The 121,245-nt window shown below is 40.1% G+C and overlaps 3 protein-coding genes across 7 annotated transcripts; 1 reads left to right on the top strand and 2 right to left on the bottom strand.

The window, feature by feature from the left end:
- Positions 1-924: 924 nt before the first annotated feature.
- On the bottom strand, positions 925-22,560 carry CASP7 (caspase 7). Its single transcript, XM_069020053.1, is given in 8 exon segments — positions 925-2,511; positions 3,047-3,185; positions 4,528-4,703; positions 5,177-5,305; positions 6,173-6,321; positions 21,020-21,132; positions 22,392-22,448; positions 22,450-22,560. Coding segments are annotated over 8 exon segments (1,098 nt in total). The 3' UTR covers positions 925-2,287.
- A 6,668-nt stretch (positions 22,561-29,228) lies between these two features.
- On the top strand, positions 29,229-76,974 carry NRAP (nebulin related anchoring protein). The gene is made up of 42 exons (XM_069020047.1): positions 29,229-29,486; positions 29,754-29,848; positions 30,556-30,643; positions 32,859-32,963; positions 33,502-33,606; positions 34,287-34,394; positions 35,213-35,317; positions 35,866-35,973; positions 36,947-37,051; positions 39,812-39,916; positions 41,791-41,907; positions 43,282-43,386; positions 44,333-44,440; positions 45,136-45,240; positions 47,586-47,684; positions 48,196-48,300; positions 49,880-49,987; positions 50,819-50,920; positions 51,437-51,634; positions 51,854-51,958; positions 54,231-54,329; positions 55,370-55,474; positions 55,927-56,034; positions 56,660-56,971; positions 58,017-58,121; positions 60,181-60,279; positions 62,107-62,211; positions 62,602-62,709; positions 63,117-63,230; positions 64,552-64,749; positions 66,110-66,214; positions 67,249-67,347; positions 68,139-68,243; positions 68,604-68,711; positions 70,230-70,541; positions 71,322-71,426; positions 72,096-72,194; positions 72,313-72,417; positions 73,932-74,039; positions 74,704-75,015; positions 75,244-75,396; positions 76,559-76,974. Exons 1-42 carry the CDS (start codon positions 29,415-29,417, stop codon positions 76,658-76,660), a joined length of 5,214 nt encoding a protein of 1,737 aa, XP_068876148.1. The 5' UTR covers positions 29,229-29,414; the 3' UTR covers positions 76,661-76,974.
- Positions 76,036-99,731, bottom strand: HABP2 (hyaluronan binding protein 2). 5 transcript variants are annotated; one of them, XM_069020051.1, is made up of 15 exons: positions 99,582-99,617; positions 91,378-91,414; positions 87,296-87,442; positions 86,274-86,402; positions 85,077-85,184; positions 84,538-84,654; positions 84,103-84,222; positions 83,303-83,474; positions 82,783-82,871; positions 82,438-82,669; positions 81,427-81,569; positions 80,939-81,073; positions 79,300-79,445; positions 78,209-78,409; positions 76,036-76,618 (listed from the first exon to the last, which is right to left on the bottom strand). In XM_069020051.1, the coding sequence occupies exons 3-14, from the start codon at positions 87,378-87,380 to the stop codon at positions 78,233-78,235; spliced, it is 1,653 nt and encodes a 550-aa protein (XP_068876152.1). In that variant the 5' UTR covers positions 87,381-87,442; positions 91,378-91,414; positions 99,582-99,617; the 3' UTR covers positions 76,036-76,618; positions 78,209-78,232. The 5 variants fall into 5 exon arrangements, with proteins under 5 accessions (XP_068876152.1, XP_068876151.1, XP_068876149.1 ...); XM_069020050.1 differs by lacking the exon at positions 99,582-99,617 and adding an exon at positions 91,855-92,425; XM_069020048.1 differs by lacking the exon at positions 87,296-87,442 and having other exon boundaries at positions 99,582-99,731.
- Positions 99,732-121,245: the final 21,514 nt, after the last annotated feature.

Here is a 121,245-nt window from a genome sequence, read left to right as displayed (position 1 = left end):
ATAAATTTGATCAGGGAAAAAAGCTAAAACACCCTGCAGGTTTTAAATCACTATTCAACAACCTGGCTCTGCTCGAGTGAAAGGGTCAAGCTTCCTCATTCTGAGTGGGTCCCTCCAGGCTCATGGGCTGGCACAGCTCTCAGCCATGTCAGTATCACCACTCAGGGGTGATGTGTGTTGGTACAAAATTTTCTTCTGAAATAATATTAATGTTCTTTGGACATGATCTAAAGTAATGCTCATCTAGCAGAGACACCGGTCCTGACACAAGGGGATGTTTTTCTGTCTTTCACTACTACTCTATTATCTTCCCATGTTACTTTCCTCTCTAGCAGAGTATTCAGGTATTCTATGCTGATCCTTCTATATCTCACATAACTAGAACTGGCATGAAGGATAGCTCTGGAGACAGGGGAATATTGTTCACAGAAATTTAAAAACAGGGCAAACTTCAAGAAAATAAAGACTAATCATCTATAAAGACATGAAAGAGCTTCCAGAGAAGTAACAAATACTGAAATGTTGGCTGGACATGGTAAACCAGGAATATCCTTAATGCCAGAATACAGCTTAAGATGGAGCTATTTGGCAGAAGCAACAAGGAGAACACTTTCCTATGCACTGCTAGAGCACTGTACAATTTACTGAATAAAGGGCAAGATCAAGTACTGGTAGATCAGGATATTTCCAATAAAATATTTTCATTAACTTAGGTTTACTCCAAGAGAGGATGTGGCCTGTTCAACCCAAGTTACCCAATGCCAAATTACTTTTCTAATCTACCTTTCCACTGACATTGTAAACCTCCTCCTGAAAAAATGCCAGAGACCACCTGCATTCTTTAAAGAGAAGGGGACTGGGATAAATCTTGGTTGGTTTTTACTTCAAGAGATGGAGTGACAAACATGCAGATATACAAAGGGAATTTTTTAAAAAAAGGTCTTTATTGATATCATGCTCAATACATCCGTAAAACAACCATTTATTTAATTCAAACAACTGTGAATTTGACTTATGAAAAAAATATATGTCTCACTATGTCACAGTATTTGTAAGAAAATAAACTTAACAATTTGGTAACTTGGCTTTAATGCTATGCACTTATTTCCTCAGAAGATTGCAAAAGAGTATAGAGTACATTAACTGGGAAAAGGGTGAACAACTAATCCTTTGTCAGTTTAATCAAATCATTAAACTTACTTTTTTGAGCTAGCTACCAACTAAAGTGAATATAAAAAGTAGAAACATAAACATCACCAACATAACTCTAAAACACAAAATCAAGACCATACAGTATCTAAGAAGGCACTTCTGGTTTCTGATTCAAGTAACCATTTCCAATTTTGGCAAAACTCCTCACAAATAGAAGTTAAATCTAAACATACATTTGTTACTGGAACATAGAATTCTATCTTTTCAACATCAAGTTTTCATGTTTTATGATAAAGCCTTGTCATTAACTTTCTGATGGTTCAAAAGTTCTGAATCAACAAGCAGACATTTTTATTTCTGCAAGCAGAACTGCAATACCACTTTCAGGTTGTTCTGTCAGCCAACTGTCAGTTACAAGGCAAAAAATCTCTACAATGGTACTCTAATATGGTATCATCCAAGTAAAACTTGCCAATCTTTTACAAAGATTTTAATTTTGATTGTCCTATTTGTTAAATTTCCATACTGTTCAGGTAAATAATTTAAAAATATGGATTTTTTATACATTCATCTTACGCTAGAATGATGATTAAGTAAACTGACTTCCATATTAATCACAGAGCAACCATTAGCCTTCATTAATAATGTTCATTAAAAGGAAATGAATATATTAGACTAAGAAACACCCTTTTAAATAGCTACAAACTCTTTTTATCACTGGACATACCCATAATATGATGGTCTTTGGAAATTTCCAAGGAAGTTATGGTTCCATGAGCTAGCAGTAAACGAGAAGGGGTCTCAAGATTTTTTGTTTTTATTCTTAATTTACAATCTGCTTTCTGGGAGAAGCCTTTATGGGTCAGGTAGCTGACTCATCTTCAGCAGCCATAAATCATGACAGCCACACCAAGGGAAACTGAGATACAGTAATTAGTGATAGCTGCCAGGCTGGCCCACAGCTTCTTTAAAATATTGCATATTGTCCATCCATCAGATACCCCAGCTTATACAACATAAAGATCTAGTGTTATTACACTTCTGTTATTAAAAATGTGTTACTCCTGTTTATAATCACATCTCCACCCAAAACCATACCCTGATCTTTCACCACTGGCTGTGTTACAATGCACTTTCAGAAGTAAAGTTCCTTAGTGAGCATGGAGACCACGCAGGGAATCTGCTTCTTCTCACTGAAGCGGGGATCGTCTGACTGGGATTCGAAATTCGTAGCCACCACGTAGTTGACCCGTGTGAGGATCTGCATGATCTCAAGCTGCTTTCCATGCTCATTTAGCACAGAGCACAAAGACTGCACAAACCAGGATCCTCTTCCAGGATTTCTCCAGGAGTAATAACCTGACAGGAAAGACAACAAAGAAAATACGTGGGGTTATTTTTGCTCTTTTGCGTGAAAGATTCTGGGAAAAGATTAACAGTGCACACACAGAAAGCTGAACTCCTAACATTTTGTCACATATCCTGCTTCATTAAAGTTGAGGATAATGTGTATTAGCTCTCCAAACCTCACATTAGTAAGGTACCCTTCCACATTTGGGCATTTGGGAAACTGCAAGAAGTAAGATGTCACAGGTTTCCCCTCTGAGAATAAGTTTTGTGCTGTAACTGTTCCTCTTCCTGCCTTCATCACACATTCAACACACTGGGACATGGAAGGGCAGAATTCCCAGAAAACAGTACTGCCTTTGCCATCTGTAACCTCCCTTTTCTTCTACAGCCAGTGTAGATGGGGTGGGTACTCAGTGTACACTGGGCCTTTGTGTTTTGTCCATCAAAGTACAATGTATCACCACTGAGGGTCCATCTATAATCCAGTCAATATGGATGGTGAGTTTTCAGGCTTTTACCCTTACCCTGACCCTCTTTTACTTACCTGGCACTGTGGAATATGCAAACAGAAAATCTGCTTCCACTGGGATTTTGTATCTTGGGTTGGCATCTGTTTCCAGGGTGTCATTGGCAGGTCCAGAGTCAGTTTGTATACCTTCATCAAATTCAGAGCCTCTGCAGGCCTGAAAGCAGAGAAGATAAACAGAATTTGTCCAATAAGGAGGAACAAGGTACTACAACAATTAGTATTCATCAACATTTTTAATGGATTCAGTTCTAAGCAGTACTTCACACGTATTAGAAGCAGAGATGCAATTCTGAGGGATATCTAATTGTTCAGTGATAAAGTGACTAGCTTACCCATTTTAAATATACATCCTGTAAGTAAAGGGAGGTAAAGGTGTTGAGGTTGTGCATCTCAGTTGTTTGTCAACAAGTGCCATGTCAGTGTTAGTTTATTGTAACCGTGATAAATTTTACCAGTTTAGAGTCATCCTCTGCACTCAATTATTACATAATGCCTTCATAAGTGCAGTGTGACTTCTGGATAATTTCTTTACACTTGACTTCACAGGTGGAGACTCTACAGTGTGGGCAACCTGTTCTAGTGTTTGACCACCCATTACAAGTTTATTGCAATTTTAATATTTTTCTATTTATCTCTTTGATTCTTAATTTTCTCTTAATCATGGGTTTAGCTAAAGGGCACACTGGGACAATGGCATGGGTGGGTAATTTTCAGCTCTTGATCAGTAGCTTTGACTGACAGTTCTTGCAAAAGAACAAGCCTGACTGGCTTATGTAACAGGGCTGGTTGCCTTTATTAAGATAATTTTAAAGTCTATAAAGTAACCATTTCCAAAGTGTAATTAGAAGAAACATCACTTTAGTAGTATGAAGAGTCTAAAACAGACTCAGTTTTCACTTTGAGGATGAGGATTAATTGATGGAACAGCCTAGGGAAAACCACATCTGCTGCAACTCTTATATGTAAATAATACTATGTATTATGTAAAAAAGAGAATTCAGACCCATGGTATGTCAGTTAATACTGCTTGAAACAGCTCTCTTTAAAAGCTTAACTAACATAGAATTAATGACATGCTGATTTAAAAATGCAATATAAATTTTTAGGCTACTGACAAAGGGAAAAATGTTTCTTTTAGCAGAATACAGTAATTTGTAGAGGCAGCCTTAATAAAAAGAGACCTGGACAGTATTATTCCTATTGAAAATCATGTCGTGTCTGCACAAAAATGAGTTTATCTTTCTGCTTTGAAGTTCATATATTACCAAGAGAAACCATGTAGAAAATTACAATGATAATATTCTCATATATAAATTTTCTTTTAAAAACAAACAATACATTTTGCCCCCAGACAAGTTCTCTCAACACATCTTTCACAAAACCTCCAGCAATATTCTGTAAGTCAAGCTACAGGGTTTTTGCTAGAGCAGACAACCAACAGAGCAAGTTTTCCCCACTGCAGCGGTAGGATACTGTATTTACCTTAGGGCTATTACCTGAATGAAAAACAGTTTGGGTTTGCCTATAAGGCTTTTACACTTGTCTCCTCTGAACAGTGCAGTCAAACTCTTGATAGCCATGGGTCCATCTGTGCCATAGATGAGCCCTTCTTCCCCATGGCTTAGGAGGATACAGGCAAAACAAGCAGCATCACTGTGGTTCTCCTCAGCAGCTACAAGGCAAATACTTCTTAGTCAAAAGGAAGCAACCTTTTGAATTGAAATTATATTTAGCAAACACATTTTTCTGAGGCTAAATATATACTGGGGTTCTAATAAGAAGGAGTGGATCACTTTTTACAATGTGATGAGTACCTTGAGTACAGGGATGCATCCTTCATTTGACTCTGAGTTTAGCACACTGGAATCAACAGGCTGAGCTCCTTATCTAACATGTCAAGGCTCTTCACCTCATACACAGGACAAGTGCTTCACAAGAACACTGTACATTTCTGAATTGATGCTGGGGGATGAGGTGGGGAATTAAGCCCAGTCCATTCAGAAAACAAATCCTTCCATATAGAAAATTGCACGTGTGGGGCCTAAACAATCTGTTCTACTTTAACCTGCTTTGAGCAAGGAGTAGATTCAATGACTCCCAGAGGTCTGTTCCACTCTAAATTATTCTACGATTCTGAATTTTTACCTTGTTTCAGTAATTTTTCCATATCATCACGGCTTCGGTCATTGTATGTATAAACCTCAAACCCTAAGTTTTTAAAACTCTTAGCAAGATCTCCAGCATCTTTATCGGTGCCATTGCGTGTGCCCATTCCTGCCAGAAAACAAAGAACATGGTTCACTGCACATTACACCACTCAAAATGATTCACGTGTTCAAAGGCAAATTTTTAAGTTTCTAATTGATAAACTTAAACAGTGTCTTGGTGACATGTTTTTAAAACAATCCTCCAACAGCACTGAGAACAAATTGTGAGATTTTAAAAATAATGCAATGTTCAGTGTTAACACATATCTTGTCCTGAAAAATGCTGGCATGCCTCCAGCACCTTGCAACACAGGACCTCTAAGGCTGATTCATCTCCTTTTGGTTATGCAGGGAAACACAGGCACAAAGCACCCCATGGAAAACCTGTTGGAAAATTCCCCTGTTATACCCAGTAAAAGGAACTGATACACAATCTTTGGGGAAAACAACTTGCTGTGTTTGCCAAGTGTATAGGAAAAGTCCTACAAACCTGATTAGAACACAAGTATCTGCCTACCTTGAAACCTCATGTGGTCTGGAAAGTTAAATGCAGGAGTGTGAAAAGAGCACAGCTACAGCTATTAGCTTTTGTAGCTCATAGCTGTAGCTCAGGGACAGAGAATTTATAACGTGGGTTGCAGATGCCAAAGTTCAAATTTTAACAACATAGTTTAAAACTCTGGAACAAAGGTTTGGTTTGATGTTGATACAACAGGGAGACATGGTCTTTGAGACATATACTCAAAAGATGTTGAAAAGAGCCACTCTAATGTAAGTGTTAGAGAACAGCAAAAGTTTTAGGAACAACTATTTATCAAAAAAGGATAAATACATTCATTAAAATTCCATGTCCTAAAAATAAAATGCTTATTGATTAAAGAAAGTATAAAAATTCTATGGTCTGTAATCAGTATCAACAAAGGAAGAACGTTACCTGTTTTGTCTTCAAAATTTTTGTTGTTTATAATAATACATTTGCCAACTTTCTTGTAATCCATATTATACTGGAATGTGGGTGTAACAATTCGGTATTGATTACTGAGAGAGGGCTTTGGCTGTTCTTCTTCTCCATTCTTCTTTTTTCTAGGTGAACCACATGAAATTATTGTTAGTGACCAGTCACATGCATGGCCTATTTATCGTAATTCAAACCATTCGTGCAGCCCTGCCCAATGTTTTTCCTTCTCTAATGCTTGTTTTCTTCCTCCACACTTCGGATCGAGGCATAAAGATCTTGTGATTTCCATGAAGGGATTATTGTGTGTGGTTGGATTCTGACGAGGCAAAGTAACTCTGGAGTGAACCGCAGCCAACAGCAGGACACACAGATCCTGCCCCAGAGATAAAACTAATGGCCTACATGAAGTGAGGCTGGCAGTAACCTTCTGCAAACTGCTTCTGGACATATATTAGTTTTACTGTAAGTAATTATTGAAACAACAGACAGATTTCTCTTAATAGCTATTCCAGGAACATGAAGATATGCAGTTTACCCAACTGTGTGATGAGATTTGTTTACTGAATCACCATCATCCCTAAATTCTGTGAAGATTAAGACTAAGCAGTAGGCAGTTTCTGCTTATGAAGGTTATAGATGTGAACAAACAGGTCGTGTGTTAATTTGGTCTGCCAAAGAGCAGTCTGAACCCATGCAAAACCTGAAGCACATTTTAATGTAGTCATTGGTACCTGAACTACACATCAAATAAAACCCAAGAAAAACCAAACTATTATATTAATTAAGTTAATAGGTTATATTAATATATGTTCTCTGGTTATACGGCTGTGAACTGATCTTTTTGCCATGTACAGGAGTCTTAGATTGGATTAGAAAGAGATGCCAAGGGATGGCACAGACATTACTCACAGATTTAATCTAAATGAAGTATTAACACCACATCCATTGCAGCCAGCATGCACCTGACACATAAACATGAGGAACTCAGCAGTGCTTGCTTTTAGAGGTGGGCTTTTTGGTCCAAGCAGGTGGCTTCATGTGTAGTTAAGATTTCCTCATGCAGAAATGAAGCCAGTAAGAGCCTATAAAGAGTGTGATTCAACCTCAGAATTATAAGCAAGCTTTGGAGCCAGCCCAGTTAGAAACAATGCTCAGGAAAGGGCAGAATAAGCTACTGGCACCTCTCCTATTTGTTCCAGCATCCAGCTTCCAATAGTGTTTATTGCTGATGACTGAGAGGAAAACATAACCTACTTTCACAGCACAAAAAACTGTATAATACACTTTGGTTATAGCAAAATTAGAGTTTTCCTATAATCTCAATTAATTTAAGTACTTTCACTATTCTCATTCTGACATCTTCCTAAAGAATTATTAAGCTATTTGCTTCAATAATAACCTGTAGACATGAGATTGCTATGAATAGATTAAATATTGTTTAGGTAATCTACTTTCTTACCTGCCTGATTTAACAATGGTTGTCTTTTAGCTTTAAGTGTCCTCTTTTCTATTACTAAAGGACAAGATTAATTGGAATCTATAATAAACCTTTAAATGATTCATCATGTATAAATGCTACTGCAATTCAATTTCAAAACAGCTTCTTCTTATCTTGGAGTGTTGTCATGTTCTATTACAAAGGGCCAAATTAAATAGCTGCACCTGGCAGGCTTTCATTATGCCCTTTTTACATGTGACCATCTTAATATCATGTCCTCTTTTAGATTTCCCTTAGAGGCTAAAAAACAAGATATTGAGGATTATGTCTGATGTTCTGGAAATACAGGGGTTTTTTCTGACAAATTTTAAGTATGGGTATTCTCCTTGTATATCCTTCTCAAGGTCTCTGGAAGCAATAATTAAATATAGTTTGAGTCAAGAAAGTTGAGAAATGGTTCTTAACAATTTTAAAGAATTATTCAGAGATGTATGATGCTAATATTACATTTGATTTTCAAAGATATCTTGGATTCTTATTTTATACCTAAAATTCCTCCTGGTCTTCCATCACCTGACAGTTGTTTGTCAAGAGAGAAAAACAAATTTCAAAACAACAAATAATCATTCAGGTCCATGAAGGGGCATTTCCTCAGCCCACAGATTCAAGTTTCTACAGGTTTATCTGGCTTCAGTGATTTCCTGAAAAAGTTGTACAACCAACAGTGGCTGTTACAGACTATAGGATATTTTCAAGGGGATTGTGCATACATTTATGTCCAACCCATGAACAGCTGTGAACACTTGGGACAGACCCATTTGAACAGTATCAAGTTTGCACTGTCTGCTCTCCAAAAATGCTGGAAGTGATCTATCTCTAGCCCAGAAATCAGGCAGCCACGTTACCCCACAAAAAGCCTCACTGAAAATAGCAGCAGGGGTTAAGTGGCATAGCGATGTGGCCACGCAACTTCTCTGAAACCACTTCACTCCCAAGTTCAATAGTTTGCACTCATTCATGCAGAAATACTCATGAGTTTAAGGGATGTAATTCCTGATGCTGGAATTCTCAAAAGCAGCCAGAAGCTCTATGCCAGTCAGTGGCAAACGCCACACACAAGCCTTGGCAGCACATTTACCCATTCCTTTACAGAGGTTTTTAGTTTTGTTTCACCTGGTTTTGCTCTAACGATTCCTCCCAAGCCAAACAGGTTAATGAGATACTAAAAAAACCACAGCATGGTTATGCCTATCACTTCTTTACTGGCAGACAACAGAAAGTTCCAGAAATCTTTTGGCACCAGTCCAAACTGAATGAATAAGGAAGCAAAGGTTATAGATTATACTTAGCCTGGGCCTGCACTCCAGACAGAAATTCTTTTTTTGAAGATTCTGGTTCCTGTGCCAACACAGCACAATATGGGACCTGCCTGCCTGGACTAAACTGACAGTGTAATGTCCAACTTTCCAGATTCAACAAGCTAAATCAGACCTTGTAATGATAACTAATAGTTATAAATTTGTAATAATCAGTCCTTAAGGGAAATGTCCTTTCAGTGACAGGCTGGATTATGATTGAAAGCCTAAATCTTTATTTTCTGATCCTTGAACTGGACACCTGTTAATATAAATGTTTACCGCTGTTCTTACTAAGCTTTCTAATCACTCTATTTTCCAAAAGGGTTTCCACAGGTTAGTTATATGCTGTTATAAAATGTTTTAAACTATGTGCCCTCTATTTTATTTCTTTCTGCTTCTCTGACATCTAGTTTCCCTCTTTCAGGATTCAAACTTGCCTGGACTAAATAGAAAGTTGAATTTCCTGACTGTTTACTCATTCTTCAGGTCTTAATTACAACTGTGCCATTACTCCTAACTCCACTAGTGGTCACTGATCCTTCCCTTACACAGAAATATTCTTCCCATTGGTGCTGTCACATATTTCATGTTCTTTCCCTCTGGTCAAGAGTTCAGCAAAACTAAAACTCTACTCTGGCACTTGCACATTTTCACCCTCACTGTGTCCCTAAATCCAGGCCTTAGGCTTGACAACAGCATCTTTGGGAATGTGATTTCATCAGGTCTAGAGTCAGTCGGTATCAACCCTGTGAAAATCATTATTATCAATTTCTCACTTTTCAAATATAAAACTAAAGTTATCTGTACCATTTATCATTTTATTACTGAACTTTTAAATAGTAGTAGTCAAGTGTTTTATCAGCATGAGTGGCTAAAATTCTGTCAAAGTCAATGGAGATACCTCACTTGCATGAGTAATGGACTTGTTCATCTAAAGGACTCCTACTTACCAGAACAAACCTTCTTTTCTCTTATACTTGGAGGAAATTACTATTTCAATATGGTTCAAGATTTAAGGATAAAAACATCACTGCAAGATTTAACTATACCTTAACCTTATTTAGAAAAAATAAAGCAGTGTCTCTTAGCAGCTGAGATTTCCTCTCCTTTGGCTTCCTTTCTACTGGCACCCTCCCTATGCTTTTGCTACCATACATTAGTATGACCTACCAAGGTATTAAGAATCCATGTGCAGGACAAAGCCTTCCTTAAGCATTGTCTTTATTCATCTGATATTCATCTAATCCTCTGCCTGGCTATTTAAGTGACTGTTCTTTCCCAGGCAGAGCTGTTGAAAATAAACTCTAAAAATGGTATTACAGAAGGATATCTAGGTTTTAAAAAAACTATAGTCCCCTTCTCTCCCAGGAAAATTAGGGCCTTTTGTTGCTGTGCTGCAAAATGTAAGCAGAGAGACAAAAATTCTACAATTCTGATATTATTCAAGGGAGCTGACATTCCAGCTTGGGTGGAATTCTACACTGATTCCATTCATTTTTATTTGAAGTACACACACAAAAGGAGAGAACTCTTACTCTGCTCTATGCAGTTCAGTAAACTTGGGCTTTCCTGGGTAAGAACTATCTCAGAATATGATGACAGTTTTACTCTGGCATACTTCTTTCATACAATGTGCAATCATATATCATTTTTGAATGACTGACAACATGTTTCTGTTAAAAAGGAAATTTGCCTTTTAAAACATGGTGTCTTTGCAAAATACATCACTTGAGTCCTTCTGGAGTCCAAATGCTTTTTGGCATTGGAGAATAGTTTTATTCTAGTTTCTGTCACATTCTCAGCCTTTCTGTTGAGTCCAGGCAAGATTACAGCAGTGGTACAGTGACAAAGCCCACAGTACAAATATTCTCAGGTAATCCATCAACACCCACCAGAACCTTCATACACTTAATTGTTGTGGGATGCAAGGGGTCTTAAACTGCAATGCTCTTTAATCTTTTACAAACAACTGAGATGTTTCCCTTAGGACTTTGACATTTGGGGACCTCTTTACAGGTTTCATTTGAATAAGTTCCCCATTAATTTACAATACTGTGGAGTGCATGGGACAACACATTAGTTCTAAGGCCTGTGAAAAAACTTACATAGCCTATATTGCTGATTTATTTTTATGCAGTTTGTGGGGCCCTATGCTGCTCTTTCTGTCTAAGGAACTTCACTCCTTCCACTGTTGCATGCGCAGTATAAATTATGTTTGTGACTACTGCTCATTGCAAATGCTGTTTGCTCACCTAGGGAAAAATCCTGGACTGGACTTAATTTATTTTAAAAGACAGCAAAAGGATAGACAGAAAACCATGAAAATGCAAAGAAGATTGTGTTTGAATTCACAAGGCATCACTAAGCTTTGTGTAGTAAAACTGAGTGTGCTGGAGACCCATTTAGAGTTATTCTTCCAAAAAAAAATGAAAAGGAAACAGAATTTATAAATTAAACAAACCAACATTCAACATTTTGCTATATTTTTCTACCTTAGCCTCAACAACTAGTGGTCTGATACAGTCTCCATAATTTGTATGGCTGATGCTTTCTGATAATCAAGCATTAATGTCTCTTACTTCTACATAACCTTCTCTTCAAGCCACCAGCTTTAATACTTTTATCCAGGTTTAATACTTTTATCCAGTCTAAATTCACTGTACTTAGTACACCTCTAATTACTGTACACTCCCCCCACTCTGAATTTTTTTAAATCTTGAAACCTGTTGTCAATAACAAGCAAAAGACACTTGTTAAACCTGACTAAAGCTTTTTAGATCTTAAGTTCTTTAAGTCAGACTCTTTGCTCTTTGTCAGATCCATTTTGGTAGTGTCACACAGATTTAGAGTTGCATGCAAATAATAGATTATCCTGTTGCCTTTTGCCATTAATATTGCATCAGGTTGCCAGAGCAGCAACATTTCTGGACAAGAAGAATGTGTCACTATTTGAATTGTCTTTTGTAAAAATGAATATTCCTTTACTGTTAAAAATAAGAAAGCATAAATTATTATGGGATAAAAACTGAACCACAAGGTTTAGACCAAATACTAAAACTGTATTACAGTGCATTCGAAGGTGCATAATCAGGCTTGCAAATTATGTGCCAGCAGAGAAACTGGAAAATAAACCTTAACAGTTGAAACAAAATTCTCCTGAGGAAAAAGGGGCCATACTATTTGTATAAGAGGAAGTTCAAGTAAGCATTGCATATTTTCAATTTCCCTATTAGCAGTTGTTAGCAAATGACTGCTGACTTTGATAGATGAGCACTAACAAAACAACCAGTCCTTAGAAGGCTATTTTAAAATATAATCCAGATAGATGTCAAAAGAAAAATGAAAAAATTTCTAATATTAAAATCAAGATATTGTCCCACAATAGAAAGCCTTCATTCAGCAGAAAGAAAAGTGGCCTTACAAAACTGCACATAAAAGTTCCCCAAAAAGCATCTAAACATTATCTCATCTATATTGCTTACCATGGCAAGCAGATGTCTTACACAAAAGGCATGAAAACTGACAGCTGCAATTTAGAATAGCAAACATAAACAACACAATACCACACACACATACACATACACAAAAACCAGTGCTCCTGGATTTCTGTTCCCTGTCAGGATCTTGTTTCATCTGTTAAAGAAATTCAAAACTGCAGTGAAACATTCTAGACTGGTAATACTGAAGTCTGAAGCTCGTATTTATTGATGATATATAAAGTCCGTGCTGTCCTTGCATATTTATACATTGCTTTGCTGAAATGCCTAAACTTTGAAAGTCATTTTTGGGAAAGGGCAGAATAAAGGGAAATGGCCAGTGTGCTTCCTGCAACACCACTGCCCACGATGAACACACTCCACTTTCCTCCCGGGAGCAACAGGACTGCTCAGGCAATAAAATAATGACTAAATGTTCTCAAGAACAGGGCCATAAGAATTAATTACCCTTCAGTTTCTTTTTGAACTGCCAATTACTTCAGGACTTCTTAAGGGCATCTTTGGAATCAGATTGTCAGCTGACTAAACAGAGACAGTTCAAAAGTCAACAGAGGCAAAGCCTTTTACTTGAAGGAACCTGAAGTTAGGAACCTACTAGGAAAGTACCTCTTGTTCATTTGGAAATGCATGTCACAGGCCTTTCAAATAACTGTAAACACAGTAATTTTGAACAGAAAATATTGCTGTAGCAGTCTTGAAAGAAAGGAGTTAGGTAAACAACAAGATTATTTCCTTGAACTTATCAAGATAACACTAGAGCTGGAAAGGACCTAAGGTATCATTAAAAAATTCTTTCCAAGACTGGATTGAGTTCATTCATCCAAAAAACCAGTGTCATACTAAAAATATTCTTGATATGATGTATGTAGCAGTACTGATACAGATTTCACAGAAAATCTGCAAATTTATTTAAAGAAATCCTGGCATTTCCCTAAGTTTCCTAATATCATATCTGAGAGTACAACACAGAATAAAATATATTTCTTAAGACCATATGCTAGCTATGCTTTGCCCAATTAATTTGATGAAAGGTATTAAACAAACCTAAAGGAATTGTGCTTCTGCTGTCGAATAACTTCGGGAAAGCAACTCCATTCTCTGGGTTTTAGTTTTTCCATTAAAAAATGAAGCCTAAATAAACTTATTTCATAAAGCAATTGCAGATCATGTGGCTTCTTTCCAGGGGGATGGTCGTGCAGAAACTGAATGCCCCAAGCTCTAACCAATGGATCCAATCTCAGTGTCAATCCTGTGCCATGTGCTCTGGGATGACCCTGCTCGAGCAGGGACGTTGGACCAGATGACCCATTGTGGTCCCTTCCAACCTGAGCCACTCTGGGATCCTGTGATTCTGTACAGTAAAGTAGAGAATAATTTTAAAGTCCACTATTTTGTGCATCTGTGCAATGTTTATGCTCGGAGTGTGTGGGTTAGCTTACTGACAGGTGCCTCCTGGAAAGAAAATGCATGAAACAAAGGCATTCTTGCTGCCCGCTTTGGAGGTTTACAGTGGATCTCAGCCCAGAAACAAATTCCTATCTTTGATTACTGCACATTAGTTTCCCTGAAGAGAGGAAGCTGTTAATGCCTGTGTATGACTATTTAACATCAATTGAAACTAAATACATTTTAAGTACCTCATTATAAGACATTTTTCACGCCCTAAGCCACTCTTGTAGATTTTTTGTTCCATTTCAGTTTCAGATGCATCTCCAATTAGGAGAGAGAATCTTCTCTAAAAACCTGGAAAACTGAGAAACTCAGTCCAAGACAACTGAAAACTCACTGTGTAATGAAAGAGTTGAGCTGTTTGAAAGAACAAGCCTCAGACTGCAACTTCTGGCATACTTTGTAAATGTCTTTTGAAGTTCTGATAGTTGCATCTAAATATGTCCTCCTGTCTTTTTAACTATGTGTTAGTGATGGCCTTAACTAATTCAAATCAAAACCATGACTGCAATTTCATTTATTATATGCAAATGAAGCAGACCAAGTGCATTGGGACTTGAGCCAGCTGCACTTTGGACAAAAAGTTTCAACAGACTAATACCTAATATTGTCCACATTTCACAACAGTTAAAAAAAGACAAAAGTAAAAAGAAAAGAAACAGGTAGCAGTGTCCTAGTTTTGTGCACTTAATATTTTAAGGATCACTTACCACCCACACGACAGTTTTGTGGTGTGATGCCTGCAAAACAGAGTTCTAAAGTCTCAATGATCACTTTGTAATTGAGATTCAGCTTCCCAATTAGCAGTGTGGTATCTGCCATGCAGGCTTCACAATATTGAATGCAACATAATAGCCAAATAACATCCAAAAGGTAAATTTTTACAAATAAAGAATTTTGCTTGCTGAAAGGCTTTCTGCTCATTTCTAGAAAACCAGCACATCCATACCTTCCATGGGTGTTCTGGAAACTGGAATCTTGCATGATCACACCCTAGGTAGTATAATGTACATAGACAACTGACAATTATATGCAAAAAACCCCCATGAAGCTGCTTTTACCTTTCATAGGTACTAAGAGCAACTAACAGGTACATATGGATTGCTTGGAAAATGACTCAAAATAAAGCAAGCCCTCCAAACACTGATTCTCAGAGAACACTCTGGCAAGAATCAGCAATTGCAAAATGCCAGTGGAGTCACAATTAGCTTGCAATAACCATTGAAACTAAACTGTTTTAGGGTATTAACTCATGATTTTTCCAAACAGGTGGCAGAGAAGGAAGGAGGCGAATAACATTCTACAGTACCTTGGCTCATCATCAAATGGTACTCCACACTGCATCTGAAAGCAGCTTCAGCTTGTCCTCCAGAGCAAGTCTGATCTTCTCTGCTAATGCTAGGAGCCCACCATGCTCAGGGTTACATTGCAGAGAGAAACAGGATGCTCTGTGTGCTCAGGCCCCAACATTCGCCTGTGTCAGCAGTGGGTCACGCTGGACTGTTCTGTGGGGCTATTCAAAGCCCCGTAGCCATCACCCTGCGAGCTGAGGTCATGCAGGCCTGATCTACCTCTGCTGACAAGCGGAAAACAGCTCCCATCACTCATTCCATCTCTGCTCCTATGTAAGAGTACAGGAAAACAGATGCTGAGATGGAGGTGGGACAGCAGACTTCACTTCGTGATACGTCTCTCTGCCTTCTGTCAAAACCTGATCCACCAGTACTACAATATTTACACAATGAATGTTTCCAGCAAAATAATACAAGTTAACATGCATAGTTTACAAAGCCTCTCTGTATTTTAATTAGTACAAATATTTCCTACATATTTACCCTCAAACAGTTTTTGTTTATTATAAATTTGTCTTAATTTTGTTTGGATTGCTTTGAAAGCTTAAACATCACACTACATAATAACTGCCCTCCAAATTCTGTATGATACAGCCCAGAGTTTGTTGTAATGAACGAAATAAATTACTGCACTAAAAAGTAATTAGGATACTTGACTGTGATTACTGCAGATACAGTTCCTGGATAATCCAGTGTTTGCTGTGCTTCACAATATGAAGTCTCTAAGGAGACTGGAAACAAATATTGACCATGAATTAATTAGTTCTTATAATATAGACTAGGTACTAGTTCAAGATACTTGGGCTTTTCCTGTGTGGTACATTCAGCAAGCATCCAAGAGGAAAGTAAACTGACCACAGTTTCCACTCATTGTTAAATACTCCTGCAGTGTTCTCCAGAAGTTGAGTTCCAGATCTAGCAAAAATTGCTTTAACGAAACAACAATAAAACTCCCCCAAAAACCACACACAAGAAAAACCCACCAAAAAACCCCACAAACAAACAAAAATAAAACAAACAAAAAACCCAAACCCCATCTGACTTAAAAAAGAGTAATAAAAATGAAATATCCTTGCTGTTCCATGTTACAGTCTCTTTATTGTCTTTGTAGGAACTTTACCAAACTATAGATTATTTCTGAAATTTTATGTTTGGCACTTTGGGGTGAACATAAACAACAGATATTTACCTAGTGCTAAGCAGAACAAACAAACAAACCCCAAACAAAATTTAAATTATATTGTGGTAGGTTTTGGAGCTGTGACAGTAAAAGGAAAGATCATCACCCGTTTACAGGACAGACTAAGGCACACAGGGACTTCCTTAGAGACATTAAGGAAACATGAGGCTGAAACAGGAGGTCAGCTCAGACATCTGAGTTGCAGCCCAGAACATAACTTCAGATAATGATTCATCAGCTGTTATTTGCTTTAAAGTAGCTGGCTATTTTTAGTCTAAGGATAAAAGAGATACTTTTTTTAGCAGTATTTACTTTAAAAGGTCTGTAATATTCTGATACTGAAAAATGTGTAACAGAATGGACAGCTCTGGAAAACATATGCATCTGTATCACTGTGAAGCTGTTCTTCATAAAAGTTCTACCTGAAAAGCAACTTATTTTACAAATCAATATTAAAAAAAAAAGCTCTTGGTAATCCCCACACAGGACACTTATGAGCTGGACTTGATCCTTGTGGATCCCTTCCAACTCAGAATGAATGTGATACTGTGAAAAGTGGACGGAAAATAGCTCCCCAGAAGACAGAGGAACAACAGAAAAAAAGAGCTGAAACAAAGACAACTTTCCACACCTGTTACAACTCCAAACCTGAGGTTCAGCTGAGGATGAATCTCAAAAACGAATATTTATTCTTTGAAGGACAAGGCTATTTATTTTGAGAAATATGGCTATACTGAGACAAGGGTCATGAAGTTAAAAGAGAGAGCCTTTGGTAACATCTGTGCTTCCCCACTTTCATGTCCTGTAACCCAAATAAACACTGTACACATGAAAAGAAGCTCATATATCCATGAATCTTTTTCATCTAAATACTAATTTACAAACCTGGTAGATATCTTAACAATATAACTATCACAACCAGTGAACTGCAGAAGGCTTGATGCACACTGACATTTCCAGGAAACTTTCAAATTAATCAAAACTCTCGAATTTTATAGTGGTGTGACTTGACAGAAATAAGTCTCTTACAGATATTTTGGGTTTGCAGTGTTAAACAACTAAAATAGTCTTGGTGACTATATGCCCCACAAAACCTCTCAAATTCCTCAGTGGGATTTTCTTACAATCCACTTCATGTGTCTGCATTGAGGGCATTACAGAATCACACACTTTCAATTGTAACTAAGTATTTGTAAGAATTTTTAAATAGATATTTAAATTGTGGTTTTGTTTCCAGATGAGAACAGGAATATTGACTGTAAAACAAGACAGTAGGGCTGGAGCAGATAAAAGTAACCAGAAGAAATATGGTTCTATACCATTAAATTAGGATAAAACTGGTACCTAGATACTACTAACAACCACCCTCTTCTGCACTGTTTCTTCACTGAAGCCCACAAGCAGCCAGGATTTTTGACAGTGCAAGTGCAAGTCTACCAATCCTTGGGAATTTCTGGATGCAGCTTTTCAAAAAAACCAACTTTGAGTAAGAGAAATCTTAGCTCTACTTAACACAGTGGAGCTGCAGTTTTATTCCATTTCATATTACATTAACTTTGCTGGATGCTAAAATGTGCTTGCTGCTATAAATCTCCTAATGTAGGTCCCCAATAAAACACAAAAGATACTAAATGAAGATATTAAATCATCTTGTGGAGAAGCAAGACTATATTTAAAGCCTTGAAAGTGTAAAAGGAGCACACACAGCATACAAAGAAAAGACTTATATGGGAAAAATTCTATTAGCTAGATAAAAAAATAAAATACACATTTGAAATCCTTAGCTCAATCTTTCTTTAAACACATTTTAAACTTTTTCGGTGTGCAGCCTTTCCAGAACGTGTCCTGATATTTTTGCTTTCTGAAACAACTTTTTGCTCAACTGCAACACAGCCCAATTTTTGTCCTTCCTGCAGCACACAAAATTAATGCCCTCCTGCCATCTAGTGGCTAAAAAAACCCGGAGCCAAACACCGCTGGCGGATTTAATCCAAAACTTCTTCCAACTTTTTCCCCACCCAACAGTTTTTCCTCACCGACATGAACTAAACATTAGCACTTTTCCAAAGAGAAGGAAATACATAGAAGATAATTCCCCAAAACTGTTGAGCTGTCAGAAGAATCTGCCCATCCTGGCTTGTTCTGAGCCTCGTGGCCTCCTTGGTAAAGCAGCCTCACAGACTTCTCAGAGAGAAGTGAGTAAGATTTTAATTTACTTCTAGTTATTTCTCTTACAAGGTAATCTCCAGTCACAGCCAGAGAGTGGCAAATTGCAGCTGTGAAGCTACAGGAAACAGCTGGTCTGTCTACACAGCTTTGAATTTAGCTTCTCAGTGCTCTGTTCTCTCAAATTAAAATTAATGTGCTTATTTAACATCACAAGTTACTTGTTTTCCTATTGAACTTACATATGTTAAGCAATGGGACATGAAATGCAGTGAAGAATTTCATTGGAAGTATACACAGATGGTGAAGACTGGGGTGATGAAAGAAACAAAAAAAGGGACAATAAAACTGTAGTCACTCTAAAGCTTTCTAGTCACCTTATCTAACATGTACTCATGTTGCCAAAATGAAGCTTTGGCAATCAAGACAGAGAGCCACACTGGTTCAGGTAAAAGTAGATCTAGCCTGGTATTGGGTAATGACTAATAATGAGTCTGAAGAAAATAAATTGGATACCAAACATATTCTCACAGAGACCTGACTTAGGATCAACTTCACCAAAGATCTTAATATCAATATTCCCACTGGACCTTTCTTCCACACATACATCTGATCTCTTCTGAACTTATCTAAAATCTTGATATCTGCATATCCCCTGGCTTTAAGTTCTACAGTGAAAATCTACGTTAAAATTACATCTTAACACTTTAAGGTTTTAAACGTACTGCATGAACCTTCCATTGGATGTCCCCTAGATTCCCTGTGAGGCACAAAGAATGATCCTTCTCTCTTCACTTTCTCCTTTATTACAATCATAGTTTTAGCTCATATCCCATCTTCCTTTATCCTCTCACACTCCTGTCCTATCTCCCTTCAGGCCAAAGAGTTTTAGTTTCTGTTGGACAAAGATCTTGTCTCCATACTTCAATTTTTAAGACCTTAATTTTTGAGTACCTCATTCCTCTTTAAGCAATCACTACTATCTTCAAGAAGCTCTGTTAGGTTTCTCAAACATATTTTTTTCTACAAAATCTAAGTTGAATTCTCTCAATTACCTCATATTTAATCTGAGCAATTTTTTACTTCTGAAGAAAAATGTTGCAAATTGCATCTTCAAGGAGTTCCCAAAAGACGAATGCCTCAAACTGATGAACAGCCAAATTATTTGAAAAATTTCTTACAGAAAAAAGTCACAGAAATGCTGACTATTGCCTTTTCTTTGGAAATTATTAACTTTGAGTTGCATAATTTAATTACAGTATTAGCACATCACCTCTTATAAAGAAGACCGAATCAAATATCAAAACACACATTTTATAAAGTTGAAAAGAAACCTTTGAAAAATATTTGACAAGATTTAGAAACAAATGATACATTTGTATATTTGTTAAAATTAGTAATACACATGCACATCATGAAATATGTCTGAGGAATGATAAAATGAGACAGAGAAAGTACAATGGTTTGCTGAACAGCACATCAAAAGTCTTCTAAGACTAAAGCATCTTCACTTCTCTCACAATTTTTTTACCCCTATTAAACTCATAGAATAAACAGCAAAAATTGAAGTATACTAGCCATGTACTTTCTCTGAATTATACTGCTCACTTTAATGTAAATGTCCAATAGCAAAAAAAAATCAAAACCTCTCCGTAAATGCATTAGCTTTTGTATTAAATATGTCTTAAAAAATCTCACTAAATCCAATGTGAAGTAGCCATCTGCTGACATTCAACAGCATTTATAAACTCTGCATGTTCATTTTCCAGCTTTTGCATTTCCTATCAGATTTATCCAGTGTTTTCAGGAGTACAAACAGTAAATAGTGCTTGCTTCCTACTGATTTAACAAAAGTTAAGCTTCAGTGAGACTACTATGCTTTAAAATGAAAGGCTTTTAACGTGTTCTGTAAAGGGCTACATCTCTAGACTTGTGAGGCTCCTTTGTGCTGCACCCGAGATGGCACATCCAAGCTTTAAAGTAACTTAGACACTCAGCAGGGGATTCCAGTGATGCTGGAGATTAGCTGAGTTGAGTGCAGTAAAATAGGTAATTAATGGCATATTCAATTCCCAGCTCCACCAAAGGTCGATGTTTAAGATGTGGGGCTATAATTGATGCTAAATGAAGTTGGTGGTCTCTTAGCTGCCCAGTAAAACTTATGGGAGATATTACAGGTTTTCCTATAGGGAGATTCTATAAAGAAATGCTTTAAGGTACAGACCAGATACATTAAATTCATACAACATAAACCACCTTTCTATTAAGACCATCTATAGCATTGTGGACATGGCAAACTGAACACAAATTACGTTTCTATTATTAGAAGGGTACCACAGCAGCTGATACAACAACAAGAATGGGGGTACAAGTAATAACTTACTTTCCAAAAAGTGAGAACCTGCTGCTTCTGTCTGGCCTTGCATCAACTACATCATGGCCATCTTCATCACCTCCCTCTCCAGTAGGGAGGTCATCACGCTGATCCTCTGACATCTACAAGTAAAAGTACAAGAATGTAAGTGTCCTTCAGTGAGCACTGACATTTTAGAAATACTTCTGTAAACCAGACTGTTTATGGTCTGATTTATAGAAGATATGTGTGAGGGTTTTAGTCAGTTTTATTGTATAATATTTCCTCAAGAAAGAGTGGCCACAAATTTCTGGTCCTGTACTGCTGTGGCGTTGCACATGTTCAGCCACCTCTATCATCTTGTGACAGTTACCAAAAGGAACTTGTCTAATACCACTCTCAAATATGCAGATTAGAGTAAAATTAAAAATAATTTTATGGTGAGAGATCACAGAATCACAGAATACAATCATAAAACAGAAACAGAATATTCTGAGTTGTAAGGGACCCACCAGGATCAACAAAGTCCAACACCTGGCCAACACAGTGTAGTGCCAAGAATCACACAATGTGCCTGATTGCGCTGTCCACATCATAGAAATAATTCCCAGGAAGTTTATCATGGTCTGGAGAGAAGTATATTGGGATGAAACCATGGGCAACTAACATCAAAATATTTGTATCTGCAATTCTGTCCAGTACTAAAACACCCAGAGAGCTCCGGTTTCTTTATTTGCATATACACAGTCAAATGTACGTAAGTGAAAAAACCCTGTGTATTTTCTACGGGTGGTTTTAACGTAATCCAGATCATTAAGCAGTTAGGAAACTACAAGAAGAAAGGGCAGCACAATGATCTGCACCAGCTCAGCGCGGCGAGAGACGCGCAGGGCAGACGCTCCACTCAGGGTGGGATGCACTGAAACATCTCGTCTCTGGTTCCAGATTTTCATGAGGAAATTAGCAGTGATTCCTGCCCCTTCTCCATAGTTAGGCAGACTAAATTTGCTTTTATCGTCCATTCACACGTTTGCATAGAGCTTGAAACCCCGGACCCCTGGCAACAGCAGCAGCAGCAGCTCAGAGGCCACCAGTGGCTCCAGGGCTGCCCTAGCTGGCCGGGGAGCGGGGCTCTGGCGGAGGTTTGGGAGCTCCCCGAGAGCAGCAGCAGCTCCCAAAGCTGGGTCTAGCCTGGGCTTTGACAAACACACACACAAAGCAGGAAGAGCAGCGCGCAGGCCGCGGGCGGCAGCGCCCAGGAGCAGCGCGGGGGCTGCCCGGGGAAGCGGATCCGCAGCAAGGAACGCGCATCCCGAGGGGAGGAGGGCAGGGCAGGGGGCCGGGGACAGGGGCAGGGGGGAGGCAGGGGGCAGGGAAGGGCTGGGAAGGGCCCGAGGCTTGCCTTGCTGCTGGGTCCGGCCGGGCGGGAGCGAAAACGAAACTTAAAGCGAAACTTAAAAGCGAAAGCAGCGGGCGGTGCCCCCGGGGCGGTGCCGGGGCGGGGCGGGCTCCCCTGGCTTGTCCCCGTCCCCATCCCTGACCCTTGTCCCCGTCCCCATCCCTGAGCCCATCCCTGTCCCTGTCCCCGTCCGTCCCCCCGTCAGGGTCTCGGGCGCAGCCCCCCGGCCCTCCCCGCTCCCCAGGTAATGACGGCCACATCACAGCGAAACCGAAATTACCACTTTTTAATAGCTGTGCTCTGTCACACCCCCGCGAAAGAAGAGCCTAAAGTTTCATGGTGACACGAGATTGTCTAGATCTAAGGAAAATTTTCCCCTTATATAAACTTCAGTGGCATTTCCTTATCCTCCCAATTATTCTGCGTGTTGCATCTCTGCTAATTATGATATCCCACTGTGTAGCCGTAGCATCAGGCCCAGCAGTCCAGTACATGGACTGAAGATTGGCACAGTCTTGCTAATTACTCCTGGATGCAGGCTCCGATCCTGCAAAATCATACACCTACCCAGCAGTGCGTGGTGTTTAACATTCACTACCTGAAGAGATTTACATCAAAGAGACATTTTTCAGTGTAACTGCCTCCTAATTGGCACAAAACACAGGCATGGTAACAAACAGGCTTTGCTCCCCGACAGGTCAGTGCCTCCATGTGATGGAGGAGCACTTGCCGTGTGTCTGCACGCTGCTGCTGGGACCGCTCCCTGCTTCCTGGGATTATGCCTGTGGCTCCTGGTTGGATGCATAGCCAAAGTTTTCTCTTGAAAATCAAACTAACAGAATCTTATAGTTCCTCTCATGCCATCTGTTAGCTGCTTCTTTTCAAGAAGACAGCATCACTTCCAAATGCATAATGGATCACCATGGACAACAGAGACTGGAAATGTATAGATTGTGGTAGATACAAGAGGGGAGAGGAGAGGAGAGGAGAGGAGAGGAGAGGAGAGGAGAGGAGAGGAGAGGAGAGGAGAGGAGAGGAGAGGAGAGGAGAGGAGAGGAGAGGAGAGGAGAGGAGAGGAGAGGAGAGGAGAGGAGAGGAGAGGAGAGGAGAGGAGAGGAGAGGAGAGGAGAGGAGAGGAGAGGAGAGGAGAGGAGAGGAGAGGAGAGGAGAGGAGAGGAGACTGTAATCACCAGCAGTGACTGGCAGTGGCACCTGAAATTCAGAACATCAAAATATGCTTTTCTGATGATGTGTATGGGTGTTACCCAGGAAATCCAGACTCTGTTTGCTTCTATATTTTGATGGAAGTGTTTATCCATTGCCATCTGGCCACCACAGCCAAATTAGTAGACCTAGAAACAGCTTTGTTCTAAGGGTCATTGTATTGCTATCAAAGAAGTGGTCTGATAATGCTTGTCGATTTCCAAAAGTTTACTATTAGAATTGGTTATGGGGAATTTCTGACTCCAACAGTTGATGAAACTTCTGTTTCTATGTTCTTTTCACGTTAGTTGCTGGCATTCACAAAGAGAAAATTTGATTCCTCAATGTGCTGCAATGCCTTTTTTAAAGAAATGTTAATTTTCATGCAGTATATGGTGCTAGACTTTTTTTCCCAGAAAATCTTGCTTTTTTTCAGTATGGAGTAAGGGAAAAATTAGAAGGATGGTTGAAGTAGAAGGAAGTATCTTGCTTCAGGGCATGGAGTGATTTCCACCTAAGAAGGGTCGGGAAGGAAAAACTTTCTCATGTAGAATATGGCACAGCTGGTTGTATGCATTACTGGGCAGGGGGAAGAGCCAGCAATGTGACACCTATAGCATCACCATTCCTCTCCTTTGCCCTAGAGACTCCCTCTCCTCCTTAAAAACATTAAAAATGAAGCCTTTGACTGGATATTTGCATTGGGGAAAATAAGTGTTTAACCACTGTAAGCAGCTGCAGGATGACGATGGAGCATGCCTTTGGGAAATTGAAAGGTGGATGACAGGTACAAACTATTCAGAGGCAAGTGAATAGCACCTGCCTGGAATAATAACTGTGTCCTGTGTTCTGCACAACATCTATGAAAACAAGGATGAGGTTTTGCTGAGACCTGGGAGGCAAGTGTGGGAATACTTTTAGGATGGAGGATTTGAGTGACTCACAAGGTGTTCCCTCCTAAATTGCATTGTGAGATTTTTATATATTTTGCAAGAAAGGATGGATAGTTTTGATATGCTGGGGGAATATGGGAGCAGTGCAGTGTGATTTGGCACACCACAGCTTTAGGGAATTCTCTAGAATAATGCATCTGAGTCATCATGATGCATGTGTTTTGGTGGGATTTCTCCATAGTCAGGCAAAGATGATCTGTTGCAGATGCCTTATTTTATGATTTTTAAATTTGGGTCTTCTCTATGTTTTGATACATGACGGGCATATTTGGACACTGGTGGTCATGTGGACTATGCTGTGCATGCTGTTCACATTTTTCTTCAAGCTTTTAGCTTAAGTTGTAGCACATCCTCACCAGTCCTTTCTCTGCCCTGTAACAGTGGTATCTTCTTAGCCTCTTGGTTCTCTTTTTGATTTCTCTCTTACTTTATCTTGCTGTGTTAGAAACATTTGCAAAATCCCTACACTCTTAGGTTTTGCTAACACTGCCAACAAGGGGAAAGTGTAACCATGAACCCTTTAATCATGAACTATAAACAGTTGTTGGTTGGTTTCCAAAGAAGCAAAAATGTAAAAAGCAACTATACAAGTTTAGAAGGTGGTTCTTTACAGGTTTTTATTCACGTCTTGGGAAATTTTGATAAATCTTTTCCAGCTTTCTTTCAATATTTTTCTAAGCTGAATTTGCTACTATGCTAAGTTTGATTAGCATGGAGAGACTATGAGGAAAAAGGCCCTGAGCCCAGGTAACTAATTAACCACAGGGTTCACAGAAGGTGAACATAGACAAGGGTGGTATAGTGCTTGAAATTTTACAGGCAGCTTTTAACAGTGGATAACACTCCCACTTTGTGTAGCGAACCAGCACTTTTGGGGTTTTTTTGCAAACAGAGGGAAGATAGGGTTGCCATAATTTGTGGTGTCTGGCTTCCTGCTCTTCATGTGTTTGGAAGGGCACAGCTGCAATTCAGGAGTAACAGAGGAGGTGACCCTGTCTTGAATGTCTCTTTAGAGGTTACTTTGTGTAACTAATATGTGCTTTTTTTACAATCAGATTGAGGGTTCAGAGGTGCTCCACGTTTTCTGAGCAGCTAATGCAATGAATTTAAGGAGGCTGGAGAGGTAACAATGTTTCTTCCTACTAATTTGCACTTTCAAGGCACTGCCTCCTTGTACTTTACATGTAACCGCAGTACTTCTAAACCACATTGATTAAGGTTCTACTGTTAAGTAAAGCCTTTTAGGATTTTCATTGATATCAAAAGGGCTTTATGAGGCCTTACTAAAGGAGGAAAAAAGCCACAATGAGCTTTTAACTGAAGAGAAAATGTCTTGCTCAGATTTGTCAAGATAACAAACTTGCACTGGTTTTGTGATTTAATTCCCTGCATGATCAAAATGAAGTGCATGCTTTGTAATGAGACCATTCAATGTTTATTTTTCAATAAACTCCCTTTTTTGTTAGCAACTCATCTTTAATCCAGGGTGGTGAAGAACAGAACAGTTTTGGGGTCCTCAGAAACAGGGAAATTTTTAAGAGACTCCAGCAGAACTGGTGCACAGTGGATGTGAGGGAAGTAGTGTGGATGGGAATGGCGGTAGCTGTAGAGGACATTCTGTCTTACCACACTTCTCCTCTTGTACATGCCGTAACTTGGGAGAAGCAGGAGAACTTGGAAAATGCATTTGCTGACTTCCAGCCAAGCTGGTAGTATCTGTCACTGTGAAAAGAGAAAAACAGGCTTTGCATATCTTGAAATGAAGTAGGATTTATCTGTAAAATGTCATACATGAAATCCCTATTTGTGCTTGGTCTTTGCATATTAAGTGCTTTAATTAATTTTGAGTTAAATATTTTTAAACTGAATGTTAAAATTAACCCATCAGCCCAGGTACATAAATCAAGTTTTATTATTATGGTTTTCACTTGTTCAAAGCAGTTCATTTGCACCCTTCCCAGTAAAAAATCCCCAATTAAAAGTTCCCCAGTTAAAATCCCTTTTCAAACATTAAAAACTTGTACACCATAAGAGTTATCATTCCTGTGTTTACTGTATACTTTTACAAGCGTTTTAAGATGTGTTGGACGTATTTTTTAATGCTTTTACTTGTACTTTGGTTCCAAGGCAAATTTCAAAACCCCAGTTCCAACAAACAGCCCAGCCCCCACAGCCATTACCCTGTAAGCTCCATGGCAACCTGAATTTTAATGACCCTTATCTCAACTAATACCACCCCTCTGACAAGGATGAGCCATTGGTGGACAGAGATAATCTGTCAAAGGGAAAACACCAATCACCTTAAACTAAAGGGGCGGGCTGTGGGCGGGCTGTGGGCGGAGCAAAGGCTATAAAACAATGAGCAAGAGAAAGACACACCACTTTTCTCTCCAGCCTGCTGAGAAGTTCAGTGTTGGAAAAACCTACTCCTTTTAAGGAGCCTTTAGAAATATATTTTTTTGACCAGCCTAGCACTGCAAGCCCTTTTTTTCTCTACCTGAGGTCCAGTGCTGTTTCAGCCAGAAGATCAAAAATCCTTGCTCTCCTGGGGCATGCCATCTACGGAGCCATAGGATCCCAAATTTTTATATTTTGCTAATTTTTCAATTTTTCTGTTTTAATAAATTGTTTTAATTTTTAACTAAGAGTTGTCTCTCACATAAAATAAAGGGCTTTATCTGTCAGAGAGGCCTTTTGGAAGGAGCACATGGCCTCATTCCCTCAAGGGCCCCCTGTAAGCTCTCTGGGTGCACAGTGCATGTGGGCTGCATGAAGATCCATGCTGGAGTCCTGTCCAGATGGTCAGTGTTCAGGTGACTCCTGGATGAATTATTCATTCTGTAACTGCCAAGTCTTATGTTTTTGTGTGGTTTGGGGTGTCCTGTTTCAGCACCTCTCCAAACTCATTTCAGAAGGGTCTTCAGCTATGCAGGGACAGGAGCAGGGAGAGGAGCAGGTCATGCACCTTTATTCTTGCTGAAGTGTGAGACAAGGGCTCCAGCATGGATTCAGACAGCATGAAGACAACTAGGACTGTCTAGGAAATATACAACATGGTGACTCTTGGAGGAGACGAACACAAAGAGGTGGCAACTGGTAGTGTGCCAAGTGCTAAATAAGGAGGGGACAGCCTGGCCACTGTGACCCTAACACAGGTCACTTGCATAAACAGAATGGCAATCTGGGACAAGATGCAAGGCTGTGTGAGAGGGGAACTGGAAGCTTTCCAAACTAATTTGGTTCACAGGTGTGAGCGGGATAAATATTATTGTGATGTAACTTGGTCAACATAAATCAGTCTTGATCCCAAAAAAGAATAATATGAGGTAGCTCAGCAGTTATTTTAATACAAGAAATTATGTTCTGGGGACATTTTTAAAAAAATGAAAATGCATCTGTTTATATACTGATATTAGTTACTTTGAAAGGCCTCGAGTGTTTTCAGGACTTCGTGCCTCTGCTCTTCAGATTAGAGACTCTATTTTCAGCACACCAGTTGCTGACAGTACATTGTGCCAGTACATTGTCAGCATTCAGTAAAAGTAGCAATAATAAGTTAAGCAGAACTGTATATCTCAATAAAGAGATGAATAAGAGAGTCTCTTAGCATACCCAGAAGGCTTAGACAGAAATTATTTTGATGGAATTTATTGCAATTTATAGAAAGGGAAGGTGCTTAGCAATATCCCAGGACTGCTGCAGGCACAGGAAGTGGGGCAGATGCATGGATGACTACAAAAACTTTTACTCAAATTGGGATAACTCTTAGCTGTGTCCCAGGGTTATGGAGCCCTGCAGCTGGAGATATTATGATTAGGTGAGATGTAAATTTTAAATCCTGACCATTTGTAGCTGGTAGAATTTAATAGCTTCTTTTGTTCAGAGCAGACTTCACAACCCTAATATCTTGCTTGAATCCTAATATCAGACATAATAATTCCTTATCGTTTTTTGGTGAGGGAATTTTTATATTCTGATCTATTCCAGTCTACTCTCGGTTACCACTGTTAAAAAGCTGCTTTGTTCATTGTATTCAAAAGTAAATGGTTCCTTTCTGAAGTTTTTCCTGTAGGAGATAGAAGTTTGGATTTGTACCCGTCATGTTTAGGACTCTGAGATAAGAGGCTCTGCCTGTTTCACAGTCCATCCTCCTACACCTGGAGATGGAGTGACAGGTGGATGAAACAGGAAGATATGAGAGATGAGTGTGCTCTGCTCTGCTGACCATAATATGCATGGTGAATCTGAGCTGGCACCAAGGGAAAAAATTAATGACTTGTCTGGGACAATGGCAGTGAACTTCTTCTACATCCACCCAAGGGCCAGGAAGCTTCAAACCCATCTCTGGCGTGTACCTTTGGTGGTACCTCCTTCTGCTATGAGGCTGCTCCTAAATACAATAGGAGCAATAGTCCTCCATGAGGTCACTTGTTTATCAGGGTGAGAAGAAACTGTGGTAAATTGCTGCTGCTGTATGTACTTTTCTCTTCATCCTGGGCTTATGACAGCAAAACTGAAATACGAAATGATCGGGCTCTAACATTCACATGGACGTGATTAGTTTCTGTGAGTTCATTCTTCTATTTAGAGAAAGATATTGCTACCCTCCCTTCTGCACTGACACAGTTGCCAAAATAACCGCTCTTACTAACTGGCAGCTTTAAAAGCCAGCCTGCAGCTGACTTTGAAACAGAAGGTCAGCAAAGGGAGCAACAGACTTCAATTCAGAGCTTTAATGGGAGCCATTGACCACAGCAAAAGGCCTTGACTGGAGTGTCTAGAGTGTGCTTTGCACAGGCCAAAAAGTCACTTTCATACTCTTTGAACCTTTTGTATAAACCTATATATTTTTCACTCTCTGGATTTCAAGATGAATGTGCAGCCGTGTGCTAGATGTGGCTATGGGGTTTACCCTGCTGAGAAGATTAACTGTATAGATCAGGTCAGTTCTCTTTCTTTATCATTTTGGACTATAATAAATGTACAGATTGGCACTTCTAACACTGTGCAAATCTCTCGGTTCCAAAAGTTTTTTACTCATAACTGGGTTCACAACTGAAAAGAATTAATAACACGTATATATCTGAAGAAAAAAATTGCCAAATTCATTAAATTAATGGTAAGGATCAATACTGAGATTTTAAATTTAGCAGATTAATAATGAAATACAAATCATATCTGTTTGGTTTCTCTTTTGTGGCATTTCCAGACGTGGCATAAAGCCTGTTTTCACTGTGAAGTATGCAAGATGATGTTAACAGTAAACAACTTTGTTAGCCATGAGAAAAAGCCTTACTGTCAAGCGTAAGTGTATTTCCTTTTCTTCCTTCCTTTCTTTTCTAAAGCAAAGGTTTGATTGACCTACTCATTTTAATATAACAGAAGATCACCATTCGGACTCAGCCTGTCCCACGTGTGATGTGAAGTTAGGTATTGTCAGTGCCTTCATGCATATCTTTGGATTTACATGAACCACAAATGATGGGAATCTCGTTTTAGCGTGCATAAAGCTTCCTCATTTGGCCAGTGTGTTAAAAGATACCAAATTAAGGTCCATTTCAGTATTGTAGGAAGAAATTAAACCAACCACAAAATTCAGTGCTTTCCAAATCAGTGGTAAAGAGTTAAAAAGGTTGAGCTAATCATAAGGAAAATGTATAAAATGCAGATTTTGGAGTTGGTTTGTTCTAGGAAGTTTTTATTTTCTAATGATCAATTCCTGTCAAATTTGTCAGCAGAAAAAGGAGAGATGACAGTTGTTTTTTATTCTATTATTCTCTTTTGTTATTAGAAACACAGCATTGATATGACGATCATTAAAATTAATTTTGCTCTAGGCACCTACTCCATACAATAATAACTTGAATGTAATCTAAGATCTTTGTCTGAGTGGGGGAAAAGTTGTGGATAGAGGGGTGGAGGCTGGTATGTGTATTTGAGTGCTCAAAGAGAACCTTTCTGGTGGGCTGTCTGGTATATTCCTAATATCCTTTATGCTTTCCTTTTTTTAGGCACAATCCAAAAAACAATGCGTTCACAAGTGTATTTGACACACCAATAAATATGAATGCAAAAAAACTGTCGGAAGTGGTAAGTGAGGTAAGAAGCTTGAGGGTCAAATGTGTTTGTTCTGGATTTTAATAACATGTTAATGTCTCTTCTTTTGTAAGTATAAATATGGGCTTTTTACTTACCCTCCTGTGTTCTTTTAGATCAGTAAGATCTCAGCTGGGTTTGAATCATAATTTTTTTTCAATGTGATTACTCATGTGAAAGAAAGCTTAGATCTGAATTTGCCTCTGCTCTCAGAAGGAAAAGTTGATTGGAGCTCCTCACCTGTATATCTGATAATCTGTATGGAAGCACAGGTCACCTCAACTGCCCAGAGCTGTATAAACTTAGTGACTAAGGGGGTTTGCACAACCTTTGGAAGCAAGAACTGACTTGCTTTGCGATCTCATCGGAAACTGATATGAAACAACAGATAAATTTTATTAGGTGGGACACAGGCAAAAGTTCCCGTAAATACTTTGTCGAGCATTTCCGCCAACCCCGAGATGGGAAAGCACCAGGTCTGGGGAGCTTAGCAGGGTTTTGCTGGGGGTGTTTTTTGGGGATGGAGGCGCATCCACCCTGCAGGCGCTGCTGTGCCCCGGCCGGCCGCCAGGGGCGCTCGGGGCCCGCCGTCATTCCCAGCGCCATCCCTGGATATCCCGCATTGTTTCCCTCCCGGCACCTCATTTGCAAACCTGCAGTTCTAAGAATCTGGCGGAATAAAAAATACAGGAACGCCCAGTAATCGACGGCTATCGCATTTCCCTGCCTAATGCTGTTTTCTTGAATGTCACGTCTTTCTATATTCTAAAATAGCTTTACCCATGTGAATATATTTCATAGGAAAAGCAATGTTTTGATGCGATTAGCCATCACTAAAATAAACAAAGCAAGTTGTATTTCTTAGAGTATAGCTTGCTAAATTCATTCTGATGTCCTATATTAGCTGTACAAACTTGATGCACATGAATAGCCTTCATCAGACACTGTATCAATTATAATTTTGTACAGCATTATTATGCCTCAGATTTTGCAGTATCATGGGCTGTAACTATTTGAGCAGTGACTATCACACTTACTTTAAACTGTGTGTGACGGATCTGCTCAGGAATGAGTTTGGGATTACTGCAGGTTCTATTTCTGGTTTTAGGCAGTGATATGAGACTGATACTTCCAGTGCATGTGAGTACACAAGCCAGACAAATTATAGCTCAAAGATCACTTTCCCTTGTTTTATACACCTAAAACACCTTCTGTCCTTTTCAATCACATAATAAGGTTCTGTTCCAGAGAGAAAATTGTTAAGGGTAGTAAGGAAGCTGATTCTGCAGTGCCTGCTTAAAGGGAGATAACTTCTGTAAAAATTTTGAGAGCAGGAAAGTTTTTGCTAGTAAATGTATGAAATGATGATAACTTGGGAAAAGATGTCACTTGCTACTATGGAAGTTTGTTGGCGTTTTCACATAAGGTTATTTCTGATGCAGAAAATAGAATGTTTCTTCAATCCCAACATGATGTTCTCACATAAGTCTTATGTTGAGACATCAACTGGAATGCAGAGATAAAATTTAGGTCTCTCTCTACAGAATTTCTGTGTTAGCAGACAAATCATTCAGCTCTCAGCACCTTTGTGCTTAATTTATAAATGGGAATAATGGTACACGTGCTCAGTAACATTTCTGTCCAGTCAGTTTAAACTTTCTGCTCTGGGTTTTTACCCAGAAGTGTGAGTTGTATAACAGAGCTATGATTTCAGTTGGATTTCTACATGCTATCATGATAAAAGTAGCAGTAGGAAAATAATGACCCAGGGCTAAATATAGTAGTCATTTACATATGCACAGTGAGGATATGGTACATTGTGGACAGTGTGCAGGGAAATAGGAGAGTAGAATATTGTTCACTTGGTAATAGTTTTTTTTGTCAAATGCTGCATTGACATGTTCTGCTTAAAATTTCTCAGGGATTTCAATTCTCATCGATTATTTCCCCCAAAAGTATTATCTAAAGATCAAATTATTCTTTCAGAATGTCATGCCAGGTTTCAGGTGTCGTATGCTGCTCCTTTACAGATGTGCAGCTCTATACTGGCAGAAATCTTAGGTAGAAGCTGGGTGTGGACTAGAAAGCAGAGTTTTGGCCTTAGGGCTAAATGCAATCGTCACCTTGTTTGTCTCTCTCCTTATTCTTCTCCAAATGTGGGGTGTTAGTATGTATTAACAAACTACTAGAACGAGTCATTACCTTTTTTTCTTTTTAGATAAAATATCGAGAAGCAAGTGAACAATTCAAATCAGTCTTTCAGTGGGATGAAAGGTCCAGAGAAATCGAAAGTGTCTATAAAGCCCAACAGCTGGCTACCCAGGTAAGAAATATCCCTTGAGTCTCCAAGCCAGCAGCCTTCAGGAGACTGAGGATTGGTCCTGGCAGTCCTGAATGTTAGGGGTTTAATCACAGCACTTCAATGCTAAAAAAAAGCCTTTGCTTCTCCTTTGACTAAGTTTTTCAAGGCAAAATAGCTCAATTATGGCTTAGGCTAGAAGAATCAGAATGTGAGGGAGGAAGAGTGTGTCTACAGTCAGCTGTTGGGGCTGCTGCATGTACAGCCATACTCTGTGTCTTCTCTCTACTGGCACTGGAGCTTCACAGCAGGCGATCTGATTCCCAGGGGGTGTTATTTGAGTCGCACTCCAGGATCCTAGATCCTGTCATCTTGATGTCAGTTCTTGTTATACAAGTTCTGCCTTGGCATTCTGAAGGGATGTGGAATGTAGGCCTTGTGCTGCAGAGAGTGAATTTCACTTCCACAACACTGTGCTGTTTCCTTTTTTTTCTGTCAGATCAGCTGTTTGAGTGTTAAAACAAGGGTGAAGGTAGCTAGTTATTTAGTTTTTGTTTTGTAGAATGCTTACTATGCTGCCTATGAGGAAGGAAAATCATGGTACCCAGGAACAATCCCAGATCCTGAAATGGTCAAGATAACACAGGCACAGAAGGCTCTGAGCGATGTAAGTGGACTGATGTTTGACTTTATTTTCATGGTCTATCATATTCTGAAGATGGACAAATGCATCAAAGTTGACCTTTGGTAAGATGTCACCTCCAGGCTTTGCAGGAAGAATATCTGGAGGGCTTGTCTACACTCTGATCTTTGTTAAGATGTTGCCAAAGGTGAGACTGACACGTTTATTTCTGTCAAAACAACACTTAGTCATGTAAGTGATTAAAGTCACATAATGGTTCTATTGCCATCATACATTTATATATTTATGTAACTGAGAAGCACTTCAACTGCTGACCAAACTGAAGTGATCTGATCTAGCAGGCCGTGCTGTCTCTCTCAGGAGAGCAGAACCCCTGATGGTAAATGTGTCATATTTTCCACAGACCAGACTTTTCATTGACTGTATTTCCATGACTGGTCAAAATCTGAAATATGACCGACTGTCTGTGTCCATACAATGGGTTAGTGATCCAATCAACACAGGCAATTAACAGTGGGTAATTGATACGAATGAGAAATGTTTTCTGTTATATAGAGGAAATTGTTTTACCTAATCAACTTATAAGTTCTTTATTCTGTTATCTTTTAAATAAAGCGATACATACCTTTAGGAAGCAGGCCTGAAAAGAGGAATCACATTAAACTACCGTGGGTTCTTCTGTAACACACATATTCATTTTCTAGTTTCAATATACAGAAGAATATGAGCCACGAAGAGGCAAAGGCAGCTTCCCCGCTATGATCACTCCAGGTTATCAGGTTGCCAAGAGAGCCACCCAACTAAGCAGCAATGTAAGTCACAGGGGTTTTTAATTATATTTTAGACTTCGGAATTTGGATAATCCTGGGTTCAAGCCACTCACTTGATAATTACTATGGTGACTATTTCTTGTACTGTTATAAAGTGAGAAAATTTTAACAGGATTCAGAAAACAGGATTAGTAAACTATTGGCCTGGGAAGACAATCATATGGGATAAATGACAATGTAGCTATTTCCTGTGAAATATAGCAACTTTTGCTGTAATTTGTCACAACCTGAAAAAGATTGTGACTCACACTGAAATGTTAATTTAATTCATTACCTTTGCTTTAACATTATGGCTTTATTTATCTAATTATTTACATTTGATATTTTTCACTTTCTTATTTGAAATAAAATTAATTGAAATAAATTAATATACAAGCTGCTTTAAATTTATGCACAAAAAATTGCTTATGTATAAAAAGAACAATTCACATGAAAAAGATAGGTAAAAATAAATCCCATAAAAATTATTTTAAAGTATTGCATTGTTTTCTGCAAATACTATCTGCGTTGTCATTGCAGTATGATATTGGGACAGTAATGACTATTCTCATGGTATTTTAATCAAATGTATGGCTCACATAAATCAAGTATCCTTTGAAAATTTGATTATCTGGGTCCATTTCTGTCTGCTTCTGGTATTTACTTTAAGGAAGTTGGGCCTTCAATGTATGGGTAGCTTGACTGTACAGCGGAAAATGTCACAAATGCTGTTGCTCATTTTCTGTTGAAGCCTTCTGACAGGAAATATATTTCTGCTGCTTATTGTTTGTAATATGGATATGTATATTTTTCCTCTTCAGGTAGAATATAAGCGTGGACACGAAGAGAGAGTTTCAAAGTTCACCTCTGTTGTAGACACTCCGGATATACTTCATGCAAAGGCTGGAGCACAGCTTGCCAGTGATGTAAGTGAAACAAAATAGATTGACCTGTTTTTGGCTCTGCAAGTGGTTCTTAGGGTATTTATAAATCACTTTAAAATATGAACACAAAGAAAAGTGAAAAATTAAAGTTTTAAAGGCAGATTAATTTCGTCATTAAGTATTTAATACTTCAGTTACTAAGCCCACGTTCAGTTCGAGGCCATTTTAGTCTGTCAGAACTGAAGGTAGAGAACCATTCTGTTCCATACCCAGCAAGTGGGCGCCATGCAAAATCAGGAAAGAAGCTGCCTGACCCTCATAAGTAGAGCAGGCATCTTGCAGACACCTTCAGTATTTTCTTTAAACAACTGTTTTCATCCTACACCCTGAAGGAGACAAAGGGGCCATGCAGAAGATGTGTGATTGTGTAGCTAAAGACCAAACTGCAAAGATTCAGACTTCATGGTTCATCTTCCTTTTGGCACATGACAGCCATTGAACGCCTGACTTTGCTACTTTAGGGATTGATTATGTGTGCAATCAAGATACATTTGATCTCATTGCTCCCAAACTGTCTTGAAATTTTACAGTTGAAATACACAGAAGACTTTGAAGAACGGAAGGGAAAAGGAAGCTTTCCTGCTATGATCACTCCAGCTTATCAAATAGCCAAGAGAGCCAATGAATTAGCCAGTGATGTAAGTGTTCAAAGCAAGGTCTCTTTTGGTAATGAAAATATTAAATTGTCACACAAATTTTGAATGAAAACATTTACTGGCAGAAATTCCGTGAGCATGGCATACTGACCTTTATTGCCTTTCTTTTCCTTTCCAAACATAACAAAATAACAACACCTCTGTACTCTTTAATAAGCACCATAAAAGGACATCAGTATTTCTTCAAAATATACAATTAATTGTCCTTTGTTATTGGAAACTGAAAGAAAAGCTCTTTTTGTTGGAGAAGAGAACATATGGAAGAACATAAACTCAATGGAAGTAAATTTAAAACACTATTAAGAGTCATTGAGGAAAATAAGAGATCTGTAATTTTGAAGGCAAAAGCAGTTGACTCTAAAACAATTACATGTTTTTGTTTGCCTTTGATCTGTGGAAAACCCTTCACTTTTGTCAGCAAACACACATGGTGATTAAAGGGCAGCATCAGGTTACAGGCATTGTTTTGACTTTAGCAAATGTAGTGCAAATCTTGGTCTAAACTTGAAGGCTGATTGCCTAAAATTCCCTTTATCTCTGGGGAGATCAGCATCTTTCAGAAACAAACCCATTTATTGATGGGGTTCAGGTGACCCTAAGGTACAAAAGTGCTCTGTGGTAACCACGGATTTGAATTACAATCAGTTTTATTTTTTTAAACTGCTGGAGCATCAGGGATTAGCCACTGTCAAGCAGGGGGTGCTGAACACACTGAAGTAATGGTCTGGGTTAAAATGGCAAGTGCTGTGCTCCTGGTGCATTATTAAAAAGTACACCACTGGTTCTGTTTTTACATCTTCAAGTGGCATATTTGACTTGTGCAGGTTGGTGGCAATGGGAATTTTGACAACCCTTTATTGACAACATGTGCATGTCATTGGTTGTTATTTATTGTGCAGCATCTGTGTACCAGACTAAACTCACCCGGATTATTTGTTTCCTTTTTTCCTGTTAGGTAAAGTATCATCAAAGATATGAAAAAGAGATCAAGGGAAAAGCCAGCCATACAGCTGGAACAGATGTTGCTTTTGCAAGAGAGAATGTAGATCAATATGGACAGGTATGCAACATCCAAGTGATAGCCCTGCTGATGTTGATCATTACTACAGCTGATTGCTCAAGGCTTTAGAAACTGGTGACACCTATTTTCACTTTGTTTTCCTGTGTGAGAAAACAAGGTCTCCAGGGAAAGGATGGTGTGCAAACAGCACAGTGCTCCTAATGTGTAATGTGTCTGGCATTGGCACTTAAAGGTGTGACAGCAAGGTGTCTGCACTGTCACTGCATGACCCTTATGGTAGGGCCATTCCTAAAGGTAAACACTGACCTTGGCAAATTCTGTCTGGGTGCATGTATGCATTCTACATTTCTGTTATGGTGTTGTAAGGCGTCACACTGGAATGTGTTTTCTTGAGAAAATATTCCTATTCCATGAATAAGGAAAAAACCGAAAGGGTTGTGAAATGGTAGAAAGTTGGCAGATAGTTAGGTGTCCTTTCTCTGCTGGTATTTTTACAAATCTTAAGAGCTTTGCAGCTCTAAATATGTGAGAACAGCACTGAATCTCTTAGGTACACAATCTCTTAGATTTCAGCTCTCCTGCAAAAGGGGTATTATAAGCCTGACAAGCTGTAGGTCTGTATTTGTGGAACCAAATAGGCTTTAGTTCTGGTTTGGTCGGTGGCATTCGTTTTGCTTATGTTTCGTTTTCAAGGGAATACAATTGGTTTTGTGGTCTCCCAAAATGCACCCAAAGTTCTGCTCCAATTAACTTAGGGAAATAGCACAGCTAAATAGAACTGAATGCAGCTAAAGGGAATTTGAAAGGAATTGAATAGTGTACTTGTATAAAGAAAATGATATGGTTAATCTTGGGGGCTTTTGTCCTGCTCCTCAGTAGGTCCATATACTTTGGAGAAATGGAGGAACAGGGACTGTAGTTTCCTAAAACCTTTGGTATTTTGCGTTTCTTCACTTCTTCTGTCCAAATCTACATCTAGTATTCTGTGGAAGAACAAACCATCCTTGAAGAATATGAGTTTAGAATTGTAGCAATGAAGCCTTTAATTAGTTTCTGTCTTTTTAACTGCTACAAGTTTTAATAGGAATAAACAAATAAAATGAACTTGAAAAAGCACTAATTACATTCCCAAGCATTAGAATGCTTCTGTTTTAGAATTAATTTAAGATTTTTTTCTTTGAAAGTATGTTTGAAACTTCAGTCACAGACTTCAAATTCGAGTTTTAATCTTTATAGATTGGATACTGATATTATTAGTCAAATAACACAAGAGTCGCTGAAATTAATGGATCTTTCTGAGTAAATTGTGACTCAACATGGGTAAAGGGATTAAATTTCTGACTATTGAGATCATCAACAGTGAGTTGAGCGTGTATCATACATATATATATAGGTATACATATTTACATATATAGATATACACATATATATATACATGCATATTTATATATATAACATGAAACAATTTAAGAAATCTTACTGCAAAATTCCTGTGCTGAACACCTGTTTTGTTCATGGTTAAAAACCTCAAGAGTGGCTAAAATAGTTTTCTGAAACTTTGAATATACGCACAATATTAGAAATTATATGAAAATGCATTTAAGAAAGAAGCAAAAGACAGGTTGGTCTGGAGAATTCAGACTCATTAATGGTATTTTAAGAAACTAACTCAGCTGATTAATCAAACATATTTTTTCTTTTCTATGCCTGTTGAATGCCATTGTAACTATGGCATCATATTGTTCACAAACTTACAGTGTGACCTATTTACCATGTGACAACTGTGGTACACAAGAAGACCTGCAATGGATGGTTTTGCCTTGAGAACACACAAAAGAGATATCCCAGATATTTGTAGTCCTTCCTATCTGTGCTGTCCATGGCATTCTTGACATGCATTCTATTCATGGCACCTTCTATTTTCACTCAAACTGCCTCTTTACTATGGAGGATTTACAAAATACTGCAGAGAAGACACATTACACTATGTCTCACTTGTTTTTAGCCTTGTTTGTACACCATATTCTCTCCAGATATCACCATAGATGTCTCTGGATGATTATTGTGCATTACCATTTAAAGAAAAAGCTCCAGTGTTTTGCTGTTAAACTATCAAAATGGCTTTCAAATTGTCAAATATTTACACGTAAACTTATCTATAGATAAAGGGTGTTACTTCCACAACAATTGGGCTTTTTTTAATCAGGAAAATGGAATTTTGTGATTTTGTTCACTAGGGACTTTGCCATTTTGATATCTAGGTATTTCTGCTTCATTAATCCCTCTTCAAAATACATCACTGCACAAGAGGAGTATTATTTCTGGTCAATTATGGTGTGAAAAATGACCATGGGAAGATCAAACAGCTTCTGTAACACCACAGTGTAAGGCTGATCCTATGTTAAACTTGTTAGCCTTAAGCAAGTCTCCTGGCTACCCAAACCATAAGCTACTTTTATAATATTCCAGGAAAACTTGTATTGATAGCAAGAGAGGCAAGCAGATATCATCTCTGTAAGAAATGGGGTGAGATCTGAAGGCTGTATATCATTGTACACTTGATTGCTATCTCGACCACAGCTAATAGCTATCTAAATTTCTCTTGGAGCACAGGCAGTTTCTCGGGCATAGGTAATTTGACAGGTCAATTTATACTTATATTTTGGTCATTTTTTTCATTAAAAAAAAATTCATAGAAGTCATGAACCTTCCTACTAACAAGGACTGTGGGGCTTTGTAAAATAACCCATGGCCCCATCTGCTCATGTGTGATGAGTAAACACTCTGAATTTTCTTCAGGGATATATGGACGAATTTGAGGAACGCAGAGGGAAAGGAAGCTTTCCTGCTATGATCACTCCAGCTTATCAAAATGCCAAAAAAGCAAATGAATTGGCAAGTGATGTAAGTATGAAGCCTGAATCAATACAATTCATAAACAATTGAAAACAGCAGTTTGTCAGAGCAGTGCCTGGGAGGAGAATGCTAAAATTGAACTTGAGAAGTAAACAAAAGTGACATTTTGCTGCGTTGCTGGGAACTGGATGGCTCAGGGGATTAATAATATCCATTAATAGAAGGGGGCACAGCTCCAACTTGCATGAGGGAGGAGATGGATGTAGCAACTAATGGGGATCCCTACTGTTAGGTTAACCCTCCTGGCAAATCTGCACCTGTATTATTAATGAAACCTTCAACTGCCTTAATCATCCTGTGGACTACTGTGGTATTCCCAGTAGTGCATAAATGGAGGATGAATGAACTGTACTGGTTTTGATATTTTGATGTATCATGCCTCTAGCACAAAGCCAGTCATATGGAGGAAAAGAAACATAGAGTATGACACTGTCACTTCACAAAAGTGAGCTTATTTCTGGATTGGGATTTTTGGGTTTGGGTGGTAAACTAAAGAATTGGCAAAGAGGTGGTGGTGTGTGATTCCTGCATCCAGCCCATCCATTAAAGAGCCCCACTCCTGTTTGAGGAGGCCACTTCTGGCAGTGACAAGAAATGGGTCAGTCTGTAGGTCAGTACCCTGTGGCTGCTCTGAAGTTTTCCTGTGAGTGACAACCTTTGTAGTGTGGACACTTGTCCCCGACAGGGCTATCTGAGCTGATGAGCTCAGTCTGTCTTCTGGGGAGCTAACAGATGGTTGAGTCTTTCAGCTTGTATTAACCTGAACTAGACATGAGCTGTAAACTGGAGTGAAAAGATCAGTCATGTTCTGTTTACCTGAATTTATCACTGAGAGAATATAAAAAACCTCAAATCCTCTCTGACCAATCCCGCTTTGATGACAAACTCAGTGATCCCCTGTTTAAACATGAAATATTTAACCTTTCCAGATAAAGATCACAGTTTCATAGGTTTTGAAAGCTAATGGTCAGTAGTTTCCTTATTAATTTATAATACATAAAGAAGAGGATTAGTTCATGGCAATATCATTTGCACACTTCAGTACTTACCAACCTGCCTTATAGTTTTAAATTCTGAGGAACTGTGTGTAGATTTGGAAAATAAAAAAACCCAAACATTTTGCATTTCACTTCATGTAAAATAATTTATTTTGCACATTATGTTACTGGTTTTTGAACACGTATAATACAAGCAGTTCTTGGATGCAAAGATATATTGAAACATATTCCTAACAGGGGTTTTGCTGGACAAAGTTTGGCAAAAGGCCAGTATGAGTATTATCTCTCTTTACCCATCCAAGCCCAATTTATGTCAATAACCTGATGTCTAAATTAAATTTAGAAACCCCTTATTTCAATCTTGCTTTGGTAGAGAAATACAGTTCCTTCAAACACCCTGAAAGTACAAAAAGATACAACTTTTAAAAAAAGCTGGTTTCTACAAAAGGAAAAGTTTGCAGTGATGACTAGATATATAGATGACTACCTGTAATTCTCTGACTAAAATTAAAGTACTGAGGATTAACTTCACTAATAGAAGAGCACACAAGCTCCAAGCAGTCACCAGCCAAGAATCTGCTAGTAATCTGCTCAAGCGATGAACAACAACCAGTGCTGTTCCGTGTATGTCAAAAATGGATAAAAAAATGCTGTCTGATAAAATGTCTTGAGAGGGACTGTGAAGGGCTATGGGGCTATATTTGGGTTATTCAAGGAAGTAAATACAGTGTTTCAACTTGGCAAGTTCCATTTACCTATCAAAACAAGCCCAGGGAAGATATTATCCTGACTCATGAAGCCAGTCTAAATAGTAGTGATGAAAAGGTGCACATCTATTTTATAATTCTCCCTACTTTTTTTCAGATAAAATACAAGAAAGATCTTTCCAAGATGAAAGGTGCAGCTCACTTTCACTCCCTAACAGCTGAAGACAACTTGGTCCTTAAACAAGCCCAAAGTGTTAACAAGCTTGTCAGCGAGGTAAGGGCTTGAATCGATCTCTTAACAAGTTTGGGAGCAGCTCATACAAACATTTTTGTTTGATGAGTAAAGACTGCAAGTGGAAAGAAGATGTTGTTCTTACTGCATTGTACATAACAAAAATCATCTGTGTGTAGCACAGCAACTGGGGAGGAAAGATCAAGAACACATCTTCAGGTGCTGTGTTCTGGCCCTTCCAATCATCTCTATGAAAGTGTGGGAAATTAACCCCAGGAGAATGATTCTAGTTCTGGCCACATGAAGAACAGAAATCTGGAAAAAATCCACCCCAAACCTGAACTGTGCTTTTAATATGATATTAAGGTATAATCACAAATCACAAAAAAATGAAATGGGTGTGTACCTTAGAATGTCTCAAAGGTTATTCTAATAATGAAAAAATAACATGAACAGAGCCAAAATTTATGCCATTCTGGTTATGCAGATTTCTGTTTTCTTCCATCATGTGAAAGACTATGAGTCACTAATAATTGATTCTTTTTCTGCTTGGCAAGGGAAGATTTTTAGAGAATTCTCAGTAGATTCTGAATTATTAATTTATTTATAGTGTCATATCAGCTATAAAACTATTAATAAATGTGAGTTTCTAGAACTTCCCCATGGCAGTTTAAAAACTTATACTCTTGAGATGTCAAAGTATAAAACCTTCAATAATGAAAAACCCCTGGAAGTAGGGCTGGAAGGGGCCTCCTGGGCCAACGATTCCTGGCTCCTGCTGGTTCAACACAGCATCATATAATCCTCCTATTCCAATTTCTAGTCTATATTTATTCCTGTCCACTTTATTACCACTGTGTTTTGTGCTAGTGTTGCCCTTTAGTTTAAAAAGTTCTTCTCCCTGCATGGTTACTTTTTTGAGAGGTTTACAAATCTATCATTTTCTTGTCTCTGCCTTTGATTTCCTCGACTAAGCAAGCTGAGTTCTTCTCCTCTCTCAGTCTTTTACTGCAGCTGTTACAGGCTGAGTACATGTTCCTTAAACAGGAATGACTGTAAGAGTACAAAAGCTCTTGCTGAGGCCTTGCTGGAACCTGGTACATGGCACATTTGTGCGTGTTCATTTGTTCCACACTGACCTTAAAATTCCTTTGTATATCATTGTTTTTGTTAATAATTTTCCTCCTGTCACTGTCTCCTGTACTTTGCAGAAGATGAAATTGTTTCTTTTGCCTGTAAAATGAGAAATGAGCATCTGAAAATTCTCTTCATATTAATTTTCATCATATGCCATCTGATGAAAACCACATATCAAAATCTCTGAACAGTGGGTCTGCCTAATAAAAACTGTGTGAAGGAACTTGATACAGCAGATTAAAGTTTTACCATAGCTTCCCATTGTGCATTTTTTGTCAGGTGGAGTACAAGAAGGATCTTGGAAACAACAAAGGCTACAGCATGAACTACTGTGATACTCCACAATTCAAGAATGTGAGCAAGATCTCAAAATTCACCAGTGATGTAAGTTTTCAGTACCTCGAGTCTGGCTTGCTTGCCCTGGTAGCTGCTGGGATCACAGGTCAACTGTGTATGTGTGTTTCAGATAAATGTGTGCTGGAAATGTGATTATAATTGATTTTAGCCTGTGTCTGTACAACACCTATCCTAGTGTGTCCTGATGTATAGCTGGGGCTCATTTTATATAGGATTATGAAAAGAACTATTATGGTATTTGGAGGAGAGGTTACTTACCATGGACTGCTTATCTAGAGAAGTAGCAGTTAGTTGTTACTGTTGTCTGCCATAATTATTACTTATTTCATTGTGCATGTTCATTTCCTGACTGGACAGTTAGGCAGAAGATACCTCACCAGAATTCATGCCAGAGAGGAACATAATTCTTGTGTGAAAATCATCAGTGTTAATAATTATACCACTTGCATCTCATGAAATATAATTTTTTTCATACTGCCTCTTACCATTCTCTGAAATCCCAGAGGAGTAAATACAGTTGAGACGGTAGAATGATCAATTTTTCTTGTCAAATCCCTCACTCTGGGATTGGTGAAAGATGCACCAAAACAATCCAATTTTGTTCATTTCTTAATGTACAAATATTGTCTCCCTGGAACCTTGTTCTAGGGTTTGTTTCTGATGAAACGCAGTTGTATCTTCATTGTAGGGCATTCAGGTGACATAAAGAGCAAGTAAATGATATCTTGTAGAACAAGAAACTCATGGAGGGTTTTAGCTTTTAATTTTTAAAGTACCAAGGTTGTTTTGGACTAATGAATTCCTGTATTGGAGTAACACTAGTAGACCACAGCTGTAACAATTTATCTCCCTGCTGTAAAAATATGGAAACTCTGAAAAGCTGAAACTCTTCAACTCTTCAGTAGAAAAGTTGAATATATTTTCTCAGAGTATTTATATCTTTTTTTTTTTTTTTTTTTTTTTTTTTTTACAGCTTAAATACAAAGAAACCTACCAGAATGAAATGAAAGGTCACTATGTGGGTATGGGCATGGACAAAAGGATGCTCCATGCCATGAAAGTTGGCAGTTTGGCAAGCAATGTGAGTCCCTTTTAATCACTCTTGTATGGTTGTTGCCTCCTTGTCTTTCAGTTTTTCTAGAATTAAGTTGATAGAAAACTTTAGATCATACTGTACTGGGGATCTGACAGATAGGTATGTTGAGAAGAAGGGAAATTCTGGAAACCCTTTTGTACTCTTTTATAGCTTACTGTGTGGAAGAAGTTAAAATAAGAAATTTCAGTGATCTGGCAACATACTGAGATCCTTCAGTTTTCTTTGACATCAGTAGGATGCTGAAGGTTGTTTGCCACCACCCCCAGGGTCAGACCTTTGCTGGAAAAACAGTCTTTAATGAAGATTTCTGCATTCCAATTTAATTTACTGGGTTAGTCAAGAAGCTATTTCATTACATACCATTCCTTCAAGTACATTATTTACAAATCTGTAAGAAGCTTGAGAACTAAGCAGAAAGATAAAAGAGATGTGTCATAGGTGGAAGTTAATGCTCCCACTGTTGGCATTGGATTAATTGAGAAGCTGAAAAAGAATCAATTAGTGGCTAAACTATGCAAATAATTTCATTTTCTTTGTCACTCATGACATTGAACTTACTTTGTTTCTTGCATTTAATATTAATATTATTGTTTCTCTTTTCCTCTTGACTGATAATTATTCAAACAAATGACAGGTGAAAAAAAAAGGAATGATTTTTTTTTGTTCTCCTTGTGTTTCAGATAGCCTATAAGTCTGATTACAAACACGATGGTGTTGACTACAATTACCCAGCTACTCTCACTCCTTCATACCAGACAACAAGAAAGCTGGTCCCTTTGAAAGATGTAAATAATTTTATGTTGGTTTTTTTTTTCCCTATGACTTGCATAGCCCATCATCTCACTGTAGGAGAGATTGTGATAGATTGCATGTGTCAAATGATGATTTAATTATAGGAGCAAACAGCCAGTGCCAAAAAAGTTAAAGCAAAAAAGTGCAGTGTCAAGAGGTCAGAGCAGTAGAAAGAGGTGCCATGTCCTGTTGTTGTCTTCAGTTCAGCACAGATTGTAGAGTGATGTGAAATCAGTGACTTCTGCCCTATCCCACCTCTGTGCTGCAAAAGTCTCACCATCCTGGGGCAGCTTCAGCAGCAGCATCAAGCACTGAAGGCACTGAAAGGACAGGGAGACTAAAACAGCCCTCTCATCCTTCATGAAATCCCTGAGGATTGGTGCTGCCCTTTGAAGGGGAACTGATTGGTCACATAACCTTCCTCCAGCCTGTGGTCCATGCCAAAGAGCTGCCCTCTGTGCCTGGGCTTGAGTTACTGATGGAGCAATGTCAGGAGGTTTGTGTGCTGCTCTGGGTATGTGTCCTTCAGATAAATGAAGGATGACAGACTATACTTTCACCTCCCACAAGCATTAAAAACTGATCTCATCTACCACTGGCAGCTTAACCTGTGCCTTAGTTAGGAGCACAGTCACCAGGCATGGCTTATAAAATTGACAGGGAGAGAGCAGCAGCTCTGCAGGGCATTTCTGACTACCTAAGGTGTATATACCCTGTCTTTACATTGGAGTTGCAGTAAACCAGGAGCAACATGCCTTAGAGAGGTCATTAACATTGTGTGAGATTTATCTGGGGCTAAACACCTTTTCCAAAAAAAGATGGTAGCATGAAGAGCTAGAATTGAGAACCTTGATGTTTTTGAGGAAGTATTGGATATACTTCAACTCTAAGATGAACTATTGCCTCTACAGCAGTAATGTCAGCTTTGCCTTTGTAAAAGCTGAAACCAGTAAAATTCAATGTTTGATTGCTTACAGTGTGAGAGAGCTGTGTTTTTAAAGAGTAATGTAAAAAACATTTCAGCAATTCCAGTGACTCTACAATTCATAGGGTTTGAAACACAATTCCACTGGCCACAGAGACTCAGATGCACCAGTCCTGATCTGGGATTTTGAATTAGTCCCAGGACTTGTCTGCTCCCAAATAACACACTCTGAACTCTTTTAGGAGTACAACTCTCTCATACACTAAGCAATCACAAGTAGCAATAAATACACAGTTTCAGTTAAAAAGAAAGGATCTCTTTCCATGGAATTAAAATTCTCTCTGTCTCTGAGGAAGCAAATACACTGTTTTAAATACCTTGCTCACTTTGGACCTGTGAGATAATTCGGGCCTTTTTTCCTAGCTTTTGTCATTCTGGCAGAATGAGCAAGTTTATGTGAGGATACCTGAGATAAGAAGGTTTGCACTGAAATTGTTTCAGTAACTCAAAGTCTCTAGAAATATGCTCCACTTTACTGGAAAGAAGGTTCTTAAGAAAATAGTTTTAAGCAATGTGATTTGCAATGTTTGCAAAATGATGATTACTGCAGTGAATATTAATGAGGGCCTACAGGGAATCATAATTTTGTTCTGTAGCATAGCAATGAGTTCTTTTGCAGCAACAGGTTTGAAAGGAAGCTTCACTATGATTTTTTTATCATGCATAGTCTGTGGCTTTAACACATTTATTTTATAACTTTTTGTTGTTGCTACCATATTAATGTGTTAGTAATTTAGTGGGCTCCAGTCCTCTTGATGGCTAACATTAAAATTACTTTTTTTTGTACTGTAAGTACATATTTTTCTTTTTTCATCATCCGCACAAAACTGTGACCACACAGGGAAATTCTGTGGTTAATTATTACATTAAAACTCAGTAAAGACAAAGCATAAGAGAGTTCATTTGCTTTATGCAGTGTTACACTGGACAGACCTCTTCATAGACAGTTACCAAGTTCCTTGTCTGATAAAGATAAGAAAGGACGAGGTGATGGTTAAGAATATCAATTTTATACCAATGATTTGGGGGATTTTATAGCAATGTTTTGCAGCTGGTACTGCCTCTTTTTAAGAATTTGTGTAGTTAACAGGAAGGGGTTAAAAATTAAGCCATTTTCAGAGTGGGATGAAAACTGTGACCTCAGACAAAGAAGTTTTGAGAGCATTAACTCAGATTTCATCCAAGAGATCCTGGCATTTTTCCTCAGCTCAATTTATTATGGTTTAAGTAATGCTTTATCCAGAGTATTAGCTAACAAACTTTGTGTATTCAGTCTCTCCTTTTCTGGTCTGACCATTTCTTCCTTTACTAAATTTTTTTTGGTTGTTGTTTTTTAATTTTATCTTAAAATAGGTAAACTACAGGCAAAGCATAGACAAGCTGAAGTACAGCTCTGTTGCCAGCACTCCACAAATTGCTCAAGCCAAAATAAATGCGCAGCAGCTCAGCGATGTAAGTTCTGCCAACATTAGGCACTGTTGTTTATTGGAATTATGAGATTATTTCATTTCATGGCATTGGTAGCCTTAAGTGTTTTTATTCTTGGTGGTTCTTTAGCAGATTTATAGTCAAAACAAGAATATATATTAAATGAAATCACTTTCAAAAATGTGGCAAGCATGCCAGTAGAGCTAATATTTATCTCCACTTTTAAGATTTTTATCAGTGTGCTTTGTTAGGAATTTATCTTCTGTGTATTTATTAAGGAAAGTTTTTTAATTATATCTTTTGTACTCAATCAGTAGCTTTTCTATGAGTAGAATAAATTTCTCTTTCCTAGTACCTGAGTAAAAGTTATAATTGCCTTATTGCCTTCATATTTACATCAGCCATATCTATGAGTGGATCTATAATGTATGGCACCAATAACCTGAAATTTAACAGCAAGCAATCAGTCTAGTGGTTATACTTTAATTAAGTTAAAAATAACTGAGTGACTTGCTGACTTTTTCAATATATGCAGTTGAACTACCGAGCCCAGTATGAGAAGACAAAAACAAATTACACTCTACCTCAGGATGTACCTCAGTTAGTGAAAGCAAAAGCCAATGCTGAGCTGTACAGCGAGGTAAGTCAAGCCTTGTGGAAATGCTGGCATTCATGGTGCTGTTAATAGACAGAAATTAATATAAAGATGATGACACTCTTTCTGGAAGCACTTACCATTTATCATTTGGTTTTGTACTAAACAACATGAAATATGGTGCCCAGAATAGACAGAGATCCCATTTCAAGGACAGTGAAACCTCTAGACTTCTTTTTTCCAAGACATTTTCAGATGATCTGAATTTCTTTAAATCAGTAAATCAGTATTCACTTCACAAAACTAGCTGCTTCTGAGGTGATATTTTTATGAAGAACCAACATTTGCACAGTTCTAGTAATCAGAGTCTGCTGAAGTCAATGGAAAGAAACAGTGAATTCAGCAAACTTGGATCAAGCACACGGTTGCTCCATTCATACTTCCTGACAATATATAGTGATTCACTTAGAGTCTTGTGTTTTAAAATCAAATGTTTGCAGGAAAAGTTGAATTTCTATTTAATTTTTAAAGTATTTTTCAGGCCTCCATTGTCATAGATAGTTTTGAAGAGAAAAAAAACCAAGACAAATAAGTGAAAAATGAGAAAAAACTTTCAGCTATTACTGGTGTGACTTTTATTTTTTAACCAGTTTCATGATTTTTCATGGTTGTGAGTTGGCATTACTGCAAGTTTTTTGCATCTTGTGTTCTTCCCCTAAGTTTTTTTGGAGTTGTTTTGGTGCAGTGTTGTGGAGGAACATTCTTTGCAACTGTACTGCATTGGGATGCATGCTCATTGTTAGATACTGGTAAAATACAGACATGCAAAAAGCCAAATCCAGAAACTGGGGCTTCCTGAAAACCTTCTGCCTTCATTAGGTGCACTCATAACATGAATGAAGCCATACTTGACCTTGCTTTAATCGAATTTCAAGTGGAATCTTGAAAAAGGAACTTGAAAAACTGTTACTTTAAGTTCCACTAACTTTCAAAAGTTAAGGATGTGATTCTCCTGCATTTCATCTGTGTTTGTGGGATAGTGTGGCTCACGAGTGTGCTTTTGAAGACAATCTGACCATAAGGGCTGCTTCACTGACCTGTGCTTCACGTTGTGGGGTGGTCTCAGAGCACACGAGCTGGATTCCTTTTGAATGCCCTCCAACAGCTCATGTAAAGAACTGCAGCTTCAAATTCAGTGCATGGGACTTGACTGGTTGTAGTTTGGGGGTGGGAAAGAAAAATTCTGAGATGAGTGGTGTGATGTCTGGTTCTTAGCTAGCTGTTCTGCCTATAGATCAGCTCCTATAGATCTCTACTATTTGCATAAGTGAACACAACCAGAGGCACTTTTGAAAACCCCTCCCTCCTCCATATCTGTCTGAAAATGAGAGTTATTAGTGGTTGTTCTGGGACACTAAGTGCCTGCGAACTCCAAGAAGAAAATTTTGACTCAATCCTAGACAATTAATTAGCTCAAAATGACAATGAACTGTGACTTAAGAAGGTCCCAGTTAGTGGACTGAGTATATTTATACTTCTGTTTTTCTCTGAGCCGTTTCCATGTTTGTTTGAAAATCCTGTGTGTTTATGTGTCTGTGACATGTTGCTGTCTTTCCTTTCTCAGATTAAGTACAAAGAAGGCTGGGAGAAGAGTAAGGGCCAGGGCTTTGAAATGAAACTTGATTCTCTGCCTTTACTTGCTGCCAAAGCATCAAGAGATCTTGCCAGTGATGTATGTTACATTTAGTTACCTGGGAATTATTCTTTATATAAGCAGCTGTAGCACAGGGAAATAAAGTTTAGCTCGCTTCATCTGGATTTTTAATCCAGATGCATTTGGCTGTCCATCTTTCTCGATGGCTAATGAACAGCTGGAAAATTTCTCAGATTCTGCTGTGAAATTTCACTCTTCAAAAAATATATTTTTTAAAATCATGTGTACAGAGTGAAGCAAAATTTGCACAATAAACCCATAGTGAAATTCAGTGTTTTGAATTGTTTATAGCCTCAAAAATAGTGTTGTCATCTACTACAAAGGGAATTCATATTTCTTTAGTCTGCTTCCTTAACATAAACACATGTATATAAAAAAATTGCAAACAAAATCTTTCTAAACAACTTATATCAAGATTTTTAACCTGTGGAGAGGCAGAAAAGGGAGACACTTTTTCTGCAGCTGGAAAGTGTTCAGCAGTGGTGGGGATTCTGAAATCCCACCTCATTAAGAAAATCAAACCTTGAATTCCTTGCTTGGATTGATTTCTTATCTTTGCCTCTAAGAACGAGATAATTTAGCTAATCAGAAGAATTAAAGTTTATAAGCATATTCACCTCAGAGGGCTGAGCCTTGAGGAATGAGGTTAGAGACCTCATAAATGAGACTGACCTTGCATCTTTGGAATTTCTGAGAAAATCTGGGAAATTTGAAGTGACAATGAGAGAATCAGACTGAGCTCTTCTAAATTTTGACTATCCAAATCACCAGTGAAAAACATATTGCTTATCTCATGGGTAATTGGAAATATTCTTAGATTTACACTGTTTTTTGGGTTTTTTTGGACAGATTAAATATAAAGAAGAATATGAAAAAACAAAAGGAAAAGCAACTGCAACCAAGGATTCAAGACTTTTGCACTCTCTGAAGGTGGCCAAGATGAGTAGTGAGGTAGATTATTTCTCTTACTCAAAAGACATTTTTCATAATTAGAAAACTTTCAGCAACACTATGCAATCTACCACTGTTACTGCTCTCACTGTAAGAGATTCTTGGAAGCATTTAACAAAATTGGTTTTCCTTCCTCCATCTGTTAATCTGCAATGATTGCACAGCAGGGGATTTTGGGCAATGGTGTCCTTATTTTGGGGCAGGGAAATAACATCCTATTAAAACCTCAATATGAATAAAATATCATCATATTAAAACCTCAATATAAAAACTTCTACACAGAACTTTCAAGTCTATAAAGGTATGTTTAAAAGTAAGGTGCACTGTAATAGAGAAAATGTCTCTAGAATCTGGAAAATTTAGCCTGGCATCTGTTTTGCCCTTTATAGGGCCTGATTTCTACATGTTTGGAGTTTTTTTGCCTAATCTACATAAGGACCCACACAAGAGGGGTGATTTAAAATAGCTTTGCAATATCTGATACAGACAGTCTGTTTTCATTGCTTCTCTTTCTAGATTGCATACAAAAAAGGGTTTGAGGAGAGCAAGGCCCATTTCCATCTGCCCATGGATATGATAAACCTGAGGCATGCTAAGAAGGCTCAGGCTCTTGCTAGTGACTTGGATTATAGAACGAGACTCCATGAGTACACTGTGCTTCCAGAAGATATGAAGACCAAGTGGGCAAAGAAGGCCTATGATCTCCAGAGTGATGTAAGATGATGTACACCCAGCTTAACTGTTAAAAACAGTGCAAGTCATTATAGACTTTTTCCATTTGATCTTAATTCTCATTTCATATCAGCACTGTCTGATTGTACTATGGCTTTTTAAAATGTCTTTGCAATGGCTTTGAAACGGAAAGTGTGCACAAGTTACTTGCAAACATTATACTGTGTACTCTGTGCCAATAAATATAATTTTCCTCTGCAGCTCCAATATAGGGCAGATCTGACATGGATGAAAGGAGCTGGATGTATCACAGAAGGAAGTCTTAATATACAACAAGCCAAAAAGGCAGGAGATTTAGTCAGTGAGGTAAGCAAAGTGCTAAGGCATCTGCATGTTGTTTGTTCAAAGGTTTATGCACACTTATTCCATTACATTATGTGGAATAGGTAAGGAATTCCTAACAAGAAATATCTGAGAAATGGAAAAACCGATGGAAAGAATTTAGTTATTCTATAGTTTAGAAGATCCTGGGTTAGAGATTAAAATTCTGTTTACCCTTTATATAATTATCAAAATAATCTATGAGGTTAAATAATCATAGTTGTGCTTCCACCTCTGCCCATTTTGCAGAGCAGCATTGAATTTCCATTGAGTTTCATGTGCTATGTGAAGTACAGAGAGGCTTTAAGGAGCAGTATCGAAAAATTAGATATTTGTTAGCCATGTTTGAAAATTTCCTTGCTCCTTGGCAAGTAGGGGCTGTGACTTCACTGTCAGCTTCAGCTTTTCTTGCTTTTCTTTGCTTTTGCTTTATTAATTCGTGGCTTTGCACTGCCATTAACCTTATGGAAGTAAACTTCCTCAGATTCTCAGCTATGGTTGAACAGGCTCACTAGTGCTAGGAAAACTAGAGAACAGCAAGAAGAATAAATTAGGGGAAGTTTGACAAGAAGGATAAAATCCCACTTAGTTCTGGAAGGAGGAACAGAAGCCAGTTAGTTACTGGTGATCACACTCTGGCACCTTGGGTATCTGACATCCTCTCACTACTCCTACAAGGGGAAAAAATACATCTTAGAAACAAAAGAAGAGCAGCTACCTCAGATCTGGTGTCTTGCTAGGGACAGACTGACATCTACTTCTGGGGTGTGCTGTAGTAATAATCACTTCCACAAATATTTAATCCATAATGATCTGCCTTTGCATTCCAGTGCTGTGCAAGGCCATGAGATGTCTGACAGTCACCTAAACTGGAGACTGGTGGATATTATTTGAGAGATCTCTGTTGCCATACAAAGCCTGGTGTTTTGTCATTTCTTTGCAGGATGTCACTACATTGTGTTCCATGCAATGTGACAAAACATGCTGTTTTTAATCTGCCTCCCTCCCTTCCAGGTTTCTAAAATAAAGCGATGAGCACCTCTTTGAAGTGCTGCATGCTTTTTTAACTTCTGTTTTGTGTTCCTCTAGCAGAGACACAGTGTAAACTGATCTGTTCACCCATCAGTTCAAACAGAAGAATTTCTCTCCTGAAATGCCAGATTATGAAAAAAATGCATTTACACCCTTTCTAGGTGGAATGCCCCACTTCATGACTGAACTGGTAGAATAAGAATTCAATTAAAGTATACTAGAAGTGTTTGCTTGGTCTCCCCTGTCACACTGTGGTCTTGAAACAGAGTCCCACATTTCCTTGCACTATCTCAAAGAAAGAAATTATGCTTAGCTCACTCTCAAATGAGTGGTGCAAAAGGCTGAGGCAACGACATTAATTTGAAACAGGCCTGTTCTGAAGCCTGATGAAGTCAGTTAAAGTTTTCCATTCACTTCAGTGTGTTCCAGATGTAAAACAAAAAGTAAAATGGAATGAAACTATGGACAGTCTTATTTATCAAACTAAAAATATTAGTCTCTATGCACATTTGTCTGTTCAAATGGATTTTATATAAGTACTGGCACCAGAGGATGAAAAAATATTGTTCATTTTTTTCCATATCTGAGACTTTAGCCTTTTGGAGGCCTGTCATAGGTGTTCATTCTAGAAAGACTTGACTGCCGTGTCTGTGCTGAGCTCTGCTTTGAAAAGAGGAAGATTTTGAGAGGAAGGGGAAGATTTTGGATCCAAGTTACTTTCAGGACTCTGAAATTGCTCGCTCTAATTTAATTATAATCTTAATAATTTAAAAATATCTCAGTAACATGCATTCAGTGATTTGAACCACCCATGCATATGCTTGAATAGTCTCTTATAAGGAAATGAGATAGTAACACTGACTGTGTGGCTTATCAGCTCTCTTGGGTCCTGACTTAAGTCACACCCAGGTTGTGAACACCACTCACTGGTTGGTGTGCAACCTTGGTCCTGTAAGACCTGTAAGATCTGGCACCAAAGATATCCATGCCTGCAGTGTCAGCAACAGTGCCCTTGGCACACACTCGCACTGCCCTCCTCTCCTCAAAATACCAGCAGTGGGTAGTACTTGGAAGGTTATTTTGTTGACACCTGTGCTAAAACTGTCTTGGGAATTTACAGGGCACTTTTGGCTCTATCAGTCATGTTTTTTTACAAACTGATACATTTTTGGGGGAGGGCAAGTACTGTAGAAAATTTTGTATAACTTGGTTTAATTTGCTGTAGACAAAGTACAGGCAGAAGGCTGATGCTCTGAAGTTCACCAGTGTGGCTGACAGTTCTCAGATCAAGCATGCCAAGAAAAGCCAGGAACTTCAAAGTGATGTGAGTCCTTGACTGAATTTGTCTCTTTGCAAGTAGCTTAGGCATAGTGTGGTCATTCCTGACATATGTACACGAGTGTGATGGTGAGAGAGCCCTCAGTCATGAAACCTTTCAATACACAAAGTTTCTTCAGATTCATTCTAAGGGGGTTTATTTGTTTATTTGATTAGTTCTGTCCTTGAATTCTTTGAACTAGAACAACAGCAACAAAAATCAAGCACCACTGAGAATGGGCTCCTGACTCCTGTTACTTCCCTCTTGTGTGCTGGACAAGCTGCCTTTCTGTGTGTGCTGAAATCAGAATAGTAACCATAGACTTAGAGGTTTATAGGAGGGACTTCCTTTTCTATGGGATGTAAGAAATGTAAAAATCTGTGAAATGGGGCATATTTTCATAGTTTTTCAACAGCTCCTCCAAGAACTTCATGGGCTAAAACAGAGCAGTTAATTTCTCTGCTGTTGTAGCCCTGGGATATAAAATGGGGGTGATTGCTACTTGGATCATAAAAGGTCCTTGATGTTTTCAGTCAAAGCTGGAATGTTAGTCCTCACTGGAGTATTGTGTCAGCAATTACATTTAGGTCACAAATGTTGCCTGCAGATTCAATTGCTTAGTGTTCTTCATTTCATGCTGAGAATTCTCTGTTTCTATGTCCTATTAAAAACTTCCATTCCATCCAAGAAGTAGCAACAGCTTAACATTGGGTGAAATATGTTCTTGCATGCATTCTGTATAGAGTATGAATTGCTGTCAGCTTTATAGGTAGCTAAGTAGCTAACTTTGGGAAAGAGAATTAAAGTATATGTGAGTTGCTTTACAGCTTCCTTGAAATTTAACTGTAACTATTTTGGTCAACCTGACTCTGTAGGTCAGTTTTTAAATCCATATTTAACAAAAAAATTCAAGATGCTAAAGAAAACCTCTCCAAATAAGTTAACCCTAACAAATCCTTGAATATTTGAGTGTTTTAACCAGTACTCCTTCAACATTAAATGTGGACTACTGCTTCAATTGACCATGCTTTGCTTCCTGTGGACAGGTTGCCTACAGGTCGGGGAAAGAGCAGTTTCTTCATCAGTACACCATCAGCAAAGATGACCCTGTCTTCATGCTGGCCAAAGCAAATGCTGCCAATATCAGTGAGGTACTGTGTGATTCCATCACTCCTGTGGATAGTTACAGCTGCTGTGAAATACTTGTTCTGTAGGTAACAGTTATGTTCTTTCTCTGAGAAGGTTCTCATGCTTTAGGTGTAAAAACTTGAAATTTAATTACATGCTCTTAATAAACAGTAGTCACATCTGCTGTTCTGAAGACTTGACACTTTTAGAGTTTGAAGCTGTGTGTTTTTCACATGCTTCCAGGTGAGTGACACTCTGGCAGTTTCACTGGAACCAGTGAGATATTGGGGTTTAAGTAACCACAGTATCCACAGTTACAGGATGTAAGGGAAGACACCAGGATCTGATCCGTAGCCATGTGTTTTCTGGGCACAGAGTGTAGGAGGGACTCATTACTTGAGTTTTCACTGTGACTATAGAACAAATAGAGTGGATTGATAGTAATAAAGAAACCGTGTTGTTGTCATCTCTTTAGAAACTCTACAGGAGTAGCTGGGAGAAGCAGAAGGAAAAGGGATTTGTGCTTCGTCTGGATGCTTTGTCATTCTTGACAGCTAAGGCAAAGAGGGATCTGGCAAGTGATGTGAGTATGGACTCCATCAGCCTTCTTTATTCTTAGGACAGCTGACAGTCCAGGCTGCTGCTAGTGTTGGGGATGTGTCACATATGTCTCAGTGCCCTGAGCCACCCTCACTCGATTCATGCAAGGGAGAGATGGAGGAGTTGTCTGGGTGATTGGCATTCTGTAATTAGTCAGAAGGTTTGCTCTGAGCAATTCAGAGCTTTTCTCCACATGCTGGCTGTGTTTTCCTATTCTCATTTTGACCCGAGGGTGAATTTTAGAACTCAAAATGAAGTGGAAATCTCCTGTGAAACATCATAACTCAATACATCTATGTCTGGCCAGAAAATTCCTGAAAGAACCTTCTGACCTCAGTGCCTGAAAAATGTTGTTTTTCCTAGAGAGAACCAAAAAGAAAATATTTCTTGCAGGTTTTTGTGAACATATTATTGTCAAGAAAGGGCTTATTCTTTATAAACACTAATTTCTAAGACATTCCATTTCTCTTTTGCAAATGATCTTCTTACTTGCTTGTACCGAGGACCCAGCATGTCACAACACTGACAGACCATTGCTTTACTACTAGTAGAGCTGTCAGTTTGGCAGCTTAGATCATTTACTCTTGGTCTATTTGTTTTCTTCACAGGTTAAATATAAGGAAGGTTATGAGAAGATGAAGGGTAAGCTCATTGGAGTAAAAGCTGTGGAGGAAGATTCGCAGATGGCTCATTCCCTGCAAATGTCAAAGTTGCAGAGTGATCTGGAGTACAAGAAGGCCTTTGAGGGCACAAAGAGTCAGTTCCAGATCCCCATGGATATGGTTAACCTTGTCCATGCCAAAAAGGCTCAGAATTTGGCCACAGATATAGGATACAAGACATCTCTCCATCAGTACACAGCCCTGCCTACTGACAGGAAAGTGGCATGGGCCAAGTGGGCCTACGGATTGCAAAGTGATGTAAGTCCAGACCTTCATGTACGTCCATACCCTTCCATCCAGCCCATTCTCAGCCCCACTTAGGGCTGACTTTCTTCAGACATTTATGCTTTTAATGCCATGACACCTTTATGCACCTAAATTTTCAGCTATTAAACAGTGAATATTAACACAGTAAATATTAACCACTTATTTCCTCAAGAGATATATTTAAATTGTGCAGTGTTTTTGAGGAGAGTTATAACTCCGTTTATGAGCATGGCCTCTTCAAAGCCTACTTCAAATGTTAATAAAACTCTAGGATTCCTATATGATGTACATTTATTTTTGTTTCCTAATGTGCAGGGAGGTTAAATAATGTATGGTGATAAAATTGGTGATAAAATTCCATATGGAGACCACATGTTCAGCTGTAACCATCAGATGAACTGTCTGATACTGTAAACAGTTACTTTAAGTTAGACTTTCCATTCTGAGGTTTTAAGTCAGAACTTTTCAAGGAGACTGAGATAGAAATGTGTACAGGCCTTGTTGAGATATGGCTGCTGAAGCATTTCTGGCATCTTTGAGAAACCTGACTTACAGTCAACATTTGAAATTCAGGTAGAAGAGATTTTGTGAGGAAAGTGAGAAGTACTCCTGTACTTTCCTCCTTAAAAGACACATGGAAAAACAAACAAAGCAAAATGCTTTCTCTCCAGTAAAACAAAAGGGTATGGTTTGGGAAACGCTAAATATAATTTTCTTATAATTGCAAGTCATGGATGATCTTTTAAAGAGTGCTCTATACAAATAAAAATGAAGTTAGAGAAAAACTGCAAACAGCAGTAAGGTGTAGACCACTTTTAAAAATTACCTTGCAAAGTATATTGCACAAGTACTGGTGAGTCCTCATTCTTCTATTTCATTCTGTATTTTTTTTGCTTTCCTTGCAAATATGCAATAGTGAATAAAACAAAAGCAGGCACTAATTTGACTTCATTGTTGTTCCTGAGATGTCTGAATCCTTTAATGGCATTTTAAGTGTATGAACACCAACAATAGGACTTTTTTTTTCCTTTGTCAGAACCGATACAGAGCGGATTTGAACTGGATGAAAGGAGCTGGATGGATAGCCACTGGGTCATTAAATGTGGAACAGGCTAAGAAGGCAGGAGAACTCATTAGTGAGGTGAGATTTCATGACAGCATGTAACAGAATTTGCTGCATAATGCGTGCAAAATGTCTGTATAAAATTAAAATAATTTCCACTCAAAGGGGAAAGAAAAAGGCATACCACATGAAAGCCCTCAAAACCAGGGATAGGACTGGTAATTAGAGGGAAACCAGATACCAAACACATACCAGTAGGAGTCCATATAGCCTTTGCAAAAACAAAGTAGGTGACAAATGATATTATGAATAATAATGGCAATCAAACAGTGCTCAATTGCTAACCACTAGCCTACCTTTTTAATGAAGAAAAACAGGAGAGATGATGAAAACATGGAGTCATTTGACCCAGAACCTTCTTTTAATAGATACACGTTTCCTTCTTGCTCATTTTTCATATATATTCATGTTAGCTATTGAAATTCATATAGATATCTCTGTCTGTAGCTATCTGTCAGCCCAAGTAGTTTTCATCCTTATTTCTCCCTATAACCAATATCACTTACAGGGGAAAGCATACTCTAGAATACTTTGTGCCTGTCCCACGAGGCCTTCAAATGAAGTTCTGGTGGAAATAGTTAAAAGGTTAATGGTATTCTGCTTCTCTTATTTCTGAGAGAGTCCTACTGGCCAAATCTGTTGCTGTAAGAGATTGAATCCTGTGATTTTTCAATAACTATGATGCAGGAATCATGTGTCCATTCGCGCTGCAGGGTCTCAGAAAAATACAGTCATCCTTTCACAACTGATTGCTAACACTATTTTTTTCCCATGTAATTATCTATTGTGAAGAAGGATGATATTTTAGACACAATAAATGAGATCCTCAGCTAGCATCAAGCAAGGTAGTTTCATAAAATCTGGTGCAGTAATGCCATCTGGAATAGTAACTGTGGATGTGTATAGGTATTCCATTTGGTTGTTACAGTTGGGAAAACTGATGAGTAGAAGTTTGACCTCCTAGGTTGTCCATCTCAACCTTTTTGTGAGTACTAAGCAATGTTAGGTTGATATGAGCCTTGTCCTTTCTTACACGTACACGTGACTAGCCCTTCTAACACTGCTAAAAAACAATTGCCAGAATATAATTTCTAGCAATTTTATGCAGAGATGCTCTAGTCAACTCCACTTTGACTCCAAATCTGATCAAGACAAGGTATAAACCACTTTTGTCCCTAGTTAAAATTAGTATGATTACTCATTTTTAAGATATTACTTTCGGAACCCAAAACATTACTTATAAGCTTATAATACTTTTAAGTGCTTATGTGTTTTACTTTGGTATTTTTAGTCTTCAAAGGGTCAAAATGTTGCTTCAACTAAACTTCTTTGGGTCAGAGCTCATTTTAAAAGAAAATGACAAGCCACGAGTTCATCTTGCACATTTGGAAAATTTAGTATGTGCTATTTGGAGAAGTGATAAGGGTACTGATGGATTTGAGACAACTTCTGCAGGAAGGGAAGCTTTTAGTGATGGGGCCAGATGGAAAAAGTGTCATTTTTCCACTGAACTGCCTACACCTTATATATGTATATATATGACCTCTCAGAAGTTACTATGGGTCCTTAACAACAAGTAAAATTAATGTCATTATCTAGAAGATATGCCATAGCGATTAGGTACAGTGTCAATGGCTGCACAGATTTGCTGCAGGTCTAAGGAGGTGACCTAAACCCCTAAACAATAAGTTAATTAGTTGCCATTATTAACACACTACAATTGTATATCATTTCTTGCTTAAAGAAACTATAAGTTAAAAATACAGTTGGTCATGCTCTATTTGAAGTAATATAAAAAAGATTTTAAAATCCTGAGTTCTGGAGTATTTAGGTAAGCAGAACCTGATTTTGAAATATTTTTCTTAAATTAAAAGATTAATATTAATTGGCAAAAGGTTATTGTTAAATTGAAACAAATATTAATCTGAAAGTACCTAGGACATAAAGATGAGGAAAGAGGAATAATAATTATGTTCACAAATTCACTCTAATCTCCAGCAACCTATGATTTTTCTCTTTCAAATAGCATGAAAGAGCAGCACAAAATTCACAGCTTTGATCTTTTTCTGCTCAACAGAAGAAGTACCGTCAGCATCCATATGCTTTGAAGTTTACCAGTATTAAAGACACTCCTGAGATGATCCAGGCTAGAATTAGTTATAACCAGGCTGTGGATGTAAGTTATAATGTATATACATTATGATTATAAGAGTGGTATCCTCTTTGAACGACCTGATTGAAGCACTGGCTTTCTCTCTCTTTCTTTCTCTGAGATTATCCTTGGGAACCATGAAACTTCTGTATTCTTGTGTGGTGCATCCCACAAAGAGCATGTTTCTAACTTGGATTGGGAAGCCATAGAGATCCCACCGAAGTGAATGGGATTTTCATACAGAAAGTGCTTTCTGTCCCATTTATTTTCAGAAGTAAAATTTAGGACTAAGACTGACTTTGACCTTTAAAAAATTTTGGCCTTTTGATATTCTCTGAGGAAGAACACATTTGGAGTTCTTTCCCCTTTTCAAACATCTTTCAAATTTCAGTTTCTGCATGTTCTTTGGAAATAAAATGTAAGGCAGCGTGACAAGGAAGAAAAAATAAATTATTTCAAGCTGTCATCCTGCTGAGAGAGAAATCCAGGAGGGGGAACCTTAAAGGGAAGAATTGAGGCTGTTTGGTGTTTAAACATGTTTATTTTTAATAGAAGAGCGATTTAAAAATATTGTAGACTTAACTGGGATAATACAGAAGTGAATAATAAGCAAAAGTCACTCAAAAAAGACAAGTTTCAAACATGAGAGGATGTTTTATGGTGAAAATAGAAATTTTTAAAGTGAAGGAGAAGATGAAAGACTTTGTGTAAAACACATGCTATTGTAATACTTTTGGTGTCTGTGCCTTTGGTTTAATTAATAAGATCCAAAAGGCTTACATCTCAGGCAGGATAAATATAAGTCATTTTGTTCCACTGAGCCACAGTCAAAATCAGTCTGGTGCTCTACTTCTTCACACATGGAGTGCTCATTAATTTTCCTCTTATGGAGCTGAAATACAAGTGGGCCCAGCTGCTAAAAAAAGTGTCAGATAGGTGGAATGGAGGGGTCTATTCTAATCTAGAGGGTCTTGAATGGTCCTGCAGAATAATAGCCTGGGAAAGGCAAGTCAGGTGCTCCAGGCATGGGTCTTACCTAAGGCAAAAAGGTGTCTGTCTGCACCCATCTGAAAGTTATGGTGTCAATGTAAGAAGAAAACTAGGCTAGGAAAGAAAAATATTTTAAAAGGAGAACTCTGCAGAGCCATTGCAGGGGAAGTTCCAGTTGCAGTTAACTGCACAGAACTCCTCTTACCTGTCTGCAGACATCTGAAAGTTATCTGGTCCTGGGCCAGCCCTGTGTTCTTCCTCCAAGGGCTGATTTTAGAGGCCCACACAGACACCCCTTTTATGATGGAATAAGTCACCCTCTGAGGTTTTTAAATCTTATCCCGTTGACTGTTGAGCACCCTCTTGCAACTAAGTTGGGAAATAAATTTGGAGTAATCGCACAGATAATTACCATCCCATTTATCTGCCAAAATTGAACACCTTTGGAGAGAGGTGTTTGGGGAACTTCAACTCCCTGGATTTCTGTGGAATTTCAAAGTGTTGGTGGGACACTCATTGCTGCACATCCTTAATGACTACTGTTTATTCTTCTTCCCCCCACTCACATATGTTAGAAGTTTTATCAAATTAATATTCAAATATCTGAATTTTCATATACATTGATTTACACACTCAAAATTTCAAGGAGCTCCTCTCTAGCATACTCTAGCTGATAAGTGTATCAGACTCCCAAAGCCTTTTGAATCCATTTTGACTGATACAATTACCTGTATTTATTAATGCCTCTGTTGCTTTTCTGTAGTGTTTGCTTTCCATAAACCTAATTGTTAATGTTTCTGTTTGAACTAATGATTGAACATGTAGTGAGTACTTGCTACTGAACTTCATCTCTGTTTGCAGAGGCTGTACAAGGAGCATGGAGAGAGTATAAAGCATCAGTATACACCAACGACAGATCTTCCTGAAATCCTTCAGGCCAAATTAAATGCTATGAATATCAGTGAGGTATAAACCTGGCCTTTAATATTTTAAAGGAAAGTGGAAATGTTGATAGTGCTTTGATGTTTGTCCTAAACAGGAAATCATACTAAATTTCTTTCCTTTCCCCAGTATATGATCATTCTATGGTCTAAATATTTCGGAAGTAATATGGGAAATCAAACTTCTTGTCCAAATTCACCTACATCAGAAAGATTAAGAATGAACAAACAAACAGTCTTTTATAATGTACATTTGTCTTGCGATAATTCCTGTTGTGCATTGATAGTTTCATTTGTGATTGACCTCTGCATTAGAATAGAATGAAACTCATGTGGTAACGTAGGATCTCAAAAATGCTGCAATGTCAACCCTCTGAACAGCAACTCTGCTTTATTTCTGTTCCACATTTCCTAGACTCATTACAAAGAGTCCTGGAGAAGGATGAAGGATGGTGGCTATCAACTGAAACTGGACGCCATCCCCTTCCAGGCAGCAAAGGCTTCGGGTGAAATCATAAGTGATGTATGTGAACTTTTGGCTGATATTGTCCAGTAGGACATACAGGCTGTATCTGCCCTGCTGAGGGACTCTTGATGGAAACAGCATGTCCAGCCAGCTATACACCTGGGAGCCATTTGGTCTCGGACTAGTTAGTGGTGCTTTTGGAGGTGCAGCCACAATGAGGTGTTACTGGTAAATAAGCAAAGGCAGGTTTGTGAAAGCAGAGCTGAGAAGTGACTGGACAATCACAGGGATTGCAGTTGGGTGAGGTCTTCCTAGAACCCACTAAGGCTTCATTCAGATTTATTATCCTACTGAGTATTGTCAGAATTTACTGTATTATGAAACCCCTTTTATTCAGGTTTTAACAGCTGGACTCACACTTCTCTTCACTCCTATCCACATTTCTATTCTTACTTCCTTTTTAGCACAAATATAAGGAGGCATTTCAGAAAATGAAGGGGCAGATGGCTGGTTCATGTGGCCTGGATGGTGACATTCGTATTGCTCATTCAGTCCATGCAACATCTCTGCAGAGTGATGTAAGTACAAGAAAGAAGATGGGCATTCTTGGTTTCCTAACTGCGAGTCGTTCCTCAAGGAAGAGGCACTTAGCTGTGGACTAGCTGTGGAATAGCCTACTTATTTATAACTTAGGGCTTTCTGTCCCACTTTCCAGATATGTAAATATAATCGTGATATTCTTGCCATTCTGCTATGTTATTTACAGTAACATTAATTTGACAGTAAAAGGAGCCTGTGTTCTAGCACACTCCCCTGCTTCAAACCGCTGCTGCCTATCACAGAATATTTTACTCTGTGAAAGCATCACTCAGAGGCAGGTCTAATTGAGAATTAGCACTGGTCTTTGTACAGAAGTAAATTAAATTAGTTATTTGGCGTTTATTTTCAATTTATTGTTTTTCTGAAAGACTAAAGGATGAATGAGTTTATGGAATTTCAAGCTGGACTTTTTTGGCTGGGGAATGGTTCCCACCTCATCTTGAGATGTGCCAAGAGTCACACCATCTGTTGTTTGCTTGTAAGGATTGTAACATTTCAGTACATTTTGAAGTCTGTGGCTTGATCCAGAAAGCAGTGAAATATATGGGAGGGTGTTCATGGTTCTCAGAAATGCTGGTCTTGTACTGATGGCAGGCTTAGACATACAGGTAATAACAAGTGCCTGAAGAATTCATCCATCTGTCAGGTTACTCTAAGTCATTTGATGACCATCAATAGCTCTGGATGTTCATTATCCCAATGAACAGCCTGAACATCTCAAATTTGTATAATCTGATAGGGAAATGTCATGTGATAAAAGTTCTTTGAAGCTTTCTACACCTTTCTTCTCCTGGACAGAGACAAAAAGTTAAAAAGCCAACCCAGCACTAAAAATTGCTTTAAAACTATGAAGCGAATCTGGCCAAATCAACAAATATTTTGACTGAGGATTTGTTCTTCTAATATAAATAAGGCTGTTTGCATGTTTTATTCAGGCAGTAGCTGCCCCTTTTTGTGGCACTTTCTAAAAATGCAGTGAATTAGGACTTGTCTTGCCAGTTTGGTTAATTTTATAGATTCAATGTATCAAGTTTTAACAAAAAACTAACTAACAAAATAATCTCAGTTTAATTGAATATAATATAGATGGCTACTTTTTTGATGAAGAATAGGCTGTCACATATTCTAATTATAATTATTGATCTTTCACAGTATGGTTAAACAAGTTAGGGAACTTGTTTTAAAAAGAATAATTTATACTGCAAAATGGAAGAAATACGAGGAATGTCTCTTCTGATCAAAACCTGAATTTTAATTACGTTGCTGTGGTATCTATGTGATCTGTTTCTCATTTGATAGGTGAAATATAAGCAAGGTTTTCAGGATACAAAGTCTCACTTCCACCTGCCACTGGATATGATACACTTGGTCCATGCCAGGAAAGCCCAAGCTTTGGTCAGTGATCAGGAATACAGGCAGCTGCTCCACCAGTACACTGCTCTGACTGACGACGTGAGGCTGCGGTGTGCCAAGAACGCCTACAAACTGCAGAGTGAGGTGATTTCAAAGTGTCCCAGGGATATTTCCCTGTTGGTTCTGGTGCGAGATAGTTCTGCTCCAACTCCAGACAGCTGACAGCGTGTGTTTGAGCAGCAGCTGAGGGATAAAAAATGGCTGTTCCCCCTTGATTGCATGTAGGAATGAGGCTTTTATCTTATGGAACAATGTGTGTAACTTTTATGTTATGGAACAATGTGTGTGATCACACTACACCGAGAGATAAAGTTTGAGTAGTCTTTGATGGGTAGAAAAGTGTTTGCAAGTGAGGATGATTGGACTGTTGGCAAAAATACTCTTTTTAAGGTCTTGCTAACTATGTACCAACTAGTATTTACAACTTGGTTTGCATCTGGGTGGAATTCATGTGTATTTTCACAACAAAGATCTGATTTGTAAGACACTTATAAACTCTGGCCCAAGACATATTCACTGAAACTTTAAGAAGGACGAGCTTAACTCCCTACATATTTTTGAGTAAAATTAACTGGGTAATGCCTTACAAATCTGTAGGCACAGCCTTGAACAAAGGGCTTTTCATAGATTCCATTGCCCCTGCAGACCTCAGGAGGGGCTGTATCTTTCAAACATGTCTGGCCACAAAATGCTGTTGTAGATCAGTTCAACACTTCCAGCCAACAGAGTTGGAGATGGCAGACTGTGTCCAAACAAGTGTAATGTCAGATGCCAGTTGTGCTGCCCTAATTTGGGTGAAACACACATAATCAGAGATTCTGAGGCAGGTTTCCATCCATCCTACTCCTCATCCTCCTCATTATCAAATGAAATATTATTGTCACTGAGTCACTGCTAGGTTTGGTGGTCTGGAAAATACGTTAATGAAGTGTATGCAGTGGCTCAGTGCTATTTTTCCTTAGTGTTCCTTGCTTATATTATGACAATTCAGAACAGTTAAAAATCAAGGCTATTTTGTCTACAGGTTCTCTTACTTAAAAGCTACTATCCTTTATTTAAGGATATTGTCTTAGGTTTTTATAAACTGGTCTTACTTTATGTATATTTATAAATCAATAATGTCTACCTGTGATTTATATATTATATATGGAGAAAATTCCTGTACCTAGAAAAGGTGTTTTCAAGGTCACAAATAGAAGCTAGGAGTTGAGGCATCATTTGGTATTCACGAGGCTCAGTAGCCCTCAGAATCCTGCATTGTGCTGTAGATCTGTCAGGGCTGTATTCACACAGACACATTCATAAACACAAGATCTTAGGGCAATGTGTATGAACTATCTGCGGTAGATACTAATTTTAATGGATTTATTGTGTATTTTTGGGTGAATAAATATGGGGCATCTCAAATGCAAACTCCTAATTACTTCTGCTTGGTTTTCCTTAGAATTTATATCGGTCTGACATGAACTTTATGCGAGGCGTTGGATGTATTACTCCAGGGGCCCTAGAGATTGAAGGAAAGAAGAAAGCTTCTGAACTCATCAGTGAGGTAACAAAAGAGGGTTTTGATTTCTCCACTACGAACAAGAATTTGCCAGATGTCTTTCTATTAGACTGGGTTGGCAAAGTGACTCAGTGGATAATGCCAGACTCCCTCCCCTTGCGTTTGATCATTCCACTCGTGTCCTAAGTGCAGATGGGTGAACCTGATGGAATTCTAGGCTTTGCAAACTTTGCTAACTTCTTTTGCAAATGTTTTCTCCTGTGTTTCAGACCCAGGAGGTGGTTATTTTATGTTATTTATTTTAGAATTTAAATGGGCTTTTTCAACTAAAAAGAAGGCTGTGCCTATCTGTAATAAGTACCTTGTACTGTTTCTCCAAAATTAGAATGAGCTGTGCAGTACCCAGTACATCACATGGTCCTCAGCTCTTCTTCTGCTTTACAGCCAGTGTGTTTTTCACCTGCTGCTTTTGTGTTCAATTGTTTTTCTCCCTCTGTAACCGGACTTTTATTTCCTCTGTTGTGTTCTCTCAGTACAGTCTCTCCTGGTTTCAAATCTTGTGTCTTTTGCCCATATTCAAATAGATGTGAAACAAGGAAAAATAAAGAGTTGTGTTCTAGGGAACAGATCGGTGCTTGCAGTGATCTTGCAATTGTTTTCTTCACGATTCCGATGTAGGGTCACAGGCCAGGTGGAACCTTGTTTTTCCTCACAAAAAAGTTCAGTGGGCTTGTGCAACTCCTTCTCTCTCTGGACTGGATTGCTTTTGCTGTAATTCCACTACCCAGGGTTAACGACACAAGGGGTGAAATAACCTCATTACTGTTTTTAGCATATTCAGCACAGCAGCACATTTTTTTTCCCTTTCACGCCTTATTCCTTATTTACTTTTCATTTCCCCTGTGAGACTTGAATGCACCTAACTCAGAATAGCAAAAAGTAAATTAGACTAAGGATTAATAGACAAACTGGAGTTTTAAGCATAAGAAGCAGTACTAGGCCACTGGAATTGGAAAAAGTCCCTTATCTGACAAGACAATTTACCTATTCTGTTCATTTTTCTTTGTGTGTGAACTCAGAGTAAATATCGTCAGCAGCCACATTCCTTCAAGTACACATCGGTGACAGACTCTCCTGGCCTCCTTCATGCAAAATTCAGCAATATGATTGCTAATGAGGTAGGCTCTCCTAATGTGAATCAAAAAATATGCTTTTCAGAATGCAGCAAGCTGGGGATGGAGAAGTGGGAAAGAGACAACCCTGCTCTGAAAGCAAAATGCATCCAAAAAAAGCGCAAGCATTACAGATTTGTGCTTTTTCACTGTTAGATCACTTTTTTTGTTTGTTTCCAAACATTTAATACAATTTTCAATTCAATCTCTTTCAAAAAGCTCACATAGTATCCATACAACAGAGTTGTATTAGGGGTTTTTTTGCATGAATCAGAGACTAAAAAGTCAGGGCTGAGAGGCGTTCTAGAGTGAGCTCATTTGCATAGTATAATCCACCTTTGACGGCTCCTAAAAAAAGAATCAGTTTTTTAAATTATGAAAAAAACAAGACAGAACTGATAGAAAAATTACCAAAATCATATATAATAATTTGAAGAAAAAATTCAAGCTAGAAAATATACCCAGTCTACCAGAAATGCTTCCCCTTTTATTTAACATACATTCATGATGCCCTTAACATTCTTAGGTCTACTTTTGCCCTCCTGGGAATGTAACAATGCAAGGCTAAGAATGTAGGGGTTTGACATCAACATATATTTATAAAACTTAATGTAAATGTTCTTTATGCCCAGCAAAAGCCTCCCATCTTTATGCCCAGAAAAAGTGATACACTCTTATCTATTTTCAATGATGGCTGACTATAGCTGCCACAATCATTAACAACTTAAGTTCTGCTATTGTATCACTGAAACAAGAGAGAAAATTAATTTCAGTTGTCTCTTTGATCTCTTTCCTAGCGCCTCTATAAAGCAGCAGGAGAGGACAGTCGGCATCACTACACACCAACGCTGGGTCTGCCGGAGTTTACACGGGCAAGAATAAATGCAGCCAACCTCAGTGATGTAAGAATTTGTTCTGTATTTCTTGCACTTATTTCAGATGCAGGATGAATTGTGCAGTGGCAAGGAAGATGGATAAGTAGAAATATGAGGTCTATTCTATGTATGCTTTCCCTGATTTGATTATAATGATATTTATCTCCATTAGCATATATACGGTTGTGAGTAAATTAAATCTACATAAAGAATGAGACATGTTTTGTCTGAGTTAGTAGGATTCCCCAAAGATAATTTTTAAAAAATCCTTTGATTATAAAGAATGAGACTGTAACACAGAATAACAAATGAAAGATGGTTCCTTTGTTTGTTCCTTTGTGCATTTAAAAGTGAAACAGCAGTCTACATGTGCCTTTCCTACTTTAGGCAAAATACAGAGAATCTTGGCATAATCTACGTGCTCAAGGCTACAAGCTGACAATGGAAGCACTCCCATTCCAGACTGCCAGGGCCTCCAGAGAAATTGCCAGTGATGTGAGTTGAATGATTCAACCTCCCTTCTTGCCTAATTTCTGTTAACTTCATGTAGAACAATGTCTAAAGCAGATTTTGCTGAATTAAAGCAACTCCATAACCATGTGAGACAAGTGTGAGACAGAATATATTACTTATGAATGAGATTCTTTGTGTGAATTAGGAAAAAAAGAAGAGGAAGAATCGCTGCTAATCGGGAACCAAGCCAGGTTAAACATCTTCCAGTGGGAAATAGCAAATGAATTAAAGAATTTGCAAACATCGAAAACAGGGATTCTGCTCTTTTTCAGGCTTTCAGCTCCTCATATTATGAAGTGCCCATTAACTCTGTCCACTCTGCTTTGAGCTGACATTTGGAAGTGTCTGGTTAGGAAGTAAAAATCAGTGCAAATTCCTGGAAATACATGCCCCCTTAAATTCTGAAATAGAGGAAACAAATAATCTTATCCTTATAAATATCCTATTGTTTGGACTGTTGTATGCAGAACACTCAGACATGGTGGCATCCATTTCTCAGAAAGCCTAGATTCATCCCTCCTTCACAAGATATTTAATAAATTCTAGGAAGATGGAAAAAGTATTCATTTTGCGGTAGTATTTAGTTGCATACTTTATCTCTAATGTGATAAAATATGAATATATTTCACCTGTGTTTGTTTAATGAAGCAACCATTCCTAGCTGTAATTTATAGTATATACTTAACCATATTTTGCAGAGTGCTTTTGGTTACAGCTTCAGATCTGCTCTAGAGGGTACAAGTCCGTAATAGAATTACATCCACTTACAACAGATCTGAATTTGGCCCTTCATCTTGGAAGCACTTTATAAACATTAGATGCTGTAATTTAATCCCCACAACTCTCTTGTGTGGTAGATAAGTGTTATTATCCCATTTCAACTACATTATGAACTCTTCAGGGCCCAGGCCTTCCCTTTAAAGTTCTAAGCACCCTGTTGATGCTATATAAATAAGCATTATCATCATCATCACTATTTCAGAGAGGATAAATGCAAGATCACAGGGAGAGTCATAGTCACAGCTAAGATGAGAATGAGGGGTTGCTGGTTCTTATTCTTTCCAGGAAAACTGAATTTACTCTTTAAAATAGCTGGGTGGCATTTGCAAATCTGAAGGCTACAGAGTGCACGGTGTTTCGCTTTTGTATAGATTTTTTTTCTTCTGTCTTTTGTTTGTTTCTCTTGCATTCTCATTCCTGGCGATGGGAATAAAATTCTCAGAGAGATAATAAAAATACATGATTTGAGGTTAAACATGATCAATGCTTTGGGCATATTCAGAAAATGCATTGAGATGTGCTTAACTTTAATGTTGCAGTTCCCGTGGTATTTAAATTTGAGTGCAATGAGATATTCAAACAATTGCTTTCTAGTGCTACGTACCTTGACTGGTTTTATAGAAAACAGATGCTTCAGTAATTTATCTTAAGTTAGTTACCTGGAATAGCCAGTCTAAGTTTGGCACATTTTCACTTTTACCCTTTTGTTTTAATTTTTAGTACCAATATAAACACAATTTTGTGATGGAGAGAGGAAAACACATTGGTGTCAGAAGTGTTCTGGATGATACCAGGTTGCTGCACTGCTTGCATGCTGCCAAATTACAGAGTGAACAAGAGTACAAGAAAGGATCCCAAGAAGTGTGGTCTCAGTTTCATCTGCCCATGGACATGGTGAACCTTGTCCATGCCAGGAAAGCCCAGGCCTTAGCGAGTGATCAAGATTACAGAGAGAGACTCCATGAATTTACAGCACTCCCAGAAGACATGAAGATGAAATGGGCCAAAAGAGCCCACATGCTACAGAGTGAGGTAAAATCTTTATTTCAGACCCTACTCTAGGTACTCCTGAGCTTGCCTACAGAGGCACAGGATAGGATGTGAGGGAGAACCTCAGCGCTTGGCTCTTGTCTTTAGAACCCCAATTCAGGAGCCCAGACAAGTGGTGATGATGGTTTTGCCTGATACCCTCACTGCCTAGTAATGTACAGTACACTTGAGTTAATTGATTGTCATGTCCTGTCACATATAGGGCAGAACAAAAAAATGAAAAAAATGGATGATTGTGTTAAAGTCCCACAGTGAGACACCATGATTCTGAAGTGAAGTCAGGATTGTGGGGATTGCGGGTACTTTGCTGACTTTCACTTTTTATTGGGTCTGCCTGATTTTCTTTAATAGATTAGGAGGTAAAAGCAAGCCTTTAATGTGAGTAAAGGAAGAGTAATGTGTCCTCCTAGAAATGCGGTTAACGAGGAACCATGAACCTGATAAAATAATTAGTATTCCTGACTTGAACTCACCTCATAAAATTATTTCAAAAGAGGTTCTTTTACGCCCAGTACAAACAGGTTATTACTTACTGCTTTGAGTCATACTAATTCACTCGTGGGGCCTTCTCTTGTAACTTGCATATGATACATTATTTAATTCCTGGTGGAACGAACAAATGCAAACAGTTTGGCTTTACGATCTGATATGTGCATGGCAAATGAAAAACCTCAAAATGTGAATATGAACCAGGGAGTTTTTTTAAAAACCTTAATAGCTGTGGATACAAAACTGATAGCTAACGATTTTCATTTTTAACAGCATCGCTATAAATCAGACCTGAACTTCATGAAAGGAGTTGGTTGGATGGCTCTGAGATCTCCGCAGATAGAAAGTGTAAAGAAGGCTGGAGAGCTCATCAGTGAGGTAACTGATAAATCTTTCATGGGATAGCAAGTCTGTAGGAATTGTTTATCATCAAGGCTCCTCGTTACATGACACTTACGAATGTAGCTTATCATTTCCTTTTGATGTGGGAGCCTGTTTATACAAGGTGTAAGTTACCAAGAAGCAGTACAGGAGACACAAGTCCACTGTGTGACACCTGCTGAATATTTTCCATTCCAAATGAAACACAAGAGTATAAGCAAAACATGTAGCAATAAATTAATGCAGGAAACTCCATTATGAAATTCTAAGCAGGTGGTTATGGAAGTTATATAGAAAGATACAGCACTGACAACCACACTGAAGGGGCATTTGCCTGTTCAGTATCATGCATTAATAGAGAAAAATTATGAGCTGTCAAAAGTGTAATGTTCAAAAGCTTTTTGCATGTGAATTTTCAGTGTGAAATCCTTCTTGCACACACACACAAAGACACACACAACAAAAAGTTTGGTGCCTGATACAAAGGCATCCCCAGTCCCTAGCTGAAAGAGCTACTGAGACTAAAGCAGAACACTGGCTTCAGGAAAAGTGTCTTTTATGTTTTACCCCAGTCATCACACTCTGGGAATTTTCATATATCATTAACAGAAACATCTCGTGGTTTTTTTCCCTTTGTTTGTTTCTGTTGCCTGCTCCCCCTCTCAGGTAAAGTACCGTCAGAAGCCAGAAAGTCTGAAGTTCACTGCTGTGGTCGACTCTCCGAATTTGATTCATGCCAAAAACAGCTACCTCCAGTGCAATGAGGTAGGTTTCATTCTAATGTATAAGTGATTTTAACTTTTGCTGTTCTATACTGCATAAAAGAATTGATCTTGACATTGCTTCCGGTGTCAGTTGCATTCAATGACTTTTGGCCCCACAGAGACTGTACAAGGCTGGAGGTTTCGAAGGCAGGCACAGGTACACCCTACCTCCTGATCATCCGGATTTTATCCGAGCCCGCCAGAATGCACTTTACATCAGTGATGTAAGTAAACCTTCTCCTTTGGGGAGCTGACTTGGTAAACTTGTTTGGGAATAAAAACTTCCGTGTATGTAGAAGGCAGGTTCTCCAAGCCTGATCAAAACTAAAAAAAAGCCAGAGGCAGTGAACAGCCAAGATGTTGCTAGGTTTGGGCTGGACGAATCAGGAAAGTCTGTTAATTTTCCTTCTGAGCATTCATTCAACTTTCCTAGTAAACTATTACTAAGGATTTCAAACCTTCAACATAGATATGGTTAGTTACAAATTATAATCTTTTCGATTTTGTTTGAGGGAGGAGGGAGAATCCTCTTTCCTTGTCTAGATAATCTACCTTTCTGAAGCTGCAACGCTGTGTTGAACTGATCCCTTAGGCATAGTAGTCACCAATCTGGATGTAACTGAATCAGTGTGTGGAATTAGTGTAAAGAGAATTTGTTTCCACATTATCTCATACAGAGGAACTCAGTCTATTCCTAATGTCCTGTTCCCTGAATAAATAGCTCTTGTCTTTACCTGTAGAGTCAGAATGACCTTAGTTTGTAAGGAGCTTTGAGATAGGTGAAAGAAACAAGTAGAAATTACATTTTTTGAAGCAATAGAGGAAAATGTAAAAAGGCAAATATTGTGTGCAAAGATTGCAGACAAATGAAAGGTCAGCCCTATACCTGTTAGCAGGCTGTACGGTGATGCTTGCATTGCTTCTGCCCTGGCTGTCTTGCAGGATTTCTGGCATCTCGGTTTACTGTCAAATTTAGCAGCACCTAGCACTACATTCACCTGTGAAACAGAAGATTATCTTAAAATGTGGAGTGCATTTTGTGCTTCTTTTCATATGGTCACAAACCCCAGAAGGGATGAATCAAAGACTTACAGAAAGTAAATAAATAAAATAAATAAGGGACAGCCAAAAGTGTCATGGCCATGTAGCAGAACCTGCAGACTGGAAGCTATTTTAAGAAAGCTACTGATAGAAGAAGAACCAAATCTAGAGCAATTTCTCTTCAGGATGTAAATGCGATTCACATCCTCAAAGTCACATTAAATATGTTAGAACCGGCTGTTATTCCACATGAGTTAATGAAGCCACATGTGGCTGGGGATAGAGACGAGGATCATTTGAAAAGCTTGAAATAACTGATATTGAAATTATGATGCCAGGAAACCCAAGACACTGTGAGTGGATGCATCAAAAGAGAGAATAAGGGCAATATCAATGCAATATTGATGTGACTGATGCATCACAGTTTCTAATAGAAATTAAATCACATCAAAACCAACCACATTCAAGTACAAAAGGAAACCCTGGTGGCACTTTTCAGATGAGGCATTTTATCATTATGGTGAATAGAAAAGAAGTTGAAGCGCTATAGATCTGGATCAAAACCTTGGAGATGGTACTGATGACTCCTGATACAAATAAGCCCAGTAGGATAAAACATTTATTATTGCAGTTACGGGACTGCGTTTAAGAAACTGCAGGGGGAAATGACTGTTTTGTTCTTTTCTTTTCAACACAGAAATTGTATAAAACATCTTGGGAACAGACAAGGGCATCTGGCTATGATTTTAGGATTGACGCCATCCCATTCCAGACAGCAAAGGCTTCAAGAGAGATTGCTAGTGATGTAAGAATTGTTCTGTTTCTAACACTTCCCAACCCTCTTCCCATGCCACCCCATCCTGTAAAAATGGGTGAATTCTGACATGAGTGGATTTTGTTCTGGTGTGGAATACTGGTGATCCAATGAAACCAAGTACTAGTTAAATGCAAAGATTTCCAACTGAAGGCTACCATTAATAATGTCCAATACCACGCTGTTCCATTTTATGTCCCAGGAGTTTTTCTTGGGAAGAAGACATATTATGATTTAATCAAATAAAATAGGTATTAGGCTATGAATAGTTAAAGCATGGTCTAGGATAAAGTGGGTCATCTTTGAGCACAGAAGACCACAGTTGGCAAGAAAGTTAAAGGTAGAGGAGCTTCATTGCCTGAGCTGTGTATTGCGTGTATCCAAGAGTGCAACAGTAGGAGGATCTCTGATTACTTTTGAGAGATGAGCATTTTGGGCTGCCTAAGTCTTTCCACTCCTTTAAAAATGAGCACAAAGGTCATTCTTCTAAAGTGTCTTGTTAGATTAGGAGATGTAGATTGGTATCAAACAAACCCTTGGTCTTTGTGCACTACAGGAAACATGATTGATGGCTAGGGGAGGATAAGTTATTTCATAACAGAATTTGAAGGTAATTTGAATGTGAAAATGAGCTTTTCCTCTGCACTTCCTGCAGTACAAATACAGAGAAGCCTTCCTGAGAGACAGAGGCCAGCAGATTGGATTCCTCAGTGCAAATGATGATCCCAAAATCAGACATGTCCTCAGAGTGGGGAAACTCCAGAGCGACATCCAATACAGGAGTGATTATGCCCTAAACAGGGCACAGTTCCAGAGTCACCTCAACCAGCCAGGATTCCTCCATGCCAAGAGAAGCCAGCAGCTTGCAAGCAATGTTAACTACAGGCAGCCCTTGCACCAATACACTTGTGACCCTGAGCAGCTAAATGTGAAACATGCAAAGCAGGCCTATAAGCTGCAGAGTGATGTAAGTGTGGCTGGGCAATATGGTCCTTCCCTGGTCTCGGGGCTGTCTGTGCAATCTCCTTGGCAAACCTTACCTGCCAACAAAATCACCTTCTTGAAAGAACCACAGTTTGCTTGCTAAAAATGAATAATTTTTTTATTATTGACTTTGCTGTTCTTTATATGCTCTCTCTTGAATACCCAGGGCCCAACAAAATAATACATCCTGGTAAATGTTTCGTTCTCTCAGGTAAAATACAAGTCTGACTTGAACTGGCTCAGAGGCATTGGCTGGACCCCCCCAGGTTCTCACAAGGTTGAAATGGCAAGAAGAGCTGCTGAGCTGGCATACCTTCGGGAAATGGGATTGCTGGGTGCTTCTGCTCTGCACAGACCTGGAGCTGTAAGTAAACAATTCTTCTCACAAATCCCAACTTCTCTGCTCTTTACCTGCACACATCCTGTCTAATACTTTTGAACGCTCCCTGGAGTCTACAGTTCTCCCTATTATCTGAGCAGCATGCTTAGTGTACATCTTAATTTGAAGGAAGCATTGAAGGGAATTCAGCAGTGTCAGTGTCAGTGTCAGGATGTTTTCCTCAGCTTGGGGATGATTTCAGATCTCCAAATGTCCTAGTACCTCTGTGGAAAGCAGAAGCAGAGGTGGAGAGGACTCCCTGTGCAACTCCCGTTCTCTTTTCCGAATTTCAGCAGGAACCACGTGTTGCCATGTAATTCTGTGTTGCCATATAATCTCCACTGGCGGCTGTATCGACAGGCTGGTGTAGGCTCCCAACAGCATAATGTGTGCTGGGGGAGGCTTTGTGCAAAGGGGCAGTGCTCCAGCCTCCTCTGCCTCTGCCCAGCTCAAGCCTGGAAGATATTACAAGCAGGGATCTTCCAGGCTTTCCTTCTGCCTGCCTCCACAGGGATGACTCCCAGCCTACAGTGTCCTAGCACAGGAGAGCAGAAGTCCAAACAGGAATCTCACAGCCCTTACAGTTAGGAAGCATTCAGCTACAATAAAAGAGAAGCACTGCACTTCAAACACTTTGATCATTTAATTGTTAACTTTGGTAAGAAGTCAAACAATAATCCAGACCAAAAATACATATCCATGATTTACATTCCCATATGAAAAGTTACTCAGGAAATAAGTGAAAACTGTGGTTGAGTGAAGCATGTAGTGGGAACTACAGGCAATATCTTCTTAAGTAAAAGGTATGAGAGTGATCTGATGGTCCCAGGGAAACCTACAGGTGTGCAATCCATGTAGAACTCAGGTGTTTGTTGGTTTGCTTTTTGTTTAGGGTTCAAAATAGAAACTAGGACTTGAGCACATTTAGTCCTTTGGTATGTGAGGTATCTAACTTACATGAACAGGTCCAGTTTTTGTACTTCTCCACTGCAGAAATACGCTCAGTGCAGAACAGTGATTTAGATTTTCCTCTTTTTTTTTGCCAGTTGTGTAATTTTGAGTATGAAAATATTGTTACAGAATAATAGTTAAAACCCTCTCCTGTCCACTGGCTGGTTTCACAATTTATTTGGGTGTGATTTTACAGGACCAGTTGGCGACAGAAGGATCTCAGCAAGTCGGAGTCAACCCCGATGCTTCAGAAATTCTGCAAGTCAAGAGAAGGCAAATGCAGCTCTATCAGAAGTAAACAGAGACATGACATAACACAAATAAATTTTCATCTTGTCCTGAAAATCCTGTAGCTTTTCCAGTTTTTTGGGAAGCACAATAGATGGCATTTAAGAATTTTTGTTTTAAGAAGCAGCCAAAACATTGCAATTTATAACTGATCATTTTAATTTTGTGTGGATACTTTGTGATTTACCACTGAATGTATTACAGATTCTGCTATTTATTTAAAGCTGTAAATGAAATTAGTACTAGATGACTGACAGGATCAGCTTTGTACCACAGATGGCAGAATATGAAATAATTTGTAATTAATAAATCAGGTGACTCTTATTCCATGTCTGTAATTTTTGGAGTTCCTGGATTATTGGCACCATTGACCTAAGAGAATACAAAAGTATGATTCAGTGGTTTAAGAGATGAATGAGTCAAAGGCCAGTGGGAGCAAAATTATCACTGACGAGCCAAAGACAGGTTTTCTAGCAGATGTCAGGCAGTCTGCTCTAGACTATCAGAATGTATTCAGAACGCAATTAGTTCTTGAGTCTTTTTAAAACCTTCCAAAGTAAAAAATCAGGATTACTCTTTGCAGTAGGGGTAGCTATTAACAGATTAGGTAGCTGCTTAGAGAAGGCTGTAAGCCCTGGAATTCAACTGAGAGTGACATTACTAGTTTAAGGAATTGACTCTTCACAAACAAGTCTATTCTTTATATCCCGATTTAATACCAATTCCTTGTTTTTCAAATTTCTGTGCAGAATCACTGGGCAAAAGTTACACAATTTGACATGTCCATCTTATGAGAAGCCCCAAATTATGCAATGGCTTTAGACACAGATTTTTTAATGGCATTTAATACTAACTAGGTCTCACTGATATTGTTAAGCACGTACAAACCATTGTAGATCTGGAATAAAACAAGTAATTATCCTCTAATCAGGAATAAAGTTGATAATTCTAATACTTAAAGTGTTTTTTTTGTTTTTCAATCTGGAATGCACAACCAATTGAATTTGTAGCTATTTACCCACAGAAGTGGTTTTAAAAAATAATTGTCCTGCCTGATCCTCTCTCCTCAAGAAATTCCAATGGCTGCAACCTTGCAAACTCAGCCACATGGTGATTCTTGAGTATGTGAGAAATGGTACTGGCTGTAAGAGCACACACCAATAGCTCGGAGGTATCAGGGTGCAATGAGTGCAGAAAAAACACACCTTTGACAGGAGCATGAGGGGAAGAGGAAATGTCTGGCAACACCTGAGCTTGGCAAAGGTTCATGGCTTGAAAAAAAGGTCTAGAAACATTGATATCAGTGCCTTTGATTTTTTGGGGGAAGAAATGGAGTAGTTTTACTTTCTGATCTGTTTAGCTACAAAATGTGGGCTTATTTCAAAGCCCACAACAGAAAAACTGTCACTGACATTCTAAAGGCTAACACTCTAAAGGCTATTTTCAAGATGGTGAGGAAGGATGCCCCATGTAGGCTGTGAGAAAATATCAGTAATATTTTTGATCAAAGAGGAGGCATTTGGAGAATTGCTGAAAACAGTAAATCTCTCAATCTTACCGTTTGTCATTCCAAATCTCTCTCCTAATAATGTGATCTCGATGAAGACTGAATTACAGCTGTAATCCAACTGGCGAATTTTGTCACCTGGGTATAAACTCCTGGCTTGTTTTTTAACCCACACCCATCACCCCAGCTCACAAGGCCGTATACGTAGTAGGAGCCATTTTCTACACAAGTCAGTGGGCCTCCAGAGTCTCCCTGATGAAGGAAAGCACACATGTTCAAAGCATGAAGCAAAATATTAACCAAAATCAGAATGGTTCTCTCTCATCACAAGACTTTGAAGCTGCAATGGTGTTTTTTTCCTATGGCATCTACCATCAGATGCTGCTTGGCCCCTGAGTAGGCTTGCAGTTCTGTGACCAGGTCAAATGATACCAGACATTTTGGATGCAAGTTTTCATTTTTTTCCAGTCTGTGACATATATCTGACAAGGTCCCATGAAATTTCCCAGATGTGAAAGTACCAGGAACTCGGAGTCTGAACTCAGAAAGATAGAGTGAACAATAGCGTGGCACAAATGAAAACTTAAGATGTCTCACACTCCTCAAAATAGCCTTATTCTGAGTTGGTTGGTCTCATTTTTTTGTTTTGTTTCTGATTTCTATTGCAAAATATGCTCTACAGTGGTAATTTGCACCTTAGGAAGTGTTGTTCAGTCTCTTCCCTACCTTTCAATGGTATAAGTACAAACCTGTTTCACATTTGTGGTAGCTGGAATGAAAAGAAACATCAATACTGACTCCCTGCAAGTCTTAGCTCTGATAGTGAAAATCGGATTAGAATTGGCACTCAAGGTAGAGGCCATTAAAAAGCTCAGGTAAAAAAAGAGCAAGTTTTCAGGTTATTTTGACAAACTGCCTCAGAAGCCAAGCTTTCCAGGCTGGTCTCTTGATTCCATAGATCTGCCTGTAGGTGACAGTGGCAATATTAGCTCTAAGGATGTACAACTCAAAGTGTACTGCAGAAAGGCTGTTGAAATACACTGATGTGAGAACAGATACATATGCAGCATGCTGCCAGAGCTCTGCACAGCCTGACTCTTTACACAAAAAATTAGTGTTCAAATACAAAAAAAGCAACAGACCTGACAAGAATCGATTCCAGGTTTCCGAAGCTTTCCTGCACAAAGCATGCTATCATCCAGTCTGTTATCATGTAGTTTGGGTTCATTGCATTTCCTCTGCGAAATCAGCTTGACATTGGCATCTAACAGCTGATGGGATTCTTCATCTATGGGATGTGCACCAAAAAAGTGGAGTCACCTTCCTCCATTCCTGTTACATGTTGTCTTTTATTCAAAACACAATCTTGCTTGCCATATAAATGGGATGGGGGAAGAGCAGGGGGGATGTATGTGCTAGCCTGGGAAGAAAAGAACTATCTGGCTGAAATGGTAAATTTCCAGTGAGTTGGAGACTGAAGTTTCACTCAGGACACCGAGTTGTTGCCTGAATAAAAGCGGAGTCAGGTATTTAGAATTTGGTTCCAATCAGCTCTCTCCGTGTAATCCTGCTTTTCCAAGGTGCAGCTCCCAGAGGTCCCCATGGGACTTTGAGCTGCTCAGCACTTCTCAGGCTGGTACTATTAGATGCTTTCACATGCAAGCTGATGAAACAGATGAAAACTGAAAATCATACAATATTTAAGGGCAATGATTAATTACAGCAAATCTAAAGACATAACTTGACATCTAAAGGCAATAGCCAGAGTTTCAAAGTACTACATCTGTAGATAATTAAAGGTGGTTTATAAGTTTGGTTCTGCTTGAGTTGCAGGAAATATTCCATTTCTTCAGTGATTTCCTGAAATGCTAATAATAGCTCTGCTCAAAGAAGGAGCCATTGAGGTTGAACACGTACAGGGTACTTGATATTCTTTGTTGGGGAAAAAAACCCATAAAATCCCCCTTACCCTTTTTAAGGGAGACTTTTATTTGGAACTTTAAAAAATGTCCATTAGATTCTGTTGGTGCATTCTGATCAAATGAGCAGACTCTTCTCTTGTGGACTTCAATGGGAGTTACATCAGAAGGGAGAATTCCATCCTGTGTATCATATCAGGCTGTATCAGCCACAAAGCACTAGGACACCTACTGCAGCCTCAGTGACACATTTTCCTTCTGCTGCTTTACAGCAACACATCAATCAGAACATGAGAAAATGCATTTTTCAGAAAATTGCCATTATCATTTTTAAAGCATAATAATTTCTCCCCTTAGGATTTACCATGGGCAAGAAAGGTTTTTGGATAGAGCTGGTTGAACTTGAAAAGCTTGTAATTTTTTTTATTTTTCAGTACATCTGAAGGTCCAGATGCTGCTTCTGAAAAGCTTTATCTGACCCAATGGGCTGGAAAAGCATGTGAAAATTCCTGTCTTTCTTGGTGCTGTCTTGAGACACACAAGATATACAATAACCTCTCTTGATACTTCCTTGCTTCTGCTGCTGGCTTCAGATGAAACCATGACATAGAGAGTCAGATGGCAGGCAAAAAAATGCATCAGGCATTTTATCAGAACTCTGAAAGGTTTGCTTGATTAAGCAGTTGGAGATTTCTGCTAAAGAGTAATTTGCAAGGCATGTTTTAGCTGACCTTACTTTTGAATTCCATGTCTTGGTTTCACTAGTGCCTAGGCCCTCATTTGGGTCTGGCAATTGTTACTGAAAGTACCAGCCCACCTTGCCACTGAAATACCCACCAAAATCCAGTTAGCCCACGAGTACCTGTCTCTGTCTCGCCCCATCCAGAAATGAAGCAGGAGGCCCCAACAGGAAGGAAGAAGTCAGGGACACACGCTGTTTTCACATACTTTGTTTCCACTGCACAGTAACCGTCGACAGGCTGCAGTTTAAGTAGTGCTGGAAAGGAGATAAACAATAACAAAAAGTATTTGGAGCTAATTTTGATCCCTAACCATTGTTACCAGTGTGTGATACAACCCCGTGCAAAGCTGTATAAACCCAACATTCCATTTGCCCCCCTGTGTTGGACCTGTTCCCATTGTTTGGCTCCTCCTGTGCAGTGACTTCTGCCTGCCCGTCACAAGTTACATCCCAAAGATTCAAATGGGTCCAGGTCACAATTTGGTCTGATTATTTCCAGAGCATAGTCTCAATGAGAAGTTTACATTGACTTTAGTCAATTGGGAGAGAGGCACATCAAACAACAAAGGGTTGAGGTGAGCCACGTGAGTATCAAATAAAGGATTTACCAATATCATTGTACAGGACACCACCCTTCTCTCTGTATTCACCATGTAAAATTATTTGCACTGCATCAAATACTTGCTCATGATTCTCTTTCGTCTTGAGGTTTTGCTTTCCAAGGGCTACTTGGATCTTTGTTTCTGGGTTTCTGGAAAAAAAAAAGTAATTTATATACAGACATTTCTATCGGTGGCAGTGAAAACCTGCACTTTTAGTATCAAGAAGTCAAGATATTCCTTCCTGTTGTAAAGCCCATCCAGAAGATTTCCTAAAATCATTATAGGAAGGCTTAGATAGGAAAGCAGTGGTGGAAAATACATGTGCTCTTAAATTGTTGCAGTCATGATATAAAGTGATTTAAAGCTGCATGTATGTGATTTTCTCTGCATTTTAGGGCAGAGTAGCAGTGTGCACACAATCAGTTCCTGTGGCAGTGATGACAAGTGGCAGCTCATGTAGCCATGGGAGTACAGTTGCTTGCTGTTGTCTGAGCATATTTAAAATCATCTGTGTTGGAATGATTTCCAGTGTGTAATTTACCTGTTTCCTAGGGTGGTGGCTTCCAACTAATTCAATACAAGTGTTGGAGGAAATGTAATATTCTATGCTAGTTGACACAGAAAAAAATTAAAGCTAAGTGCATATTTTGACTGTTTCAAAGAACTTAATTCTGATGTAATACATGATGTTGCTTATGGCATCCCAATATCCCCTGAGTTTTTCATAGTTCTTCTTTTATACTTCACAAAATCTTGTTACTTTCCTCCTTTTTCCCTCTACACAACTTCTTTAGCTCATTTTATTTGAGTGGGGCCTAAGTTTTTTATTCCAGCAAGCACCATTTTCAAGTATATAAACATTTTTATGTATGTGTCCATTTTCTTTTTACATATGTTTTCCTTTCAGTTTGACTGAAAGGAAATTTTGATTGCAGATAATTTGGGTACCAAGCTGCCTTTACTAACCATCCTGATTTTTATACATTTATCTACCCTAATCATAGGACTTGCACCTACTCAAGGCAGTGTGCAGCAGTAAGAACCCAGCATGATTTAATTAGCACTCCACCACAGAAATGTTCATTCCCATCTGGAGTCTGTCTCTGCAGAGATGCCATCCAGGGATGTTGCCCAGGTGTAGCCTTGGATCCACCATAGATCCTCTTGCGTGTTCTACGAACTTCTGGTTGTCCACAGGTTTGGAATATTTCAGGGGGGTCTGTTGGGGGTTCTGTTGGGGTCTCTTCAGCTGCATTGGAAGACAGCAGATGTATAATGCAGAGATATCATCAGACTGGAAGAGTTAAGCAACCTGCTGCTCTAGACCACCTGCTGCCAAATCACTGTCTTCTAATTTTTTACCTGAGCAGGGTGAAACATTGCAGTATTCCCAATCTACTTTCTTATTTTTTCTGATGTAGCACCAAGGTTTTTCATCCTCATCAGGATTCCTGAGGGGAACAGTTGAGAGAATTAGTCATTGGGAATGGGGACATCTCCATGAAACCAGTGAAGGAGCTGAGGATTCTTAAGTAGCAGCCTCATGCTCCCATATGGGAGATGAACTTCCAGAGATAATATTTCATAAGATTTGACAAAGAAGAGGCCTGAGCGAGGCATACAATACTGCCTTATTACTATTCCCATACCTATCTTAGCCATAAGAGAAATGTGGGACTGATTCAAAAATAGAGGGCAGCTTCTGGAAGCCTCACATCAGCATGGTTAGAGAAGGCATCTCTAACATTCTGGTGTTCTATGGGCAGGCGGTATCTAGAAAGATGTGAGATCTTAACACCACCAGTTTCTCAAATTTGTGAGCAGTTTGTCCTCAGGGATCTCTTTTATACAGACCTCTACAAATGCTTCTTCAAAATATTACCTGCAGAAGTTGTGTTCACCAATGCCGTATGAGTCAGCATCCTCCATGAAAGCATTAAAAGGGTGGTCCAAGAGATGGTGGGAATTCCAGTGCAAGCAGGTCCTGCCATTTTCTGCTTGGTTCACTGTTCCTCTGTATGTAGAGGAGTCCTCTTCATAACAATCATCTGGTCCTGTAGAAAGACAATGCTCATATGAAAATGATTTTGGTGTTGCTCCTTGCTCAAAGTGGTTCCTCTTCCTTCTGTTCCTTGTCCTACATTCATTTTATGGAGGATCAGAAGAACCTACTGGGCCAAGTAATTCTGTTCCTTATTGTACACAGGCCAGAAATTAGAATAATGTCCCAACATATGTCCACCTTCTAGCTTGATTGACTTCAAAGGCCACTCCCCTCAGCCTGGGGAGTCACAGGCAACTGAACAGGCATCTTCACTACATCAGATTTTGAGTGTTTAAGGAAAACTCGACACTTCTCCCCTTTGTGACATGTGACCTCTGGGAAATGTGTGCTCACTCATTATATACACCAGTGGGACCTTGCCAAAGCACACTTAGAAAACACCTTGATGGCAACTGTTTCAAGCCCCTTTGCCAGCAGTGGCTGCAGAAATCAGCCTGTTCCTCTGACCCTCTCTCCAAAGGGGCTGGTGCCCCAGCGTAGTCAGGCTCTTGGAGCAGTGACAGGAAGTCACCACAGGATGCTACAGGAGTAGCATCAGTCAGTGTGGCTGCAGGGGGAAGCCAGCCCCTGGCTGTCTGGAGGTTCACCCCTACCTCTGTCCTGGGACTGTGACGTACCGATCTCGCAGAATCTCCCTCTGAAAGGTTCAGGGCACTTGCAGGTGAATTTTGACCTGTATCTGTTCCGAATGCAGATACCTCCATTTTTGCAAGGGTTTGGACTGCACTGTTTGGATGCTGTCAATGTGGAAAACACAGAACTGTCTTGTCAATGTGCTGAACACTATACAGCCACTCGCATGTCCAGTGGAAACTGGAGAGAGCTCCCACTCAGACTGTTGGCTTTGAGTTCTCACAAAATCTTGAGAAATGCGTATCTCTGGGGGTTTTACCAGTGACTGAACCACCACCCCTCAAATCAAGCATAATTCATCACTGGCCGGGGCCATGGATGGGAGCTGCAGCATGACTAGGGCAGGATCACCCTCTGCAGTGGGTGATTTCCCACTGCAGACCGGCCATGGTGCTGTCCCCACCACAATTTGTGCTCACCATATTGGCAGGAGGGTCTCTTGTAGGGAGGCTTACAGCTGCACTTAAAATAAGGTGGAGTTAATATAATCAGGCAGTCACCATAGTTGCAGTTCTTCTCCAGACACATGTCCTCCACTGTGGAAAACAGGGACACAAAGCACATCATCAGCATTTGTGTGTGCACAAGAGCTGCGCTCTTGGAGGGATCCTGGGAAGATGGCTTCTCTTGACACGTCAAGGAAGCTTTCATTTGGCAGGTGTGGACTTGGGATCTCACTTCTCATTCACAGTATCTGTGGCAAAAAATCTGTGGTACCAGTGAGCAGTTCCCCACTGCACACCTTGCAGAGCATAGAGGAGCACTCCCTGCACTCCTGAGGTCTATTTTACTCGATGCTATTTAGACAGGCTTTGGCCTGGATGAGGTCCTAAGAACTATGGACATGACTGCTGTGGGCTGTCAGAACACTCAGCTCAGCAACCTGTGGGTTTATAAAGTTGCAACAGTAGCATTAACTGCCAAAATAAGGAGTGTAAATTAGCAAAAGAGCAATTACCTTTTTCACATGTAGTCCCTCCGTATGGCTCAGGGCAGTGACAGCTGAAGTCTCTTCCTTTGGCTTCACATGTACCACCATTCTTGCAGGGGTTGGAGAAGCATGAATCTGCAGAGGTAAGGATGGAGATCTTTCAGCCTCTCAACCTTCATCACCTGCTTTTTCTTCTTGCATTTTGTGGCTGCAGGAGTCTGTATTCCTGGGCACAGCACCCTGTGTAACAACTGCTGTGCTTATGCATCAGCTCAGCAGCCACAGGAGTGGTTCGAGTTGCTGCAGAGTTTATTCCAAGCTGCAGTGGCTCATGGCTTTGGGTCTGGAGCTGCGCTACTCCCTTTGCCCTGTCTATTACAGAGCTGTAATGGGGCAAGTCCCTTCCTTTGATTGGAGGTAGATTTGCCTCTGTGGCATTGCTTCTGGCTGTCTGCCTTCATGCACTTAGTCTGGAGCGATATGGATTTGGCATTGTCCTGTTTGGAACACAGCATTTAATCTCCCATGGAAAAGCCATCCATTAGACTACTACCATACCCCTGGGTGGCTGTTGCCTCAAGGGAGCTGACACCTGATGAAAGTCACTTGTGTGCTGCTCTTTACACTGTGCTCAACATCTCCACTGCAGACCAGGCTGCCAGGAGCAATTGGTTTTGGAGACAGACAAAAGTCAGCTCTGCTTGTTTTGTACCAGGGGATAACTTGGGAAATGTTACAGGCAACTTCCCTGCCTCTCTTTTTGAGTCCCCTGAGCAATCTCAAGGATCCCTTTCTGTTTTCCTGAAGTTCAGCAAAACAAAAAAAGAAAAGGAAATAAAACCCCTGCAACTGATAAAAGAAGAAGAAGAAGAAGAAGAAAAAAAGAAACCTGCTCTACATTTGGTTCCTAGCATAAATACAGAACATATATTCCATGAAAACAGCAATTACATCTTACAGTGTCTATAGACAAATAAGCCTGTGCTTTTTTGTAGTAGCAATCAGAAATGTTCTGCATGATCAGAATCCATCCTGTGAAACCTGGAGATAAAACACAGGATCCTTACAAGAGAAATACAAAGAACACTGCAAACGATCCTCCTAACTCATCCCTTTGATGCAGGCATTTCGAGAGCAGGCTGGCAGCCAGGCCTGCCATGCTCACGCTTCAAGCACAGGGTTGGGATTTTACCCCTTCCTTCCCTGCCCACCCCTGAGAGGTACCTTTCATGGCAAAGCTGTCACCTAAAGATGTCTCAAACCAGCTAATTTCCTCCCAGGGCTCCTGCTGGAGGTTGGTGTCCTGATCTGGTTCTGTGTATTCGTCGTAGTTCTCGTAGTCATCAGCCTCATCTGCAGGGAGGGGTGAGAAGAGAGTGAAAGAACAGAGGAATTAAAACTGGAACGAGAAAACTTAAGAAAGAAGTTATTCCCTGGGATGGACAGTCCTTTTTCCTTTCTGCTCATTTGGGATGTCAGTGGGTTTAGAGACCATCTTGAGGACCAAAGGTGCTGTTCAGCTCTTCCTTGGCATAGGCAGAGCTCACCTAGGGCCCAGCATGGCCACTCTGAGCACAGCTGGCCCCAGTGCTGCCCTCGAGGATGCTCTTGAAGGGCACTGGGGCTCTGGCTGCCCAGCCATCTCCTGTGGCAGCAGCCAGGATGCCCCAGAGGGGATGCAGGCCAGGGCTATCCAGGCAAATCCCCGTGTGACACCACAGCCGGGGCAGACGCTGAGGCAGGTACCAGCACAGTGACAAAAGGAGATTCAGTTTCCTATAAGAAGAAGGGGTTTTCTTTGTCCAACTGCTTTGCTGACCATCACCACTGCTGTTGCAGAATGAGGCAGGGCCCTCCCCAGCTCAGGGGCCCTGCTGCGTGTGGGAGCACAGAGTCCCATCTCGAGGGCAATTGGGGGACAGAGGCCCTGACACACCTGCAGGTCTGCGTGGCTTCTCACCCACAAACAGCCTTCGAGGAGTGAGAGCCTGGCACTGCAGGCATGTGCTGAGGAGCCCACCCCTGCCTCTGCCAGCCCGTGGCCTACAGGAGCCAGTGTCCTCCCCTGCCAGGAGCCAGTGTCCTCACGGGGCCCGCGGGGACCCGCGGCTTCGCCAGCCACGCTGGGGGGGTTGTTTGATTAAAGTGGGCTGGCGGCTCCTTGCACAGGTACAGCTCTTGCCAGTGGAAGCCACTGCAGTGTTTCAAAGACAAGCTATGGTAATGAGCAAAGCTAAGCTACGTACAGAGACATTTTAAAAAGCTCTCCCCTAGGGCTGGACCGATGGCCCCATGGATAATGCTCTGCCTTGAACTGATTATCGACTGCATTATCTTAGTTTTCTCTCCTCATTCATTCGCTTGCAGCCTTTATCTTTATTCTTTCTTTGCTTCTGAAAAAAAGAAAGAAATTCCACGTTTGTACAATGGGTGTTTTATATTTCATATTAAAATAGAACCGTCTTTTTTTCTTCTTTTTTTTTTTTTTTTTCCTACATGCCAACTCTCGTTTCTCACAAAAAAAAAAAAAATAGAGGAAAGTTTCACCTCATTTATTGCTATGTCAAGTCAAGACTCCTTTTCCTCAGCTCATTATTTCCACAGGAGCCGAATCTCGACTATGTGCAAGTGTTGCAGAAGTGTATGCCTTGCTGGGGAACAGAAGGATCTTGCTGAAAGATAAGGACATTGTCTACACTGTACAAAATTAAATTTAATGTGATGTAGTTAAGGTAGAAAAACAAAAAGGAAGTTTTGCCTGAAATGAAGCCTCCAAGTTCACTTTGTTGGAGAGGAGATTTTGCAAATGACTTGAGGTTGAAGGAACTGTCTGAAGTAGTCTGACTTTGTATCCCCTGCTTATTTTCAGAATCTTAGAGGGGCACGTTGGCTTTTATTCTGCAGATGCTTTCTGAAGGATGGGGTATCCCTTTTTATGGAAAAAATATACCTGCTAAAAGTTATGAAGGATGAATAGGGGACTGACGGCTGCAAAGGCAGACTGCAAACATGCCAACGTGCTTTACAGAGGCTGGTGAGGACTCTGCTGAATCAACAGAGGAAAAATAAGTGCCCCGAATGAGCACAAATAGCTAAGCTGTTGTAGAATCATCTACCCTGGGTTTTAAACCAACTGCTTAGTGTGAGTTGTTAAGAAATGAAGCTACTGTCACTTGATTTTTGTTTGGCATGATTACTCAGCCACAGATTAATCATTTATTAATAACACCTATGTAATTACTTGCTATGTTATGAACTATTTCTAAGTGCATCTCTTCTGTAAACAAGTTGGCCAAGATGTAATTCACGTTTTGCAGGATGTGCTTCTGGCAGCTCTGAGTGGCTGGGGAGCACCATGTGCACAGATGGGGCAATTTTGGGACAGGCTGTTGCACACCTGAAGCCAGTTTGGCACCCAGCAGCCCTCAAAGAGAGCAACTTCAGGTAGCCAGGGCTGAGGTAAAGCAGGCAACACTGACCAACCCCCTTAAAGGCTGGCATTTACCATTTCAAGAAATTTAATGGCCAAAGCATGGAGTTAAGGGCGCATATGGAAAGGGCTCAGAAAACATCAGCAAGCCCTTTTGGGGCTATGTGGATATGGGAGTCAGGAAGCTGAGGTTACTGTCCAGGAGACCAGGCAAGGTGATGTAAGAGTGCAGCAGATCTGAGAAATGACCAGTGTCCCTGCTTTTCCCATTGCCATCCCTCTTTGTAAAACTGAGAAACAGACATAGCTCCTACAGGTCACATGAATGATGTTTCCCATCTCCCAGCTAGTCCATGTCATCTCCAGCTGCATGACACAGTGGAAAACAAAGACCAGAAAATCCTGACAGGGGCATATGATATCAAAATAAAAGGTGTCTTCTTATTTATCACTGCTTTGACACTAAATAACTATTTGCCTTCCACATCTCTTATTTAAGAAGTGCTCCCATTCCAATTTTTTAAATTATTCATAACAAGCCATAGGTGTAGTAAAGCAAAAACAACACTTTTTTTAATCTGAGCACATAATTAAAGCACAAAGTCTGATACACTGGTTGATTTAAACATATTACTAAATCAGAGTGTTCGTTCTTTGTAAGTGCTGGAAAACCTTAACATGCTTAAAAAAAGCAGTGATCTGACATTTGTCACTGAAATGTGACTATTACATGAAATTAAATTAGACATCCTGCATGCAAATTTTCAAAGAATAACTTTCCTCTGTGTAGTACAAAAAATCCCCCCATAATTGATAGACAGAGATTGACTTTTAAAGCTTCAAATCAGCTTTGAGGTCTGGGTGATCTTTTAAACTGCGCAAGCTTTCATCTGCAGTTTTTCACATTGCCAAGAGCTGTCAATCAAGCAATGGATTTCTGATCAATATCCCCTTGTTCATTAGCTTACACGGGCTCTCTGTTACAGAGAGAACAGATATCCCAATGCCGACAGTCACACTGTTTTCAAAACCTTCCCTGGATCAAGTGATGACTAATGTTCCAAGTGGGAAAGTGATGCATTAGGATGCCATCGGGTGACCTGAATTGCGAGGTAACTTTGTTGGACTGCAGTTGTCAAGATGAGTGATGTGCAGAGTTAAAGCCTATTGCCAACACACATCAAGGGCGCCAGAAAGTACCCAGCGTTTATTCAAGCTCTCTGAACCTCTGGAGACTGACTGAAATCTGGCCTAATTTAAGCAGGATGAGTTTTCCTACCACCCCCCTAAATACTTTTTGTCCCCAGCTCTGAGATTATTGTAGCGTTATTTTTATGAGGCTGAAATCCTGACTATATTTTAAATAATGAGATATTCCCCATTTACTTCTGCAGAGATGAGACCTCACAGTATTTCCTCCCTTCCAAGCAGGCTGTGGCTGGGAGTATCTGCAGCTTCAGAAAGAAGGGAGACCAGCTAACAACAAAGCCAGAAAGCCTTTCAAATAGTTTTGTGGCTGTTACTTAAAAGCAGTTTTGCAGCATTTTTTCCCTCAGAGGGATGGATGTGGGGCGAAGGGGGACCGTGATGGTGAAGGAGTGGAGACTTGCAGGGGGATGGGGAGTAGGAGAGTGGAAGGACAGATGGAAGGACCATACACCATAAGGCAGGGAATGAATTAAAAAATTGTGAAAGGGATACTCTACCATCAAAAGGCAGATCAACCAGTTTGCACAAGGCTGTGTAAACAGGTGTGCAAACCCTGAATCAAGTGCACGGCTGTGGCCAAATATTTGCAGAACCCAAATACTGAGCTCAGACACAAAAATTATTTGGAAATTTGTTTTCTACACACATGTTGTTAGAACAGCAACATTGATTTGGCCGGTGCTGTATGAGCGCCAAGATTTCTGGTTTGACCTGAAAGCTGAAATGCCACTGAAATGAACAGAAATGCAGGTGAATAATGAGTGCATTCTAAAACCCAACCTATTTTTTTGCAGGAAAATGAGCAAAATTATTGTATTATTTCATTAGCTATGCATTAGAAACTTGCATCTAGGAGCCATTGAAATCAAGAAAAGAAAGAACAGGGCTTACCTGCAAAAATACTAAATTATTCAATAAAACCATAATCTTCTACTTGGACCATGTAAGCTGTGAAAGGATATACAAATCCTCACACATCCTACACATCCTCACACAATATTCATCACAGCTTTTCCCTTATCAACATCTTAATGCGATGCAGCCTTTAACGATTTTTTACTTGCATGGACTTGTTTTTGAACCTTCTTGCACTTGGGACAAAGCCTTGCAGAAATAAGTTCTACAGTTAGTTGCATGCTGCAAGGGAAAGTCAGCTTTCATTTATTTGACCTCCAGTTTTCATCCCCAACTAGGCTCTTTGCTTATCCTTCTGTGAGGATTGCAGCGCAGGACCATGACCTCTCCTCCAGACCATGGCCCACTGCATCACCCATAGGTCCCCAAAGCACATGAAGGCAGAGAGTGACAGAAAAGTCCTGGCTTGGGACGGAACTGAGAGTTCCAGGTGTGGTCCAGGAGAACCCTGTGATCAGCTGCACGTTGGTACTGCTGCTGTACTTCTGGTTTTGGCTCCAGCGTGCCAGACACACTCCTGGCTGGGATACGATGCAGCATTGTCTCCTGCACTGATGTACAGCACCTGTGGAGGTCTGAAAGCACTCACCATATTATTTGCCCAAAGTCAAACAGACTTTTTACTTGATGATAGACCTTATTTTAAGCAAGGCTCTGCATGAAGTTAATATAATTCAGCACTGGGGACTAGTGAAGAGTCTTGATGAACCAGGTTGCCAGCCTTTCAGTTTTGTGGCAGGCAGAAGCTAAGATGAAGAAAGTGAAACCACTTACCTTCCATCATGCTGGCCCAGAAGGAAAAATGGGAAGCCTGCATGAGATAATAAAGGTCAGAGAGTCAGCTTCTGAAAAAACAAAAGCCAGGGCAGAGCTTTGCTTACAGTACAAAGATTCTGTTTGCCCCTAGTGCCAGACATCCAGATAAGGCTGTTACCCACTTTGGAGCTAACTGGCCTAGATTTCAAGAGCTCTTTGAAAAGAGTAACAAAAAGTCAACAGTCTGTGGGAGAGGTCTGGCTTTTCCAAGCATACAGCCTAAGCTGCTGGGCTGGTCTGATTTGGAACAAACCTGACCTGAATGAGTTAAATTGTCTCTTTGCTTATGAGGTGATGGCACATTGGCTATTTTTCAAGCTTCTCTGAGATGCTGACAGAGGCCACACTCCAGCTGGCTACCAAAGCCAGAGGCTGGGAGTTGCCCAGGCATGGCAGAGTGTATGTTGGGCAGTGCAGCATGGCCCAGGACCTTACCTCCAGTGCACCCAGTGGGATCTGGACCCCTGAGCTGGAAGGCTGTCAACAATGTCTGGATACAGGAGAATATTTCTGGCACTTTCCGGGAGGAAATGCCGTGTGTCCCACCTGCAACATGGGGCTCCAGCCTTTCCTGTTTGGCTCATGATCAAGGGCAAACATGAAAAAGGGAACAGAAGAAGATGGAAAACAGCTCTCAGCCTTTGAAGAGTGTGAGTGAGGTTTGTCTGAAAGGAAAGGCACTGACTCTACACCAGGACACATCCCCAGTGTGACAATTTCCGTTTGCTTTCCCTCTTGCTCTAAATCCCAGCTGCAGACAGGATTACCTGCCTGCAGTGAGGATACACATGATAACGGTGGGTGTAAAGGAGATTTGAAGCAGCTGTTCTTCATCCCTCACATGATTTTAGGGAATAAAATGTATTTCCAAACAATTTAACACACATGGTAAGGACAGCACACATACACACACAATTATTATGTGCACCTATGCATTGCTACAGATACAATTAACTGTAAATATATGCCCTGTTTAGTCACACATTATTTATAGAAGAAAGACATTCTCAGATAACGCTGATAATGGTTGTGACTAAGAACAAATGAATCAGAAGCAATGAATAAGAAACAGGACAAAATAAAAAAACTCAGGATTCACGTTTGTGAATATTATCTGGAATATATAAATGAGTTTTTGCTTCAGGCACGTTTGCGTCCCTCTTGTGTTTGAGCCAGGGAGAACAGACACTCCAGCTCTCCCCTTCCCCACTGACTTTAATGAGAGCAATATCCCCTGAACCACTCAGCAGAGCTCCTTCCCAGGTGCATTTGAGTGAGCCACACACACAGAGAACTAAATCCTTTGCAGCTGGAAGGACACACATCCTCACACAATTGCCCCTCCTGAATCAGTGTGGAGATGATGGTAAATGAGAAGGCTGTAAAAGCTCTGTCCTTGGTGTATACGTTTCCTGAGTGCAGGTACAGCGTTCTTCAGATCCTTTGCCAGACCCCAGTGGAGACTGTATAAAGCAAAGGTCTAATTGCTCCATTTACAATTAGTAGTAGCGTTCATCCATAAACACAGACCAAAACAAACCCTGCAAGTGTACTTCTTTCTTTTGGAGGAACAGATGAAACAAAGAACAAGGAAGTAGCATTGGGAGCAGTATGATGCAAGAAACATTTCATGTCCCTCTCCAGCTCTCTGTGCTGCCCTGTTGTGCTCTTTGCCTTATGGGATGGAAAGGGTTTGGGTTGGAAATGTTTGTCTTAGAGAGTTTGCCCCTGCACTTGGGGCAGCCCTTGACACCCCAGGGAATGCTGGAGGGCTACAGCCCAGGCTGAGCGAGGTGCACCAGGCTCTTCTGTGCCTCAGTTTCCCCAGCTGTAAGGTGGAGATGACAGTCTCACAATGTTCACACCCCACGAAAATAGGAAAGATGAGAGACGTAACATTGCACTACACTACATTCTTTTCCAGCTTATCCACCTGCCCCTCTGTCCAAGCACAGGCAGAACTGACCACAAAAGGGCAGGTACCCTAAACTCCCTCTGGCAATGAACTGGTGCCCTCGACAGTGCAGGTTTACACTATCATCCTTCAGAGCCGGCACAGGCTTGGTGGCTGGTGACTGAGTCCCAGATTTTGATTGCTGCTTTTGGATGAAAGCCTGCCACAGTATAAATGTTACTGGGAACAAAAGCTTCTGGAGCACCCAGCACGGAGAGTCCAGGAGTTAAACACAGTCTTTACTGTAAGGCTCCTGTATCTCATTTTGTGCTGCCGCTTTCCCTCCCTGTGTGCCTGTCACAAGCTGCAGCAGCAGAGCCACAGGAGACAAAACCTCTGGCAGAGCTGACTTCTCAGCATGGAGAGTTTTCTCCTCCCTCCTGAGGTTCACTGGACCACTCACCAGACCACACTGGTTTTGAAGCATTTTCACCTCTGCTAGCCAGCACAGAGCCAAATTTTACCATCTGGATTCATGGCGTGAAGCTTGTCGTGGTGGTGTGCAGCAGAGGAGGAGGAAGAGCTCACTCCTTCCCTCCTGTCTGCTGGAGCTCTCCCCTTCCTCCACTCCAGGAGAGGATGTGGGATGCAGGGTGTGGGATGCAGGATGTTGGATATGGGATGCAGAAGGAGGCTGTCAGGAGGGGTGCACAGGGCGGGGGTCCGGGAGGGGGCTGCAGGAGGGAGTGCAGGCAGGGGCAGTGAAGGCAGGGCCTCCTGCCTGCGGTGCCGTATTGCTCGTGGCCAGCAGAGGAGGATCTTGTCCTTCCGACGAGGTGCAACACTGAGCCCAACGAGGAGCAGGATTCGAACAAAAGGAAGGGGGGCGGGGGGAGAAGAAATTAGACTATGGGGCTGGTTTCACCAGTCTCGTTGATGCAGCTCCACACTGATACTTTGTGTGCTCTCTCAAGAGGGAATAAAATCGCTGGATTCTGTTCATAGCAGATCTGCAGTGATGAGGGACAAAGCTGGAAGAATTTGCAGAAAGCAATTTTAAATTTTATTACTTTAGGCTCATAAAAAAGGAACTCTAAAAAAAAAAAAAAAAATCTAGGAGGGACATTTTATACGGGTACCAGTGCACTGCTGGCTATGGAGCCAACTACATTTATAGGGCTCCTAGAAAAAAATTGTGAAATTCAAAATATCCTAATTTCACCTGACCTTTGTTGTCTTTTTGTCACTGTAATGATTATCACTTCACTAAAACTTTAGCTTCATTCCTTCAAAGAACCTTCAAAATTTTGCTAAATAGATTTTGTACTAATATTAAACATTGCAGATACATGATACACTCAATTTTTCCATTTCAACTCCTTAAGAAAGAGACACTAATGAAATGTAATAGATTTCAAACAGGAATGACAGAACCATGAACTTTCTTCATCTCAGGATGGAATCCTACGGCCCTTTCTCAGACAAAAATGTCCAGTTAATCTCTAGCAATTCTTTCTGCATAAACCCAGGAAGATTTGACCCCAAATCCAAGGGAAATTATTTACAGCTGCCAAGGGCATTCTACAATTGAACTGTTTATTGTGTCTTGGGTACATTGCTACCCCTTATTACAACAAAAAATGAATTACTAAAACACAAAAGCAGGTGGAGAAAGAGAGCAAAAAGGTGACAGCCCAGGGTTATGCTGTGAATTCACGAGTGCAAAACAGACTTCCAGAGAAAACATTGTAATTACTCAAGCTTGCATGGCAGAGTAGCAAGAGAGATGAAAACTACCTCTATACATACATACACACTGCAACAAAGCACTACAGGAATTCCAGTATTAAACTGCACTGCTAGGAATTGGCTTAGTCACTTAATTGCATTAAGTCCTGCAAATTCTCCTGCAACCTGTCACAATGTGGCCTCCACAGCAGAAAAACAAAGATTATGCTTTCATTTGTTCATCTGTGCAGTCACAGCTTTGCAGCCAAGAAGGTGGGATGGGGTTGAACTGGAGAATGAAGATGGATATTTGATCAACTTCCATCCACAAGTGACACGAGCCATGAAGGAGCCGTGAGGGCAGACACAGCTACTGCCTTCTTGTAGTGAACCCCTTGATCCTGCTGACAGCTCTCAGTAGGAACCTTTGTCTGGGCTGCTTGCCAAAGGAGGAGGGAATCGACAGTTCTGATGCTCTTACAATCGGCCAGATTTTTGCCTGCAACCATCTTGGGTCGTGACAGTCTTTGAACTTCAAGGGAAAGTGGCTTTTCCAGCAATGACATTGTATTTCTCAGCCAAGGCCATGGTTGCAGTATAATGAAAGCAGGGCATATCATCATCTGTAGCACACATGCAACACATGTTGTGTTTTTAGCCTGGGAAACCATTCTCTGAAAGGATTCCACCAAAACCTCTGAGTTCTTCACTTCTCTACTAACAAGACATCTACCTCCACACTGAACTGCAATTTGTGCATCAGAGTAAATGTTGTGCTCGTGGTTGACCAGTCCCAGAGAACCCAGAGAAGTTCACACTTAAAATCATTATTTTGCTGATTATTTCATAGTGAACCTTTCCCATGGTAGCACCTGATACAAAACCTAAAGGGATTCAGGGAAAAAGCAAGGTCCTTCAGATGTGCTGCTGAAACCGGCTTGGTTCTCTGCTCAGGAGTTACCTGCTCCTGTTTTCCAAGAAATCAAAATTTCCAAATTAATCTCTGCACTGTAAGAAGCAGCCTGGTAGCAGCTGGGTGTTTTTAAAGCTGCTCACTGGTGGATGAGGTGTGCTTGTGCTCCCAGGTGGAAAATAGGGTCAGCCTTGGATGCCACAGCAAGGGGAAGCTACAAAATGTGTTTCAGGGGGCTGCAGGAGCCAGCTAGTCGCACTAACACAAGTGCCTGTGCTATGAAACACTCCTACAGCCAGTGCTGGGAATGCAGGTTATACTGCTAGACTTAAAGCTTATGCAAAGTCATTAAGTCCCTTTAGTTACACAGGATATCAACCTGCACGCTGCAGGGCATAAGCTGATTGCCTTCAGGGGTCAGCAAGGAACGCTTCCCTCTCTGAGAGCACGGTGCAAAATTAGCTGGGGGCGCTCCCAGGGCTTTGTTGCTTTCCTGCTGCATCAGGCAAATTTAGGCGAGCATTGCAGAAGGGTATTACACCTGATGGACCACAAATCCAGGCGGGCTTGGCAGCATTCACTTCTCTCTGCAGTGATTGGTTTGCAACACAGCGGAGCGTGAAGCCCTTGTGTGCATGATGAAGCCCTGGAGTGAGGGTGAGAGAGCAGAAGTGGGAGTTTGCTACAGGAATGGATCTGTTGGGCATTAGAAAAAGATGTCAGACAGAGTTGACTTTAGAACATCCTAAAATGTTGGTCTCCAAGCACCTGAGGCAAGGAAAGACACGTACCTCTGCCAACAGCATCCTACTTGCTGTGCGCCAAGAGGGAGATAGGCCCTTATGATAAGGGGCTCGTTTTTGCAATTGTTTGATCTTAATGTGATACTTTTATCCTTCCCTTTCCACTACTAAGTGCACTTGATTATTGGATTGGGCAAGGCTAGTGATTTTGAAACACTTTCCACCACAACTAAGAGGATATCAATTTTTTGAAGTGCCAAAATATTCAGTGAAGAGCCACCTCTTCTAGTCTGACCCTTGCAAATCTTCCTCCCTGGTGCCAGGGAAGTTGAGTTTGCAGGCAAATTTGATACAAGGAAAAGGACCGATCTGAACACCTGTAGATTTAAAAATAACTTTTTTTCCTGCGAACATGTGCTGAATCACTTTAGAGCACTGTTAATTGGGAGCTGCAGCCTGGTGTATGGGCAGGGGCAGCACTGGAGTGTTGTGGGATCCAACTTTGTATTGTCCTGTTCCAGATTTCTCTAGCTCAGCTCAAGCATACCATTTAAATCTGAGTGTATTCCAGGAAGTTTGCTTCAATACAAGTCTGGATAAGTGAGGATACGCAGCTCGGTCGCAGCAGAATTCTTTGGCTTTCTCTTCGGCTAATTAAGGAATACTTAACAATAAAATATCTTGATGGCAGGCACATTGCTACTACAGTATCTTGCTGAGCAGAAGTGAAATGAAAAGCAGGGGGAAAAAAACCGGAACCCGAGAACTCCTGCCATGTCTGAAAACAATCTTTGGTGCAGTTGCACCATACATGCTAAAGTAAAGGACCAAATTCTGACCTCACCATGCAGCTTTATGCTTTTTATGGAAATAGTTTGGATTCATGCAGATGGAATCAGTTTCTCTTCAGGTAGTATGAAAGAACTGAATGAAAATTTTTGCCTTAGGGTTCTGCTCCAAACCTGCCAGATCCATGAATGTCCAAGTATTTTCTTGTTCCATTGTGACTGACTGAGCACGAACTACTGCTTAAACCCGTGTTTGACTTCTGCTATATTTCACTAATAATATTTGTTAATCAACTTATTACTTATAAAAACTTCTAAAACCAGATTCAAATAAAAATGATGAAGATAGTTCTAGAAAAGGATGAAAATAGGAATTTAAGGGTGTCTTCTGTGGTTTCAGCAAAGTGCATCATCTATTATTTTTTCATTCAAACTATTTCAGTGCAACTTTTTCTTCAGGACAAATCATTAAGACAAAAATATCTTCTCATAACTTGTTTGTCACGCAATGGTCACATCATGGCAACTCATTCCCCTCTTTTTTTTTTTCTGGGATCCATGCCAAGTGCTAAGCCAGAAAACCTTGTTATATTAATTATGAAGAAAAAGCATGTTTTATTAAAAACTAGCCTGCTGAATATTCTGTCGTGCTGCTTTTCAATGACAGCAGAATTGCTTTTGCATTTTAGCAATGTTAATGAATTTTCAGGGGCGGGGAGAGATACAGTCTACATTTTCCATTGCAATTTTTAAAGCAACATCAGATTAGGACTGTCAAAGGTATTGAATCAATCTAACACTTAGGACTAGTTAGAAAAAATCTGGGGAAGACTTCATGTTGTCTAAGACTGGTCCCACATCTTCCTCACTGAGCATGAATTAACACTGCCAAATTCATTATGAGCTTATTTGTATTAGGTGGTGTTCCCACAAAGTCTGTAAAACTGGCATTGAAGTATCCTAGAGCTGATCCCCTCAGTAAGATGCTACATGTACTACTGGAACAAGTGTGACATTGGTCCTGGTGATATGCTAATTAATAATTACTCTATTGAGTTGTAAAAATCACTGATCTCAAATTCCAGACTTCTTAAAAAAATCTATGCCCCATTAAACCCCCTCACTATATATTTTTCCCGAAGAATTAAATTTAAACACATCAACATCTGAATTTTTGAAACGCATTTCAGTAAATATGAACCTGCACACATAGGAAATGTCACTAAGAAAGCAGATGTTTTAAAGAACCTCAGACTCCTTCATGAGAAAATCTACTTGATTGCTTGGAAGAACAAAAGAATTTTTTTTTAACTGACTTTTAACTTTCCTTTGATTACAAGTCATTCTTCCAGTCTTCTTTAAAGAGGAGATGAATAGATGTAGGAAAGTATATCAGGCTCTACCACGGCAGAGCTCTGGTCACCCCTAGCTGTGTTGAATATTTTGCCATTAACCTTCCTCCCATGTTAGCAACAACGATAATTCAGTCATTCAAAACGTGGCTGGGGGAATTTTACCTTTTACAGAAGAGTTTGCAAAAGTCGCAAGGCAGCGCCTATCTGACCTGTTTAATCTGGTATTTAGTCCCTTCAGAATGGAGACTGGAAATAAGGAAGAAACTATTTACGGTGAGGGTGGTGAGTCACTGGCACAGGTTGCCCAGGGAGATGGTGGATGCCCCATCCATAGAAACATTCAAGGCCAGACTGGATGGAGCTCTGAGCAACCTGGTCTAGTGGAAGATGTCCCTGCCCATGGTAAGGGGGTTGGAACATGATGATCTTTAAGGTGCCTTCCAACCCAAAACATTCTATGATTTTAAGATGAGCTGCCCTTGCTGCAACCTGGTGTTCTGGGACATTTCTTAGTGCCCAGGGCTAGAAGAGGGACTATGCTCCCCACCACAGACCACTGGGAGTGGGGCGGCCACTGAGTGTACCCAGAAGAGCCATTCCTTGACACTGTAGATGTCTGCTCCAAAAAAAACCGTTGGGCTTCTCTCTTATGCTGCATTAACTTGGTCACCTCAGTGGCCTGAAATGCAGATACAGCAGAGCTGGCACATGGAAAGAAAAGGAGGATAAAAACATACTCACGCACAAACATGTGGTCCCTAGGAGAATAACCAGTGGAAGAACCTGAAGGGTCAAAGCACTGTTAACCATCCTTGTCTTTTTCTTGAAATTAGCTTTTTCTTCTTGCCTATGTTTTTTCAGACAAGCCACAATCTTTTGAGGCCAAGCTAATTCAGTGCAAATAATTAACCGTGCTTCAAATATTGTTTAATGTTCAACAGATTGCCCTGATCAAATAAATGTATCCTGTCCAGATAATCACTGCATTGACCACTGGCAAATGTTCCAAATCAGTAAGTATCAAAGATGGGAACAGTATAAATTAACAATAAAAACAAGCATTGACCTTGTATTAGAAATATCTTTCGACTATTATTATCAATTGGAAAAAAAGTATGAAGCATACTTACCTCTCTCCCACCTGAAAATTACTGAGATCTAGTTACATAACATATGATTTTTAAAAATATCAAAGTGTGGGTTTTTTATTATTTTCTAAATTTCAGACATAAAACGAAGTTCATGTTCTCAAGCTTTTGTCCACTAATGTGAGAATCGGGATTCATTTTTTTTAACAGAAATTTAAATTCTTGATAAGCTCTATTCTCCTGAGGCTGAAGCATTTGTAACAACAGTAGCAATGCAGGAAAAGAGTATTATTGCAAGATAAACAATCCTCTATTGCGAAAGTGCTGACAAACTCTTGCTGATCAGAAATTGTTTGTACTACATGTTACAGAAACAAATGAAGTGACCATTCTTTCTCCGAGACAGTTTAGAACCTGAAAAGGAAGGATGTGATAGAAATAGTGTCCACATGTTGAAATATGAGGAAGAAAACAGTGAAATCCCAAAGGCTTCACAATTTCCCATTCTGAATGTGAATTTTGTGGTGAAAAAGAGTTGTGAGCACTTGATTACAGTGACAGGTGCTGAAATTTGGATGCCAGAGAACCTTGCTTCTGATGATTCCTTACTGTGGAGCATGAACAATCCTAAAGGAGATTTCATACACCAGAAAATACACAAAGAATTTCGGTATCCTGACTATGCCACATGTGCATACCTTAAGCAGGTGCCTATTAGCAATAGATAGATGTTTGAGACTTAGTATGTTGGTGGCCAGCCACAAATACAAGTTTATGAAATTCCAGATTCTTTAACTAGCTAGAAAGACAGCAAGATAAAAGGAGTTAGATAACACGCGACTTTATGTAATGTGTCCTTGAGTAAGCTGATTTGCACTGAATTTTAATAGAGCCCTGATTCATCAAATCTCAAACAGAATTAAGGTATGGACTGGATCCTAATAACATCATGCTTTATATCCATGAAAGATAAATTAAAGGATGCAAAACTGCTATTGACAAACATTGATTATATGTACTTTGATGGACTTTGAAGTTGTGCCAGATGTGTCTTGTCAGCCTCCAAAGTTTTCTTTTAAATCTCATTGCATAAGGTTTTTACTTTTTAATTATTTTTTCCCTCAGCCTCTTTGATCAAGAAAAAAATGTAGATCATATTTGTGTGATGCTATTTCCTATGCATTTTATTTAGATATGCCCTTGTGCACAGCTCATGATATGTAAAAAATGTTACATGGCACGTACTGACCTTACCTTGTTATCCTGGGTGCTATTTAATACTTGCTTGACCTTCTCAAGCTGCTGAGTGAAATCCTGCTATGGGCAGAGAGCTAGTACAATGCTCATGGTCTTTTTATACCACATAAATCTACACAATAAGATGCAAGAGACAAGGTTGCTGGTCTCTCTTTGGTCCCAGGAGGATTTTGACCAGTGAGAATGTCCAGTGGATCCATTTCATTCCACCCCCTGACCGTGGCAAAGGGGTCCTCATGTCAGACCCAATGGGAAGGCAAACCTCTCTGCAACTTCTTCTGGTTTTAGGAGATGGACTGACGTTTCTACAAGAATTTTAAACAAGTGAAAGTCCTTCTTTCACTTTCCTATATATGAAAATATTTTGTCAGCAGGAAGCTTCAAGAAACTGAAAAGAGGCTTTGGAACCATTTTGATATTTCGAAGTTGTGAGCCCACATGCACCATCTTGCTTTCCTTGTCCATGAGGATATGGCCAACCCCCTCTGGGCATGGGAATGCATGAAGTATATTGCTGTGCATGGAAAAAGGCTTCAAAGGTGGTGCAGGACTTGGGTACAGGTGTTCTCTTTTTTGGGAATTGACCATACCCTAGACATCCAAGCCCATCCTAGTGATCATGGCTTGCACATCAGACATGAAGCATCTCTCTGTGACAATTCAGGTATATTCAAACAATAAACACAGAGGAAAAAAAAAGTAGATAAACACCATCAAATCCTTTTAAATTGAGAATAAATGGATGAAAACAAAAATTTCAAGTACTGGATCAGAACTGTGGTGGGCTGGGGGTTTTCTGCATCACTGTCAATACTGCCTTGAACAAATAATTTATTCTCAATATTCCTTCATTCCCATCACAACAATGTGGCTAGTAACTTCTCTGCTTTCACTGTGTCCTGTCTGTTTAGATAATAAACTCTTCTGGCTCACTATTTTTTCCTATATTAATGAGCAGCTCCAGGCAAAAGACATGCCCTGTCCTAGCTGTGATGTCTACTATAAAGGAAGGAAAAGAATAACCTAAAAGACTGTATTCTCAAATGATTTACTTGGAATTACTACTAAGTATTATGCTCTATAATGTTTGAGCAGCTTTGGTTGCCAAAATAAACTGCAGAAACTTTATTTTGTCCTTTTTTTCCCCCTGAAATGGCAATTTCCACTGAAAAAATATTACACTTGGATATTTTTCTGCCACTGTACAGATCACTTGAATTCTGATTCTGGGAAGCATTTTGAGCCCTTCCTGGCTGATAACTCTTCTCCATCCTCCAACACAAATGAATATTCTGTGCTGGATCTACCCCTATGTGTCTGGTGTGTATGGATTATTATGCTGTTGGACACACTAACTGCTGATCTAGTTATTAACACCAGAATAAACAAATCACTGCAGCTGTGGGGGAAGAGAGACAATTCCAAAGGTAAAAGCAAGATAAAAACATCTACTATGTGACTCTAACAAAGACAGAAGTTCTAGAAATACTTGCTGGCGTCAGCCCACAAGAGCACAAGCCAGGCCCTTCAAGGGTAAGAACATCTTCAGAGTCAATAGCAATGCCATGGAATATGCATGGATGCTTTGACTTTGGTCTTTTCCATGGCTACCATTTTGTGGCTTTCTTTAATTAACCTAACAACTGAAAAACCCTACACATGTTTGTGCTTCCTCTTTAGTGTTCCCTCTACTTCCATTTAATACAAGCCCTCTTCAAACTGCAAATGAAAATGAGAAAGCAGAAGCCCTATTATTCCTCTTTATACAGAAGGACTGGAGTTGAGAGAGAGTATAGGGAATTGACTTTAATATAAAATCTGGGAAGTGGAGGAGGGGTAGTCTCTATGAGAAATTCATCTTGGTGAAGAAAGACAGCATGAGGTCTAGACATCCCTTAAATCAACATTTAAAGTGTTGTGGTTGCATTTTGTTTCATAATTCTCTCTAGCAGCACATTCCCAGTGATGGTTTCAATTCTTGGGCTCAGATCAAAAGCACAGTAAAAAATTTCAAGACAATCAAACAAACAAAAACCAGAATAAGTGCAGGCAGCAGAAAGTTCTGTTGGACATGCAAGAGGGCTCTTCCCTCGTCCACCCTGCTGCAACCCAGAAGTAACTCATCAAAGGCTTTATGCAAGCTCAAAGCTGGTGCAAGCAGCTGAGCTGATTGGAGAGACAATGCCACCTCAGGGATGCACACCAGGACCAGCAGCCCCTCTCTGACACTGATTTGGTACCAAACTCTTCCTCTGAAAGTTCATAAACACCACCTTGAAGAACAACCTGCCATGGTGGAGCTTTGTCCAAGTGCTCAGTCAAAGACTGACAGACACCTGGCTAAAAGATTTTCTGTCCTCTTCTGGCCTTTTGGGTGTTCTTTTATATCTTTCCTACAACAGTTCCAGATATTCTTAACTGTGCTGCTTTCTGAGCCCATTTCTGTGTCTTAGAGCTGCCTGCTAAAAGCATTAAAATTGTAAAGTGGTGGATGAAGGAAGACAGTTTTGCTTTCAAGCTGAAAAACATGCATCAAAGCCCCTGTAGTAAATTTACAGGGTATTAAAAACAAACAAAATCTGACCGTAGGGTAACATCATTTTAGGAAAGTTGCGATGGCCTACCTCAAAGTCTGCATTTAATGTGCACAGCTCTCACTTAACCTGCCTAGGCAATAAATCCCAAGGGTCAAATTCTGTCCTACCATCCTAAAACAGAGATATTTTTAGACTGCAGAAGTAGAGCTAATATAGTCTCTCTGCTCCAGTTGCCAAACATCTCCTCCACAGGCCCCGTTGGTCCTTTTCCAGGCAAAGTGGAGAGCAGGAACATTAATCCGAGGGAACTCGCACAAAGATGTAATAAAATATGACCCCCATGATATTTTGCATGCATTTAGAGGCAATCACAAATTAGGAAACACCTGACTTTAAAGAAACCCCAAGACATGCCTCCGAAATGCATCATTAAATAATAATTACTGCAAGTTTTAAAATTATTTTTTCTTCCCATTTGCTGTTGTGCTGTTACTTTAAAGAGGAGTAACAAATTTGTCATTGAGTCATCATTTGTTTTCAGGAGAGGAATCCAACAGGTGATCATACAGTAATACACATACCAAATATCTGGGAGCTCTTTGGCAGAATAATTTAGTATGTTGTTCAATTAATTGTCTGAATGACTGAAACAACAGAGACAAGTACCTTCAGGTGCAATGATGCACAAGTGTTATGAGCACAGCTATGCAGTTCTGACAGAGCCAAAGAATCTTACTTCAGTAAGAACTACACAAATATTTCATTCTCCTAAAATGTTTACATTTCCTTGAGCAGCACACCAAATAAGTACATAAAACAGATTTTAAATTTTCATTTATTGTCTAATGGTCATTACTGCATATTGATGGAATTGTTCATCTGAATGGCCAGCTGAAAGGATGTTCATGGTGGTAGACCCTGCCTTTAGCCTCTTGTTCTCCCGTGTGGAAGTGGTGACATGAGTAGCCTTATGTCATATTTATCTTGAACATAAAGATGTTGACTAATTTCAATCTCAGCTTCCCCAGGTTAAAATTCCTCTTTTTGTTCCATCATCTCAGATCTATACTTTGACCTGGATTTTCTTTCTGAAAAGCAATTTTTTTGTAGATACTGTTCCAGTATTCAAACTCATTTTTAACCTAGTTGGAGTAAAACAGGTATTTTTTTGAATTTCAGATTCTGAAACTTGTAACAGAAGCAACACAGCATGATTTGTACTTTCTCCATGTAGCAGTGGCAACCACAAGTAAAACTGATTATGGTTTTTATCAGACTTTCTGGGATGAGAAAATTTTCTCTGGAACAGCAATGCTAAATGTGAGCACCACATCAATAACTGTGGTGCTAATAGCTTGTAAGTTAGTCACTGGAACTGTGAGCAGATCCTAAGGGATTTTGTGTCCTGTTTCCACTTAACTCATCCTTACCTTCCTCTGAAAGCTTCAACCATTCTTCTTCCCCCTAGTTCACTGCATTCAGCACTGTTTTTCTGCTTCCCTCAAGTCCTCTTTAACCAGTTATTTTTTTGACCAAGAGCCTACCAAATCTCTTTTTTTCCCTTTTCCACTCTCCAATTTCTGTTCTCATTGCAATCAAAACTTGATGTTCCTATGAAATGCTTCACAAGAAGGATATCAGTGAATCCTCTTGGCTGTTGTTAAAAAGAACTTTTTGGGAAAAAGTTGATATTTTGCCTGCAAAGCAGCACTTTTCATAGGTTTAGAGAGGCCCCTAAGCTTTCACTGCAAATTTTGAATGTGGAGGTGCTGGTATGGGTGGCAGCACGTATCAGTGTTTACATTAAAAGTAATTACAGTGATGTTATAAGCCAGGCATTTCAAAACAGAATAATTTATTGTTAAACTTAATGCAAATGTGTTCCAAAGTGGAACTGATTCCTGAACAGCCTGATCTCAGCTCTTTAGTGACATGTTGAAGACAGTGAAGCAATAGGGTTACATTATTTTAAAGTCTGTGGTCTGCTGTAACAGTACATGATTCTTTAAATGTGTATTTATTTCACCTTTTCCCTTTACCATGGTGCCTGAGTGGGACCCTAAAAACTGAAGCAAAAAAACCCCTGGAAGGAAGGAACTTTCACACCATGTACAAGATGCTTTGGAAAAAGAGGCTTCAGGCAGGAGAAGCTGGAAAACCCATTTTCCCTGGCCCCTGAAACTGCTCCTGAGTAGATGTTCTCATGCTGGAGCTGCCCAGCTCCTGACATTGCATCCAGGCAGGGGGTCTGACAGAGAGACGCTGCACATAAATCCCCTTTGCTCTGTACATTTTTGGGTCCATCCTTCCAGCAACCTGCCCCATATACTGCATGCTCAAGTAAATTCCAGAGGAAGGAAAAAGCACATCTGAAGTTACCCCTTCCCCTTCCTTCTCTGCCCTTTCCTCCCCAGGCAGATGTGCCCCCTCCACAGCCCATATTTCCAAACTTTTTGCTTCTTTGAGTGATTTTCATACTCTGAAACAGCATCATTGAATTTTGCTTAGTTAAGGCAAGACAGCTCATGTCAGAAAATGTTTGCTAGATTGGGTCTCATTTTGTAACATTTCCCCTCAAAGGATGATTCAATGATGCATCTTAGAATCAGATTCCAGAGAGGGAACTAAAAGAAACATCAATAAAAAAAGAAACTGTGAGGAAACTAAATATAGAACAGGCCAATATGAATTAAACAACATGCTAGAAATCTTCACACAATAATTGATTTGCTCATTTGTACTTCTTTCTATTCTTTAATCTTTCAGCAGGGCTTCAATCCTCCCCCCATTGCTTTTTTAATATTCTCTGTTCATCTGTTGTCTACAATATTGTTTCTGATCTCTCTCATCCCATCAATCATCTATAAAAAGAGACTAGTCCACACACTCTGGTCTCCAATCCTAATGACTGTAAAGAACTAATCACCTAAACTGAGTGATGTTCATTGTTGTAAGTGTCTCTTTGATTTATTAAACATCTCTGTATAAATTCCTGCATGTTTTGCAAATTGTTTCCTAGAACCTGTATGAAGGCACTTTGAAATCCTAAAACTGTCTGCTTATGGGGTTTTTGGTTCACCTAATAAATGGATTCTTGTCATGAAAAATGAGCTTTTACTTAACTGAAAGGACCACTCAATTCCAAATTCAGGTCAGAGCCTCAGTTTGAGCTTCCCTTGAATATACAGCAAACTTACAAAGGCCACTCATATACACTTTATATTAATTTGAAAACACTGTGTGCATTGCTTTGGGATGTCTGCCTGCTGATGGAGAGCCATAGACACTATGGAAATACTCCTAATGATGGCATTTTCCATAGCTGTCTCTTTCACATGCTGTTGCAAGCTCTTCAGTTGTGCAAGTGGACTTTAAATCTGATTAATTAAAGCTTAAGGACTGAATATTTTCACAACCTGTCCTTGTCAAAGCAACATTTTCGGCGCCGTGCCATCAGTGTGCGACCGCCCCGCACAGTGACAGGGTGGGATTCGAGGGCTGAACTCGGGGCCTTTTTCACCACGCATCAGTGGTGAGGCCCCTCAGTGCCCACCAAGGAATCTGGGTGTCACCAAGGTTGGGGATTCTCAAAAGGCTTTGGGAACTGCCTCCCCGTCTAACCTGGTCTCACTTGAAAGGAAAAGAGATGCTAAGGACAGAGCAGAACTCAACATGAGTGAGGCGTGTCTGAAGACTGTGTGAGGCTTTTGAAAGAACCCAACATTATGTTCTCGTGAGGTAATTGCCAAAAATGGGGACTAGACAAAGCATTAAATGGGCACAGCTGTTGGTAGAACCACACTCAGGGGACAACACTAAAAACAGAGGACCAGTTTCACCAAAAAACCCTCTCTGTGCTTTTCATGCTTTTTCACCAGCACCTTAGGGTGCAGGACTAGAAAGAAAAGGTATGAAGTGTTTGAATGAGGCCATTCTGGGAAGGATTCTTTGCCAATGAGAAATCCACTCCCCCTTCTCATGCTGGATTTGCACAGAATATCGAGTGCCTGCTAAAAATAAAGGCATGCTCCTTAATGTTCACCCCAGTCTTTACAGCAGTCCCTGGCTAATGAACCAGCCACTGTTACAGGCGGGTGAGTTTCATGCATTGATTGCCTTAGTGCCCCATACTAAGTAAAAAAGATGTTAATGATCTTATTATTACAGAAACATCATGAAACTCATAAATATAGATTCAACAGATAACATCACAAATCTGTGAAAACCCTTCTTTCAGCACAGTATGGGCAGAGTTATGCTGTCAGAAAAAAAGGAAGTGGGGAAAAAGTGTGTAGAAATTATTCTATAGAATTGCCCACTTTTTATGTTTACAAAACTAATACCTTACAGATTTTGTGCTCTGTAACCATTAGCAAAACAGTCTCCTACACCCCTCTGGTAAGGGTGCATTGAGGCAGGCTGGTAAATCTTGGTTTGGTGTATATAGCTCATATGGGTTTCCTTTTCACTGTCGGGTTAGCAGATCAAGTGTTACTCTTAGAATGAGCTTTTGTTTCCTTGCATTTCATTTAGCATTCCAGATTTGCTTTCTGCCTGTATCTCAGGATCTCAAGCAAACATCAGTGTTTTGTGATGTGCTAACCTATGACAAGTTGTCACCTAGAGTAGCCACAGAAAGTGATTATCTTCCCCACAAGTGCCCAGGCTCGGAAAGGGCTGCAACATGAAAACACAGCAGAAGAGGGATCTTTTCTCTCTCTCTCTAAATATATATTTTTAAAGGAAAATGTGGCAATGATGTTTTGTGGGGAAATTTATATTTTCTTCCCCCAAATAACTGAAAAACAAATACAGATAAAGTAGATTTAAATTTCTGTTCAAGCGAATATTCGAGGAACTGATTAGTGAAGTTTATAATGTTCCCATTATCTGTACTCACATACATATAAACATATATAGTTGCTGTGAAGTATATTTCTATTAATATTAGGTGAGAGCACTCCATTACCCTTTTACAAGAACATAAATAAGTAATAGCCAGCTGCAATACTGGTGTCAGCATCTTTATCACAGGTGCTGATTTGGGCTAGATGATTTCCAAACTCTCAGGAAGGAGAGACTCATTTCTAATCTGAGAAGCTCCCATGCAGGGGACCATCACACAAATGGACAGAGACTAGGGACAACTGAAAATTTCTACCAGTGTGAACTCCCTGCACCACAGAAAGACTTGCAGGAAGAAATGTTTCTAAAGAGCTTCAGAAGTAAAGCGCAGGCAGGGGAGAGCTTTTGCGTTGTGAGAAAAAGATCACCAACAGGAGAGCTGAAAGCTCACAAAGAATTTAGCCCCCTAGCAAGTTTAACCAAAACATTTGCTCAGAGTCATATCACACCATGCTGCAGTTGGATCACCTAAACTAATACCGTATCCTTAAAATATTTACTGATGATGGACTCCATCAACAAATTTAGCAGCAGTGAGAAATGATCTGTGATTTTCCTCTGTACAACAACACTGGCAATTTCAAATCTATTATCTCACAACCTACCTCAATATTAGAAGTTTGTTTTGTTTTTGGTGTTGTTTTTTTTTTTTTTTTTTTTTGTCAAACAAATGCTTCCCAAATCTCTGTGGGATACACACATTGATGATTTAATATGTTTTGCAATCCACTGAGCTTTAAACATGTCAGCTCACCTAGGAATGGATATAATATATTTACAGCCCTGGTTTGGGAGAAAATCCTACATCTTGAAGAAAAGAAACAAAGACCTTTGTTTTCTGATTTGTGTGCCTGTTGTTTGGGTTTTATTTTCTTTTGTTTTGTTTTTTCCAGAAAGATGGTTGCTGCTTGAGAGGCACCAAGCAGTAAAGAAGACTGAAAGTAGTTAGCCTTGGAGGAGGTGAACTGTATGGTTAGAGGGCAGAAAAGGAGGTCAGAGGTATATATGATCAATACAATATTGCACAGGAACTGCCACAGAGGACACCTCATGCCTACTTTGTGTGAGCACTTATAAATACCTGTCTGTATCGCCAATCCCTGGCTCAGCTGAAAAAGGTTCTGTATCTTTGACGTGAGGCAAGAAGATCTCCATCCCCGCAGTTCTACTGAGATTACTCAGCTGTGAACAGATAACTCGATACAAAGAAGAGGAAGAAAAAGCAAGGAAAAAAGTAGAAGCAGACAATTTCATAGAGCCCAAACCAGACAAGACTCTCTCTGATGACCAAGGGAAAAGCTTTGATAAACGGTAGGGCAGCTCCTCAAATCCAGGTCTCTGAAAGTGGGGGTGGAACACTGCAGGAAATAATATGAGAGTCCCTGCTGTGGGAGTCAAGGGAGACAGGGAAAATAGTTCAGGTAATAAAAAAAATGTTAATATTACAAGAGTGGAATGCATCTGAGTATAATTCCAGACTTTTAAGTTCAGTTTTCAAATCTTGGAGAAAGAAAGAGTCAGCCTGCTGCCATCTCACTAGTTTGTCTCTTTGGGCTTAAGGTGTGGAATAAATCAAAACTTTTTTTTTGGAACATGGTACAAAGAAATGCATTAATAATACATAAAAAAATGTTCATCACGTTGGTGTGCATCAGTGGAAACACTATTTTAAAGAAACTATGAGCAACACATGAAAAGATTTGGCCTAGGTTTCACTTCTGATGTGCCAGGGTGGGGACAAGGCAAGCATTTCCCTTACCTACTGATGTGTTACATCTGTGACATCCCACTTGGGTAGAGAAGTTGGGTTCCCAATGCAGGGATGCTTTTTTTTTCCCCTACAAGCAGGCAAGGAAGTTTGAATCCTCTGAGCCACCCCTCTAAGTGTGTCCAAGAGGAATAGAGAGAGAAATAAAACAAAACCACCCAGTTAGCTGGTAGCTGCCATGCCTTTTCTTCCTCTGCATGCTGAATGTTTGAATGTCTAAAGACTCTGATGTTTGCTGAGAACAGCAGTCATATTTGTGCTCAGCTCAGCACTAGTGCAGACATGGAACACATGCACATGCCTACATCCTATGCCTTTCTAAATGCTTGTGATTTTCTGCCCTTTAGCTTCCAGATACACGCTTTTAAAAAAAAAAAAATTCTGATTAAAAGTGTACCATTTATATTTGTGGAAGAGCATAGCTGCAATAAATATTTGTTTCTAAGCTAGCTGAATCGATCAGCAGTAACAGTGTGGAAAAGATTGAAGGGAAGGCAAGATAAACACAAAAATGTTATTTGTGATTTGGATTGTGGTAGAGCCCAAGTGCTCCACACAAAAATGGGACCTCCTGCAGTCAGTGGTCTATAGGCAAAAAAGTGGAATTTTCTTGTCTTGTGAATCACCAGCAGTCTCAACAGGCAAATTGAACCCAAAGGAGATGAAAACAGATTATTTCTGTTAGTGACCAGAATAAGAAAATGCTCCTTTTGGCACGGCATCTCTGGTTAACTTGGTTTGCAAGAGGTGTGGGCACCCTCTCTCCAGCTGGTCACAAGAGGTACCCGGGTTCTGCCACCTCCATGGGGCTCTCTGTCCAAGGGGAACCCTTTGGAACCCTTGTGCTTCAGGAATATAAGAGCTTTGGTTCCACCAGCTCTTCCATGAGCTCCCGGGCCTCTCAGGACTGGTCAAGCATCATCAGACCAGACAATTTCCTGCACTTGGTGGCCACTTGGTGGACAGAGAGAGTGAACAATGGATGTGACTGTGCTGCCCCACTGACAATCTGTCTTGCCCCACCCTCCAACTCATGCTGGAGGACGCCTCAGCTGTGCCTGGACAAGCAGAGGGAAGGTGAGTGCTCTGTGTCCTACTCTGCATGTCCTACCAGGTGGGGGAACCACATCTGACAGCCCTCACAGGGCTCTTTGCATGCATTCCATTCCTCTCTCCCAACACACTGCCACTCCATCACCCTCCTTGACCTAGATGCTCAGGTGAATATGAGAAAGGGGGAATTCACTGCTCCAACAGACAGTCATTGCTCTCCCTATATATGCCTTCAGCCTGTTGTCACCATCTTCATTTGTAGTTTTGTGAACTACTTTTAACTTATTTAATAGACTATCACAATAGGAAAAAAGGCCCTAAGGAAAGAGAATAAAAGTTGTTACTTTGCTAAGACCTTGCCTGGCAAATTTCAACTCAAAAACCCCAGAGAATGCAGAAGAGATTAATGAAAATGCTGAGAATCACCATAATAATTCCAACTACCAGCACCAGTGTCAGCAGGCTCAGCAGGGCCTGTCATTAGAAAGCCCCCTTTTAAATGGGTGTCCCTCCTATTAGTTAAATTATCTACACTGTGGTGAAGAATATTCCAAGGTGACAGAAATCGGAACAGTACAGACTGCTAAAAATGAAAATCAGATAATTGCTCATAAATTACTTCTGGGGTCTTTCAAGATCTTTCGGTCTTGCTGACTGAAAGGCAAGTCATTTGGAATGCAATAATTAAAATAAAAGCTGCAACATACAGGAAATGTGGTTGGAAGGAAGATATTAAGAGATGTATTGTACCTGAATAAATTATCATCAGGTTTTTGATAGCATCCTGAGTTCACTCTTATTCGCCTTAAAAAGCAAGTAGAGATGAGAACCTTGGCATGGAGAGCAGCTCTGGCTCTGGTCTCCAGTCTCTTCCCTAGATCTTCACACATATTCCAGCCAGGAGTAAATAGGGTCTGGATATTATTGTCCTTTCTCACAGTTTTTCCCCAGTGTTCTGTCTGTCTAATGCTCAGTGACACCCACCCCTGACACCAGGGATCTTCAAGGGTGGCACAGCAGCCCTCAGCTTCCCTCATGACTTCAGCCCCTTCAGAGAATGGGGACCGCCCTGCTCACATGAATTGAAGGGAAAACCCCAAATTTCCTCCCTTGGGATGGGACCTCAAGACTTAACCAGGAAATATTTTAAACAGAAGGCCTTTTCTCCTAATTTACCACATCTGAGGGTAAAATTAATGTCACTTGGTGTTCAGCAAAGCCATCTCTAGATTAGTTTTTTCAGTAGTTTTAGATGAAAGTTGCTGAGTGACAGAAGGGCTGCTCTGATGAGCTGAAGGTCAAGACATCATCACCTTTTCAGCTCTATTCTCTCTTCTTTTTCTGATCATGCCACACAGCTACCAACTGTTTGGAGGAGAATAGCCATGCAACTCCAGAAAATGTCTGTTAAAAATCCATTTGACACTCATTTACTGCTGACCACGTTTGGTCTAAAAACATTAAGAAACTATTTCACCCCTCTTGGCATTTATTGGACTACATGGAGATGTTTTTTCAGACTTTACTCGTTGTTTTTTTTAAAGCCAGACTGTATTTTGTTAGTTGCCCAGAGGATTTCATGCATGGGTTACTCTATAAATAAGACTTATTATTCCCCAGTGACAAATGCAGTTTCTTTCTCAGAGGTTCTGTAATAGCTCATGTGGGATAAACAGGAGTTTTCTGATGGTGTTAAGTTTCACAATTAAACTGGAGACACTTCCTGCTACAAGAGGGATAGATAACCAGTTTTTAAACCACCTTTTAATTGCTGAGGCCAACAAATCTTCTGCCCATGAGTTACAGCTGGGTAGTGAGAACAGGATGACATCAGCCACCGTGATTCTCTGTGGTTCCCCAGAGAAAAAAATTTGGTTCCCCCAATCCAATTTATAGCTAGGAGGAGGTAGAGGAAGCTGTAAAATCTACCAGGCTAGCATAACAGGCTGGCACTGTTATCCTGATCTCAGTAAAGCCAAGGACTGTACGAGCAGCTGAAATTCCCTGTGGTGTTCAAGACAAGGCAGGAGAAATTCTGCAGGACAACCACTGCAGCATGGACAACACCGTCTGTTTCTGGGAAGGAAAATAAAGGATTTTTATCTTCAGGGCTGCTTCTCTGCACTTTTTGCCAAAACTAAATTAACCCCATGAACATAGAACAAATGTACATATATTGCAGGGCTTCTTTCATGAATAAAGGATGCCAGGTCACCTAACCTCCATCCAAATGAGCGGCGCAGGAAGGGAGAGAGGAGAAGTGAAGCTAATTTGACGTTACAGCAGGGAGGAGACAGAGGTTTATGCATAGCTGAATCATCCAACAACCCAATCTGCCAGAAAATAGCAAATATCACACAAATTCATATGCTTTTCATCAATCTGTCCCCTGCCCTAGCACTGCTGGAATGTCCTCTAGCTGGATCTCAGAGAAGTTTCACAGTGGAAACATCCCAGCCCCCTGGCACAGCCCCTTCCAGCACTGATCTCTCTGCAAGGCTGGACCTCAGCACAAAGGAAGGAACAGGGATGATTTTTCCAGTTATGACATCACTTCCCCACAAATAATGCCTTTCTCCAGTCCCATCACCTAAACCTCCCTCAACACCTGGTAGTTTAACACACATTGAAAATTTCCATTGCAGTGAGTCTTTACCATTCTTCCTGCTTTTTAGGCTCAGGAAATACTTTGGGTAGGATTCAGGGCATGCAGGTGGGAGTGTTCCTGCAGCCTGACCTTTCTATAATCTGTAATTCTCAGTGGCCATGGCTTCACCTTTATCTGGAAACTTATAGGAAAAAATCTCTTTTGGAACAATGAGAAAAAGGCTGATTAAATAACTGCCTATCACCTTCTGGGATGGTTATCCCTCAGTGAATGCCTGAAATCAGCAGTCGAGAACAAATAAAGAGCTCATACTCCTATTTTATGACTAGATCTCAGCATTACACTGAAATGAAGCCAGTTATCCTGAGTGGCACCTGGGCCCTTTGGAGCTTGACACAAAAGGCACCACGGATCTGGTGCTCAGAGGCACCACTGAGGTGCGTGTCTGCAACACGTGGGCTCCTCTCAGCCACGTTTAGGGGTCAGAGTTCCTATGTTTAGGGGCCAGGGCTCCCAGCTGAATGCACTGAGATGGACTGTGTGCTGGCAGTATGTATGAAGTATGTGTGTGCAGCCCAGAGGAGATCAGATTTGTTTGTAGACCAGGGGAACTTTGAAGCCTCCCTGTGCGGGCATCCACTAGAGAGCAGATGGAGATCAGGCTGCAGAGTTGGTATTTCATGATAGGTCTCAGTTCCTGCATTGCCAGTTTCACGTGCTCCTCCTAAATTTCCATGCTACTTTACCACTCTGCTTCTATATACTTGCTGTTGAAAAATATTTACATGAAAAATGGTCTAAAGGGAGAGAGGTTAGCAAAACTGTCAACCGGGCTAAAAATATTAAGCAAATCTTTTTCAGCCTCATGAAGTAATAGATTTCTAGTGCTGCTTACTCAGGACTTCTAGCAGGCTGCTGTACTCACAGGAGGGTGCTTTCTTAGCTTATTTTATGCATAAGTTTCATGTAGAATATTTGTTTGCTTCTGTGAGTGAAAAACATATTTTCTGATGGAGATTGCTTTCCTCAAGGAAAAACAAAATGTAGATCTTCAGCCTTGAGAACATTAACTTTTTGTCCAATTTAGCTATCAAGTCACAGAATCACAGAATCATAAATGCCATGATGGAAGGGGACATTAAGGACCTGGTTCAACCTTGCTTGGCAAAAGCACAATCTAGACAACACGCCTGGGCATCCCTTCCAGCTGAATCTTAAAGTGCCCCAACATTGGGGAATCCACATGTAAAACCATATCTACACCTGAGGAATTTCTTCAAGCTGGACCAGACACATCCTCAAAAAAGACTGTAAAAATATGTTGACTTTGAGTCTGAGCTCAAATCTTGGTACTTGAACATATATTAGTCCAGGTCTGAGGGCTCCATTCCCATGCCTTTTTTTAGTGGCAGACCTTTACATTCTTCTCTCTCTCCTTGACCACAACTTTGTTTTCCTCCACCAAGAGCAGGATATCTGCCTTTTCAGATAAGCATCCAGTCACCTAAACCTCTGTATCTGAGACAGACATACTGTCTGTCCCAGTAAAAGTGGGACTGCTTTGGCAGCTCTCCCACAAGTTGTTGCTATGGTTTTTGATCTACACTGCCTCTGCCTAACTGATCAGGGCTCACTCCTGCACCTGAAAGAACTGGACCCAATTTTTGGTGAAGAAACAGGGAAGATAGAAGAATGAGTGCCCTGCTGTGCTGGCTGACAGAGGACAGAAGGAATAGAGGGAAGAGGGAGGCAGTCAAGCTGCCAAATGCAGCTGCAGTGTGTGACATTGGGACAGACAGCACAGAGGGGACAAGTACACATGGATGGAGCAAATGATGCAGTTTGTTTACTCTGCAGTGATGAAAGAGAAAGGTCAGTTTCTATATACCCTGGCTCATAGGCTGGCATATATGATTCATATATATGTATTTAAAGTCTTCTATATCTCTCTGGCTCAGGCTGCCACTCATTTCTAGTCTTCTAACAAGCAGGCTTTTGAACAGCATTCATGCTCACTTTTTAAGTTTCGAAAGAAGCATCTCTTGCTGTAGAGGCTGCTGCTAATGAGAGATGAGGCAGAGTGAGGAGACAGCACTACTCCAGGTTGTCTCTCTGTTGTGCCATCCTGTGCTGTGCGAGCAGATGATAGCAATGCTCTCCACCACTCTGGCTGCACCATATGGGTCAGAGTCTGTGTTAGCACACAAGTAACCATTAACCTGGCCTTTGCAACCGGCTTCCAAAAACATCTCTGAGCACTCACCTTTTGATCTGTCTGTAACAGTTGCTTTCAAGAAAATGTCAGTGAGCAACAAGATAAGGTTCACTAGGACAGGAGTCACAGAAAAGCAAAGTCATGGCAACATAGAATTCACCCCAATATGGACAAATAAAGAAACTCTCTCTCACTGCCTTTTCTGTGCCAAGGGAGCTGCATTTCAACTCAGTCACAGCAAGGGGCTGTGGCCACAAAGTCCCTCAGCTGTTCCCACCTGGGTATGTGGGAAGAGCACACAGGCACACACGTGACATCTGTGTGCCAGGAACTGCAGGTTTCTTGGGTCTGCAGTGGGAAGACCTACTGAAACGGGTGCTCAGCATCTCTTAGCCCTCGGTCCTTTGGGATTTTATTCACAAAGCAGAGGAGTAACTCCTCTCTCCAGCCACATCTGCTTCAGGCTCAACACAAGAGGTACTTGAAATATTGAAGTCTGAAAAGAAGGTATCCTAGTACATACCTGAAAGATACCATTTAATGATTCACAAAATACAAGCTTGAGAACTATATGTGCCTGATGTTATATTAATAATGCAGCAGAGCTGCCTGACCAGATGTGTTGGATGGTCCAAGTAGAAGTTTTGCCTACTCCTGTGACCCCATCTTCTCTGCTCTGCCCTTTTCAAAGACCAAATACATTTCTTTTTAACATGGCTGGAAAAGTTGGGAAAGTAGGCAGAAGTAGCACCTACCTCCAAGTCACTGCTGCTGTCACATAAGGGTGTCTCCAAACCTGCCTCAGTTCCACTGACACATAATTTCTGACCAGTAAGAAACCCACAGAAACACAGAGAGTCTCAGTGCCTCTTCTCCTCGTTTTTTTGGAAAAACATCTTTATAAGAAACTTCCCCACACTTGGAACATCAGTTCAGTATCAGCAGAAGATAAAACCAGTGATTCAAAAACACCTTCGTGGGAGAGTCCCACATCTTTGGAGGGCATCAGAGGAAAAACTCTACCCAGACCTGGTATGGCTTTGATTTGCTGTGTCCCTGAAAATAAGTAGTGATGTCTACGTAGTCTCACAGAGACATGAAAAGTAGAAGGAAAGATAGCTCTTGCTCCGTTAATTTTTTTTTAAAACCTACAAGTGCCCTCCACCAGCTGTCTCTTTCTCAGCACAAGGCTTCAGGGGCTGGGCAGAGCACTGCTCAGTGAAATGGATATACTAAACATTAAGCAAAAGCCCTTCTCATTTACAGCTGTCCTACCTTCAGCAGAATTACATCAGGGATCTGTTCTATCTGCGGTACAGAGCTGTGCAATTTATACACCCTCCTCTGCCTTAAAATTCCCAAGCTGCACTGTACAAGCAAGGAAGCAATAAAAGACATGGTGCACAGGCAAGGCTTACAGTCTGCACTCAAGCTCTGATGCTGTAAAAAATGCCTAGCTGAAACAAAGATCTAAGTTCCACATCATTTATTTAACTTTCAAACATCATATCCTAGGTTTTACAGTGATGGGCACTACAGAAAACACAATGAGAAATAGATGGGTAATTACAGTGGTGGTTTTGACTTTTACCATCATCCAAAACTGTAGTAAAGTCAGAAGACACAGGTTTATACTTCTTGAGATACGTGTTTAAATCGAGTTTGTGTCATAAGTGATCTGAATGTAATGGTCACAGCTTGACTCCTAACCAGTCTTAGATAAGTGACTGCGATTTAGAATTAGGTGCAATTTTCTGTATCAGAGCACGTGCTCTGCACGGTTTGGTACAAATCAGTGTGACTGGCAGCACACTCGGGACTAGGAGAGAACAAGAAACTTAATTTCTGAAAGTTGTGATGTGTGTGGGATGCTCCCTGGGCAGCTGCCCACAGCCTGCCTGCTCCTGAGCCTGCAGCCCCGGCACCGAGCGCTGCATGCAGTTTGAGAGAGGCACTGATCGGTTTGGGAGGAGAGGAAGGGGCACACAAAAGCAGCTGGTGGAAAAAAAAATGAGAACAAAACAGACATGAAAGATGTTTTAAATGGCACGTATGTATAGATCACAGGGGAACTTTGAAATGCTCGATTAAGTACTGAAGTAGCCATCACACAGTCCATAACCCCTGACTGTTACAGAAGCCCCATGCAGGCAGGTACCGCTCGGGCTGCAGCATCCTTTGATGTCCAGGTACACGACAAGAGCGTGAGTCACCGCTCGGCGAGGGACCGGACACAGCGACCCGGTCCTGGAACGGGGTCAGCGCCGAACAACCCCGCCGGCTGCGATGTCGGGCTGTGCTTCTCCCCGGGAAGGCTTGCGTCCTCCAGCGTGGGTGGCCCTGGCTCCGCAGCGATGTGACCCGGGACACACGGACCTGCGTGGGGGGACGGCTCACCCCCACCAGCCTGTGTGGCCCCACAGGGGACGCTCCGAGGCGGCGATGTCCCCCAGGGCTGCCGGAGAGCAGCCTAAGGGCGCAGCGGGGTGGGAGGGGGTGGCAGGCGGGGTGGCTGCGGGGCAGCCCTGGGTGGCGATGTCCCCGCGTGGGGCCGCCTGTCCCCTGCGTCCCCGAGCCACGAGAGGGCACTGAAACATAACCCAAGCGGCGGAGCGCGCTCGGCTCCTGCGCCCGACGGGGGTCTCCGGCTGTGCCACCGCCTTCCCGCTCATTATATCTTTAGATAAAATTCCAGAACAAAGGAGCAACACGAGGATTTGCTCATTGCGGCGCCTTCCAACTGCCCCTTACCGGGTCTGAAACAAAACCGGGGCGGGTAAACACCCGGCAATGAAACGCTTTGTGCACCGGGAGCTCGTGAGATGAAATGAGACTTTCTGGTGCAGTTTGTTTGTCAGGCTAAAATAATAATTGTATCGAAATTCATTTTTAATTAAACTGTTTGGTGTGTTCTGGGAATCTGCATTGGCATGTATGGAGTGCCCATCATCGCTGTATCGGTGGGCTTTATCTGCACAATCAGTTAAGCTCAGTATATTTTAATTGAAATTCTTTCAGTCTTTCAGCTGTTACTTCCCCCTTCAGATTATCATTCATATTATAGCTGCATTTCATGCTTATCCTATCCTGAGTGATTAAAAGAATTATTCTGACAATTTTTTTAATGCTTCCCTCACTTCCACAATCTCTTTTTATAATAAACTCTTGCTGTTATGAGGGAATTTGGTGCAAATCAGTTCACACCTTTTTGTTAACTATAAACCAGATGTAAGAAACCCCAGCATTAAAAATGTGCAGAACTGAGTGACTGTCATTCTTGATAACTGAAAATATGCCACTAAGATAATATGAAATATTTTAAAACGTAACTGGAATATGCAAGACGTAAGTACTGAAATAATTGTAGCAAAATATACCGTTAAAATTTCCAAGAGACAACCAAAAATCAAAAAAAAAAAAAAAAAAAAAAGGAATGAAAAGAGAGCCTGTTACTTTCCTTTTTTTACACAATACATTTTATTTTACTTAATGTAAATTAAGTTTCTTTTTAAATTTTTGTTGAGCATTCTTAGCTCATCTTACTGTGAGGAAAAAGAAAACTAGGAGATTCACAGTTTTACTGTATGAAAGAAAAAGAGTAAAATTGAAGTAATTTAAGGAAGAGAGATCTTGATTTGCATTTCTCTAATAAATCAAAATATTAAATTAGTAAAAAAATAATTTCTGCAGTTAGTTGTATCAATTAATACTCTCTTAGGATTGCATTTTTTACTGAAACACCTGAAAATGTGGTTTTTAATCTCTATTTGATATTCATTGTCTCTCACCTCACTGGTAAGGCACTATTTTTATTTTAAGTCTTGGTGCTGAAAGCTGCAATCCTGAACAGCCTGCATTCCCAACCTCTGTCAGAAACAAAAGAGACAGGATGTAGAGGGAAGTTCAGAGAAAGGAATAACACTGGAGTTTGATTTTACTTCAGTGGGAAGCATGACATAAGTGAGAAGAATTAGTGTGAGTACAGTTTTGGAGGACAGCAGTCCACATCCAGCGCTGACAAGGGAGAGGACTTAACCTAGCAGTTTGTTTCCATACCTCATGGTCACGAGCCTCAGTAACATCCACCCCATTATACCCAAATGAGGCATTTATTTCAGTTTCTGACAGCTAAATTGTTACCAGTCATAACAGCATTGTCCTGGCACTCAGTGTGGACCTGCACCTTCTATTAGGAGCTGCAAGGGCCCTGGGAGTGAAGCTGTACTGAGTAACCCATGGTCACCTGCTCGACAGGATTACAGGGAACTTTGCTACTTGTTTGTCAACATTTAGACCTCAGGAGCTTTTATCTAAATCCAGGTCACTTATGTGAGTCTGTCTATTCCAGTATGGTGAGGGGGGAAAAAAACTTTCTCTTAGAATATGTATTGCATGGTGATGGTTTCCTAAGGAAGAAGCAGGTTTTCCTCTTGTGCTGTATTTCAGAAAGCTTGTACCAAGGGACACCTTTGTGGCTTACATGTAGGCTCTGGCAATTTTTTTCATGTGCTTCCAAACAACTGATTTGCATCCACAGTGTGTCTCAAAATATAGAAGAAATGCTTAAACAGATGGGGAAAATACTTGCATATGTCAGAGCAGAATATATTCTATATGATTCTATTATATATATGTGTGTGTATGCATGCATGGAAATTCTGCATACTGCAGAGGGGGAACAACACAGTGAAAATGCACCCCAGTTTAGTTTAGTAAATTCCTGGTTGCTCTGCTTAAGGGGAGTACAAGGCTTGTCTGGCTCCTGGGCAGAGGACCGGTCTGTAGCACACTCCGTATTTTCCAGCTTTGAACCCCATGACCCTTAAAGTCTTTGCAAATATTTCCTATTGTTCAGTGCAGCGTCTTATGATGCAGAGAGAGCTGATCTCTTGAGTGATTTCCTCCCACCAGACTACCCAGAGAGGCAAACCTGACATCAGCACTCCCATCTAGGCTCTCTTCTCTCCTGCAGCA

Source organism: Aphelocoma coerulescens, chromosome 6, assembly GCF_041296385.1.
Source record: "Aphelocoma coerulescens isolate FSJ_1873_10779 chromosome 6, UR_Acoe_1.0, whole genome shotgun sequence".
In the NCBI taxonomy this organism is placed as follows: Eukaryota; Metazoa; Chordata; class Aves; order Passeriformes; family Corvidae; genus Aphelocoma; species Aphelocoma coerulescens.
This window is presented reverse-complemented; position numbering and strand designations above follow the sequence as displayed.

Bases quoted from the DNA above. Each gene is read 5' to 3' on its own strand.
- NRAP (XM_069020047.1), top strand. From the start codon at position 29,415: ATGAATGTGCAGCCGTGTGCTAGATGTGGCTATGGGGTTTACCCTGCT. The intron at 30,644-32,858 runs GTAAGAAGCTTG...TTTTCTTTTTAG, and splicing joins TGTCGGAAGTGGTAAGTGAG to ATAAAATATCGAGAAGCAAG. The intron at 72,418-73,931 runs GTAAGTAAACCT...TTTTCAACACAG, and splicing joins ATGCACTTTACATCAGTGAT to AAATTGTATAAAACATCTTG.
- HABP2 (XM_069020048.1), bottom strand. From the start codon at position 99,650: ATGGTTAACAGTGCTTTGACCCTTCAGGTTCTTCCACTGGTTATTCTC. The intron at 85,185-86,273 runs GTACCTCTCAGG...TTACCTCTGCAG, and splicing joins TGACAGCTTTGCCATGAAAG to ATTCATGCTTCTCCAACCCC. The intron at 82,872-83,302 runs GTAATATTTTGA...TGTTCCCCTCAG, and splicing joins GGTGAACACAACTTCTGCAG to GAATCCTGATGAGGATGAAA.